General features: G+C 43.0%; 5 protein-coding genes and 1 pseudogene across 5 annotated transcripts; all 6 read left to right on the top strand.

The window, feature by feature from the left end:
• Positions 1-1,639: 1,639 nt before the first annotated feature.
• LOC140076761 (cytochrome P450 2A5-like) lies at positions 1,640-17,200 on the top strand. Its single transcript, XM_072123448.1, has 9 exons — positions 1,640-1,881; positions 3,532-3,694; positions 3,858-4,010; positions 4,522-4,682; positions 5,802-5,978; positions 8,147-8,288; positions 12,370-12,557; positions 13,022-13,163; positions 16,177-17,200. Exons 1-9 carry the CDS (start codon positions 1,705-1,707, stop codon positions 16,356-16,358), a joined length of 1,485 nt encoding a protein of 494 aa, XP_071979549.1. The 5' UTR covers positions 1,640-1,704; the 3' UTR covers positions 16,359-17,200.
• A 2,407-nt stretch (positions 17,201-19,607) lies between these two features.
• On the top strand, positions 19,608-46,264 carry LOC140076760 (cytochrome P450 2B1-like; annotated as a pseudogene).
• A 3,992-nt stretch (positions 46,265-50,256) lies between these two features.
• Positions 50,257-65,062, top strand: LOC140077754 (cytochrome P450 2G1-like). The gene is made up of 9 exons (XM_072125196.1): positions 50,257-50,487; positions 56,542-56,704; positions 57,024-57,176; positions 58,016-58,176; positions 58,427-58,603; positions 60,628-60,769; positions 61,278-61,465; positions 63,355-63,496; positions 64,654-65,062. The coding sequence occupies exons 1-9, from the start codon at positions 50,314-50,316 to the stop codon at positions 64,833-64,835; spliced, it is 1,482 nt and encodes a 493-aa protein (XP_071981297.1). The 5' UTR covers positions 50,257-50,313; the 3' UTR covers positions 64,836-65,062.
• Positions 65,063-67,172: 2,110 nt separating this feature from the next.
• LOC140077735 (cytochrome P450 2C20-like) lies at positions 67,173-76,730 on the top strand. Its single transcript, XM_072125170.1, has 9 exons — positions 67,173-67,473; positions 69,447-69,609; positions 70,953-71,102; positions 71,174-71,334; positions 71,737-71,913; positions 72,064-72,205; positions 74,105-74,292; positions 75,022-75,163; positions 75,717-76,730. Exons 1-9 carry the CDS (start codon positions 67,291-67,293, stop codon positions 75,896-75,898), a joined length of 1,488 nt encoding a protein of 495 aa, XP_071981271.1. The 5' UTR covers positions 67,173-67,290; the 3' UTR covers positions 75,899-76,730.
• Positions 76,731-78,668: 1,938 nt separating this feature from the next.
• On the top strand, positions 78,669-93,632 carry LOC140077507 (cytochrome P450 2A5-like). The gene is made up of 11 exons (XM_072124753.1): positions 78,669-78,906; positions 82,297-82,459; positions 84,057-84,209; positions 85,515-85,675; positions 86,332-86,508; positions 88,843-88,984; positions 89,276-89,463; positions 90,429-90,570; positions 91,445-91,599; positions 93,150-93,171; positions 93,448-93,632. Exons 1-11 carry the CDS (start codon positions 78,733-78,735, stop codon positions 93,630-93,632), a joined length of 1,662 nt encoding a protein of 553 aa, XP_071980854.1. The 5' UTR covers positions 78,669-78,732.
• A 3,580-nt stretch (positions 93,633-97,212) lies between these two features.
• LOC140077737 (cytochrome P450 2H2-like) lies at positions 97,213-108,138 on the top strand. The gene is made up of 9 exons (XM_072125172.1): positions 97,213-97,501; positions 102,915-103,077; positions 103,210-103,359; positions 103,437-103,597; positions 104,459-104,635; positions 104,840-104,981; positions 106,206-106,393; positions 107,097-107,238; positions 107,806-108,138. Exons 1-9 carry the CDS (start codon positions 97,319-97,321, stop codon positions 107,985-107,987), a joined length of 1,488 nt encoding a protein of 495 aa, XP_071981273.1. The 5' UTR covers positions 97,213-97,318; the 3' UTR covers positions 107,988-108,138.
• Positions 108,139-114,909: the final 6,771 nt, after the last annotated feature.

Below are 114,909 nucleotides of genomic sequence, written 5' to 3'. Positions count from 1 at the left end.
CTTGCTCTCTTGATAAGATGCCCATGTAAAAAGTTGTAAGTTGAAGTTTCTGGGCTCCAATGCAAAATTTCTACCAGACCCCAAAAAATAATCAATTGTTTGTAGTAGTGATCTCTTCATATGGGGAAAAGACACTATGGGGCTCATTTACTTAACCGGTCCAGTCGCGATCCAGCGGTGCGTTCTCCAATGAGGATTCGGCTTCTGCCGGGATTCACTAAGATCATGCCCCCGATGTCCACAAGGTGTTGCTGCTGCGCCGAGGTCCGCCGGAGTTCACCTCTTCTCTTTGGTGCATGTAAGTGCGTGACAAGCGACACAAATTATTTTTTAAATACGGCCACACCTCCAATTTCCATCACGTGCAAGCTGGCGCCAATGCAGCACAACCCAATAGCGTGCTGCAAAAACCCGGGGCAATTCAGGGAAAAAACGTTGCAAATCGGTAATATTCAGGAAACCTGATGATTCGGCCCCTTAGTAAATTAGCCCCTATATTCTCACCGATCAGAGGCTTCTCAGCCAGGTTGTGCCCCTTCAAATTAGCTAGCAACTAGGCATGGCTGGGATTGGCCAGGTGGACACTTGGTGAACACACATGGCCAATTATAATCATGCCTACTATCTAGTGACGTAAAGCTGCCTGATTGGCTGTTCTGTCGCCCATCAGGCAACATGTGCGGGTTAGGCAGAACGACCAGTTCCATCTCTACTAGTTAGTAAAAGAGTAAGAAAATGGCTTTCAAATTTGCAGAGCATCCAGAGGAACAATTGCACGAGATATAAGCGTCCTACCTAATAAAATTGGTGTCCTCTACTGAGTTCATGATCTTCAGCAAACTCATTAATATTTGCATATGAATTGTGTTTTAAAAAAGTTTTCAGGGTTCAAGCTGTGTCACACCAGCATGTAAGTGTGCTTGGTTTACAATCCTTCATCCTGGTGGTAGATGCCCTTTCAAGTCCAGCTGGAATATCCATTTGGTTTGCAATAACTTTTGATCAATATTACCTCCTCTGGGGCCAATTTTAACTTGACAGATGCCCCAAAACAATTTCAGATTCCCTTCAGGGGCTGTTTTTTGTGGAATTCACTAAATAATCGATGCTGAAGCAAAAGGCACTGTTTACCTAGGAACAGTGGGGACTGAAGAAGAACAGCGCCACCTATAAAAGTATGTGAAGAGTTGGTTGAGGTCATGAAATTTTGCCATTAAACATATGATTTATGGTTTGAACAAACAGACGACTCCCTCCAGGTGATCTTGCAAAACTGGTTGTTACAATCCTAATAAAAGTCTTCTGAACACTGCAAACTGGTTTTGTCCATCTTCAGCTTCATTAGAGACATAATACGAAATATCACAATCCAAAATTCTAACAAAAATCTACTCCAGGGTCCACTTAAATATTATATTCATACAACGATTAAAGTTGAAACGGTGTACAAAAGTTAAGAACTTCCTACAACGTGAGGCCACTTTAACCCCCCCCCCTATTTCTGGTCCTCCTTGACTACAGTTTTTGGTGCATGCTACAACATGTTGAATTAAGTTAGATACCTATTTGGCATGTGATGTGATTACCCTTCCCACAATTCATCATCCAGCTCCACCCCTATTTTTAGTCTTCTTCAAAAAAAGGGATAATATAATACGAAGCTGATGAAATTTGGAGAGCTCTTCTGTGCACAAGAACTAACTGATGGATTTGCCACAAGATCCAACTCTTTTACTAGTCATCTTTATCTTATGCTTCATCTTGTATTTAAGTCTTAAGTCAATTAGGAATCATGGGAACCTCCCTCCTGGACCAGCCCCTCTACCACTGCTCGGGAACATGCTCGATCTTGGAGGTGATTTTGTAAATTCTCTGATGAAGGTAAAGTACCTACTGGATAAAATTACATGGTGGTGGTGGTCAGATGTATTGGCTAGGATTGATTTTGTAGGACCTGATCCACAAAAAGTTACCTATTGGCCCACATTTATCAAAACTAGTGTAGTCTGTACTATGAGCAGTTTGCCTGAGGAGTGTGCAGAGTGCGGCTGGATCATTAAAAGTGGCGCATGGTCTTCATTAATCTGGTGCCTTCTACACTAGGGCCGGAAGTGTGCACCATTTTTTGTTGCACTTTTTTCATGCATCATAATTGTGGTGCAGACAGAATTGTGGAGCAGGTGCACCTCTAGGTGCACATTTTTGCTAAGTTGTTGGACACAAAACCGTCTCAGACACTTTAATAAATGTGGGCTGATGTGTTGAAAAGAAGTTTAGTTGACGGTATCTCAGATGTTCTCCTTAAGGTTAAATGAGATGTACAACTTTAATTTGCCCCTCCCTTTCAAATTTTAATTATTATACTTTGTCTCGTGTACATTGTCTCACGGTATGGGACAATATTTATCTTTTGGGCGTAGTAAATTTCTATAATTGTTTAATGACTTGTCTATTCAGGATCAATATAAATGAATATTAAATGCCATAAAGCTTGTTGAGCGTGTTGAGCTGAACTAAACCACAAAGTTGTAGTCAGTGCCAAACTTTGCAGGTTTGGCCCCTAAACCCAGACCCAAACTTTAGTTAAAAGTTTAAGTTCAGGTCTGGGTTTGGCTCAGTTCACCCTATGCCAGCGATCAGTGTTATCTCTTTCACTGCCAAGTACTTTGTTGCCTTTAAATCAATGTGGTGCATAAACATTGTACATGTGCACCAACATTTTGGGGGGAATTGTAAATCCCCGATAATGTCATGGGGAGCAACGATCCTCCCCATAAAGACAGAGCCCATGAAATGCCAACATTTAAATGACGGAATTTCAAGGGTTGACGCCGATAGGAGGTGTTACTGGCATGGGTCTGATACTCGGACAGAATTTTCAAGTATTTGTATTCTTGTATACTTCTTTATAAAGAAACATACAAGCACTAAGGACTCACATTTCAATTTTGTGCTCTAAAAGGTCAGTAACACCAGAGCCAGTGATCAATAACCATAGTCCTAACTCCTGAACCACTTATAACTGAAGGTGGTCTTGGCTGAGTTGGGTCCCATTCCAACACAACTCAATTGCATGTATCGATTTGAATCCAGACTTTAACTACTACTACTTTGTCCTGTTCATGGGAAACCATCATGTGACGTCAACCTTGACATTGATTTTGTTTCCTGGAAAAACACCTTATTTGGTGCTTATTGCAATACAGTTTATACTTCTTTACAAGATTTAACATTTATTTATACAACCAATTTATGTATGGTATATACATTTTTTTATACAAACAAAAAATGTATCAATGAACCATGACGATTCGTAGTCTGTCTCAACGAAGACCATCATCGGCAACAAACCAGCTTAGGACAACCTGACCATTTAATTTTAAATTTGTTCAAGTTTTTGGTTACAGTCATCTGGTCAATGTGATATCTTTTTATTCTCACATCACATTTTAAGAAAAAGCTTTAAGAAGAAAAATACATTTGGAATTGTTATTACAAATATCACTACAACAATTTATCATGTAAATTTAGCTGCGTGACAAGTACGGTGATGTGTTCACGGTCTACCTGGGATCCCGTCCGGTCGTGGTTGTCACTGGATACAAGGCTGTGAAGGAAATTTATTTGGACAAAGCTGACGATTACTTAAACCGAGGAGATATGCCGATCTGGGATGAGTTTTACAAAAACTATGGTAAGAGTCTGTCATATGGTCTATTATTATGGTCTTTACTAAAACACTGAAATGTTGTTGTACCTTACCACTACGGGCATTTGTATCAATAGATTAATTTGTCTTCTATTTCTATCTATTATACTGGACATATAGTGGTTTAAGCATAATATCTATTTTGCAGGGGTGATATTTACCAAAAACTTAGAGAGATGGAAGGAGCTCAGGCGCTTTTCTCTCTCCACGTTACGGGATTTTGGCATAGGGAAAAGAAATACAGAGGTCCGGATTCAAGAGGAGACTCATTATCTGATCGAAGAGCTAAGGAAATCCAAAGGTTTGTAGAATGTTATCCATGAAATCTATTACAGCTTGATACATTTTCTGAGCAAAATTTTCTGTTGTTCTTAAAGGACATCTACCACCAGGATCAAATTTTCAGATAAGCCTGAGGGGCTCGAGTTCTAACAGGCAGGCCCCGATCGTCCTTGTAATTGTCCCTATAGATGCTGCAGGCACCATGCCCCCTGCGTCTATAGAGTTAAACGGCACGGATCGTGATAGTCGAGTTCCCAGCTGTTGCTGCGGGAACCTGGCTCTGTCAACCGGCGGTGATTGCAATGGTTTAGCTTCTGTCCCCGGGCGATCACCGTACATTATGGGGCGGCAAGTACCTATAACGTACAGTTTAAGCGTATAGAAAATGTATATCCTTCAGTCGGGGAAAAGGTGATTCCATGAGTTGATGTAGGGTGACATATTACAGAATTTCTACATAAATTTTTGAAGGTTGGGACTCTGCAAATTCTGTATAAAACATAAAACTATTCTTAATGTATCAATTCTAGAGTCGTTCTTTGATCCTCGACAGTGTCTCAGCAGAGCCCTTTGTAACATAATCTTCTCTGTCATGTTTGGAAATCGTTGTGAATATGAGGACGAGGACATTGCTACTGTCTTATCCTGTATATACGAGTCATTTGTGACAGCGAGCTCACCCTCGGGACAGGTAAGAGCAGAACAAGCAATCAAATGATCCCATGTCTGGGTCCTTTATAGAGGTGTAAATAAATGTAGATTTTATACTTTTTTGTAATAGCAATAATAATGTATTATAATATTTTAAAAGATAAAACTATAGTTATAAATATCATAATTTAATTTGACGAAGGCCCAGGTTATGCATCTAAAAGCATTGTCAAAATTCTTATCCACTGCCTCTTCCTATTCATGACCGCCTAATATCCTTCACTTTAAACTAAGCTAGGCTATAGCTAGCACTTGCAATTATTTTCCCCAATCTGCCACCTTCAAGACAGAGGAAGTGGTGGTGGGGGGGGGGGGTCGGAAACCTGCCGGGTAAAAGGCTCAGCTGGTAGGGAGTTGGCCGGCATGGGACGTTTCTGCAAATGTAAGAAGTTGTCCGTGCAGGACCCCACCAGATACATGAAGAGGCCAAAGCCTGCGTTTTATAAATGACCCCCATTGGATCAATTCCAAGAGAGGAACTTTACTCATTGGAGAAATTTATTATTGCATCTGCATCAAAAAATTATGGATTTGCATAAGAAATGTCTAAAACACCTTCTGACACATTTATCAAGGCTTTTAGGCAATTTATCGCCACTTGTTCAACTCTTCCAACAAAGGGTTCATGACCCAAGGAAAGGAGGTGTGGTTTCTTGAAAAGGGGGCCTGGCTGAGCCGGAAATAGTGTGTTTGCCAAAAAAAATTAGGTGGCACATAATTTAGACCGGCTAAAATCAGGTCTAAAAGAAGAACTCAAGAATCTGGTGCAGCACTAGAATTGTCATTGAGCTACGCACTGACAAAGCATGTGACACATTCATGAATTTCACCTAGTTTTACCCTAAAAATAATGCCACTGAAAAATACAACAAAAATGCTCGGCCTTTAAGGCCCAAACCATGTGATGAATTTATCGAAGGGGGGGTGGGGGTGGGGTCAGTCTGTTGACTATCTATTTAGTAGTCCATATGTCCTTCTCAAGTCTTCAACCATAGACCTTGTGGCATAGTAAATAAATCTCATGTCCATAATAATGGAAAAATATTATTACTGCCCATTAAAATATATTGACTGTAAATCTTCTCACTGCTCTTCTTAGATCTTTGATATGTTTCCTGGAGTGATGAAATATATTCCTTGGTATCATAAGAAGTTTTTCAAGTCCATGGACAAACTGACCCAGTATGTCAATGAGAAAGTGAAGATTAACCAGAAGACTTTGGATCCCACTAATCCGAGAGATTACGTTGACGCTTTCCTTATTAAAATGGAAAAGGTACGGAACAGAATGTAAATAGAAGCAACCATGGTAGTGCACTGTCCACTGTCCATAGATCCGCTGTGCAACAGAGTACCGTGCGTTGTTCATATCTAACCCCGAGCCTGAAAAATCCCAGCTGGCTTTGTCAAATAATGTGAAGAGGTTTTAATCTGGACTACAGTTCCTCCCAATTACCATATTAGACATATGGAGATCATAGAGAGGGTTCCTTGCAGAGGAGCTCCTACTTTTGTAGACCTGAGGCATCCATGTATTACATAGATTTATTTGGACAGTCACCATGTAATGTTATATTCTTCCTGACTCCCCCAACAACAGCTGATCAACGGTGTGAACTTATAAGGAACAAGACATTACAGTCTTCCTATTGAAATCTGCAAACTATCAGCATAATATAGAAATATTTCAGGTCCTCCTGAATGAAATCTTTGCTGTGTAGCTCTACCTGCATGACTATTAAATAAGAATACTAAACAAGAGGTTAATTAAAGGACATCTACCAGCAGGATCAAAGATGGTAAACCAAGCACACTGACATACTGGTGTGTGGCCGCTCTTACAGGATCTGCTTCTTTATGTCCTTATTTAAAAAAAGACTTTAAAAAAGAGCTTGATTAACATATACAAAGTCTGGAGCCCCTGAGTCTTCTTTGCATAATTGTTACAGCATTTTTATGTAAAACAGGGCATAAGATGCTTAAAGCAGAGCCAATCCTGCCAGAGGAGGCACACATCAGTATGTCAGTGTGCTGTGGTGGTAGATGTCCTTTAAATACATTATTAATAGAGATGAGCGAGTAACTCGTCCAAGCTTGGTGCTCGGTGGAGTATTAGAGTACTCGGAATGGCTCGTTGCTCGGACAAGTATTTCCCCTGCTCGAGATAGAGCATTTAATTAAGAAAAGACAGTGAAGAACAGTGAAGAACACAGTGAAGAACAGATTGCAGATTTTCCAAACATCTGTTCACTTAGCCGAAGACACGAGCGCAGACGCTGGTTCAGGCATGCAGGAGCGGAGGCTGAAGTGGAGCGTGGCTGGAGCTGGCATGGAGGAGCGGAGCGGGCATCACCGAGCAGGTATGGAGGAGCGGAGTGGGGGCTGGAGCGGGCATGGAGGAGCAGAGTGGGACTGGAGCGGACATGGAGGATCGGAGCGGGCATGGAGGACCGGGCATCACGGAGCGGAGCGGGCATCACAGAACGGAGCGGGGCTGGAGCGGGCATCACGGAGTGGAGCGGGGCTGGAGAGGAGCGGGGCTGGAGCGGGCATGGAGGATCGGGGCGGGCATGGAGGAGCTGGCATCATGGAGCAGAGCGGGGCTGGAGCAGGCATGGAGGATCGGAGCGGTCATGGAGGAGCGGGCATCACAGAGCGTGGCTGGAGCGGGCACGGAGGATCGGAGCAGGCATGGAGGAGCAGGCATCACGGAGCGGAGCGGGCCTTGAGCGGGGATGGAGGATCGGAGCGGGGCTTGAGCAGGCATGTAACAGAGGTGGGCTGGAGCGGGCATGGAGGATCGGAGCGGGCATGGAGGAGAGGGCATGGAGGAGCAGAGCGGGGCTGGAGCGGGCATGGAGGAGCAGAGCGGGGCTGGAGCGGGCATGGAGGATCAGAGCGGGCATGGAGGAGCGGGAATCACGGAGCGGGCGGAGCGGCGCTGGAGCGGGAACAGCACTACAGAAAGAACACGGTGAAGAACAGATTGCAGATGTTCGGAACATCTGCAAACTTATCGGAAGACACGCGTGCCAACGGTGTTCTTCACAATAGTATATGAAGAACATTATGTGTGAAGAACACATTGCAGATGTATGGAAACATCTGCAATGAGTTCTTCAAACATATTGTTCTTCATATACTATTGTGAAGAACATCGTTCTGCACGCGTGTCTTCCGATCAGTTAGCAGATGTACGGAACATCTGCAATGTGTTCTTCACTGTGTTCTTTCAATGTGTTCTTTCAGTGAAAACATCTGCAATGTGTTCTTCTTTAGTGTTCTTTCAATCTGTTCTTTCAGTGAAAAATGCTCGAGTCTCCCATTGACTTCAATGGGGCTCGTTATTCGAGACGAGCACTCGAGCATCGGGAAAAGTTTGTCTCGAATAACGAGCACATTTTTTCAAACCAATCCTATTGAAGAACTATTTTCTTTCGACAGGAAAAGGTCAACCCAAACAGTGAATTTAACATGGAGAATTTGCTCACCAGCACCCTTCAGATTTTTTTTGCTGGAGTAGAAACCGTCAGTACAACCATGACCTACTCTCTGTTAATACTTCTGAAGCACCCAGATGTCCTTGGTAAGTTGGAAAATCAAGGGCATTTGTACGGTATAAGAGAAGTTGAAGTCATGAAAAATTACTGCTTAGATAGTTTTTTTGAGATAAAAAATATGTAGGTTCAAATAATTAATAAGGATGGGGCGTGGTTTGGCCGCTGTCTGAAATGGCCACATGATAGAGGAGCTCCGTCTCCACAGCATTAAAACCAGCAACTTACCCCACTTAACCAGCAGTGACAAACCCTCCAAGATGTCCGGAGCTTCATTACAACAGGTTGGGAGGAAAAGAAACTGCACCGGACCCAGCTATAAGCTGATCAAAGCTTTTTTTTTTACATTGAACAGCACAATGCAGCAAGATGGCCGCAGCTCCTCTTCTCCAACCGCACACCACGTTGACGCAGCAAAGCAGCAGCTTGGTAAACCTCTTAAGCTCCTGCTACCATTTGGCCCTCAGGGTATGCACCTAGTTCCTCGATAAATGGGATTCGAACCCCGCCGCCAGGTCCCACAATATGGTGCCCTCCCACCCCAAATACAGGATGAGTACAGCATGCTTCTCAGATAGCGGAGAACTCTAACTCTGGCTCTCAGTTAGGCCATCATTTTTAAGCCTCTTCACCATCTGCAAGCCTAGCTAAGCAAAGTCAGAAGATGACTGATTACAATTCGTATTTAGAGGATACATCTGCTATCCAACCTGAAACACCGGATGCGTTTGCTAAGTTTCAGACCTCTAAAAAAAATGGTCTCAGAAGTCAAGCATAGTGTTACAATAGCCCATAGCAGCTTGGTGGACTCAAACAGCATCTTAGAAGACAAAGTCGGCGCAATTCAGGCTAAAACGATCGACTTGGAGGATCGTGATAGAAGAAATAATGTCAAAGTTAGAGGTACCTGTGAAATGATTCCAGATCATATGCTACGTTCTTATATCCAGAAGCTCACTGAAGCATTTCTTCAGGAGCTGACCAAAAATGAACTTTACATTGACAAGGCTCAAAAATTCCCTAAACTAGACAGTCTTCCTGAGCGTGCAATCCCTACCATCGCCATATGAAGAAATCAAGCTCTTTGTGGACCTTATGGGGGTATTTTACTAAGGGCCCGATTCGCATTTTCCCGACGTGTTACCCGAATATTTCCAATTTGCGCCGACCATACCTGAATTGCCCCGGGATTTTGGCGCACGCAATCAGATTGTGGCGCATCGGCGCCGGCATGCGCGCGGCGGAAATCGGGGGGCGTGGCCGAACGAAAACCCGACGTATTCTGAAAAACCGCCACATTTAAAAAACGAAAATGTGTCGCTTGGGAAGCGCTTACCTTCACCTGGTCTACCTCGGTGTATTCCGGCGCATTCAGATGCTTTTCAGCGCAACAGCGCCACCTGGTGGACGGCGGAGGAACTGCCTTCATAAATCCCGGCCGGACCCGAATCCAGAGCAGAGAACGCGCCGCTGGATCGCGAACGGACCGGGTAAGTAAATCTGCCCCTATGTATCTTAATGGATATGCATGATGAGCAGCTAGGAGAGGCCTCTTCCCTCAGGTTTACAAATAGGGATTAGAATAGTCCACAAAATAGAGAAAAGTATTTTCACTATGACCGGAGCTCCAAGGATTCTTCTTCCCCCTCTTATTTTATCTTAAAACTTCGATGAACAGCACCAATCTTCAATTTCTCCTGCTGAAAGTATGTCACCATTCAGACTAGCACCATCGCATTCTCATTCTCCTCTTTTAATTGTATTGTAACTAGAAGAAAATATGCAGGCAGATGGTGTGGTACGTTCCAACAAGGTTAAAATTTATTCCAATTCATCATACTCACAAAAATCCATAAAAAATGCGCATATCTCAAATTCACATAACGGGACGCTAGCTTTCTATCCGGATAGAAAGCTAGCGTCCCGTTATGTGAATTTGAGATATGCACATTTTTAATAGTTTTATGGTGACATACTTTCAGCAGGAGAAATTGAAGATTGGTGCTGTTCATCGAAGTTTTAAGATAAAATAAGAGGGAGAAGAAGAATCCTTGGAGCTCCGGTCATAGTGAAAATACTTTTCTCTATTTTGTGGACTTTTTCAAAGACTGTGTGGACCGGTCTTATACCGTGAGTAGCTCCTTCAGGGGCAAACTGTGCACCACGAACAACTGTGTTTTAGGGATTAGAATAGTTTCCATTAATGCTCGGGGGCTAAACAGTCCCTTTGAAAGGTCTCTGGTTTGGAAGGAGGCCTCCCAACAAAAAGCAGATATTTCTAAAGCAGAAACCCTCCCAACCAGAGCCGCTCCCCCCAGCCTGAGTCCCAGTGGTGATGTTATATGGTTCATTTACTATTTTGCATTGTTACACTTATATTTGTATCTTTTGTGCCAGTGTGTTTAAGCTTTGTCCATAATAGGACCCCAGCCGGGGGGAGTTACCAGGGTTTAATACCGATAAACACGTATTAAGTTTTATATACAGTGCATTTTATTGAAAAGGCCTTATTATAACACCAGATCTTTCCTGGTTTCTGGTTCATATTGTATTTGCTGGTGCTTTGGCCGCACATATTGGGTATACATAGAGTTGACACCGTCTAATCTTAGTGATTAATCTACAGATCATAGCAAACAAAGGAGAAATTGGGCATATTTATTAGGACCTCTGCGCACCGCCACTGGCGCAGAGGCCCTGAAATAATCGCAAATGCAGGCTTATTGCTAGCTTTTGCGATTATTTTCCCCAATCCGCCATCTTCACGTCAGTGGGGCGTGAAGGGGGGAGCGCGGCCGGCCGAGCGGGGGGCGCGGCCGGACGGGAGTGGGCCGGCGCAGGGCGTTACTGTCCCCGCGCCTGCTCACTCGCTGCTGCCGGCGACTTTTCATACGTGAAAAGTCGCCGGCTGCGTCTTTTCTACGCCAGGCAGGGCGTTAAAATGCTGCACTGCTGGCAGCCCGATACATCAAGAGGCAGAAGCCTCTTGATGTATCGGGCTGCGAATTTGCAGCGGCGGGGCTATCATACGCTGGCGCACATTTCTAAGTTCTTCTTCTCCTCTGCGAGTAGCAGTAAATATTCTACCTAGACATTAAGAGAGAGGTGGATTGGGCCTCCCAGACTTATGGGACAATCACATATCTGCAGTAACAGATCAACTGATGTGTTGGTGGCGAAATTCCACGGACAAAACTTGGGTGGCCTTAAAGACCTACCTGAATAAGAATGAAGTACTACGGAATAGAATGATAGCAGTACTGGGGCACTTTACCCCACCTCAGACAATGGGGCAGATTTATCAAGCGCACAAAAAAGAAATTTCCGGATCCAGCTAGGTGCAGATTAAAATCGCCCTTATTAGATTTTCAGGGCATCCATCGAATAAAGGCGATTTTAATCTGCACCTAGCTGGATCCGGAAATTTCTTTTTTGTGGACTACATTGCCCTGCAGCGGGGTGGATCCGTGCTAGCGGACTAAGTTGCCGCATGATCCAGGTGAGATGGAGGACTTTTTGTATATAGATTTATCAAGCTGCCTGAAAATCAGAATATTTCTAGTTGCCCATGGCAACCAATCACAGCTCAGCTTTCATTTTGCCAGTGCTCACGAATATTTTAAAAGGGGAACTGTGATCGGTTGCCATGGGCAATAGACTTTAATAGACTTCATTGACCATAATGCTACACTCACTTTCCAGATCTACAGCGATTGTCAATGTAATTCTCTTATCATTGTATGTCTCACTTTATAACACAAGTGTATAATTAGCATTGTATTGGTCCAATCTACTGCGTTTGGTACTGTATTGTATTTTGAAGACAAAAACTTTTTGGAAAAGTAATAATAATAATAATAAATAAGCATCAGCCTATCTGGGAGCTGTCAGATAAAAATACAAATCTTTTTTCTCCATCATCCAGAAGGTCCAATGTTGCTTTACTTTTTTTGCATTGATATCAACCTCTCAGGTGCTTTGGTCTGAAAAGATTCAAAGGGATTCATAGTGTGTGATCATCGGCCATCATTCCAGGTCTTTGCTAAGTGCTTGTCATTTTTAAAGACCTAGCAGCTGCCATTAGCTAATGTCCTTCATCTCTATCTGTAGCAAAAGTTCATCAGGAGATTGACCAAGTCATTGATCGAGATCGAAGCCCAACAATACAAGACCGGAACCAAATGCCTTACACGGAAGCCGTGATTCACGAAATGCAGAGGTTTATAGACCTCCTTCCTCTTGGTGTCCCAAGGAAAACTACAAAGGAGGTCAAGCTGCAAGGCTACACTTTACCTAAGGTACTTGTATAGAAAGAAAGAAATCTAATATGAACACCTAAAAAGCATTTTTTTAAATTTAGAATCCAAATCCTTTACGTAATCTCAGTGTTTAAAACGTTGGTTGCCTCAAGTTACCAACAAAGAGTAATTGAGCCCACAATGATATAGTGCCTCTGGTTCTCCTCTGCTTCCTCTAATAGAGGCTACAATCAACTATCAAGGTACCCCTCAAAGGGATCATATGAAATGTAACAGAAAACTGTTTTCAATAAAGAAACAAAATACTAACTTTTGACCACTATGGTCTACTATGACAGCACCACCATTGTTGTCCCATCTATTCCCGAGCTTCACTAGACCGGAAGTGGCAGCGTCCTGTTTTTCATTACTTACTGACTGCAGCCAGATATAAAATTTAAAAAAAAAACGTAAAAAAAATTCAAAATGGCTCCTCAATAATCTAATTTTCTAATTTTTTTCAGGATATTAATGTTTTCCCATTGTTGACGTCGGTGCTAAAGGATCCAACTTGTTTCAAGTACCCAAAAGAATTCAACCCAGAAAATTTCCTTAACAAGAAAGGAGAATTTCAAAAGAACGGTGCCTTCATGCCTCTAGCTGCAGGTAGTCGTGAGCCCATATATATACAGTGGGGAAAATAAGTTTTTGATCCCTGGCCGATTTTTCAAGTTTTACCACAAAGAATGTAGAGGTCTGTAATTTTTATTGTAGGTAAACTGTGAGTGACAGAATCTAAAAAAAATCCAGCAAATCTTTAAATAATTATTTAGCATTTTATTGCGTGAAATAAGTATTTGATCCACTACTAACCAGCAACTATTCTGAATCTCTCAGTGCTGTTAAGTAACTCCTCCTACTCTACACTCATTTCCTGTATATATTGCAGCTATTTGAACTTGTTTCCTGTATAAAAGACACCTGTCCATAATCAATTGTCCATACTCCACCTTGGGAGTATGGACTGCGGGGACAGAATTGGAGACCTGCACAGGCTTTGATGGGCTACAGGACAATAGGTGAGGTAAGAAGACAATACAATTTTTAGAAAATGGAAGAAACAATAAATGACCTTTAATCTTCCTCAGTCTGTGGCTCCATGCAAGAGCTTACTTCATGGGGTAAGTAGGATTCTGAGAAAGGTCAGAAGGACCTGGTCAATGACCTGAAGCCAACTGGGAACACAGTCTCAAAGATAACCATTGGTAACACACTATGCCGTCATGTATTCAAATTATATAGGACCTGCTCATGCCAGCACATGTCCAGAAACATTTGAAGTTCCCCACTGACCATCCGGATGATCCAGAGAAGACACGGAGGAAGGGCATGTGGTCAGATAAGACCAAAATAGAAATCTTTAGTATAAAGTACACCATCCCAAACATGAAGCATGGGAAACATCATACTTTGGGGTAGTTTTCTGGAAAGGTGACAGGACGACTGTACCATATTGAGTGGAGGATGGATGGGGCCACGTATTACAAGATTTTGGACAAAAACTTCCCTCTCTCAGGAAGAGCATTGAAGGTTGACCAAAAACTAAGCAGCCACATTTCAATGAAAGCATTTCAAGGTCTTTGAGTGGTCTTGCCAGTCTCTTGACCTGAACCTAATCACAAATCTTTGGAGGGAGCTGAAAGTCCTAGCCCAGAAGCCTGAAAGATCTGGAGAAGATGTGTATGGAGGACTGGACTAAAATCCCTGCCTCAGTGAGCTTAAATTTGGTCAGGAATAGAGATGAGCAAGCACTAAAATGCTTGAGTGCTCGTTACTCGAGTCAAACTTTTCCCGATCCTCGAGTGCTCGTATTGAATAACTAACCCAATTGAAGTCAATGGGAGACTCAAGCATTTTTCAAGGGGACCAAGGCTCTGCAATAAAATGTGTCATTTTATTGAGAAATAAGGAAGTTAGTCCTGTTTGCTCGTTTTTTTAATTCAATGGAATATTCGCAGAACTTCAAAAAGGAGAATGACCCGTGTTAAACATATGCAACATGTTCTTCACACATATTGTTCTTCACATACTATTGTGAAGAACACCTTTCTGCACTAATGTCTTCTGATAAGTTAGCAGATGAACGGAACATCTGCAATGTGTTCTTCACTGTGTTCTTCACTTAAATGATCCTGTGTTCACTTTGTTTTCTGTGTTCACTGTTTTCATTGTATTCTTCATTGTTCAACACTGTTTCCTTAAAGGAAACCTACCACTTAAAAGTGGTAGTTTTACATACATATACATGGCACCAGCTCACCCTGAGCTGGAGCATATTTTTGTTAGGAGAACAAAGCCCCTAACGCAGATTTATAAGTTATATTAACTTATAACTCGGCGCACCATGCGCGCGCCGGATTCTGAAGTGCAGGAGAGCCAGTGACGTCACCAAGCTCTCCGGCACACGCGCGCCTGCACAAATTAGCACGGGGAAACAGGCTGTGTTAAATTGCACAGGCGCGCGTGTGCCGGAGAGCTTGGTGACATCACTGGCTCTCCTGCACTTCAGAATCCGGCGCACGCACGGGCGCGTGCATGGTGCGCCGAGTTATAAGTTAATATAACTTATAAATCTGCGTTAGGGGCTTTGTTCTCCTAACAAAAATATGCTCCGGCACCAGCTCACCCTGAGCTGGTGCCATGTATATGTATGTAAAACTACCACTTTTAAGTGGTAGGTTTCCTTTAAGTAAATGCTCGATCTCGAGCCGGCGAGCAACGAGCCGTTTCGAGTACGCTAATACTCGAACGAGCATCAAGCTCGGACGAGTATACTGGCTCATCTCTAGTCAGGAAACATCTGACCTCTGTAAGATTTTCTGTAGCAAATTTTCGATTCTATTTTTCTATAGGATCAAATACTTATTTTGTGCTATAAAATGAAATAACTATTTAAAAATTATGTAATTTCCTGGATTTTTTAAAAAAAAATTCCGTCTCTCACAGTTGAAGTGATCTTCAATTAAAAAAAAAATGACAAATTCCTCCATTCTTTGCAAGTACGAAAACTTGCAAAATCGGCCTGGGATAAAATACTTATTTGATAGATAGACCTATATATATATATATATCAACTTCCATATTTTCAATATATGTTCGCCTGGCAACTCTAATGTTAGTGGACACAGGGTCCAATCACTCACACAATAGGCTGCTACATTACTATGCAGTTTATTGTCAATTTGGTGCACCAGACAGGTGATCCCAAAATCCTAATTCACTATAGGGCCTATGTTCTGCCTATGTTCTGGGGTCTGAGTGGTCAATATAGAGTCCAATAAAATGATAATTTATTTATCTTCTATGCTTTTTTTCAAACTTGACAAAAAATACTCTAAGGGAATGAATTTTGATCATAGGACAACCAATGAATTTTTATGAGGCCACCAAAATATATACAGTACACATTATATGTACCTGGTCCATTGGTCCAATGCTATATAGTATAAAAACCTTTATACATAAATTTCTAAGAAAGAACTATTATCTGTGAAACCAAATCTTCCATGGAACTGAGTATCGCTCATTACAAAAAGACATGTACTCCTGCCCAAAGACTAATATATAAAAATGTCAAATGTATCAAACCAACTTCTGAAATATTATATTCTTCTCTTAGGAAAGCGGAATTGTCTCGGAGAAGCTTTAGTACGGATAGAACTCTTTCTCTTCCTTATCACCATCCTGCAGAATTTTGACTTGAAATCCCCGCTACCCCTAGAAGAAGTTGACATTAGTCCAAATGTTTCCGGATTGGGGAACCTGCCAAAACCCTATAAAATTGCCTTTATTCCACGATAATGAAACAGGTTCAGCACCTGTTACCATTTTTGAAACTTGTTTCGATTTTTGGGGGATTTACTTTGTTCACTTGAACTGTTTTTGGTGAAACTTTAGTTTTTAAGACTTATGAATATTAGAAAATTGAATATAATTACAAATAAACTATTTAATCCAATGGTGTGTAATGTCTTATGGTCCATCATGTCTTCCAGCTTGGGCTGTGCCAAGGCCTTGGAGGCTGCCACAACACAAGAACCAGGAACCAGTACAGGGAAAGTACACTTTTATTTTAGTTACCCTTTCTCCATTAAGTAAAATGTACCTGTATGTCACATGGGAGAGCATTCTTTAAAGTTCCTCCTGGTGGCATGCTGTTGTTGACTTGCTCTCTTAATAAAATGCCCATGTAAATAGTTGTAAGTTGAAGTTTCTGGGGTCCAATGCAAAATTTCTATAAAAAAATATTCAATTGTTTGTAGTAGTGATCTCTTCATATGGGGAAAAGACACTATGGGGCTCATTTACTTACCCGGTCCAGCAGTGTGTTCTCCGACGAGGATCTGGGTTCTGCCGGGATTCACTAAGGTCCGTGTGCCCGATGTCCACCAGGTGTCGCTTCTGCACCGAGGTCCGCCAGAGTTCACCTGTTTCTCTTCGGTGCATGTAAGTGCATGTCAAGCGACACAAATTATTTTTTAAATACCGTGTTTTTTCCAAATACGTCAGGTTTTCCGATGGCCACGCACCCGATTTCCATCACGGGCAAGCCGGCGCCTCAGAGGCATCCATGCATGCTGCCCCTGCTGTTTCCTGTCCATTTTGCCTCCACGATCCTCCAAAGCATCCACCAATGTCTCCATGCGCAGATACTGGAGCGCAAGAGGAAATACAGCACATTGTCCCCTTAGCAACGAGCTGTGTCCGGCTACATTTTCGGGTGTTTTACCAGCTGTGATTTTCTGGAGTTTTATATGGGTCACTCATTTTGATAATAGATGCAAAGCTGTATGACTGAGTGCGCGCCCCCCACATGCCTCCACACGCCGTTTCCATAGCAGCCTCCACACGTCGTCTGGATAGCTGCCTCCACACGTCGTCTACATAGCAGCCTCCAGACGCCATCTCCATAGCAGCCTCCACACGCCGTCTCCATAGTAGCCTCCACACACCGTCTCCATAGCTGCCTCCACACATTGTCTCCATAGCAGCCTCCACACGTCGTCTCCATAGCAGCCTCCACACGTCGTCTCCATAGCTGCCTCCAAAAGTCCTCTCCATAGCAAACGAGCTGTGTCTAATTGTGCTGTATTCAGATACTTTCATGCTGTGCTTTTACATGTAAGATACATGAGCTTCATAAATATATTTACATTTTAAATAGAGATGAGCGAGTATACTCGTCCGAGCTTGATGCTCGTTCGAGTATTAAGGTACTCGAAACGGCTCGTTGCTTGGACGAGTATTTCCCCTGCTCGAGATCGAGCATTTAATTAAACAAACACAGTGAAGAACAATTAAGAATAGAATAAAAACAGTGAACACAGTGAACACAGGATCATTTAAGTGAAAAACACAGTGAAGAATAGATTACAGATGTTCTGCACATCTGCTTACTTGTCGGAAGATACACGCGGAACGGCAGCAGGGAGACATCGCACAGCGGGGAGACATCTGGCGCAGCAGAGACACATCTGGCGCAGCAGAGACACATCTGGCGCAGCAGAGACACATCTGCCGCAGCAGAGACACATCTGGCGCAGCAGGGAAACATCGCGCGCAGCAGGGAGACATCGCGCGCAGCAGGGAGACATCGCGCGCAGCAGGGAGACATCGGGCACCAGGGAGACATCGGGCAGCAGGCAGACATCGGGCACCAGGGAGACATCGGGCAGCAGGGAGACATCGGGGAGGCTTCAGTGGAAGAAGAGGAGCGGATCCCGGGACAGCGTATCTCCTCTCCCGACAAGTAAGCAGATGTGCAGAACATCTGTAATCTATTCTTCACTGTGTTCTTCACTGTGTTTTTCACTTAAATGATCCTGTGTTCACTGTTTTTATTCTATTCTTCACTGTTCTTCACATCTGCTAACTTGTCGGGAGATAATATACGCGCGGAACAGTGAAGAATAGATTGCAGATGTTTGCATACATCTGCTAACTTATCAGAAGACATTCTTTTTCAATTAAATAACACATTTTATTCCCGAACCATGGTCCCTTTGAAAAATGCTCGAGTCTCCCATTGACTTCAATGGGGCTCGTTATTCCAGACGAGCACTCGAGCATCGGGAAAAGTTCGTCTCGAATAACGAGCACCCGAGCATTTTAGTGCTCGCTCATCTCTAATTTTAAACAATTTGTGGTCTATTCTTTATCCTAATGTGTAAATAGTTTCAACCTTAGGCTCATTTGCGTAATGTTTAAAACCTTTTTTCGTAAAAAAGAATTCTTAGGGAGCTAAAAGAAGAGAAGATCCTGCCAGAGGGGGCACACACCAGTATGTCAGTGCTTGGTTAACAATCCTTCATCCTGGTGGTAGATTTCCTTTTTAAGAGTCCAGCTGGTATATCCATTTGGCTTCAACTTGTAATAACTTTCGATCAATATTACCTCCTCTGGGGCCAAGTTTAACCTGACAGATGCCCCAAAACTTTAACAAATTCAGATTCCCTCCAGGGGCTATTTTTTGTGGAATTCATTACATATCGGATGCTGAAGCAAAAGGCACTGATTACCCAAGAACAGTGGGGACTGAAGAAGAACAGTGCCACCTATAAAACTATGTAAAGAGTTGGTTGAGGTCATGAAATTTTGCCATTAAACATATGATTTATGGTTTGAACAAACCGACTACTCCCTCCAGGTGATCTTGCAAAACTGGTTGTTACAATCCTAATAAAAATCTTCTGAACACTGCAAACTGGTTTTGTCCATCTTCAGCTTCATTAGAGACATAATACGAAATATCAAAATCTAAAATCCAAACAAAAATCTATTCCATTGTCTATTTAAATAATAAATAATATAAAGCAGACTCATACAACGACGTAAGTTGAATCAGTCTACAACAATTAAGAACTTCCTACAACCTGAGGCCACTTTAACCCCCCCCCCCTATTTCTGGTCCTCCTTGACTACAGTTTTTAGTGCATGCTACAACATGTTGAATGAAGTAAGATATCTATTTTGATGTGATTACCCTTCCAATGTTTCATCATCCAGCTCCACCCCTATTTTTAGTCTTCTTCAAAAAAAGGATGATATGATACAAAGCTGATGAAATTTGGAGAGCTCCTCTGTTCACAAGACCTAACTGATGGATTTGCCACAAGATCCAACTTTTTTACTAGTCATCTTTATCTTATGCTTCATCTTGTATTTAAGTCTAAAGTCAATTAGGAATCATGGGAATCTTCCTCCTGGACCAAGACCTCTACCACTGCTCGGGAACATGCTCGATCTTGGAGGAGATTTTGTAAATTCTCTGATGAAGGTAAAGTACCTATTAGATAACATGACATAGTGGTGATGGTCAGATGTATTGGCTAGCATTACTTTTGTAGGACATGATCCACAAAAAGTTACACATTGGCTCATATTTATCAAAACTAGTGCAGGCTGTACTATGTGCCATTTGCAGTGGAGTGTGCAGAGTGCGGCCGGTTAATCAAAAGCATTGCATCGTCTTCATTAATCTGGTGCCCCCTGCACTGGGGCCGGAAGTGTGCACCTTTTTTTTTTTGGTGCACTTTGTTCATGATGTAGAATTGTGGCACAGACAGAATTGTGGAGCAGCTCAGTAATAAATGTGGTGCAAACTCTGACTAAGCACTAAAACCACCTTCAGGTGAACATTTTTGCTATCTGATTGGAAACAGAGCAGGCGCAACACAAACCTGGCTCAGATATTTAAATAAATGGGGGTCACTGTGTTTAAAAGAAGTTTAGTTGCCGGCATCTGAGATGTTCTCCTCCAGGTTAAATGAGATGTACAACTTTGATTTGCCCCTCCCTTTTAAATTTTATTTATTATACTTTGTAGATGTTCTTGTCTCGTGTACATTGTCTCACGGTATGGGACAATATATATCTTTTGGGCTTAGTAAGTTGTTTAATGACTTGTCTATACAGGATCAATATATGTGAGAATTAAATGTCACAGAATGACCATGAGTAGTGTTGAGCGGAACTAAACCACAAAGTTGTAGTCAATGCCAAACTTTGCCGTTTTGGCCCCTAAACTCAGACCCAAACTTTAGTCAAAAGTTCAGGTTCAGGTCTGGGTTTGGCTCAGGTCACCCTATGCCAGCGATCAGTGTTATCTCTTTCACTGCCAGTGACTTTGTGGTCTTTAAATCAATGTGGTGCATGAACATTGTACATGTGCACCACCATGTTCTGAGGAATTGTCAATCCCCAATAATGTCATGGGGAGCAACGATCCTCCCTATAATGGCGGAGCCCATGTAATGCCGGGATTTCTAGGGTTGACGCCGATAGGAGGTGTTACTGACAGGGTTTCGATACTCAGACAGGTTTCTTGAAGTTTTTGTATTCTTGTATACTTCTATATAAGGAAGCATACAAGCACTAAGGACTCATTCACATTTCAATTTTGTGTAATACTCTAAAAGGTCAGTAACCCCAGAGCCAGTGATCAATAACCATAGTCCTAACTCCTGAACCACTTGTAACTGAAGGTGGTCTTGGCTGAGTTGGGTCCCATTCCAACACAACTCAATTGAATCCAGACTTTAACTACTACTGCTAAGAACAATTTAAATGAAGTCATGTGATAGAACCAGATACAACCACTCAATAGCACTACTGCTGACCAAGATTTTTGTCCTGTTCAATGGAAACCATCATGTGACCTCAACCATGACAATGATTTTGTTTCCTGGAAATACACCTTATTTTGTGCTTATTGCAGATAATACAGTATATACTTTTATATACTAAATTTTAGACTAATTTTACATTTTTTTATACAATCAAAAAATGTATCAATGAACCATGATTCATGTGTCTCAACCAAGACCATCATCAGTAAGAAACCAGTTTAGGACAACCTGACCGTTTTAAATTTGAAAGTTTATAGTTATAGTTATCTGGTCGATGTGATGTCTTTCTATACTTACATCACATTTTAAGAAAAAGCTTTAAGAAGAAAAATAATTTTGGAATTGCTATTACGATTTATTATGGAAATTCAGCTGCGTGACAAGTACGGTGATGTGTTCACGGTCTACCTGGGATCTCGTCCGGTCGTGGTTGTTACTGGATACAAGGCTGTGAAGGAAATTTATTTGGACAAGGCTGACGATTACTTGAACCGAGGAGATATGCCGATCTGGGATGAGTTTTTCAAAAACTATGGTGAGAATCTGTCATATGTTCTATTATTATGGTTATAATTCATGTGTAGACTGAGCAACCTCCCTCCCACAGTCTTTACTAAAACACTGAAATGTTGTTGTACCTTACCACTACAGGCATTTGTATTAATAGATTAATTTGTCTTCTATTTTTATCTATTATACTGGACATATAAGCATAATATCTATTTTGCAGGGGTGATATTTACCAAAAACTTAGAGAGATGGAAGGAGCTCAGGCGCTTTTCTCTCTCCACGTTACGGGATTTTGGCATAGGGAAAAGAAATACAGAGGTCCGGATTCAAGAGGAGACTCATTATCTGATCGAAGAGCTAAGGAAATCCAAAGGTTTGTAGAATGTTATCCATGAAATCTATTACAGCTTGATACATTTTCTGGGCAAAATTTTCTGTTGTTCTTAAAGGACATCTACCACCAGGATCAAATTTTCAGATAAGCCTGATGGCCTCGAGTTCTCACAGGCAGGCCCCGATCGTCCTTGTAATTGTCCCTATAGATGCTGCAGGCACCATGCCCCCTGCGTCTATAGAGCTAAATACCCAGGATCAGGATAGTTAAGATCCCAGCTGTTGCTGCGGGAAACTGGCTCTCACATGCTGCCGGGATCCGGCGGTGATTGCAATGGCTCAGCTTCTGAGCCCAGGCGATCACCATGACATAACTGTACATTATGGGGCGGCAAGTACTTGCACCTTATGACGAACAGTTTAAGCGTATAGAAAATGTATATCCATCTGTCGGGGAAATGGTGATTCCATGAGTTGATGTAGGGTGACACATTACAGAATTTCTACATAAATTTTTGAAGGGTGTGACTCTGCAAATACCATATAAAACATAAAACTATTCTTAATGTATCAATTCTAGAGTCGTTTTTTGATCCTCGGCAGTGTCTCAGCAGAGCCCTTTGTAACATTGTCTTCTCCGTCATGTTTGGAAATCGTTGTGAATATGAGGACGAGGACATTGCTACTGTCTTATCTTGTATATACGAGTCATTTGTGACAGCGAGCTAACCTGGGTGCAGGTAAGAGCAAATTACAATATTCCTGTGTTTTTTACAAGCAATCATGTGATCATCCTTTATAGAGGTGTAAATAAATGTAGATCTAATACTTTTTTGTAATAGCAATAATAATATATTATAATATTTTAAAAGATAAAACTATGGTTATAAATATCATAATTTAATTTGACAAAGGCCCAGGTTATGCATCTAAAAGCATTGTCAAAATTCTTATCCACTGCCTCTTCCTATTCATGACCGCCTAATATCCTCCCCTTTCAACAAAGTCAGCCTACAGCTAGCAATTGCAATTATTGTTCCCAATCCACCACCTTCACGACGGGGTAAGTGGGGGGGGGGGGGCGGAAGCCAGTCGGGTAGAAGGCTCAGCTGGCTGGGAGTTGGCCAGCATGGGGCATTTCTGAAAATGTAAGAAGTTGCCGGCATAGCGTAGAGATAGACTCCGTGTAGGACTCCACCAGATACATGAAGAGGCCAAAGCCTGCGTATGATAAATGACCCCCATTGGATCAATTCCAAGAGAGGAACTTTACTCATTGGGGGAATTTATTATTGCACCGGAATCAAAAAAATATGGATTTGCATAAAAATGTCTAAAACACATTCTGACACATTTATCAAGGCTTTAAGACAATTTATTGGCACTTCTTCAACTCTTCCAACAAAGGAGGCATGACCCAAGGAAAGTTGGTGTAGTTTCTGGAAAAGGGGGCCTGGCTGAGCCAGAAATAGTGTGTGCACCAAAAAAATGTGGAGGGTGCACCAGATTTGTGGCACATAGTTTAGACCAGTTAAAATCAGGTCTAAAAGAAGAACTCAAAAGTCTATAATCTGGTGCAGCACTAGACTAGTGTGAAACATTACTGAATTCCACCTTCCATTAAAATATATTGGGCCACATGTATCACTCGTTTTTTCTGTTGTTTTTGCGCCTTTTCATTCAGGCACACCGTTTTTGCGCCATTTTTGCGATTAAACGTCAAACTAGCCGCACAGCAAAAATAGCCACTTTTCCCTCATCTACCTTACCAATCCAGATGTTTTGCTGCGTCTAATGATATTCATTACTTGCAACATTTTCATTTGGGCGCAAAAACACTCCAGCCCGAAGGTGGCGTTATCTGAGAAGAAAGCACTGAGCCCCTTTGCAGAACAGCTTATTTCTAGCAGCAGAGCTCAGCCAGACCCTGCAGACACTAGTACAGATAATACAGACATTAGATACATTACAGATAGGAGCTGCAGACTCTATTTACAGTTCATCACCTTCTATTTACAAAACATTCTGCAGAATCCTGAGCTCAGAGCAAGAGAACTTTGCAGAAGTTTGCAGAATGTTGCAGATACGACATACAAGTGTCCCCCATGTAATTCTGCACAGTATCACCAGTGTGTCTGAATTACAGGGGTGCAGCAGGAGACCAGCACTGGGGGATCCCCTCCAGGAGAAGCCACTGCTGAGGAGGTCACTGGGTGCAGGGTGTCACACACCTGGGTGCTGCTGTGAGTGTTATCTTCATTCTGGGCTGTGGGAGAAGCAGAGAGGAGCTTGTAGCAGGATCACATGTAAGTGCCTGAATCTAACATTGCGCCGAAACTGTGCCAAAATTGCTCCTAAACTGTTTTAAAGTAAAGTGATTAATAAGAGGCAGAAAATATACTTATCACAGATGGTTGTAGCTTGTGATAATTCTGGAAAACAGTGCGCCTCAATTTAGGCGCAACTACTACACTTAGGCGCACAAAAGTGATAAATGTGGCCCATTGACTTTAAATCTCACTGCTCTTCTTAGATCTTTGATATGTTTCCTGGAGTGATGAAATATGTTCCTTGGTATCATAAGAAGTTTTTCAAGTCCCTGGACAAACTGACCCAGTATGTCAATGAGAAAGTGAAGATTAACCAGAAGACTTTGGATCCCAGTAATCCAAGAAATTTCGTTGACGCTTTCCTTATTAAAATGGAAAAGGTACGGAACAGAATGTAAACAGAAGCCATCATGGTAGTGCACTGTCCATAAACCTACTGTGTGTAAGAGTACCGAGCTTTGTTCATATCTAACCCTGAGCCTAAAAAATACAAGCTGGCTTTGCTAAATAATGTAAAGAGGTATTAATCTGGACTACAGTTCCTTCCCATTTGCCCTATTAGACATATGGGGGCATATTTATAAGGACCTCTGCTTATTGCTAGCACTTATGATTATTTTGCCTTCTTGGCCACCGTAACGCCAGTGGAGAGTGAAAAGACCCCAAGGGGTGGCGCGGCCGGCCGGGAGTGTGAAAAGTCACCGGCTGTATTTATTTCTACACCAAGCCCTGCCTGGCATGGAATAAATGCTGTGCAGCTCCCTGCCCGATACATCAAGAGGCGGCAGCCTATTGATGTATCGCGCTGCGAAAATATGCCGGTGCACCAGCATTATCCCCCCATGGAGTTCATAGAGAGGGTTCCTTGCAGAACATGTAAGAGGAGCTCCTACTTTTGTAGACCTGAGGCATCCATGTATTACATGGACAGTCACCATGTAATGTTATATTCTTCCTGACTTCCCCAATAACAGCTGATCAACGGTGTAAACTTATGAGGAACAAGAGATTACACTCTTCCTATTGAAATCTGCAAACTGTCCGCATAATATAAAATTATTTCAGGTCCTCCAGAATGAAATCTGTGCTGTGTAGTTCTACATGTATGACTATTAAATAAGAATACTAAACAAGAGGTTAATTAAAGGGCATCTATCACCAGGATCAAGAATGGTAAACCAAGCACACTGACATACTGGTGTGTGGCCGCTCTGGCAGGATTTGCTCTTCTTTAAACTTCTTATGCCCTTTAAAATTCTTAGGCATTAAAAATTATGCCCTGAGGTGCCCCAAGCTCTATTAATATTTACAAAGTCTGGAGCCCCTCAGGCTTCTTTCCATAATTGTTACAGCTTTTTTATGTAAAACAGGGCATAAGATTCTTAAAGGAGAGCCAATCCTGCCAGAGGAGGCACGCATCAGTATGTCAGTGTGCTTGGTTTACAATCCTTGGTCCTGGTGGTAGATGTCCTTTAAATGCATTATTAACATTTTTCCAAATCCTATCGAAGAACTATTTTCTTTCAACAGGAAAAGGTCAACCCAAACAGTGAATTTAACATGGAGAATTTGCTCACCAGCGCCCTTCAGATTTTCTTTGCTGGAGTAGAAACCAGCAGTACAACCATGACCTACTCTCTGTTAATACTTCTGAAGCACCCGGATGTCCTTGGTAAGTTGGAAAATCAAGTGCAATTTTATAAGAGAACTTGAAGTCATGAAAAATTACTGTTTAAATAGTTTTTTTGAGATCAGAAATATGCAGGTTCAAATAATTATTAAGGATGGAGGCGTGGTTTGGCCACTGTCTGAAATGGCCCCATAAGAGAGGAGCTCATTCTCTATGGCATTAAAACCAGCAACTTACCCCCCTTAACCAGCAGCAACAAACCCTCCAAGATGCCCACGACAGGTTGGGAGGAAAAAAAACTGCACCGGACAGAGCAATAAGCTGATTAAAGCTTATTTTTACATGCAACACCACAAGGCAGCAACCGCACACCACGTTGGCGCAAAGCAAAGCTCCTGCTACCATTCGGCCCTCAGGGTATGCACCTAGATCCTGATAAATGGGACTCGACCCCCGCCACCAGGCTCCCACAATATGGCGCCCTCCTCACCCCAAATACAGGAGAACAGCATGCTTCTCTTAGCTCTTCATCTAGTGGAGAACTCTAACTCTGTATCTGGCTCTCAGTTAGGCCATAACTCTTCAGCCTCTTCACCATCTCCATGGCCAGCTAAGCAACGTCAAAAGATGACTGATTAAAATTTGTACTTAGAGGATACATCTGCTATTCAACCTGAAACACCGGATGCGTTTGCTAAGTTTCAAACCTCAGACAAAATGGTCTCAGAAGTCAAGCTTAAAGCAATGTTAGAGTCCTTTTGCTCCTCACTCCACAAAGACCTATTCTGCCCGATTGCTCCAATTCAAAGAACACCTACCAATATAGACGGCAGAGTGACACAATAGTGTTACAATAGCCCATTGGAGCTTGGTGGACTCACACAGCATCTTAGAAGACAAAGCCGGCGCAATTCAGGCTAAGCCGATCGACTTGGAGAATCGTGATAGAAGAAATAATGTCAAACTTAGAGGTATCTATGAAATGATTCTAGGTCATATGCTACGTTCTTATGTTCAGAAGCTCACTGAAGCATTTCTTTAGGAGCTGACCAAAAATTAACTTTGCATTGACAAGGCTCATAAATTCCCTAAATTGGACAGTCTTCCTGTGCGTGCAATCCCTACCATCGCCATATGAAGAAATCAAGCTCTTTGTGGACCTCTCTACAGCCACATTGCAAGCCAGGAAGGTCTTCCAGCCAATCACCTCTACAATAAGAAAACATAAAATTGCTTACAGGTGGTGATTCCCTACAAAAATCCTCATCCACAGAGACAACACCGTGCACATTGTCAAGCTGTTTCAAGCTTCACTCTTCTTGAACCTTGGCAGATACGCCTAAAAAAATTCACTACGTCTTCTGGAAAAAATCCTCCTCAGCACCTTGCTCGAAAGTGGCAGACACCGGGAGAACTTTAGGGGGTCCAATCATGGGGCAATGTAACTGTAAGGCTGTTTCCAGTTTAGACGTGAACATATGGAAAATTCTATCCCACAAGAAAACACACCTTTGGTGACTTCCAAAAATGGTGTACAATCTGTTTACTCTTTTGGCACACTAGTAGTGCCTACGGTTCAATATTTGTTTTTCAGTTTATTGTGTAGGGTGGCCAACTTCACCTATAACCAACCCACATTGTATTCTTACGCTGTTTGCTAAGGGCTCAAGTGTTATGTATCTTAATGGCTATGCATGATGAGCAGCTAGGAGAGGCCTCTTCCCTCAGGTTTACAAATAGGGATTAGAATAGTCTCCATTAATGCTCGGGGGCTAAACAGTCCCTTTGAAAGGTCTCTGGTTTGGAAGGAGGCCTCCCAACAAAAAGCAGATATTTCTAAAGCCGCTCCCCCCAGCCTGATTCCCAGTGGTGATGTAATATGGCTCATTTACTATTTTGCATGGTTACCCTTATATTTGTATCTGTTGTGCCAGTGTGTTTAAAGGGAACCTACCTCCACGAATCTACCTATAAAGGTAGATCGGGTGGTAGGTGGATCAATAGGACGTGAGGATAGCCCTTTTAAGGGCTAATCCTGACGTCCCTGTGCTGTTTTGTGAACTTATATTATCGCTTTATGCTAATTTTGTTATGCGGTTACTGGGGCGTGGAGTAGCTGCAGCCAGTGGCGTAACTAGGAATGAGTGGGCCCCATAGCAAACTTTTGGCTTGGCCCCCCCCCCCTTCGCCGATGACCACGGCACCTTTTCCCATTCCCTGCCCATTTTGAACATATATAAGGGTTTTTTATATTGTAAGTATACAGAGTAACTAACACAGGAATAACACATAAGGCATTTATAGTTTAACATATTTTATCACTTAGGTCATAGTCATAACTTACCTGAAACCCAAAGCACCGTGTTTCCATCTCTTCTTGCTTGATATAAATTTTAACTTTAAAACATCTAGGAAGCACCTAAGCACAAAAATGATAGCGGTTAATCTTGCATTAAGCTATATAACTATTTGTAATTATAGAACGGTATAACATTTAATAAAAATTTGTGTCTTAACTTATATGTAATTCGTCAAAACTTACTTGGACAGGAAGTATCATATTCAACTAGTTTGCATCTTCTGAAAAGATATGTTGTTTTTTTCGAACATATTAAATATATGAAAAACTCGCCAACCTGAAAAAAATATATAAATAATCCAAATTCTGTTCATGTTTCTCCAATCAGCATTGATTATAAAATAAATTTCAAGCTTTCTAACTTACATTAACAAAACCAGAACTTTCAACGAATGATCAACCTAGGGAAATCAACAAAAATAATATTTATTAGAGGTTTTACTTTAGCTGTATTCATTGTTAAAGGAGTAGGCAAGCAAATCACAAGTTCTGCTTGTTCACTCCATAACCATAAACTTTCTGACAGATTTACCAAGCTGTCTGAAAGTCAAAATATTTCTAGTTGTCCATTGCAACCAATCAAGGCTCCCCTTTAAAATATACATGAGCACTGGTAAAATGAAAGCTGAGCTGTGATTGGTTAACATGGGCAACTAGAAAGATTCTGACTTTCAGACAGCTTGATAAATCTGCCCCATAGTGTTAACACATAGTTGTAAAGTAAGCCATACTCACTTTTGTCCAGATCCTTCTATCTCTATAGATTGTAGGATACGTAGCTTTACTCTTCTCCTTTTCTCTTCAAGTTTTGATCACTGTTTGGCCTTCACACTTCACGCAATGCTCTTCACAATAAAATCTAGGAAAGTAGAAAAAAAGAAAATGGCTCTGAGCAAATGGGTGTTTAATATTCATAGTCTACCATAAGGATAACTCATTTTTAAAAATCAGCATAGAATAGACAGATGCGCTTTAAGCTGATGACTAAGAGTAATTCTTTCCATATGCAGTGACTATTTGGCCGGGTCAACGTAAGGGCCTGTTTCCACTGGTTGATAGTGTACATGAACTCTTTCACATCAGAACAGAGTCCATGTGCTCCATCTAACGCATGCTCATCTCCCTATGGCTTACATAGGAGTCCATGCAATATAGTGAACAATAGTCCTGAAACATGGGGCTCCTGTGTGCCAAAAAGCAAAGGGGTTACTAGTATTCATTGGTCGATATTTGAAAGTAAACTAATGAACTCTAAAAGCTTAACACAGATTATTGAAGAGTAACAGTATTCATATACTGGCGGTCCCCTACTTAAGGACACCCGACTTACAGACAACCCCTAGTTACAGACGGACCCCTCTGCCCCCTGTGACCTCTGGTGACCACTCTGGATGTTACTATAGTCCCAGGCTGCAATGATCAGCTGTAAGGTGTCTGTAATGAAGCTTTATTGATAATCCTTGGTCCCATTACAGCAAAAAATATTGAAACTCCACTGGGGCAAAAAAAGAATTTTGTCTGGAGTGACAATTGTAAAATATACAGTTCCGACTTACATACAAATTCAACTAAAGTACAAACCCAAGGAACCTATCTTGTACGTAACCCGGGGACTGCCTGTATGACCGGGGACCGCCTGTATACTTCTTTTTATTAACCTTTTTTATAAAATGCTTTTCAGATCTGTAAATGGTGTATACTTTGCCTTATTAAGTGGAGTACTTTAGTTATGTGGATAGTTTGTTTTAATAAAATGGTTGACAAGGGTGCGTCGGGGAGGTTTTATTTTAATAAAAAATATTTCCTAAAAAATGTTGTTTTTTTAACTCAAAACTTGCCTTAGTAATGGTCCTGGACTGGGGCCTTGTGTTAGCTGGTAAAGGCTGATATTAACCCCCTTATCATTACCCAGGTACCCACTGCCAACAGAGGTGCTGTAAAGAGCTGGATACAATCCAGTACCTGACCGTCTACAGATGATCCGGTACTAAGGCGGTTGCAGGCTGGTATTGGGCTCTGCCCAAAAACAGTGGGTGCTCAGATTCAAATAATATCAGGGTGCTGCAGCTGTATTGCATCTGGCTGGTTATAGAAAATGAGTCTCCATACCCTTTTTGTAAAACAAGTTTTAAAAAAAAAATGACGTGGGGTTCCCCCTCATTTTCATAACCAGCCAGATACAATACAGCAGCAGCACCCTGACATTACTGGGGTGTGAGTGCCCATTGATATAGGGCCATCACAGCCCAATAATACCAGCCTGCAGCCGCCCCAGCACCCGACCATTTATAGATGGTCGAGTTCTGGATTGTACCCAGCTCTTCCTGGCACCCCTGGTGGCGGTATGTACCAGGGTAATGATTAGGGGGTTACTGTTAAGCCTTTTTTACCGGCTAACACTAAACCCCACTCCTAGTAATGGGCGCCGTCTATTAGACAGCACCATTACTAAGGCAAGTTTTGAGTAGAAAAAAAACACACGAAGAAATATATTTTATTAAAATAAAAACTCCCCAACAACACCTTGTTAACCATTTTATTAAAAAAAATAATCCAGGTCATTGATGTAGTCCAACGAATCAGGCGAAGTATGAAACAGCATACCCAGATCTGAAAAATAGAAATAAAGAAAAGGCATCAAATAATTATTTATATACATGTATATGTATATATATATATATATATATATATATATATATATATATTATGCACACACACATATATATACATATATATATTTAAATATGTTATTAGTGAGGGGGTGAGGGGAGACACCTCACTAAAAACACGCCCAGCAGTGGCCTCCCCTCACTAATGACATGTCCCAGCTTTACTAATAAAAAAGTCCCTAGCGGCCTCCTTTTCCAAATAAAAAGCTCCTATCGGCCCCCCTTTCTTAATAAAAAGCCCCTAAGGCCTCCCTTAACTAATAAAAAAAGCCCCTAGGGCCTCCCTTAACTAATAAAAAAGCTCCTAGGGCCTCCCTTAACTAATAAAAAAGTCCCTAGGGCCTCCCTCAACTAATAAAAAAAACCCTAGGGCCTCCCTTAACTAATAAAAAAGCCCCTAGGGCCTCCCTTAACTAATAAAAAAGCTCCTAGGGCCTCGCTTAATTAATAAAAAAGCCCCTAGGGCCTCCCTTAACTAGTAAAAAAGCCCCTGGGGCCACGCTTAACTAATAAAAAAGCCCCTGGGGCCTCCCTTGACTAATAAAAAAGCCCCTGGGGCCTCCCTTGACTAATAAAAAAGCCCTTGGGGCCTCCCTTGACTAATAAAAAAGCCCCTAGGGCCTCCCTTCCCTAATAAAAAATCCCCTAGGGCCTCCCTTCCCTAATAAAAAATCCCCTAGGGCCTCCCTTCTCTAATAAAAAATCCCCTAGGGCCTCCCTTCTCTAATAAAAAATCCCCTAGGGCCTCCCTTCCCTAATAAAAAATCCCCTAGGGCTTCCCTTCTCTAATAAAAAATCCCCTAGGGCCTCCCTTCCCTAATAAAAAATCCCCTAGGGCCTCCCTTCCCTAATAAAAAATTCCTTAGGGCCTCCCTTCTCTAATAAAAAATCCCCTAGGGCCTCCCTTAACTAATAAAAAAGCTTTCCCTATACAAATAATAAACATATACTTACCCACCGGTGATGTCTTCTTCCGTATACCTTCACCTCACGGCTAGTCGGAAGAAAATGGCGGCTCGGCTCCTCCAGGTTGCACCGTGCGCGGTGCAACCTGGAGGAGTTACAGAACAGGTGGGCGGATCGCCGACGCAGGACTGGTAAGGAGGGGGCAGAAACAGGGGCGGGCGCAGGGACAGATACACAGCGGCGGGCGCAGGGACAGATACACAGGGGCGGGCGCAGGGACAGATACACAGGGGCGGGGAGGGGCCTTATCGTGCCGTATAGAAGGGCCCGGGCCCCGGGCCTCGGTCGGACCGGGTCGTAATGCTGCGCAGCAGACATTGTAATGTGCCGCCCCACGGGCCCCTGAGGCTCCCGGGCCCCGTAGCAACCGCTACGGCTGCTACGGCGGTAGTTCCGCCACTGGCTGCAGCTGTGGCTACACGGCGCGGCTACTCCACGCCCCAGTAGCCACTTTACCCCTCCTACCCACAATCTTCGGCGCGCAGCTCCTGGCAGCTGCGCGCCCTCGTCCGACGAACCTGCCGTCTGCACAGGAACAGAACAGCAGGCCCGTGCCTGTTTCGGAGCAGTGACCGCACAGGCGCAGGCCTGCTGTTCTGCGCCTGCGCAGACGGCAGGTTTGTCGGACGAGGGCACGCAGCTGCCAGGAGCTGCGCACTGAAGATTGTGGGTAGGAGGGGTAAAGTGGCTACTGGGGCGTGGAGTAGCCGCGCCGTGTAGCCACAGCTGCAGCTACTCCACGCCCCAGTAGCCGCATAACAAAATTAGCATAAAGCGATAATATAAGTTCACAAAACAGCGCGGGGACGTCAGGATTAGCCCTTAAAAGGGCTATCCTCACGTCCTATTGATCCACCTACCACACGATCTACCTTTATAGGTAGATTCGTGGTGTTAGGTTCCCTTTAAGCTTTGTCCATAACAGGACTCCAGCCGGGGTGAGTTAACAGCCACTTGATACCTCAGGTGGTTGGCAACAAAATCACATCATTCTCAGATGAGTTTTTTTCATGATTTTAATGTATACCAATAAACGTGTATTAAGCTTTATATACAGTGTATTTTATTGAAGAGGCCTTATTATAACACCAGATTAGAGATGAGCGAGCACTAAAATGCTCGGGTACTCGTTATTCGAGACAAACTTTTCCCGATGCTCGAGTGCTCGTCTCGAATAACGAGCCCCATTGAAGTCAATGGGAGACTCGAGCATTTTTCAAGGGGACCAAGGCTCTGCACAGGGAAGCTTGGCCAAACACCTGGGAACCTCAGAAAAGGATGGAAACACCACGGAAATGGACAGGAAACAGCAGGGGCAGCATGCATGGATGCCTCTGAGGCTGCTTAATCGCACCATTATGCCAAAACTATGGGCAACAGCATGGCCATGACAGAGTGACAGAATGAAGCTAGATAGCATGTAAAACATCCAATAATTGACCCTGACACTATAGGGGACGGCATGCAGAGGCAGCGGCAGCAGCGGCAGGCTAGAGAGTGGCATGGCGACATACTCTAAATGGACTCAGGCTTCAAACCAATGGGTGGCAGAGAGAAACCAAAGGAGGTGAGCAAGAAGCGCTCAAATAATATCGGTACATGATAAAAGTTTGCCAGTATATTTTGTGGATTACACAGCAGGGTGGCGACAAAGTTAACATGGAAGCCATGAAAACAACCCAAAATTCTGCCTGACACAGCTCGTTTGATAAGGGGACCATGTATGGAGGCAGTGAACTAGTAGTAGATTAAAGGTGCTGCAGTTAAAACTATGTTAGTTGGATCTTGGCATGGAGCTGGCGCTCCGCTGCCAGGCGAGCTTTCGCCAATCCAAGCCCCTGTCTCTAGGCTACTCCCCAAACAGCACTTCTAAGAACCTTTTGTATAAGATCAAGTGTAGTAGCGTTCTTATAAGTTTGGGATATGGCGGGTGAGGGGAATGTAAACAGATGCGCAAGAAGCGCATGATGCGCATGGAGCTGGCGCTCCGCTGCCAGGTGAGCTTTCGCCAATCCAAGCCCCTGTCTCTAGGCTACTCCCCAAACAGCACTTCTAAGAACCTTTTGTATAAGATCAAGTGTAGTAGCGTTCTTATAAGTTTAGGATATGGCGGGTGAGGGGAATGTAAACAGATGCGCAAGAAGCGCTGAAATAATATCCGTAAATGATAAAAGTTTGCAAGTATATTTTGTGGATTACACAGCAGGGTGGCGATAAAGTTAACAAGTTTGATGTGGAATGCCCTGTAATAGCTCTTGGGCGGTGTGCCTTTTATCGCCTAGGCTCAGCAGTTTGAGCACCGCCTGCTGTCGCTTAGCGACGGCACTGCTGCTGTGCCTAGAGCTACCGACTGATGGCGCCATGGCCACGGATGGTAATTCGGAGGAGGAGGAGGTGGAGGAGGGGTGGGAGGAGGAGGAGGTATACTAGACCTTTGAGACCTGGACCGAGGTAGGCCCCGCAATTCTCTGCGTCGGCAATATATGACCAGCCCCAGGGTCAGACTCGGTCCCAGCCTGCACCAAGTTAAGTGTAGTAGCGTTCTTATAAGTTTGGGATATGGCGGGTGAGGGGAATGTAAACAGATGCGCAAGAAGCGCATGATGCGCATGGAGCTGGCGCTCCGCTGCCAGGCGAGCTTTCGCCAATCCAAGCCCCTGTCTCTAGGCTACTCCCCAAACAGCACTTCTAAGAACCTTTTGTATAAGATCAAGTGTAGTAGCGTTCTTATAAGTTTAGGATATGCCGGGTGAGGGGAATGTAAACAGATGCGCAAGAAGCGCTGAAATAATATTGGTAAATGATAAAAGTTTGCCAGTATATTTTGTGGATAACACAGCAGGGTGGCGACAAAGTGTGGAATCCATGAAAACAACCCAAATTTCTGCCTGACACACCTCGTTTGATAAGGGGGACGATGTATGGAGGCAGCTATATGGACGACTTTTGGAGGTAGCAATGGAGACAACGTGTGGAGGCTGCTATGGAGACAATTTATTTTGGATAGTGCCTGTATGTGGCAGTCCAAAAAAGTTTTCAAACCAGAGGAGCAGGTAGGTGGCCCTCCAGAAAAATGAAATAGATTGAGTGCCTGTATGTGGCAGTCCAAAAAAGTTTTCAAACCAGAGGAGCGGGTAGGTGGCCCTCCAGAAAAATGAAATAGATTGAGTGCCTGTATGTGGCAGTCCAAAAAACTTTTCAAACCAGAGGAGCAGGTAGGTGGCCCTCCAGTAAAATGGAATAGATTGAGTGCCTGTATGTGGCAGTCCAAAAAAGTTTTCAAACCAGAGGAGCGGGTAGGTGGCCCTCCAGAAAAATTGAATAGATTGAGTGCCTGTATGTGGCAGTCCAAAAAACTTTTCAAACCAGAGGAGCAGGTAGGTGGCCCTCCAGTAAAATGGAATAGATTGAGTGCCTGTATGTGGCAGTCCAAAAAAGTTTTCAAACCAGAGGAGCAGGTAGGTGGCCCTCCAGAAAAATTGAATAGATTGAGTGCTTGTATGTGGCACTCCCAAAAATTGTTTAAAACAGAGGACCGGGTAGGTGGCCCTCCAGAAAAATTGAATAGATTGAGTGCCTGTATGTGGCACTCCCAAAAATTGTTTAAAACAGAGGACCGGGTAGGTGGCCCTCCAGAAAAATTAAATGCATAAAGTACTATAGCTAGAGCCAGTGGGCCCTGTCAAAAAATAGCCAGTTTCCTCTGCTTTACTGTACAAAGAGGAGGAGAAGGAGGAAAATGAGGAGGAGTGGATAAATTATTCAGGTTGAGCTTCCTTCACCTGGTGGAGATTGGAAATTATGAGAAATCCAGGCTTTATTCATCTTAATAAGCGTCAGCCTGTCAGCGCTGTCAGTCGACAGGCGTGTACGCTTATCGGTGATGATGCCACCAGCTGCACTGAAAACCCGCTCGGAGAAGACGCTAGCGGCAGGGCAGGCAAGAACCTCCAAGGCGTACAGCGCCAGTTCGTGCCACATGTCCAGCTTTGAAACCCAGTAGTTGTAGGGAGCTGTGTGATCATTTAGGACGATGGTATGGTCAGCTACGTACTCCCTCACCATCTTTCTGTAAAGATCAGCCCTACTCTGCCGAGACTGGGGACAGGTGACAGTGTCTTGCTGGGGTGACATAAAGCTGGCAAAAGCCTTGTAAAGCGTACCCTTGCCAGTGCTGGACAAGCTGCCTGCTCGCCTACTCTCCCTCGCTACTTGTCCCGCAGAACTACGCACTCTGCCGCTAGCGCTGTCAGAAGGGAAATACTGTTTCAGCTTGTGAACCAGGGCCTGCTGGTATTCATGCATTCTCACACTCCTTTCCTCTGCAGGGATGAGAGTGGAAAGATTTTGCTTGTACCGTGGGTCCAGGAGAGTGAACACCCAGTAATCGGTGCTGGAATAAATTCTTTGAACGCGAGGGTCACGGGATAGGCAGCCTAGCATGAAATCTGCCATATGCGCCAGAGTACCAACGCGTAAGAATTCACTCCCCTCACTGGCCTGACTGTCCATTTCCTCCTCCTCCAACTCCTCTTCTTCTGCCCATACACGCTGAACAGTGAAGGACTCAACAATGGTCCCCTCTTGTGTCTCGCCAACATTCTCCTCCTCTTCCTCCTCCACCTCCACCTCCTCCGATATGCGCTGAGAAACAGACCTAAGGGTGCTTTGGCTATCAACAAGGGAATCTTCTTCCCCCGTCTCTTGTGACGAGCGCAAAGCTTCTGACTTCATGCTGATCAGAGAGTTTTTCAACAGGCCAAGCAGCGGGATGGTGAGGCTGATGATGGCGGCATCGCCACTGACCATCTGTGTTGACTCCTCAAAGTTACTCAGCACCTGACAGATATCAGACATCCACGTCCACTCCTCATTGTAGACTTGAGGAAGCTGACTGACCTGACTACCAGTTCTGGTGGAAGTTGACATCTGGCAGTCTACAATGGCTCGGCGCTGCTGGTAAACTCTGGATAACATGGTCAGTGTTGAATTCCACCTCGTGGGCACGTCGCACAACAGTCGGTGAGCGGGCAGTTGGAGGCGGCGCTGCGCTGCCCTGAGAGTGGCAGCATCTGTGCTGGACTTCCTGAAATGCGCACAGATGCAGCGCACCTTCGTGAGCAAATCTGACAGATTGGGGTATGTCTTGAGGAAACGCTGAACTATCAGATTTAACACATGGACCAGGCATGGCACATGTGTCAGTCTGCCGAGTTGCAGAGCCGCCACCAGGTTACGGCCGTTGTCACACACAACCATGCCTGGCTTCAGGTTCAGCGGTGCCAGCCACAGATCAGTCTGCGCCGTGATGCCCCGTAATAGCTCTTGGGCGGTGTGCCTTTTATCGCCTAGGCTCAGCAGTTTGAGCACCGCCTGCTGTCGCTTAGCAACGGCACTGCTGCTGTGCCTAGAGCTACCGACTGATGGCGCCGTGCCCACGGATGGTAGTTCGGAGGAGGAGGTGGAGGAGGGGTGGGAGGAGGAGGAGGCATAGTAGGCCTGAAACACCTGGACCGAGGTAGGCCCCGCAATCCTCGGCGTCGGCAGTATATGACCAGCCCCAGGGTCAGACTCGGTCCCAGCCTCCACCAAGTTAACCCAATGTGCCGTCAGCGATATATAGTGGCCCTGCCCGGCAGCACTCGTCCACGTGTCCGTGGTCAGGTGGACCTTGTCAGAAACGGCGTTGTCTGACACGTGCTGGTGCAGGGCTGGGACAGCACATCGGGAAAAGTAGTGTCGGCTGGGGACCGAATACCGAGGGGCGGCCGCCGCCATGAGGTTGCGAAAGGCCTCGGTCTCTACTAGCCTATAGGGCAGCATCTCCAGGCTAAGCAATCTGGAGATGTGCACATTAAGGGCTTGGGCGTGCGGGTGGGTTGCACTATATTTGCGTTTCCGCTCCAGCGTCTGGGGTATGGAGAGCTGAACGCTGGTGGATGCTGTGGAGGATCGTGGAGGCGACGATGGGGTTTTTGTGGCAGGGTCCTGGGCAGGGGGCTGACTATCAGCTGACACAGGGGAAGGAGCAGTGGTGTGCACGGCCGGAGGTGAACGGGCTTGTTGCCACTGAGTGGGGTGTTTAGCATTCATATGCCTGCGCATACTGGTGGTAGTTAAGCTAGTAGTGGTGGAACCCCTGCTGAGCCTGGTTTGGCAAATGTTGCACACCACAGTCCGTCGGTCATCCGGTGTTTCCTTAAAGAACCTCCAGACTTCTGAAGATCTAGCCCTCGCCGCAAGAGCCCTCGTTGACACATTTGGCGCTGATGCACCAGCTCTGGCCCTGCCTCTCCGTCTGGCCCCACCACTGCCTCTTCCAACCTGTTCTGGTCGAGGACTCTCCTCCGTCTCAGAAGCACTGTGTTCACCCAGCCTCTCAACCCAGCTTGGATCTGTCACCTCATCATCCTCCGATCCCTCAGTCTGCTCCCCCCTCGGACTTCCTGCCCTGACAACAACTTCCCCACTGTCTGACAACCGTGTCTCCTCATCGTCGGACACCTCTTTACACACTTCCACTACGTCAAGAAGGTCATCATCACCCACAGACTGTGACTGATGGAAAACCTGGGCATCGGAAAATTGCTCAGCAGCAACCGGACAAGTGGTTTGTGACTGTGGGAAGGGTCCAGAAAACAGTTCCTCAGAGTATGCCGGTTCAAATGCCAAATTTTCCTGGGAGGGGGCAGACTGGGGGGGAGGAGGCTGAGGTGCAGGAGCTGGAGGAGTGGCGATTTCGGTGACATGGGTGGACTGCGTGGAAGACTGACTGGTGGACAAATTGCTCGAAGCATTGTCAGCAATCCACGACATCACCTGTTCGCACTGTTCTGGCCTCAACAGTGCTCTACCACGAGTCCCAGTAACTTCAGACATGAACCTAGGGAGTGTAGCTCTGCGGCGTTCCCCTGCTCCCTCATAAGCAGGTGGTGTCTCACCCCGGCCAGGACCACGGCCTCTGACCCCTGCAGTAGTTGGACGCCCACGTCCCCGCCCTCGTCCTCTACCCCTAGCCCTCGGGTTAAACATTTTTAAAATGAGAGTTATAGCTTTAATTTTTTTTAAACTTTTTTTTGTGTTTTTTTTTTTTTTTTGTGTTTTTGAGTTTTTAAAACCAAACGATGCTATCCTATTGCTATGGCTATTTTCTAGCCAAGTATGAAAGCACACTACTATGCCAGATGAGATGACACTGAGTTATCAAACAAAATAAACGTAAAATAAAAAAGGACAAATGGCAGACTGTGCCTAATTGAAATCCAACCCCTACTAAATTTTCCCACTTCGGTCTTTGCGATGGATATGTGCGTCACTAAGCGCAAAACACAGCGGTCGCAAGTCTCACTACAAATTGCTCACAATTGGCTAGTAGATGCACTGCAGCAAGTACAGCCACCAGCAGATCAACCAGAAATCAAATATATAACGCTACTGTAGGCGTAAGCCGTTTGGATTCTCCTATGGCTATTTTCTAGCCAAGTATGAAAGCACACTACTATGCCAGATGAGATGACACTGAGTTAGTGCCTAATTGAAATCCAACCCCTACTAAATTTTCCCACTTCGGTCTTTGCAATGGATATGTGCGTCACTAAGCGCAAAACACAGCGGTCGCAAGTCTCACTACAAATTGCTCACAATTGGCTAGTAGATGCACTGCAGCAAGGACAGCCACCAGCAGATCAACCAGAAATCAAATATATAACGCTACTGTAGGCGTAAGCCGTTTGGATTCTCCTATGGCTATTTTCTAGCCAAGTATGAAAGCACACTACTATGCCAGATGAGATGACGCTGAGTTATTAAACAAAATAAACGTAAAATAAAAAAGGAAAAATGGCAGACTGTGCCTAATTGAAATCCAACCCCTACTAAATTTTCCCACTTTGGTGTTTGAGGTGGATATGTGTGCCACTAAGAGCTAAACACAACGGTAGCAAGTCCCCCTGCTAATTCCTCACAAAATGGTACTAGATGCAAATAAAAAAAAAAAAAAGTAGAACGTTATTGTAGCCCTAAGAAGGGCTGTTGGGTTCTTGGAGAATCACTCCTGCCTAACAGTAAGCTAATAGAACACCCTAACGCTTTCCCTGACCAGCAGCAGCTCTCTCCCTAGCGGCATCCAGACACAGAATGATCCGAGCAGCGCGGGCAGCGGCTAGTCTATCCCAGGGTCACCTGATCTGGCCAGCCAACCACTGCTATCGACGTGTAAGGGTACCACGTCATGCTGGGTGGAGTGCAGAGTCTCCTGGCTTGTGATTGGCTCTGTTTCTGGACGCCAAAAAGCAAAACGGCGGGAGCTGCCATTTTCTCGAGCGGGCGAAATACTCGTCCGAGCAACGAGCAGTTACGAGTACGCTAATGCTCGATCGAGCATCAAGCTCGGACGAGTATGTTCGCTCATCTCTACACCAGATCTTTTCTGTTTTCTGGTTCGTATTGTATTTGCTGGTGCTTTGGCCGCACATATTGGGTCTATAAAGTGTTGACAACGTCTTATCTTAGTGATTAATCTACAGATCATATCAAACAAAGAAGGAGAAATTGTCTCTATTGTCTCAAAAATATTCTCTCCCCGACCCAGGAAAGGGACCTGCTACGAAATCTTCTACTACAAAAACATGCGTACAAACCCCCCTCCCGGGCCGGACGGCCTCCCTGCTGAATATTTGAAGACATTTTCAGACACCATAATATGCCACATGAAAGTACCTTTTGATTTCCCCAAATATATGTTAGCTGTCCACATTGTCACCAACCCCAAACCTGCAAAAACACCCACTGCCCCTGCAAAATGTAGGCCCATATCACTTCTTAACTGTGATATTAAAATATATGCAAAGAAGACATTAGCGAGAAGATTACAAGCCATTGTTCCGGATTTAATCAAGAATGATCAGGTGGGGTTCACTTTGGGGAGACAAGCTCCACATAACACATAACACCCACAGAACGCCACAACATAGGGACGACCTTTGTGACAATAGATGCCGAGAAGGTGTTCGGTCGGGTTAATTGGTTGTACGCCTTCTCGGCCCTCACCAAATTGGAGCCATCCATACAGCAATCAACTCTTTATACTCACACCCTAAAGCATGTCTTTACACTATCGGATGTTCACCCTTTCCAACGGTATGAGACAGCGGTGTCTCCTCTTCCCTCTTTTCTTCATCCTCTCAATAGAACCTTTGCTGAGCTCATAAGATCAGATCCCAATGCTCCAGGTATAAAAGTGGGCCCTACGAAAATAGCGCTATTTGCGGATGAAATTATATTGACTTCTACAAAACCCTTTCAATCTCTCCCTTTCATCTTCTACATAATTCAAGCATATGGTGCAAAATACTACAAAATAAATATGTCAGGTCCTCCCAATAGCAATTCCCCCAAAACAACTGATCTATCTTAAAAAGAGTTTCCCATTGAACTGGCAATCCTCCTCCATTTTATATCTAGGGATACATATCACCTCCGCACAAACTCTAGGAGGCTAATATAGGCAAAGAGCTCTCCAGATTTTCCAAAACAATTTTATCTTGGTTTGGCAGAATTGCCGCGCATAAAATGTACATTATACCGCGGTTTATTTATCTCTTTAGAACTTTGCCGAGACCCATTTCTAAGTTCTTCTTCTCCTCTGCCAACACCCAGAGAGTAGCAGTAAATCGACAGAAAGGTGGATTGGGCCTCCCAGACTTATGGGACTTTCACATATCTGCATTGACAGATCAACTGATGTGTTGGTGGCGAAATTCCACTGATAAAGCTTGGGTGGCCTTAGAGACCTACCTGAAGTACTATGGAATAGAATGGTAGCACTACTGGGGAACCTTTCCCCATCTCCGACAATGTTCTCAGCTATCAAATACTTCAGACTGAGCATTAAGACAGTTAAAGGGGTTGTCCACTTTAAGCAAATTATTGATATGTTTTTTTTTTAAGGAAAAGTTATACATTTTTCCAATATATTTTCTGTATCAATTCCTCACGGCTTTCTAGATCTCTGCTTGCTCTCATTCTACACAAAGGGGCAGATTTACTTACCTGGTCCATTCGCGATGCAGCGGTGCCTTCTCTGCGGTGGATTCGGGTCCGGCCGGGATTCACTAAGGCAGTTCCTCCGACGTCCACCAGGTGGCGCTGCTGCGCTGAAGTTCCCCGAGGCCCGCCGGAATGCACTGAAGTTCACCGGCCTATTCCTAGTGACGGTAAGCGCGAGTCCCGCAATACTTTTTTTAAAAAAATGCGGCGGTTTATCCGAATCCGCCGGGTTTTCGTGCGGCCACGCCCCCCGATTTCCGTCGCGTGCATGCCAGGGCCGATGCGCCACAATCAGATCGCGTGCGCCAAAATCCCGGGGCAATACAGGGAAAATCGACGCAAATCGGAAATATTCGGGTAACACGTCGGGAAAACGCAAATTGGCCCTTAGTAAATGACCCCCAGTATGTTGTTTTTATTTTCTGTATTAACAACTTTTTTCCATCAAAGCGATACCGTCAAATATACCTCCAGGCAATGGCATACCTCTATTCAACCCATTATATGGGTTGCTTACATCTGTGTTTACCACCTTGTATTGGAAATGTACATTATGTCATGCTTGCCCAGGCAGTGTATGCTTGTATGGACATGTTTATTTTCAATTTTTATTTTTTTGCATTGATATTAACCTCTCAGATTCAGTGGTCTGAGAAGACCACAGTCTCTTAGGGATTCATAGTGTGTGATCATCGGCCATCATTCCAGGTCTTTGCTTGTCATTTTTAAAGACCTAGCAGCTGCCATTAGCTAATGTCCTTCATCTCTATCTGTAGCAAAAGCTCATAAGGAGATTGACCAAGTCATTGGTCGAGATCGAAGCCCAACAATACAAGACAGGACCCAAATGCCTTACACAGAAGCCGTGATTCACGAAATGCAGAGGTTTATAGACCTCATACCTCTTGGTGTCCCAAGGAAAACTACAAAGGAGGTCAAGCTGCAAGGCTACACTTTACCTAAGGTACTTGTATAGAAAGAAAGAAATCTAATATGAACACCTAAAAAGCATTAAAAAGTAGTTTTTTAAAAAAAAATTAGAAATCCAAATCCTTTACGTAATCTCAGTGTTTAAAACGTTGGTTGCCTTAAGTTACCAACAAAGAGTAATTGAGCCCACAATGATATAGTGCCTCTGGTTCTCCTCTGCTTCCCCTAATAGAGGCTACAATCAACTAACAATGTACCCCTTAAAGGGATCATGTGAAATATAAATAGTGAGAATCTCAAAATACAGAATACTGTTCTCAATAAAGAAACAAAATACTAACTTTTGAATGTCCACTATGGCAGCACCACCACTGTTGTCCCATCTATTCCCGGGCTTCACCCGACTGTTTTTCATTACTTGCTAACTGCAGCTAAACATAAGCCTTGGATGTCTGGGCAACTCCTTTAAATAGTTAAAAAAAAATTAAAAAAATTCAAAATGGCTCCTCAACAATTGAATTTTTCCAATTTGTTCTATTTTTTTCAGGATATTAATATTTTCCCATTGTTGACGTCGGTGCTAAAGGATCCAACTTGTTTCAAGTATCCAAAAGAATTCAACCCAGAAAATTTCCTTAATAAGAAAGGAGAACTTCAAAAGAACGGTGCCTTCATGCCTCTAGCTGCAGGTAGTTTTGAGCACACATATATACAGTGGGGAAAATAAGTTTTTGATTTACCACTTACAAAGGATGTAGAGGTCTGTAAGTTTTATTGTAGGTCAACTGTGAGTGACAGAATCTAAAAATGTATTTTGTATTGAATGATTTTTATTTCGGGTGAAATAAGTATTTGATCCACTACTAACCAGCAACTATTCTGACTCTTTCAGTGCTTTAAGTTTTTCTTTAAGAGGCCCCTCCTACTCTGCCCTTATTTCCTGTATATATTGTCCCTGTCTAAACTTGTTTACTGAGTGTCCATACAGTAAATTACTGACACTCTAAGCTCTCCACCATGGGAAAGACCAAAGAGCCGTCTAAGGACACCAGGGACAAAATTGTAGACCTGCAGAGGCTTGTATGGGCTACAGGACAATAGGCGAGGTAAGAAGACAATACAATTATTAGAAAATGCAAGAAACAATAAATGACCTTTAATCTTCCTCAGTCTGTGGCTCCATGTAAGAGCTTACTTCATGGGGTAAGTAGGATTCTGAGAAAGGTCAGAAGGACCTGGTCAATGGCCTGAAGCCAACTGGGAACACTGTCTCAAAGATAACCATTGGTAACACACTATGCTGTCATGTATTCAAATGATATAGGACCTGCTCATGCCAGCACATGTCCAGAAACATTTGAAGTTCCCCACTGACCATCTGGATGATCCAGAGAAGACATGGAGGAAGGCCATGTGGTTAGATAAGACCAAAATAGAAATCTTTAGTATCAACTTGTTGGATTTGAAGAGAAAGGATGACTACAAAACTAAGTACACCGTCCCAAACATGAAGCATGGGAAACATCATACTTTGGGGTAGTTTTCTGGAAAGGTGACAGGACGACTGTACCATATTGAGTGGAGGATGGATGGGGCCATGTATTACAAGATTTTGGACAAAAACTTCCCTCTCTTAGTAAGAGCATTGAAGGTTGACCGAAAACACACAGCCAAGGCAACAAAGGAGTTGCATTTCAAGGTTTTGGAGTGGTCTACCCACTTGCTAGACCTGAACCTATTCACAGATCTTTGGAGGGAGCTGAAACTCAATGTTACCTAGTGAAGCCTGAAAGATCCGCAGAAGATTTATATGGAGGACCGGGCTAAAATCCCTGCTGCAGTGTGTGCAAACCTGGTCAAGAAATACACAAAACGTCTGACCTCTTTAATTTGTTTCTGTAGCAAATTTTTGGTTCTATTTTTCTATAGGATCAAATATTTATTTCGTGCTATAAAATTAATTATCTATTTAAAAATTATGTGATTTTCTGGAATTTTTTTTTTTAATTCTGTCTCTCACAGTTGAAGTGATTGAAAACTTGCAAAATGGGCCTGGGATCAAATACTTATTTGATAGATGGACCTATATAAATCAACTTCTATATTTTCAATATATGTCCGCCTGGTAACTCTAATGTTAGTGGACACAGGGGCCAATCACTCACACAATAGGCTGCTACATTACTATGCAGTTTATTGTCAATTTGGTGCACCAGACAGGTGATCCCAGAATCCTAATTAACTACTGGGCTTTTGTTCTTCCTATGTTCTGGGGACTGAGTGGTCAATATAGAGTCCAATAAAATGATAATTTATTCATCATCTAGCCTTTTTTTAAAAGTTGCCAAAAAATACTCTAAGGGAATGAATTTTTATGAGGCCACAAAAATATATACTGCACACATTATTTGTACCTGGTCCATTGGTCCAATGCTATATAGCAGTGGTGGCGAACCTATGGCACGGGTGCCAGAGGTGGCACTCGGAGCCATTTCTGTGGGCACTCAGACCATCACCTCAGGACAGAGTTCACCAAATAGGACCAAATCCCAGGCAACTTAAGAGATGCTGCTCTCAGCGCTATTTTAAAGCAACACTTCATTGGCTGTTAGGAACTGCGGGAAAATGAGAAGTTGTTGACAGAACTGCAATATCTTTGGAGGTCCTCCTGCTGGACCAGCCATTTTTCCTCTACAGAGACCCTGGAGAGAAGTTACAACGAGAGTCTGAATTTGCCCTCCTTCTTTCAACTGTATTTGTTGCCTCAGGGGGGCGATACAATTAAAAGATGTGGAAGAACAGGTAGCAATAAGTTACTGCTTAAAATGCCATGTTGGCACTTCACAGGAAAATAAGTGGATTTTGGTTGTAATTTGGGCACTCTGTTATATCACTGCTATATAGTATAAAAACCTTTATACATAAATTTCTAAGAAAGAACTATTATCTGTGAAACCAAATCTTCCATGGAACTAAGTATCGCTCATTATAAAAAGACATGTACTCCTGCCCAAAGACTAATATATAAAAATGGCAAATGTATCATACCAACTTCTGAAATATTTTATTCTTCTCTTAGGAAAGCGGAATTGTCTCGGAGAAGCTTTAGTACGGATGGAACTCTTTCTCTTCCTTATCACCATCCTGCAGAATTTTGACTTGAAATCCCCGATATTCCTAAAAGAGGTTGACATTAGTCCAAATGTTTCCGGAGTGGGGAACCTGCCAAAGCCCTATAAAATTGCATTCATTCCTCGTTAATGGAACAAATTCAACATCTATTACCATTTTCGAAACTTTTTCAGATTTTTGTTTTTTTTTTGTTTACTTGATCCGTTTTTGGTGTGAATATAATTTTCAACAGTTATGAATGTAAGAAAATTGAATATTATTAGAAATAAACAATGTATTCCAATGGTTTGTCATATATCCTTTAAAGTTCCTCCTGGTGGCATCTTGTTGTTGACTTGCTCCCTTAAAAGGCTGCTTGTGTACTATAGAGGTGCTCGTTGAAGTTTTTAGGCTCCAATGCTAAAAAAGAATCGATTGTTTGTAGTAGTGATCTCCTCATATGGGGAAAAGACACTATATTCTCCCCAATCAGAGGCTTCTGAGCCAGATTGCGCCCCTCCAAGTCAGCTAGCAACTAGGCATGGCTGGGATTGGCCAGGTGGACACTTGGTGAACACACGTGGCCATTTATAACCATGCCTACTTTCTAGTGACGTAAAGCTGCCTGATTGGCTGTTCTGTCGCCCATCAAGCAACATGTGTGGGTTAGGCAGAACAGCCAGGTCCTCTCATCTCTACTAGGTAGCAAAAGAGCAAGAAAATGTCTTGCAAATTCGCAGAGCGCCCAAAGGAAAAATTGCACGGGATATGAGCGTCCTACCTAATAAAATCGGCATGACTGCTAATTCAAGACATGAGATTGGTGGTTTGCAAAATCTCAAAAGGGAAAAAAATGCAGAGAGTGAAATTATACATTCTCCCAAGGTTGCAGAGGCCACACCGGCTCTCCAGTAGCCCAATCCGAGTCGGTCCATGTACTCAAGTGGTAAAGTAGCATAGTGTAACGTATACAGTTTGGCCTTTATTAAAACCTTTGTGTCAGGATCAGAGGTAGTGGATCCTCTGTACCACCGTGGAAGATGACACCTGGGACTGGAATCTAAGTGGCACCCAGTTATCACCAGAGCCCGCTGCAAAGCAGGTTGGAGTTGTTGCGGCGTGGTGCCACCAGGTCGTTCCACAGGTGTGACGTAAAGCAAGGTCGTTGGACAGGCAAGAGGTTCGAGACGGGAAGCACAGGATCAGAGTCAGGAACATAGCGGAAGGTCAGGATGGGCAGCACAGGAGCGAGGTCAGGAACAGAATTGAGGTCAGAGGACCGGGAGCAGGAAAGAAGCATGAATGCCGCACCAGTGAACATGGTGGAGCGCGGGTGAGCTCGCTACCTTAGATATGGGTCGCACCTGTGGCCTAAAGCTTCAGATGAATACGTGTCTCATCACGCTCAGGGCTTTCGTAATGTTGCATTTAATCACCTACGTCAGGCCGTATTATATATTTCTTGATCTGCATTGGTACATGAGGGTGGCGATGTGTAATCAGCAGCAATGGGAAATAGCTGCAGGGTCTGGCACTAGGTCTAACATTTATCAAGTCTATCACACAGGTTTTTGACTGTCGATAGTGTATTCCAATTCAGGGCATCACACAGTTCCATATGACGCCCAGAATCACTATTCCTATTGAATCCCTATATTCTATCATTCTGATATCACCCTCACATGAGCTGCCAAAAGTTTTACTTGCTGAATGCTTCTCAAGTAGCGATGAGCAAACCCGAACCAAAAAGTTTAAAGGTACTTTAAAGGTACAGGTCTCCAGAAGAAGATTGGGTCCAGGTTAGGGTTTGGCTCAACCCCCTCCCCCCCTCGCTCCACACAGGTAACGGCCGCAGATAATGCCGGTGGGTAATGCCGGTGGGTAATGCCGGTGGGTAATGCCGGTGGGTAATGCCGGTGGATAATGCCGGTGGGTAATGTCGGTGGGTAATGCCGGTGGGTAATGTCGGTGGGTAATGCCGGTGGGTAATGCCGGTGGATAATGCCGGTGGGTAATGCCGGTGGGTAATGCCGGTGGGTAATGCCGGTGGATAATGCCGGTGGATAATGCCGGTGGGTAATGTCGGTGGGTAATGTCGGTGGGTAATGTCGGTGGGTAATGCCGGTGGGTAATGCCGGTGGATAATGCCGGTGGGTAATGTCGGTGGGTAATGCCGGTGGATAATGCCGGTGGATAATGCCGGTGGGTAATGTCGGTGGGTAATGCCGGTGGGTAATGTCGGTGGGTAATGCCGGTGGGTAATGCCGGTGGATAATGCCGGTGGGTAATGCCGGTGGGTAATGCCCGCAGAGTAAGCTCTTTAAATGCCAGAGTTGGCAATGGAGCAAGTCAGAATAAAATGCAAATGCCGGGGGAAATGGAGCACATCCGTACTAATATTAATAAAACTTCTGGCTGCCCTTGTGGGGAGGATCATCACTCCCTGAAGACATCATCTTAGCGCTGCTTTGTGTGACCTCAGTGACTTAAATGCTGCCGGCATTGAAACAGTTAACACCCGCAATCTGTGCAAGCACCAATCACGGTTACAAGTGGAGGTTTGGGTGGGGTTTGGGTTCTGGACTCAAACCAGGACCCACACAGATTTTTCAAATTGTGGTTTGGCTGAGAATTAATTTTCATGGCTCCGATCATCAGTAATTTTAACCCATTCCTGCACTTGCAGTAGAAGTAATGAAGTGTCGGGCAGTACTGAACCTGTAGCATCAGCACCAGCAGCAGAGTAATTGTATTGTAAGGGGAGATCCGTGATACATTGGGACACATTTACCCGGAGCCGTGCGCCAGTTTTCTGTCAAACTTCACACGTTCTTTTTAGTGCCAACTGCTTGCACTGGTATTTAACAAGTGTCCACGATGCATCTGTGTGACACACAACCGTGACACAAATTTCTGTACTGAAGGGGGCGTCCGGTGCTCAGTCGTACCGTGTGCCAGATTTATCATGCAAAATCTGACAGAAGTGTGTCACAAGCCCCATGTTATAGGTGCACCAAAAAAGTTGATGCACTCTTTCGGAGTATTGCATGGGGCACTAGATTCATGAAGAACGTCCCCCCCCAAAAAAAAATCCTGAATCTGGCAGCCCCTGCACACTACACAGGCAAACTGCACATAGTACACATTGCACTGTTCTTAGTAAATGTGCCCCATAGTGTCCTGGGGCAGAAGGAGCTAAGCAGATTGTAAATGTGTCCTATCTGCAGGCAGCAATTTATAGAGCAGCAGGAGAAGAGCAGATTGTACAGAGTCTCCGATCTACAGACAGCATGTTATAGAGCAGGAGGAGCTGAGCAGATTGTACATAGTGCCCCATGTTAGAGAGTGGGAGAGGATGAGTAGATTGCTTTAGAGCTATAGGTCTTTCTGTGATGCCCTTGTCTGCTCTTCAAAGGCTAGAACCACATGACCGTACCCAGTCCATGAACATTTGGAACACGCGCTGGCCGGATTTCTTAGTGGCCCACAGAGCCAGGGTCGGGAGCCTGGGCATCATAGTTATATCTGATGGACAGAGTCCCTTCTCCGCAGTGCTAGAGGTCATTTCTGACTCCATTCCCTTAAGGATGTGAAGGGAATAAAATACAATCCAATCGAAACACAACGACCCACATTTATCAAAACTAGTGCAATCAGTACAAGGTGCAGTTTGCTTGTGTAGTGTGCAGGGGGCGCCAGATTCATCAAACTGCATGGTCTTCATGAATCTGGTGCCCCCAGCAGAATTGTGGTGAACGTCAGTAATATTGGGCGCACGGTCCGACTAAGCAGTAACTGCCCCTTTAGGGGCACTTTTTCTCGGACACAGAGCAGCCGCGACACAAAACTGGTGCAGATACTTTATAAATACATGGACAAGCAGTTTCCACGTTCTTTCTAGTGCAAAGTTGGACAGAAAACTGGTGCAAACACTGTAAGAAATGTGGGCTGATGTGTGTGTTATGGTGACCATGCTGTGCTAGTAAGGAGTTAAGGGTTGTACACAGTGTTTTAGCTGAACATTTTAGTATACAGAGATTGATAAGCTACATGAGGTCCTGGCATCGTCTAGACCCCACCTGCACTACACCAAATAACCCCAGCTCCTCGTCTAGCCTGTCATATGATTCTCGTCTTATCCTCAAGCCCCTCCTTTGTTTTCTCAATCCTCAGTATAAAAGAATGATATGAACTGAAGCTCAACATTTTCTGGAGAGCTTCTTAGTCTACAGCAACGACTCCTGATGGATCTACCAGACACAACGTTTCTACTCACCTTCTTGATCTCATTCTTTATCTTGTATTTAACTCTAAAATCATTTAGGGGTCACAGGAAACTTCCCCCTGGACCAACTCCTCTTCCACTGCTGGGGAATGCCTTGGATATTGGAAAAGATTTTGTGAATTCTCTGGTAAAGGTGAGAACCATCTATGGGTTGTGACATGGTGGAGGTGGTCAATGTGTTGAGTAGGATTATTGGCACGGGGAGATTATGGCAATGAATTAGTTTCGGTTTATTCTATATTTAATACATACTTAAGATGTGATTTTTTAAACCAACATTTTGTGTATTTGTAGAATTCTGACCCTTTATTGTAATGCCGGAGGCTCATTTTGCAGTTTTACAGCTTGGATATTATACCTCCACTTGGCAACTCAAACAGGTTGATGACAAGAAGTTTGTTCTTGTGCCAAAGTACATGTAGGCAACTTTATTCTGGTGAGGAACATTATGATAAATCATTAAGAAAGCAACATGTTCATGTTCTGCAGAACTTCACAAATATATTGATAGTAGTATAGGCAATGCAATACGAGTCCATAATGGACAAAACTTGTACTGGTCTGCACAATATGGTCTTCAAGCTTAAGATCCAACTGGCATAGACCTTACAATAGTTCCATCCTATAGTAAGAAACCTTATATTGTCTTAATTTGGTATAATTTACTGTTTTGAAAGTAGCTCCTGATAATATCAGGGGCATAACAAATATTTGGGCTCATGTACTTACCTGTCCCTTGTGTAATCCCCGCTGTGCGTTGTCCAACGATAATGGAATCAAGCGCGATTCACTAAGATCGTGCTCCCGATTTCCTGCATGTGTCGCTTCCCCGCTCAGGTCCCCAGAGTTCACCTTCTTGTTCCTCCCGGTACATATTGTCCGTGTATAATGCGCTGTGCGGGGGGTCACTAAGATCGTGCATCCGATATCCTGCATGTGTCACTTCCCCGCTCAGGTCCCCGGAGTTAACCTTCTTCTTCCCGGTGCATGTAAGTGCATTGTCCGTGTATAATGCGCTGTGCGGGGGGTCACTAAGATCGTGCATCCGATATCCTGCATGTGTCGCTTCCCCGCTCAGATCCCAGGAGTTCACCTTCTTCTTCCTGGTGCATGTAAGTGCATTGTCCGTGTATAATGTGCTGTGCGGGGAGTCACTAAGATCGTGTGCCCGATATCCTGCATGTGTCGCTTCCCCGCTCAGGTCCCCGGAGTTCACCTTCTTCTTCCTGGTGCATGTAAGTGCATTGTCCGTGTATAATGCGCTGTGCGGGGAGTCAGTAAGATCGTGCGCCCGATATCCTGCATGTGTCTCTTCCCCGCTCAGGTCCCCGGAGTTCACCTTCTTCTTCCTGGTGCATGTAAGTGCATTGTCCGTGTATAATGTGCTGTGCGGGGAGTCACTAAGATCGTGCGCCCGATATCCTACATGTGTTGCTTCCCCGCTCAGGTCCCCGGAGTTCACTTTTTTCTTCCTGGTGCGTGTAAGTGCTTGGGATTGCGACACAAATTAAAATGTTAATTACCGCACTCAGTCCGAATCCGTCTCATCTTCCGACGGCCGGACCCCCGTTTTGTGACGCATGAAAGCCGGGGGGTGCAACGCAAAACGGTAATCGTCAGAATATCCGACCATTGTGCAGTCCGCGGACCCTTAGTAAATGAACCCTATTATCTTTTGGTCTGGAAGACTCGACTCATTCATGATCATTTGAACGACCATCAAGAAATGTATCAATCGCCCAAGCAGCAAAATATAGCAGCCCCTCATCAGATAGTTACTGAGGATCTCCATGATTGTAAGGTAATAATTTTACCTTATACAGGGGCGTAACTACAGCGGTAGCAACCATAGCAGCTGCTATGAGGCCCACAGTGTCAGGGGGCCCCGGTATCTTGTGTATTAGGTGTGAATAAGGAGTTTAAGTGCTGTATGTTTGTGTATAACTGTATGTCTGTATATGGCATTGTATATATGTGTCTATTTTATGTATGTCTTGGAGTATAATGTGTATATACTCTATGGGGGAGATTTATTATACCCCAGTTCTCTGGTGGTAGTTTGACTTTTTTTCAAAAGAAGGCAGGTCCCCTCCACCGGCCGAGTGGAGGTGGTATATTCACTATTTTTAAAGGATAACTACCACCATGATGGAGGATTGTACAACAAGCTCACTGACATACTGGTGCGCACCCCCTCTGGAATAATTCACTCTTTTTTTAGCTTCTTATTCCCTTGTTTATACAATAAAAAGGCTTTAAAAATTCTGAAAATGAGCTCCATAGTAGTTAATGGAGCCAAGAGCCCCTCAGGGTCATTTGCATACATATTATAGCCCCTTTTCATTACAAAAAGGGCATAAGATGCTTAAAGGAGAGCAGATCCTGCAGGAGGGGGCACACACCAGTATGTCAGTGTGCTGGTTGTAGTGGTGCACGGTAAGGTTTTTATCTTGTATGGCATGGCGCTGCGTCGTCCTGTACAATAAATTTATGTTAAGTCAGGGTTGACTGTTTTATTGGTTAGCACACAACGCGTTTCGGCTCTGAACAGGAGCCTTCGTCAGGTGAAAAAACCTTACAGTGCACCACTACCACTGGCAAGTCCACCATTCTGGGTGAGTGGACTGATGTCTTGTGGCAAGCAGCGTCCTTAACCGCCGTCCGTACTGAACAAGAATTTGTGATTATTTCCCTGCTTCTAAGCCAGAAAGCTGGAATAGAAGCAGTGATAAATCTCCCCCTGTTTGTGTGTGCATGTGTGTATGTGATGTGTGTATGCTGCATGGGTGTATATGATACTGTATGTGTGTATATGCTGTGTATAAATGTGATGTGTATATGCTGCATGGGTCTATATGGTACTGTATGTATGTGTGTATATGCTGTGTATATATGTGTGAGCATGTGTGTATGTGATGTGTGTATGCTGCATGGGTCTATATGGTACTGTATGTATGTGTGTATATGCTGTGTATATATGTGTGTGCATATGTGATGTGTACATTCTGTATGTGTGTATATGCTGTGTATATATGTGATGTATATATGCTGCATGGGTCTATATGGTACTGTACGTATGTGTGTGTATATGCTGTGTATATATGTGGTGTGTGTATAAACTGTATGTATGTTTATGTGGTATGTATATAAATAAATGTGTGTGATTGTAACTCACATGTGTAAGTATACAAATACCCTAATACCATATAAGGCTGGAAAAAGATGCAACCTTTAAGAAATATCTATGTTTGTTTTTAAGGGGAAGGGAACCCCACTCAGACGTCTGCTATGGGCCCTGCCTCTCCTAGTTGCCCCCCTGCTTTTACTTCTATAGCTCAAAAACCTGTTCTGAATTCTTCATAAAACAAAGATTGACACTGTGATGCCAAGATCTATTATTGACTCAACAAGTCTTCACAAGCCTGCCAACCTGCCAACCTACACTGACACTGGTGGTAACCTTGGTAAACTGAAATGGAGCGATGGATCCTACTGAACCCTCTTGGGGCACAATGTTTGTACTGCAGTGCACTGTGACAGCGTTCATGGAATAGTATATGTTAGGGCTCATGCACACAGGTCATATGGTGGCACAATCCCATGGACTGAACACAGTGCAAGGGATGGGAGTCTTTGAAATATTATTCAAGGATGTCCCGTCTGCAGGCTGGACAGCTGTGCCGCAACTGTAATACTAAAAATACTAAAAAAATAATGAAAACAAATTCAATTAAAAAACTATTGGCTATATTACTATAAAAATTAAAGGAATATTCCAGGAATAAGCATAAGTCCAGCAATAACTCTTCTCAGATGTCTAAGGGCAAGTCCACTAGCTGTGGGTGGAGGACCAGATCAGAGAAGGGAGATGCAGTTTATTACCGCTTCTCCCTTCTCCACTCTTCACTGCATTGCGCTGAAGTAGCACAAGACATAGAGGAGCTGAGACGACCACGTGACTGCCGGATCTAAAGGGGTTAAAAAGAGCTGTAGACCCAATACAGCTCTGACCAACATGAGCCCTCACAGGTGGTTGTTACCCCCCTGTACCTTCGTCTCTTATAGTTGCCCCAGTTACAGGGAGGAAACTTGTAAAAGAAATTAAAATTGTAAAATGAGAAAAAAAAAAGCAGTGATAATGTCCCCCAGGGGTCTTATATGACTTCATGGGGGACATATAAAGTAAAACACGCACAAAATATTCATAAATATTCCTAAAAATACATTAACATTTCCCGACATAATTTAAAAAAAAATCCCCCCCTACACTACAAAAAACACTGCTATAGTCACCCCGTTTGCCTGAAACTATACATATTATTGTATATACTCCAGTATAATCCGAGGCCCCTAATTTTACCATCAAAAACTGGGAAAACATATTGACTCTACTATAAGCCGAGGGTGGGAAATGCATTGGTTGCAGCCTCCCCAGTATATAGCCAGCAAGCCCCCAGTAGTATACAGCCAGCCTGCCAGCCCCTGTATATAGCAGGCTAGCCCCCAGTAGTATATAGCCTGTCACCTGTAGTATATAGCTATCCAGCCCCCTGTAGTATATAGCCAGCCACAATGAAGTATAAAGCAAGCCAACCCCCTGTAGTATATATCCAGTCCCCTGTAGTGTATAACCAGCCAGCCCCCTGTAGTATATAGCCAGCCACAATGAAGTATAAAGCAAGCCAACCCCCTGTAGTACATATCCAGTCCCCTGTAGTGTATAACCAGCCAGCCAGCCCCCTTTAGTATATAGCCTGCCAGCCAGCCCCATGTAGTATATAGCCTACCAGCCAGCACCGTGTAGTATATAGCCTGCCAGCCAACCCTCTTCAGTATATAGCCTACCAGCCATCCTCCTTTAGTATATAGCTTGCCAGCCAGCCCCATGTAGTATATAGCCTGTCAGTCAGCCCCGCATAGTATGTAGCCTGCCAGGCAGCCCTGCATAGTATGTAGCCTGCCAGCCAGTCCTGTGTGGTTTATAGCCAGTCCCATGTAGTATATAGCCTGCCTGCCAGACCCATGTAGTATATAGCTTGCCTGCCAGCCCCATGTAGTATATAGCTTGCCTGCCAACCCCATGTAGTATATCACCTAACTGTGATGTCATGTCAGCTGCTGCTTAAAAAATTTTGCTGAAAGCTCTGCTTATACTCGAGTATATGCAGTATATATCAAAACAAGTGAAACAAAATTGGGAACTAATTAATAACATTCATATTCCCAAACTACTCCTTTAACCCATTAGAAATGAATACTTTTACCATGGAAATCCATCCCCATATGTCATATAAATATTTAAGCATGGAAAAAGTTCTCAAATTTTAATCCCTCAGGGATGTTTACACAATAAAGCACATTTTTAACGTTTTTTTTTTTTTGCAATTTTACTCTGTTTTATGGGTGATTTAGCTCATATCACTCAGTGATGGTCAGTGTAAGATTCCAGAGTGTGGGCGGGGACTCTCTAGGCAGACACTCGATGATCCCTCTAGTGCTGTGAGATACTGTGTGCTGACAATGGGCTTAGATTATCATGGTACAGGTTATTTAGCTTCTGAATATTGTAGATGTATCTGAGAGATAGTAAAAGAGAAATGAGACTGATCAGATATGAGATATGATGAGATCCATGAGATGGATATGATACACTCAGCTCTGCTCCACCACCTAAACAATAAAATTCACAGTCAACTCTGCTTATTTGTCTGTAGTTTGTAGAGTAAATCTCTGCACCTTGCTGCTCGTCGGCAGGAAGTGCCTGTGTCTGAGCTGGTCTTATAATGCAGAGTGGAGAGGTAGGAGGCAGAGAGCACTGCAGTGTGCAGACGAGAGAAGCTATTCATTAGAAGAATCTGACCATAGTCAGAAGATTTACTGTCGGATCTAAGGGCAACCAAAATTGTAAACACCAGAATGTGCTATTTTGCTATCCCGAGTATATTTAAGAATCTTGTCTTTGTGGGAACACCCCTTTAAGAGGTTAAAGCAGAAACATTTTGAGTATAATGATATGATCAGAATTTGAGTTTGGAAAGCAAACTTCACTTGGCAGTTGATCTATTTGGCAGGAGTTTTATGCAATTTTGGCCCAGGTTTGTTTAAAGTGATGGATCGAGTTGTTTTTGTAGCGTTTGCTCTTGTATGACATTTATTAACTCATTGATGCCCACAAATTATATTACAGCTCAGTGAGAAGTATGGTGAGGTCTACACAGTCTACATGGGATCTCGTCCGGTCGTGATTGTCACTGGCTACAAACTGGTGAAGGAAATTTATTTTGACAAGGGTGATGAATTCCTAAATCGGGGAGGCATGCCCATCTGGGATGACTACTACAAAAATCATGGTGAGTACTTTGGAATATCTATGATTTATAAGTAGACTGTTTTTTTTTCCCATAGTTGATTAATGTTTTATAAATTTTTATGTTGATGAAGCCCTGTAGCTGTTTTAACACATTGGCAAGCCCAAAGGAAGGAAGCCCATAGATACAGGAAAGGAATAGGAATAATGTGCTGTGCTTAGCGCTCTACCGAAAATAAAGGAGTGCTGTTCATTCCGGACCATTGTGGCTCCATGAATTTCCTTACCTATCCTCTTCTTGCCATCTAGTGCACTCAGCAAACAGTGGTCAATGTGTTGTAGCATGCGTTATGTTTCTATAGGTTTGGTATTCACTAATAATATGGAAAGATGGAGGGAGCTCAGGCGATTTTCTCTCTCTACTCTACGGGACTTTGGATTTGGCAAAAGGACCACTGAGGATCTGATCCAGGAAGAGATTCCTCACCTGATAGAAGTCTTAAAGAAATCTAAACGTAAGTAGATAATGAACTAAAACTTATAGGGGTTTTCAGGGAATTCTGGAAAATACCAATGCGGCCAAATGTACTGAATACAAATATAGTCTGCTCCTAGCAACTAGCCATGGCTATGATTGGCCAGGGAGACACCAACACCCATGTCCAATCATAGACATGGCTAGTTGCCAGGGGTGTCAATTTGCCGGATCGGCTATTCAGCAACAAATCTAACAATATCCAAGACTCGTGGCCAATCCCAAAGTGGAGCATTGGGTCCACTCATCTCTTCTTACATGTGATGTCATTGGGGCCTGCTGAAATAATTTGGAAAGTGGAAACAGTAATCACAGAGAATTCCAGCAGTAGCAAATGAAAGAGATTTTGAAGCAGGCTAACACATTAGGGAACATTTACTACTACCTGTGTATAGTGCAGGGGGCACCAGAATCAGGATTGGTGCCACACGTTCTTCATGAATCTGTTGCCCCCTGCACTGCTCCGACATAGTGAACCACTTTTTTTGGTGCACCTTTAACATGGGGCGTGCAACACACTTCTGTTGGACTTTGTATGATAAATCTGGCGTACGGTCCGACTGAGCACCGGACGCCCCCATCAGCGCAGAAATTGGTGCACGGCCCTTAGTAAATGTGCCCCATTGTGCAATTCTTAGGTATTTTTTTGAATATTCAAGTAATAATTGAAACAACCAATTAGAATATATTATTTTTGTAATAATGGACCCACTAAACTTTGAAGACCAAAGTCAAATTAATAGGTGCTCATCATAGACTTAAACATTTGCATGTAGAAACCAAGAAAAACCTTAAAAACTCTTCCTCCATCCTTTCTAGAATCCTTCATAGATCCTCGGCAAGCTATTAGCCGGGCTCTTTGTAACGTCCTGCTATCCATGCTGTTTGGAAATCGTTGTGAATATGAGGACAAGGACATTGCAACTGTTCTATCCTGTATATATGAGGCATTCAAGACGGCCAGCTCACCCTGGGGACAGGTAAGAGCAAGCACATTAGATAATGTAACACAAAATTCTTACCTTAATTGAAGAACAAGTAAAGTAACATCACTAGGGTACTCTGTGGCCACCTATGACCGCAATGGGTCCTGTGACTGCCACTTCCAGCTCAGTCGGAATGTTGGTTAAGAAGTGGCAGGAGATATGATGGAAACAGGAGCCAGATCAGGGTAAGTAAGGGACAATGCACTTTCCTAACTATAAACCTCATCTCATTGCTCTTCTTCAGATCTATGAGATGTTTCCAGGAGTGATGAGATACGTTCCTGGACCTCATAACAGATTTTTTAAATCCTTTCGAAGACTTGAGCAATACGTCAGAGAGAGAGTGAAGATTAACCAGAAGACTTTGGATCCCAATAATCCAAGAGACTATGTTGATGCCTTCCTTATTAAAATGCAAAAGGTAAGAATAAGAACCTAAATTTGAAGGTAATCAACCTTAAAAATAAACCTATAAATACTCACCTCCGCTCCTCTATATCTTGATCCCGGCATTGTCCTCCACTAGTCTTGACACCTAGAGATCACCTAGAAAAGAAACTTAGAATTAGCAGCACGGAGCACAGGGACAAGATGTCCGGCCACTCCGGGCTGCTAATTATGCATACATTTATGCATAAATGAACATCTTACACGTGATGTCACCTCCCTCTTCTAGCATGCGAGAGGGAGGTGCGTGGGCATGCATTATTAGCAGCCCCCATCTTGTCCTCGTGATCCGTGCTGCTAATTATAACTTTCTTTGTTAGATGATCTCGGCATGTCAAGACTAGCAAAGTCAAAGGTCTTAGAGTCAACCTAGGTAGCTATTGTTTGGTCAGGAACCCAATCCCGCACATTAATCTTAGTAAGGCATATGGAGATCTTTGGCAGACTTTAAGGTCACCATTGTGCCAAAATACATAAACACACATAACACCATGCAAAGCCGAGCATGAAACCCAGATTCTCCCGGGACTGTAAGTTTATTGAAAATAATTAAAATGGGAGTTTGGATTTGGATATTGCTACAACATTGCAATAGCTTTGCCTCTCAATCAGAGTAGTAATAGATTAGGGGATAAGACAGGCCTTTGCAAATCACCAAATGTCAGCATAGAGAGGTCAGGGGCAATCCAAAGGTGGGGCAAGCAGGGAACATTTGTGGTCAATGTCATGTTTGGAAGGACAGGACAGGCAGCACTGGAAGATAGTCAGAACCTGTAGCGCTATTATCGAACACTCGGGTTCTGGATTCATTTCAGTTCCATTTGGGCATGGAACTTTAAAACAATTTTCAGGCAGCAGACAGGCAACAAGGCACCATGCTAAGGTTGAGGTTTTCTGTATTGTTCCTATCTTTGTATTTTTGTCTGTGTGCAGTACAATGCAAGACAAGAACATGCAAACTGCTCACACATGTCTTAATAAAGTGTTGTGGCCGCACTGTGTCCTCTGCACCACAAAATTCTGCACATAAAGGGGCGTTCCAGTGCTGCTGTGCCCAACACTCATGAATAAAGTGGACAGCTGAATATGATAATGATTTATTGGACGCCTCTCATGTCATTTGCATACAGCTTTAGGACCTGATTGTTTAAGTTTACAGACATGTAGAGGGGCTTTTTAATGGCAGTTTATGAAAGTATATTTAGTTTTGGGGGGTTAATTTGCCTGACAGGTTCTCTTTGAAGGTGCACCAAAAGCCTGCAGTGCAGGGAGCGCCTGATTAATGAAGCATTGAATAATCTGCCATAATCTGCAGTGAGACAAACTACATATGGTGCACTATCGATAAATGTGGGGCCATGGTGAGTGGACAATATATAGCACATTGAAAGTACAAAGAACTATATCTGTCTATCAAGCAATCCATAGACTCCGTGGGGGACATTTATTGCTGACTGTTTGGCGTCAAAAAGTGGCAGAAAAATTGCAAAGAGTTTTTTTGCAATTTTTTGGAATCAAAATATCACAAGGACCTTTTCCCTCCACGAAATAAGATAAGATAACCCTGTATTAGTCCCACAGTGGGGAAATAGTGGCTTACACATAGAGTCACTGCTATTGCAACTCTGAGCTAGACCAGATTTATGACTTGCTATTTTTTAAACGAATCCTAAAAAAGTTGCAAGGTCTCTCCACTCCTGGTGTATTTGCTGCTGCAATTATTTTGCAATTATTAAAATAAAAATCCCATGAGAGATTTATTAAAGGACCAACACCACTGAAATAAAAATGAAATGCAGCGGAGCTTGAAAGGAAGATATAGAAGTTTCGCATGGAGCCGGATGTCGATAAATATTCCCTTATATTCTTAAATTTCATCTCCTCCATAGGAATGAAGATAGAACATTCGTCTTAAAAATTATCCATTTTTCTGAATGAGGGTAGATTTTATGGTTTTCAACTGGATAATCCTTTTACAAATTGTTTTTACTTTCCCAGGAGAATGCTAACCCAAAAAGTGAATATACTATGGAGAACTTAATGGCCGTTACCATCCAGATCTTCTTTGCCGGAGTAGAAACTATCAGTACAACTATAACATTTTCTCTCTTACTGCTTCTAAAGAACCCAGATGTTCTAGGTAAGTAACAGGGCCATAACTACAGAGGTAGCAGCCATAACATCTGCTATGTGGGCAGCACGGTGGCTCAGTGGTTAGCACTACAGCCTTGCAGGGCTGGGGTCCAGGGTTCAAGTCCAATCCAGGTGAAAAAAATCTTAAAAGAGTTTGTATGTTGTCTCCGTGTTTGTTACCCCTGGTAAGTGAGATTGGGTCCACACTGCCTCGTCCTGCATGCGGAACAGGCCCCAAAAAGACTGGCTTGACTCTAATTTATATTGATTACAATTTAGTCTTTTTGACTTCTTTTGTTGATTATTTTGGGTGTTGCTTATTTTACTGGATTTTTTTGCCCAATTACTTAAATCACTGGAAAAGGTATGTTGTCCTTGGATGCAAATGAATCCAGAACCCGAGTGTTCGATAATAACGCTAATCATTCATCCACCTATTAAGAAATTGAGAAAAGAAAAGATTTTAATAGACAAATCAAACATTTACTTACTTCTTAAATTTTCCTGTTCTACAGAAAAGGTGCATAAAGAGATTGATAAAGTAATCGGACGGAATCGCAATCCAGTATTACAAGACCGGAATCATATGCCTTACACAGACGCCATGATCCACGAAATGCAAAGATTTACGGATATGATTCCAATAGGCGGTCCAAGGAAAACATTAACGGAGGTCACGTTGAAGGGGTTCACTTTACCAAAGGTACATGTAGTTGTGAACAGTCTAATCCAATAACTTAATCCATTTCACCAAATCCAAAAACAATTGGTAAAGGTGTGTACAGTTTTTCTAGGTCAGACTGCTAATCCTTGGCCTGGTCAATAGTCACATGTATTCACACTTCCAATATTGGTTCACCAAGAATATTATCAGTGTCTTTTTGTACATGCGTATGGGGAAAACTGGTCTCCTTTATTGGGCAACTAATCCTATCCCATCATGGAGACGGAGATCTAGGTGAGATACAAGAGCATGGAGAATGAGATCTAGATGAGATACAAGAGCATGGAGAAGAAGGTTTAGGGGAGATAGAAGAGCGTGGAAAATGAGAGCTAGGTGAGATACAAGAGCATGGAGAAGGAGGTCTAGGTGAGATAGAAGATCATGGAGAATGAGATCTAGACGAGATAGAAGAGCGTGGAAAATGAGAGCTAGGTGAGATAGAAGAGTATGGAGAAGGAGGTCTATGTGAGATAGAAGATTATGGAGAATGAGGTCTATGTGAGATAGAAGATTATGGAGAATGAGGTCTATGTGAAATAGAAGCACATGGAGAAGAAGGTCTATGTGAGATAGAAGAGCATGGAGAAGGAGGTCTAGGTTAGATAGAAGATCATGGAGGAGGAGATCTAGGTAAAATAGAAGAGAATGGAGAAGCAGGTCTTGGTGAAATAGAGGAGCATGAAGAACGAGGTGTATGTGAGATAGAAGTGTTAGGATCAGTGGATCCTCTGGACCACCGCGGGAGATGGAACTAGTCAACACCCGGAACCGGAGCCTAGCGGCACCTGGTATTCACCGGAGCCCACCACAAAGCAGGATGTACTTGCTGCAGCAGGATACCACTAGGTCGTTCCCAGGTGTGACTAGCCCACGGTGGCAGCCGAGGTCGAGGTACCTTAGCGGATGACAATCTTGTAGACAGGTCCAGGCACAGGGTCAGGGCAGGCGGCAGAGATGCAACGTCAGGTCCAAGTCCGGGGTCAGCAACAGGAGGTCCAGGCAGATAGGAACGGGAACACAGGCACACAGCAACACGGAGGAACTCAGGTAACATGGCAACACAGGACTCAGGAGCGGGAACACACAGGAATAAACAGGAACGCAGGAATACAGGAATACGCAGGAACACAGGAATACTCGCTTAGAAGCTTTCTCTAAGGCTATGAGGCACAAAGATCCGGCAGGGAATGATGGGAGACAAAGGGTTAAATACAAGACAGGAAATGACCAGCGCCAATCACCTGCGCGCTGGCCCTTTAAATCTTGAGAGAGCAGCGGAGAGAGGCACGGGTGCACCCGCGATCCGCTATACGGATCGCGGGGGTGCCCGTGACAAGAAGAACATGGAGAAGGAGGTCTAGGTGAGATAGAGGAGCATAGAGAAGGGGGTCTAGGTAAGATAGAAGAACATGAAGAAGAAGGTATAGGTGAAATAGAAGAGCATGGAGAATGAGGTGTATTTGAGATAGAAGAACATGCATAACTGTACAATTCACAAAATCCAAAAACAATTACAAAAGCTGTGTATAGTTTTTATAACTCAGATTACCAATCCTTGGTCTGGTCATAAAGTTGAAAAGTAATGTAGTGACCAAATGGGGATAAGTTAATAGCCAAATGCAGTCGCACTTCCATTATGGGTTTTATCATTGTTTTATTGTACATGAATATGTAGTCCCTAGTCCCGCCTTATCCCTGCAAAGGTAACTGCCCTGATCTTACCGCATCCTAGCTCCTCTTTTCCAATTGTAGTCATCTGCTTCCTCCAGCTGCTTTGTATATTTACACTCTCCGTCGTCCAAGAAGTGTTGAAGTTCGCCCAAATGGCTCGTCTTCTAATTTGTGAATGTCTCATTTATTTTTTTTAGAATATCGATGTTTATCCTATGCTCACAACTGTTCTCAGGGATCCAATGTGTTTTAAGTACCCAAAGGAATTCAACCCAGAAAATTTCCTCAATGAGAAAGGGGAATTTCAGAAGAACCCTGCCTTCATGCCTCTCGCTGCAGGTAGATCTATCATAAGTATTTATTATATTGTGTTGTGTGCCATCTGTGCCACCAAATTGGTTTGTCTTGGGACTTATCCCAACCATTTTGTCCAGTTGGTTTTATCAGTTTTCACACTGTAGGGGGATTTTGCCTCCACCTTTCAGAGTCGTCTTGGTATAGTTGGCCGATGACTGATTAAGGCAGATTAAAAGATACCAAAACTTAGCACCAAGGGACAGGTAGAGTTGTGGTCAGAGAACAATCAGGTCTGGGCAGGCAGCATATGGTCAATTGCATGATAAATTCAATAAAACAATTGTTCTCCTAAACTTACTGCCACAAAAATGTCGCATTCAAGTGTGTGATGTCTTCTCAATGGTGTCATGCAGATGCCTGTAGACATTTCCTCATCTATTAGATACCACGCATGCTTCACATATTACAAAAACCCATGATGGTATAAATAAATTAATATAACAAAACTCAATGTTATTAGTCACATAATGGAGCTTAAATAGTTTGATTTAATGATTTACAAAATTTTATGGCCTCTAAAGTAGCCAGAGTTATTACCAAGATGGCCGCCATTGGAAACTACAAGTCCCAAGATCCTTTACTCCTCCTCTCTCTTATGTTCTGCCACCAGTGATAATGTAACAGACTGTCCTGCTCTGTTACCATAGTATTGATGTGTAACTGCCATCACTGCACATCACCAAAACACCGACCATACTGGATGTACCGCAACCAACCGACTACAGCCAAACATAGTGGTGATCACATGATCTGCCCAGGCAGGTGCAGGACATGTGATGTGGACATGTGACCAGCGGCCATCCTCTGTCCTGTGTCTGATCCGTGCGGAGGAAATTAACGGACTGATTAAAGGGCCAGGGGCATTATAATTCTTCATTACTGTGTATGTCAAGAGCATTTTTCTGCTAAGGGGAGCAAAATTTTACAGCTAACATATTATTTACATATTAGCTTATATTTTAATGACCCATTAGAATATGAATTATGCTGAATCCAGGAATATGCCTTTAATGAAATTTAACCTCACAAGGAACTTTATGGTCCACTGTAAGAAGCCTTTGAGTGAAATAAAAATAACTTGCTACTAAAATAAAACTTTTTGATATAATATTGACTATTCAAAAATGTACTTTTCTTAGGAAAGCGGGTCTGTCTCGGAGAGGCTATAGTGCGGACTGAGTTATTCCTGTTCCTTGTCTCCATCCTGCAAAACTTTGACTTGAGATCTCCAGTACCTCTAGAAGAACTGGACATTATTCCAATTGCATCCGGACTCGGGAGCTTCCCGAAACCCTACAAATTGGCTCTTATTCCGAGATAATAACATATGTTTCCAGTAATTGAGTTGAGATTAGGATTTTGGTATATACTTTATCACCTTTCTATGATTTAAGGAAAAATTCAGGTTTTGGTTACAATCAAATCTTATTCTTTCATAAGCTACTGTAGTTATATTATGTATTTTGAAATTAATGCGGTAAAGACAAATGATTCAGTACAATGATCTGTAATTCCTAATGGTCTATAATAAAATTAAATATAGTGTTACCCAAGATCTGCGTGATGCTTTATTCGGGTTCTTCCTTGAGATGTTATACAGGTCCTTAAATCAAACTTGTCATGAGGATTGTAATTTTTAGTTGGTGACAGGTTCCGTCAGCCTATGTTGTGCTGATTTTGATAATGCCTTTGTCAACATTCGGCATCATTTCACTACTTAAATATACAGGGTGGGCCATTTAGATGGATATGCCTTAATAAATTGGGAATCGTTGGTGACATCAACTTAATGTTAGTGGCACATTAGTATACGGGAGGGGGAGAATTTTTCAAGATGGGTGTTGGACATGACGGCCATTTTGAAGTTGAACATTTTGAATCCAACTGTATTTTTACCAATGGGTAGAGGGTCATATAACACATCAAACTTATTGATAATTGTGTTGGATTATCAATACAACCTTCTTCTCCCACTTCTGACGCAGGCTTCCAGGTTGACCCCTTTAGACTTTTTTTTATCTTTGGGATCATCTGAAAGTAATTGTCTATGCTTTGAAGATATGAAATGTGGAGCAACTGAAACAACGGATACTGGAAGCTTGTCTTCTGCATCCGGTCATGGTGATGGTGGAGTTATTTAAAACCACTGCTCTGAGTTGAGGTATTAGGCTATTTAGGGATCCCCATATTTTGAGGGTTTTTTTAGGATTTTTTGTACTACTCTATGCATATTTTTACCCTATCTATCCCTATCCCTCACAGTGTTTATAGTGTATCGCATGAATCTGAGAAATTTATGGTCCGATGTGTATGTGACTGTATCATACTGTGTGTATATCCACTTTTCTGGAATTCTATTGTAACCATATCCTGGATCACATAGCACAGAGAAGAAGGTCTAAGTGAGATAGAAGAGCATGGAGAATGAGGTCAAGTTGAGATAGAAGAGCATGGAAAAGGATGTTTAAGTGAAATAGAAGAGCATCGAGAAGGAGGTCTAAGTGAAATAGAAGAACATGGAGTAGGAGGTCTAGTTGGGAGTGATAAGGAACTACAGTTGTGTTTTTGGTGGCTCCTCCTTGCATGGAGAAAGAGTTCTATTTGTGATAGAAGCACATAAAGAAGGAGGTATAGGTGAGATACAAGAACATGGAGAAGGAGATCTAAGTGAGATAGCAGAGCATGGATAGGGAGGTCTAAGTGTGATAGAAGAGCATGGAGAATCAGGTCTAAGTGAGATAGCAGAGCATAGTGAAGGAGGTATAGTTGAGATAGAAGAGCATGGAGAAGGAAGTCTATGTGTGATAGAAAGGCATGGAGAAGGAGGTCTAAGTGAGATAGCAGAGCATGGAGAAGGAGGTATAGGTGAGATAGAAGAGCACGGAGAAGGAGGTCTATGTGTGATAGAAAGGCATGGGGAAGGAGGTATAGGTGAGATAGCAGAGCATGGAGAATCAGGTCTAAGTAAGATAGCAGAGCATGGTGAAGGAGGTATAGTTGAGATAGAAGAGCATGGAGAAGGAAGTCTATGTGTGATAGAAAGGCATGGGGAAGGAGGTATAGGTGAGATAGAAGAGCATGGAGATGGAGGTCTAGTTGGGAGTGATAAGAAACTACAGTTGTATTTTTGGTGACTCAAAACAAAGAAATAAGCATATTCAAGGTTTTTGTATTAGAGGTGGCAGAAAATAGCAAGACTTTGAAATGGTAGAATCAAAGATTATTCTGATGATGAGATTGGAGAAAGTGTGAGACATGGCTAATCAGTCATCTGTCAGCCTGAAAGAGGTGGGGGTAGTTGGTGAAGAATTTTTTATTGTTTTTTGTATTTCTGTTACATCATTGTAAGAGCTTGTTAACATATAAGGGTTGTAGGAAAACCATGTAGACTATGATCAGGCCCAATCCAAAGGCATTTATAGGAAAGACCAGGATCACCAAGACACAATAGAGACGCTACATCTTCAGCTGTTTGTCTACGTATCTATGTAAGTATCTGTCTTCTTTTCTTGTATCATTTGAAGTTATTACACAGATATATTTTGTATATATTATTGTATAATTTTTTGTAAATGTAACTGCAGCTTTTGCTTGCTGATGTTTTGAGCCTCTCCCTTTTTTAACCAGCGGGCCTCTGGATGTTACGTAACACTGTTGTTTTCAAGTTCAGAATCTCTACACCGAGCCAAAGATACACTCACACTAAGTTCCCTGGCTCCTCACTCCAACATGAATCAGAATAGAGTCTAAATCTCACTACCTGCTGAAGCTGCAGGATGGCCGTGAGTATTGGGGTGACGCTTCTTCTGACAACTGCTGTCACCATCCTGATTTACATCATTAAAAGGTGGAAGAAGAACGATCCAAAACATACACTGCCCCCAGGACCCCGACCCCTGCCACTGCTCGGGAATATTTTACAACTCAACCTTGGAGAAGTGCACCATGATTTGGTTAAGGTAAGTCGGGTTGCATTGCCAATAATACTAAGATTATATTAGGAAAATATTGAAAAAAATTAGTTGTAATACCAAACACTGCCTGTAGACAGGAGTGGTGCTGTTCCTCAAAAAATCCTGGACCCCCCTTCAGTAAGACTTACATGGAAATTCAATGCATTTTTAAGTTGAGCATAAAACAAATTTTATAGGAAATGAAGCCACAATTTCCAAAAGTTTTTGTACCAATGGGGGGGACTAATAACCATGATCTGATAATTGCATGGCCCTAGCAGAGGAAACCTCAATTTTTCAATTATTTTGATGAGCGTTCAGTGAGTGATTTCGGAACCGTGTGCAGTCACGCCCCAAGTCACGTGACGAGTCAGCACTTCTTCTGTGGTCGGGTTGTTAACTTTTTGAATACACGTAGTAAACCCTCATGATGGTTCACTTTAAAAGGTTATCACTTCAAGCCTACGGCTCCTGTGTAGTGATGAGCGGACAGGAAAATATAATGCTAAGTCTAGGTTCAGCTTTGGCATTTGGGCTCTACACCCACTAGTCACACCCATCATCGGTGCCGGCAATCCTTTAAATGCCAATCCCAAAACCCTGGGATCATTGCTCCTCGATGATGCCACAGGAATTGGCATAGGAAAAAATAGAAGCCTTTTTTTGGCGGCATTTAAAGTGTAACACCCTCTTCGCTGCCAGCCCTGATCATGGGTGTTACCAGTGGGGATGAGCGCTCTTGTTCATGTACCCATATCTGAAACTCATCCCTACTCCTTTGCAAAACAATATTTGTCCACATGGCGTCTGACAACAAACATGCCATTAGCAATCATTTCCGGAGATCATGTTTGTTTCTTTCTAGTCTGAAACCATGGTTACCACACTTGCAACTTATCAATATGTTTTTTTTTCATTGCCACTTTCTGTCAATGTACAGTTTAAGGGCTTGGTTTTTGCTAGACAACTTGCATTTTCTGATGTTGTAATCTTTGAGTGTGTGATGAAAAGATCAAACTTAAAGGGGGAGTCGTGATGGAAATATTGTAAATATTAATCTTAAGTTGGTTGAGGGGCAATAAGCATCTCTTTCCAGTGTTCAGGCATTTTGACAGGATGGTGGGTAACATTGAGGACTAACAAAGAAATAATTTGACATAGTTTTTAAGTTAGTGTCTTATGTCGAAAGCAGCACTTGACACAGAAACTGCTGATTGTAGGCAGAAGAACCATGATTGGGGGTTGCAGCCAAAGGTTGGTGGGCAAAATGAGAAAGCAACCTCTCTGATGCCATGGTCACAATTAACTATGGCATCTACCTACATCTGCATTGATCCACAGTACTGTTTATCCTTGATGGCGCTTCTAAAAATTAAAAAAAAATCAACAGTAACGACTAATCGTTTGGGGTTTGGGGTCTCAAGTAGCTAAAACAAGTTGGAAATATCCAATATAGACAAAACTATTAACAGGTTAGAGAACCTTATAGTATAAAATATTTTTTTTTTTAAATAAAGTAGTAAAGTAATTGATAACATAGAGCAGTGGTAGCAAACCTATGGCACGGGTGCCAGAGGGGGCACTCAGAGCACTCTTTATGGGCACCCAGGCCTTCACCCCACCGCAGACTCCGCCAGACAGGACTCAAGGCCTCTTGCAGTCCCAGGCAGCCCAGGACACTAGAAGGAAGCTACAATGATAACCAAAGCTTTTTCTCCTTCTTTCTACTGTATTGGTGACCTCAGGTGCCTATGCAATTTAAACATAAGACAGAGCAGGGAGTAATAAGTTACTGCTTAAATTGTCGCATTGGCACTTTGCGAAAAATATGTGGGTTTTGGATGTAGTTTGGGCACTCAGTGTCTTAAAGGTTTGCCATGACTGACATAGAGTATATTGGTTATTTTGAAAAGTATATGGTTGCATTTCAGTTTTGTAAAGAGCCTCTATTTTTTCTCTGCTTCCTTGTGTACTTGCAGCTCAGTAAGAAATATGGACCCGTGTACTCGATACAGTTTGTTCACATTCCTTCCGTCATCTTAGTTGGATATGAGACTGTTAAGGAAGCCCTTGTTGACTGTGGAGATGTATTCAATGATAGAGGCGACATTGAGGTTCTCTCTCTACTGTTTGGAAACTATGGTAAGACTATTTACTGGACGTGGTGTATTGACCAGGCGACGTAACCGAAAGCTGACTTTCAGGTGACAGAAATCGGGGGGCGTGCCGTCGGATGATCCGACTGATTCAGACTGAGCGCGGGATTTAACTTTCAAATTGTGTCGCAAGACAATGCACTTCCATGCACCGGGAAGAAGAAGGTGAACTCCGGGGACATGAGCGGGGAAGCGACACATGCAGGATATTGGGCGCAGGATCTTAGTGACTCCCCGCACAGCGTATTACACACTGGACAATGCACTTACATGCACCAGGAAGAAGAAGCTGAACTCCGGGGACCTCAGCGGGGAAGCGACACATGCAGGATATCAGGGCACAATCTTAGTGACTCCCCGCACAGCGCATTATACACGGACAATGCACTTACATGCACCAGGAAGAAGAAGGTGAACTCCGGGGACCTGAGCGGGGAAGCGACACATGCAGGATATCGGATGCAGGATCTTAGTGACTCCCCGCACAGTGCATTATACACAGACAATGCACTTACATGCACCAGGAAGAAGAAGGTGAACTCCGGGGACCTGAGCAGGGAAGCGACACATGCAGGATATCGGACGCACGATCTTAGTGACTCCCCGCACAGTGCATTATACACAGACAATGCACTTACATGCACCAGGAAGAAGAAGGTGAACTCCGGGGACCTGAGCGGGGAAGAGACACATGCAGGATACCGGGCGCACGATCTTAGTGACTCCCCGCACAGCGCATTATACACGGACAATGCACTTACATGCACCAGGAAGAAGAAGGTGAACTCCAGGGACCTGAGCGGGGAAGCGACACATGCAGGATATCGGGGCATGATCTTAGTGACTCCCCGCACAGCACATTATACACGGACAATGCACTTACATGCACCAGGAAGAAGAAGGTGAACTCCGGGGACCTGAGCGGGGAAGTGACACATGCAGGATATCGGGCACAGGATCTTAGTGACTCCCCGCACAGCACATTATACACGGACAATGCACTTACATGCACCAGGAAGAAGAAGATGAACTCCAGGGACCTGTGTGGGGAAGCGACACATGCAGGATATCGGGCGCAGGATCTTAGTGACTCCCCGCACAGCACATTATACACGGACAATGCACTTACATGCACCAGAAAGAAGAAGGTGAACTCCGGGGACCTGAGCGGGGAAGCGACACATGCAGGATATCGGGCGCACGATCTTAGTGAATCACGACATTATCGTTGGACACTGCACTTTCGTGAACTCCGCGGGACCGGGTAAGTAAATGTGCCCCATGATGTTGTTCTGCATCCAAAGACTATTATATTTTACTATGTTCTAGGGGTTGTTATGAGCAATGGGGAGAGGTGGAAAGCAATGAGAAGATTCTCTCTTATGACCTTGAGAAATCTTGGAATGGGAAAGAAGAGCGTTGAGATGAGGATCCAAGAAGAGGCCCAATGTCTTAGAGAAAATATCATGCAAAAGCAAGGTGGGTCAAATAACTTTGTGTTTTTTTAATGTAATGTAATATCTTTGGTATAATATTGCCTTTGTTTGAAGATGCATCATTTAACCCAACATACATTCTTGGACTGGCTGTGTCGAATGTCATATGTTCTATTGTGTTTGGTGAGAGATTTGACTATGAAGACAAGAAGTTCTTGACCCTTTTATCTTACAACCGAGAAATCTTCAAGCGACTAACTTCTTTTTCTGGTCAGGTAAATTTTTCAAGCTTAATTAAGACCTAAAACTACACTACCCCAAAACGTTCATTTGTAACTGTAGGTCTTTACCAACTTTCCCCTGTCCCTGGTCCGATTCCTGTAAACTAAAAACTTTAGATATTTCTGCAAAAGACAAAAGATAATTATCAACATGGGATTGAATGTTTCACTTCGATATTCGGAAACCCAAAAGTTGTATCTACCACATACAGGGCTTATTCCAAATTAAGTATACAGAGAGATTTTGGGGAGTCCTCCATCTAACCTTTCCTTGGCCTTGATCTTCAATGGTCAGCAGTCGAGTCACAGAGAAGTCACATTACCTAAAACAACATTTTAAGGAGAGTCTTTTTACCATCTTCTATATTAGGAAATGACTGATATAATATTTTTCAGCTTCTTGGCATGTTCCCACGTTTAATGAAATGTCTCCCTGGACCACATCAGAAAATTCTGACAAATAGTATCAAGTTAAGACAGTTTGTGAAGGACATGGTGAAATCGCACCAAGATACCATTGATGAGAATTGTCCACGGGACCTCATTGACTGCTTCCTCGTGAAAATGGAGGAGGTAGGTTTTACCACATGACTGTATTTCATAACTGTTTTAAATATACTAACGGTACAGGTGCCACTGATGCTGGGTGCGTGGCTCTGGTTTGGTGTGGTCTGGAAAGTTGTGTAAAGATAACTGCAAGTAACTCAATAACTTCTTTTGCAGGAAAAAAATAATCCAGAAACTGAGTTCCAGGAACAAAATTTACAGGGGATAGTAATTGACTTGTTTTTTGCTGGGACGGAGTCTACAACCATGACTTTGAGATACAGCTTCCTAATACTACTCAAATACCCCCATGTACAAGGTGAGATGTCTTTATGTGTTCTCTACCTGTTCCATCATTTTTGTGGATCGTTATCATGACTCAATCCTTCATAAGCATGCGTTGTTGGATCAGCTGAGCAAGCATGCCACATTTGTCCCCCTTCTTTCTGTATTTCGATGGTAGAATGTGAATCTCATGACACCAGCAGGTTAAGCTAAATTTAATCTTAAAGGGAACCTATCACCAGTGACAGTGGGGCACATTTACTTACCCAGTCCAGTCGCGATCCGACACGTTGTCCGACGCTGATTCAGATCTGCCGGGATTCACTAAGGTCTGTGCGCCTGATATCCAGCACGTGTCGCTGCTGCGCTGAGGTCCGCCGGAGTTCATCTTCTTCTTCCCGATGCATGTAAGTGCTGATCTTGCGCAACAAATTCTTTTTAAAATTCCACAGTTTTTCTGAATCCGTCAGGTTGTCCGACGGCCGGGCCTCCCGATTTCTGTCGCGTGAAAGTCGGCGCTGATGCGCCAGAATCCGATCGCGTGCACCAAAATCCCGGGGCAATTTGGTGCAAATCGGAAATCGTCGGGAAAAACCTGACGAAAGTGTGCGATTCAGACCCTTAGTAAATGAGCCCCAATGTGTTGTGATCAAACCAGGTTAACGCACATCAGCACATTCATTTGAGTGCAAGGTAAGCAGTTCTGACTCGACTTTCAGGGATTATCTATTGATAGGTCAAAAATATTCTTAGATAACCTCTTTAAAATGAACCTGCCAACAGGGACCTCAATTTCACTAAAGACAGGGTACAAAAGCCCATCACACCTGCAGTGCACATCTGCTTTCTCTAAGCACTTGCATTACAATATAATGATGTGCTATAACTTACCTTGCACCCTGACAGAATCCTCTGTGTAGTCCCAGGGGTTGGGCTTTGGTTTGGATTTATTTAAAAAAACAACATGTGACTTGTCTGTGATGCAGACTCCTCAGATCTCAGCCCCCACTTTTTTGCTCCAGTACAGCTCCTCCCTCCTGCTCCTTCACAGAGCTTACACCAGTGGGAGAGGGAGGAGCTGTACAGGAGCACAAAGATAGGGGCCAAGAGCTGAGCAGTCTGTATTTACATGTTGTTTTTTGTAATGCATCCAAAGCAAAGCCCAACCCCTTGGACTACACAGAGGTAAGTTATAACATGCAATTATATTGTAATGCAATGTAATGCAAATGCTTAGAAAAAGCAGAAAAGCAGATTCACACTGCAGCTGTAATGGGCTTCTGAAACGTCTTCGGTAAAAATTAGGTCCCTGGTGACAAGTTCCCTTTTAACAGATTATTTAAGAATATTTGTGACCTATCAATGGAATAATCTCTTAACATCGAGTCGGAACAGCTCGACTCACACTCAAATGAATGTGCTGATGTGCCGTAACCTGGCTTGACTACAACACATGGAATGGAGCTGTCCCATTCCTTTTTTGTTTTCTTCAACCTTGCATGAAATTGGGTTAAAGTTTTTACAAAAATCTGTCTTGCGGTTGCAAACTGTTTATTCAAGGTTTGCGTAATATTTCTGGCAGGTTTTAGATAAATGGAATACATTTTTACATCTATTACTTTTTGTACTTTTGTACTGTTGCAATAATACTGATACTGGAGAAAAAATGCAAAATGTTACAGAAACTTTGAGCAAAGTTCAAAAAGTTGCACAAACTGCTTTGTAATGACAACTGAAGATCACGATGAGATTGTAGTCCTGGGTTGTCCGCTATGTGAAGGGTTATAGATTCTGTACTATTATTGTGATGTGAATTTAGCCGATGCCTCGCTGGAGCTTTTATTATGGCCTTCAGGGGGTATCCTCGGGGATAAAAATTTTTCAAGAGTTTGAAAGTAGTAACTTGAATTTGTTCCTTTTTCTTCTTCTTTAGAGAAGATCCATGAAGAGATTGACCGTGTAGTAGGTCAGAACAGATGTCCATCAGCAGAGGACAGGGCTCGGATGCCATATACCAATGCTGTCGTCCATGAAATTCAGCGCTTTGCAGACATTTTTCCTGTTGGACTGTCTCGTGCAGCAAGGCAAGACACAACTTTAAATGGATTTCACATTCCCAAGGTAAACTGAAAATTGGAGAACAATATTGTATTGTATTTACTAAATCATATGAGCCTCGATAAAGTCACTGATCCTGACGTACAAGTATAAGTGGGATCTTCCTGCATTGCTCAGTTGCTTCTCCATATGATATTAGTACTAGATGACTATTGTAGCCTTTTTAGGTGAATTTTTTTGACCTATGCCACTTTTGAACATTTAAGCTTATTGATCCTCTTCCAGAGGAGGAACATGTCTGACATCTTGTATATTATAAATTTTAGTGCATGGGAAAAGGCAAGATTTATATTGCTTCAAAGTGTTGTAATTTGGGTCTTTTGGGACCAGTCCAAATATTACAGCCCCCTAAGGCAGTGAGGGCAAACCTTTTAGACACCGAGTGCCCAAACTACAACCAAAACCCACATATTTTTTGCAAAGTGCCAATGCGACAATTGGCAGTAACTTCTTACTCCCTGCTGTGTCATAGGTTTAAATTGTATAGGCACCTGAGGACACCAATACAGTGGAAAGAAGGAGAAAAAGCTTGGATTATTATTGTAGCTTCCTTCTAGGGTCCGTGGCTGCCTGGGACTGCGAGAGGCTTACAGTCCTGTCTGGTGCCCATAGAGAGGGTTCTGTGTTCCACCTCTGGCACTCATGCCATAGGTTTGCCACCACTGCCCTATAGCAATGCTGCTGTAGCACCACCGTTATAACTTGGTAACCTGTATTCATCATCTACTGTAGGGAACAATTGTGGTCCCTATTCTAACCTCTGTCCTGAAGGATTCAAATCATTTTAAAGACCCAGAAGAGTTTGATCCTGGACACTTTCTTGATGAGAATCAAGACTTTAAGAAGAACGAAGCTTTCATGGCATTTTCTGCAGGTACTGTCAAATTAAAGGGCTTGACTTAGCAAGTTAGCACCTAAACACAGGTTCGGAGTTTGCAGGGTCCATGCTCAGAGTCCAGGGTATGAATAAATAGGGTCCATCACTATTTCTCTCTTCCAATGGAAGACTTGGCGAGAATAGTGTTGTACCGTTAAGTATTGATCAATGGCTGTGGGTCTTGTGGACATTGGTTGGAGAGGACCATGTAATATTCCTCAATATGAATGGGACATTACATGATCATTGGTCTCCATATCGCATTGTTGGGTTCCAACAAGGAATTTACATAGTCAGACAGTGAGACCAATTTTTTTAGGGGTTGTAAGGATTCTGAAACTATACTGCCTTGGGCAAAAGCAGTTACTGCCTCCATGACAATGGCCAATTCATAATTAAAACTGTGTTCAAAATCAGAATGGTCCTTTTAAAAAAGTTGATCAAGGACTTTTGAGTTTCTTCACTTAGTGAAGTTTGAATTACCGATTGTTAAGATGGTCAAAACTTAACGTGCACCGGACTCTAACCTGTTGTATCCTCCTTTTTCCAGGCAAACGTATGTGTATCGGCATGAGTCTGGCCCGCATGGAAATCTTCCTGTTCCTCACCACTTTATTACAAAAGTTCACTTTCAAGCCAACTATGGACAGAAACCTCATAGACATTAGACCGGTACCCAACACTAATGGCTCCCAACCTCACGACTACGAGATGTTTGCTGTCCCTCGCTGAATATTCATCCCATGAAATGCTGAGGTCACATAACACATACACGTGCTGAAGTTTCCCTGTGCCTACAGACTTAAAATGAACAAATGAACATGGACTTCTGCTGTTTAAGTAGTTCAGGCAAGATAATAACGGACAGAAAACAGAATAAGAAAATCTACAACCAGGAAATCGATAAATAGGAGTTTATCTCGTACAGATAATGAAAAAGCCTCATGGGAAATTCTTCTTGACATTTTGTTAAACATCCACTTTAGTACTTACAACTTCCGACCGTTCAATGGACAGAACATATCAGACAGCTATAATTTAGCGCCCCCTATTAAAACAATCACTCCCTGCAGGATTAAGTTATAAGACAGATGTATTGGTGACAATTACTTAATTAATTTTTAGCTAACAAGTTCCCTTCTTTGAGAGTGAGAAGTCCATCATGTAAATTTCATATTGACTCTGATAAACAATTACAATGTTTAAAATTATTGTAATGATAGTTTAATATTTAAATAAAGAATCTAGAATTTAAATTGCATGTAAAATACATGACTAGATATGAATAAAATTGTAAACATACCACCTACAGTTACAGATCTACATGCTCTAATTTATAGACATATGCAGTCCCTGAACGACTTGGACTTTTTCATTTTTCTGTTTCCATTTTTCACTCCCTACAAAATCTATAATTTTTCCATGTCCGGAGCTTCGTGGGCTTGTTTTCTGATAAACAAATTGTACTTCAAAGTATTTATTATCCCATGCCGAGTACTGGGAAGTGGAAAAAAAATTCCAAATGCAGTGAAATTGGTGAATAAACACTTTTGGGCCAATTTTATGAGGGCTTGTTTTTTATGTGTTTCACTGCACCCCAATTGCCGTGTCTACTTTAATCTTTGGGACGATCATAATGATAACACACTATATACACTACTATCAATGAATGTACTACACATAAATATATACCAATAGTGAATATACTGCACATAAATATATACCAGCAGAGACTATACCACACATAACTACATGGTAATAATCAATGTACTGCATAGCAGTGCATCTATCAGACAGGTATAGACATTAGTACTAGCTCGGACCTTCCACCTCTGTGCTGGACAAGTCCACACAACGACCATGGTTTATCGCTAATGAATTCAATCGCCACTGGGAGAAAATAAAATTTTGTGTGGAGTAACAGTTACAAAATTTACCTTTCCGGACTTACATGCAAATTAAAGTACAAGCCTACAGAACCTATTTTGACTGCAACCTGGGGGCTGCCTGTGCTTAGCTTTCATGCTCTGGTGAGCACTATGTGGCAGATTTACCTACCCGGTCCATTCGCGATCCAGCGGCTCGTTCTCTGCGGTGGAATTGGGTCCGGCCGGGATTCATTAAGCCAGTTCCTCCGACGTCCACCAGGTGGAGCTGCTGCGCTGAAGTCCGCTGAAATGCACTCAAGTACACCGGCCTATTCCTGCTGAAGGTAAGTGCAAGCTCCGCAACACTTTTTGTTTTTTAAATGTGGCGGTTTTTCCGAATCTGTCGGGTTTTTGTTCTGCCACGCTCCCCGATTTCCGTCGCGTGCATGCCAGCACCGATGCGCCAAAATCCGTTCGCGTGCGCCAAAATCCCGGGGCAATACAGGGAACATCGGCGCAAATCAGAAATATTCGGGTAACACTTCGGGAAAACGAGAATCGGGCCCTTAGTAAATGACCCCCATTATCTTTTTTTTCACTCCGGACTTTCAGTGTAGTAGCGAATGTGGGGGACATGTCTATGTACGATGCCGTGGTGGCGTGATGACATCATACAGTGTGCGCAGGGAGAGTATATTATAATATAAGAGGTTTGAGTGGCTGCCAAGGGCCCAATGCTTCTTGGGGGCCCATAAGCACCTGGACAAATTGCCAAGTTTGATACTGACCAGTTGAGAAAATAAAGAAAAGGACCTCCAGCTATGGACAGACCTCCAATTAGCTTAATCCCATATGAAAGAAGTAAATGCCATTAAATAATTTGAACTGTAATGGAACACAATTTTAATACAGTCCAGGGCCCATTACACTAAATAGTGACTATGGTATCTTTAAGGGCGCATTGTGGAAATGGGCTTCAAGAAGTAATTTACTGCAGCAGTAGAAGTCTTTACACAGGTCTGTTCTCGCTTTTTTAAAAATAAAGAACTGGCCAGTCCTAAATTTTAAATTTTTTTATGTCTACGTCCCAAATCTAATTCTCCACAACTGGTAGGATCACATGACTCTCCAGCCATTTTATGGACAGAATTGGTCGATTACCTAATATCCTGTCCCAACACTTACACACACATTACAAAATACATGCTATAAACTGGCCAATCCTTTAAGGTGCTGGAAGGTAAAGCACACTCCAAATGTATGATTTATGATTATATTGTGTGGGAGCAATGGGTAAAGTAACGTTTAGATCAATAGTTGCGCATAGACCTTCTGTAAGGAATGTTTCTTGTAGAAGAGAAGAGTAAAACCTTAATTTAGAACATAAGTAATTTCTAGATGTGTTGAGGTGAAGAGAATAAATTTTAGAATTGACCAAAACATGTGGTGGGAAGGAGTCAGTAGATGTACAAAAAGTCATTGACCAGATTTAGTTTTGAGCCCATTGAGACAACTTCTTTCTCTCACCAGGTCCTGGCACCAGTCTAATTCTCAATGTGCCGTACAGATACTCGTCTATCCAGTAATATGATTCTCTTGTCTGATCCTGAAGCTCCTCCTATGTTTTGTAAAGTCTATTTGAAAGAGGATGCTGCAGATTTTCAGGAGAGCTCCTCGGTGAACAAGAACTGACGTGTGATGGACCTACTAGATCCAACGCTCTTACTCGCCTTCTTGATCTCAATCTTTATCTTGTATTTAGGTCTAAAATCATTATGGAGTCATGGAAACCTCCCCCCTGGACCAACTCCTCTTCCGCTGTTGGGGAATGCTCTGGATATTGGATTGAATTATGTGAATTCTTTGGTAAAGGTGAGGACCTTCTATGGGACATGGTGGAGGTGGTGGGCAGCATTGTCAGTGTGAAAGTAGATCCTGTATTACAGAACAATACTGTTAACCCAAGAAAGAAGAGGAATCTTTTATGTTAAAACTTTACTTATCAAACGCCCCAAAAAGTGAGAACATGAAACATATTATAGGCAAGGTAAAATTCTTGGTGAATGGAGGATGCATCCCCTCTGTCTGCTTTCAATCTTTGGCTTCAGGGCCATTAGAGGTCCTTCAATGGTCCTCAAACGGCTCTTGTGTACATGTGCATTTAGAGAAGGATTTCATGGGCAAAGCTCCTTCTCAGGCAGTTCCCGGGCTATGTACAAGAAAGCTTCCGTAGGTTTGTTCTTAAGTTGAATCTGTATGTAAGTCGGAACTGTATATTTAATAATTGTGACTCCAACCAAAATTTTTTTTGGACTCTGTCACAATTGGATTTTAAAAATGTTGGGTTGTCATAAGAAACAGGATTCACAATAAATCTTCATTACAGACGCCTGTGATAACTGTTACAGCGGCTTATTGTAGCCTGGGGCTAAAGTACAGTAAATCACCAACAGCCAGAGGTCCGTCTGTAGCTAGGGGTCATCTGTAAGTCGGGTGTTCTTAAGTAGGGGTCCGCCTGTATTAAATTTGGTGGGTGGTTTGGGTGTCCATGTTCCCCCCTAGAAGGCTTTAATCCACTAAAACTGGATTGTTCCGTTTTGCTCAATATTGGCTTCAAGCCAATGACTGTTGCGGAAAACTGACATGGACCTTACAATATTTTTAACCTTTAGGAGGAAACTTTTTTGTAAACTTTTCCTTTGAGGTAGCTCCTAATAATAACCGGGGAAAACATTATCTCTTGGTGTGGAAGACTTGTATCATTCATGATCATTTGAAGGACCATCAAGTGATGTATCATTTCCCAAAGCAGTCCCTTATACCAGCCCATGATCACATCAGATGCTTACTGAGGGTCTCCATGATTGTAAGGTCATACAATCAGTCTACAGACTGCGGATAGCCTTCAAGTGAAAACACCATCTGTTTAAGACTGTGTAAGACTGTGGGGACTGTATAAGATTTTCAGAGCTTCCTATATCTCTCCCTGTACAGGAAATCCATCTACAATACATCTATTGTTGCCTCTCAAAACTATTTTGTTTTCCACCGAAAACAAACTGTGCATTGTGAAGCCAGGATCCTATTGCGTCACAACAAGTCTTCCTGAGGCGGCCAACCAACATTGGCGTCTTAACTGTTAGTTAACTAGTAACTTTCTAGACAGTAGTGGTCTTCAACAAGGGTGGTTGACACACACCACATATACAGGAGGTCCCCTACTTAAGGACACCCGACTTTCAGACGACCCCAAGTTACAGATGGACCTCTCTGCCCCCTGTGACCTCTGGTGACCTCTCTGGATGTTACTATAGTCCCAGACTGCAATAATCAGCTGTAAGGTGTCTGTAATGAAGCTTTATTGATCATCCTTGGTCCCATTACAGCAAAAAAATTTGAAACTCCAATTGTCACTGGGGCAAAAAAAAAATGTTGTCTGGATCTACAATTATAAAATATACAGTCTTGACTTACATACAAATTCAACATAAGAACAAACCTATGGACCTAATCTTGTACGTGACCCGGGGACTTCCTGTATACTGTAACAGCTCTTTCTGTATACTTTAGAGTTTCTAAATCTGAATAGGAAAGATCTGTAGATGTGTTTGATGTTATGAGAGTTGATATTTTTACTTAAAGGGAATGTTTCGACAGGTTGTCCCCCACTACACAACAAGCCCCTTAGGTCGGTTATGAAATGTCCTTTCTAGAATTCCTTCTTTTATGTGAAATCTCATCTGTTTGTCTATAAAAAAATCTGCCCCCAAAGTCAGGCACATATGTCTCTTCTCATCTCATTTTCACTTGAGATGAATCATGGTTGGTAGCTGCAGGGAGGGGTGAATTCGGAATCCTCTACACTCAGCCCTGTCGTAACTAGAAATGTGCTTTGTGTGCAATATTAAAGATAAGGATCTCATCTTTCTGATCAGACATGCTTATGTGAACCAAGGACATGTTGAAGGGAACCCATCACCACATTTTTTTTTAAAAATACTGCAAGTGACCATTTCTCATGGAGCCCTATTAACTGACACTTTTTTTTAGCTAAAAATACTGTCTTTTCACTCACATCCCCATGAAAGTTATCTTACCTGCCATCAGAGAGGGGCGTGTCCTACTCATCTGGCCCCTCCCAGCTACTCCTCTCCATGCCTTATGCCTCCTCAGCACTTCATGTCATGTGACCAGGGTGATGTCATCTAAGGTCCTTTACCCAGAAACATAACATAATGTTGCGAGGTAAAGGACCATTGATGACATCATCAAGGTCACATGACATGAAGTGCTTAATAAAGGAACAGAACTCTCTTAGCGTTCTAACAAGGCACCATGTAAAACATTTGATACAGCATTTTTTTTACCCCTTTTGATAAGTAAAAAGAGCTGTCTATGTCTGTAGTTGAGTATTGGCAGATGCTCCGTTAGTACTAGGTCCATACAGCAGCATATCCTAGCAGTGAGACCTGTCAATCAGAAACAAGGAGGTAGTGTAATACAAGTAACATTTTATATGCAAGAGTCCATTAATATCATTAAGCTCCCATCAGGATAACGCTAGCAGACACTGACGCTAAGAAGAATACAAACACCGGACTGCACTGTAAGCGGTCGGCCATATTCACAAGGGGGCAGTCCGAGGTGCTGCTTCTCCCCCGGACCTCTCCTCCCACTCCATAGGCGCCGATGACTTCAGAGCTTCATGAGGCAGTCACCGCCCCTAATCCCGCCTCCTTATGAATACGCCCGACCGTTTCCAGCGCGATCCGGCGTTTCTAGTGTAGATTGCGGCAGTGTCTTACTAGCGGCATCGGAGATTTCTGATTACGCTAACAGTATAACGCTGCGGCATATGCTGTAGCACTAGGAGCTGCTTGCTTTAGTAACATCTCCTAGTGCCATTTTTACAGATGACGGGTCCTCTTTAACAGTGTAGCCACAAAAAGGAAACACTTAGGGACTTAGGGACAAGGGCAATGCATTTTAATCATTGGTTTTAATGATTTTTTTTTAATTTTGGGTGGGTTAACTGAAATGATAGGTTCCTTTTAAGAGTCTATGTCTCCAGGGAGTAGAGAGTATAGCGATATGATCAGAATTTGAGTTTGGAAAGTAGGTTGGGTTGGCAGCTTTTCTTTTTGGCAGGAGTGTTTGCAATTTTTGGCACAGCTTTGCTTCAAGTCACATTTCAAGATGTTTTTTTAATGTTTGCATAACAATTATTAACTCATTAATGTATTCATGCATCATATATTACAGCTCAGTGAGAAGTATGGAGACGTCTACACGGTCTATATGGGATCTCGTCCGGTGGTGATTATCACCGGCTACAAACGCGTGAAAGAGATTTATTTTGATAAAGCTGACGATTTCCTAAATCGGGGAGCCATGCCCATCTGGGATGACTATTACAAAAATTACGGTGAGCATTTTAAAGTTGCTGGTATTTATAAAGTGATTTATATTTTACATATTTTCACTTTGATGAATTCCAAAACTGTTTTAACCCATTCCCTAGGAGAGTAGCCGAAATACAAAAACAAAAAAGCAATGATAGTTGTTTCCTTCTTGTCATGGTCTTCTGCAGTTCGTTTTATCCAGATGAGAAGACATTGGGGCACATTTACTAAGGGTCCGAATCGCATTTTTCCGCCGGGTTTCCCGAATTTTCCGATTTGCAGTGAATTGCCCCGGGATTTAAGCGCACGCGATCGGATTGTGGCGCATCGGCACCGGCTTTCACGCGACAGAAATCAGGGGGCGTGGCCGTCGGAAAATCCAACGGATTCGGGAAAAACACAGAATTAAAAAAAAAAATTGTGTTGCAAAAATAGCACTCACATACACAGAGATGGAGAAGGTGAATTCCGGTGACTTCAGCGCAGCAGCAACACCTGCTGGACATCGGACGCACGACCTTAGTGAATCCCAGCAGAACCTGAATCAGCATCGGAGAACGCGTCGCTGGATCGCGACTGAACCGGGTAAGTAAATGTGCCACATTGAATTTCATCTGATTTATTAGGGTCGGCAGCCTAAACATTGCTCTACGGCTGGACTGCTGGTTGCCTCTACCTCGCTGTCTCGTTGCTAACTTTGCTTTGAATCAGCAAGGGTTAACATGCTTACACTTTCAGAGCTCTGCCCCTCTCACCTGGAGCAAGTCATAATGATTAACGATTTTCTTGCTAGATCTTGTCCATGCTTTGCTTGTCGTACGTCTGTATTTCTGGTTTCTGACATTTGGCTCTCCTTCCTGACTATCCTTTTATACATAGGATTCTGTACCCTATATGCAATCTCAGTTGTGACCTGAATTGTTTACCTCCTTATTGTTTTTGTTTGTCTTGCTTTATGTCTGTTTTTCTGTGTAAAGAGGGGTTGTCTCAATGGTTGTGGATTACTTTAACCTTTTTGGGCCCTTTTTAATTTTTGTTTCTGTTTTTAACACCCCTCATTAGAAATGCTATAACCTTGTTTTTCTTTTTCTGTATACAGAGATGTTTTATGCTTGTTATCTGCAGGACAAATTGTACTTTTCAATGGCACCATTTAATATTCCATGAAATGTACTGGAAAAAAAATTATTTTGTGGCGAAATTGACAGAAAAAGCACATTTGTGACATTTTCTTGTGGGCTTTGTTTTTCTTTTTTTGTGCACTTCAAATGACACCTCCCCTTTATTCTTTTGGTTGGTACAATCACAAGGATATTAAATTTATATAGGTTTTATTAAATTTTTAAAAAATTTACTAAATAAAAATTGACATTTTACCAAAATCTGAGGCAATAACTTTTTCATACTTTGGTGTATGGACCTATGTAAAGTGTCAATTTTTTGTGGTACCTTCTCGCGCTTTAATTTTTAACCACTTTTTGACCTATATGGCCGTTTGATAATTTTTTAATTAAAATATTTATTAAATAGTTATTGTGTTTTTGCCATGTATTGTAATATGGAAGCTGTGGTCAATGTGTGATAGAATGCAATAAAAAATAAGCATAATATTTCCTATAGGTGTTGGATTTACTAATAATTTGGAAAGATGGAAGGATCTCAGACGATTTTCTCTCGCTGCTATGAGGGACTTTGGCTTTGGCAAAAGGACAACTGAGGATCGAATCCAGGAAGAGATTCCTTACCTGATAGAAGTCTTTAGGGAATCTAACGGTTAGTAGAAAATGCACTAAAACTTAAAGGGGTTTTCAAGGAATTTGAAAATCCACATGCGGGCAAATGCAATGAATGAAAATGAAGTTTTTCCTCAGATTCAATTAAGGCTCCTGATGATGTTCTTCAACACTGCAGGCCACGTTTTGGCTTCAGTGGAAACTATGATCATTGAGAGTTCAAACAGTTGTAAATGAAAGTAACAAATAGGTGAGGAGAGGTGTAGGTGGGGATGAGAGGTAGTGAGAAAACCAGCGGAGAAAATAGCTTAGATCTCCACCAGGTTGAACCTGGTCTTAGGTCTGACTTCACAGAGAAGGCTTCTAGATGTATTGAGAGGACAAAGTTTCTTGGTAGATCCAGGACTCTGTGGGGAATATATAAATTCCTTCCACTGTGTAATTTTACAGTAATTATTTTTACACCAAAATAATAATTGAAACAACCGTTAATTTTAACTGTCAATATTATACGTTTGTGTTTTTGGTGGACCCACTGTTCTGGTTTTGTTAAAGGACACCTGTCATCAGGTCTCTGTCACTTGTCCTGTCACCACTACCTGTTGGAGCAGCTCACAAGGATCCCATCCCAGTCTTTATCTAGTCAATTCATACATTAATCATTGTAAAATCATCTTTTCTTTATTATGTAAATGAGGCTGGTCACATGGTCAGAGGCAGTGATGTCACCCTTGTTATCCCTCCCATCTCCTCCCCCTGATCATGTCTGTGTGTAATGTATAGTAAAGCATTGCTGGTGTCTGTGCTGCATCTGCTGACATGCTGCATCCTCCTAATACACAGAGACACAGACATCAGCTACACAAGTACCTGACATGTACAGCTATAACATGGCTGCCTGGAGCTGTTGTATGTCTCCTCTACACACACAGGCTGCAGGGATTGTGGCCTCCAGCAAGCACGTGGGAAACATTACACCATTATACCTCACATCATTCTACATCACATCATTATACAGGCTGTCAGTCATGCACTGGGGGGTGTGGCTGTACCTCCCACTCATGAATAAGCTGGACAGCTTGAATATGCTAATGCTTCATTGGACATTTCACAGGTCATTTGCATACAGCTTTAGGACCTCATTGCTTAGGTGTACAGGCATGTAGAGGCACACTTAAGGGATAGAGGCAATGCTCTCTAATGGCAGTTTATGAAAATATATTTAGATTAGGGGGTTATTTTGCATGACGGGTTCTCTTTAATTTGGTAGGTGCACAACATGGGGTTACAAAAGTTTTATGTATAAACCAAGAAAAATAAACAGCTGTTCATGCGTCTTTTCTAGAATCTTTCATCGACCCTCGACAGTCTTTATTCAGAGCTCTGTGCAACATTGTCATATCCATTTTGTTTGGATATCGTTGTGAATATGAGGACGAAGACATGGCTACTGTTCTATCCTGTATATATGAGGTATTTAGGACCGCCAGCTCACCCTGGGGACAGGTAAGAGCAAACACATTGGGGCTTATTTACTAAGGGTCGTGAATCGCACTGTTCGCCTGACTGTTTGCCGGTTTCGAGATTTGCGCAGCTTTGACAGGTATTTAACAGGGTTTTGCGGTGGGATTGTTTTGCCACGCAATCGGAATTTGGCGCAGCAGAGCCGGCTTTTATGCGACAGAAATTGGGGGTGTGCCATTGGACGATCCGGCTGATTCGGACTGAGCACAGTATTTAACTTTCATATTGTGTTGGATGCCCTAAAAAGTTAAAGATGGTCAGTCCTAAGCGGGGAAGTGGCACATCCATGTTTTCTGACGCACGATCTGAGTGAAGCGGCATTTTAGATGTACAATGCACTTTTAAGTAAATGTGCCCCAATATTCTTGGGGCAATCTTGGTGAAGAACAAATATACAAACCCTGTTGTGATATCACCATGACACGCTGTGGCCAACACTTCCAGCACAGTTGGGAATGTTGGTGAAGAGGCAAATGGAGTAACGCTGGAAACAGGAGCAAGAGTAGGGTAAGTACATTTTTATTTTTTCCTAACACCCACCCCCTATGAGACAATGTGACATGCGGCTTCCTTTGTTTTCCCAAGAGTAAGAGCAAGTTCACTTTACTAAATATAGACCTCATCTCGTTTCTCTTTAGATCTATGAGATGTTTCCAGGAGTGATGAGATATATTCCTGGACCTCATCAAAGGTTTTTCAAATCCTTCCAAAAAATGGAGCAATATGTCAGGGAGAGAGTGAAGATCAACAAGAAAAGTTTGGACCCCAATAATCCAAGAGACTTTGTTGACGCCTTCCTCATTAAAATGGAAAAGGTAAGTATCCCAACCTAAATTTAAGCCATCATGATAGAGTAAAGACCATAGACATACGTCAACCTAGCTAGCAAGTAGTTTGGTCAGAAACCCAGCCCATTCTCATTAGTTAGGAAATATTAGGGCATATGAACATCTGTATCAGATTTAGCCAAAATACATACAAAGCCGTTCACAGGGTTCTTTACTGTACGAGCAGTGAGACTATGGAACTCTCTGCCGCAGGAGGTTGTTATGGAGGACTCTATGTACATGTTCAAGAGAGGCCTGGATGCCTTTCTGGAGAGAAAAAATATCACGGGTTATGGGGAAAAAAAACATTTGTTTCATTGTCGACTTGATGGACTCGCATCTTTTTCCAACATTATATACTATGATGAGACTATAATTATTATAATTGTCTTTAATCTATTGTCTACTATTGACCTGCCATGTTACTTTTTTGGCTTTTCAATACTCCTGAGAGCATTATCTTGGGGATCTCATATGTATTTACTCTTTAACCCCATAACGACGTATGACGTATTACTACATCAAGTGTTGACTGCTGAAGTTTGGTGAGGGCATATTGCAGCAAACACCCACCAGTAACACCCACCATCGATCCAAACACAGAACACTGTGTTAACCCTCTGATTGCCGGTGGCATTAAAAACCCAGGGGTGCATCGGCACCGCCATGTTGGCTTACATTTTCACTCGTTGTGACGTCATCAGAGAGGGACGATCTGTTACTATGACAGCCTTGGTCATACAAAGACAATTTGCACATTGTAATTCATAAAGTGTAAAATCCTCATACTTCAGTATGGGGGTATATATGGTATAAGTACCCTAGAGGGTCTGAATAATAGAAAAAAGAAAAAAAAAATTAAAAAATATAAAAAGCCAAATCACTCCCCTTTCCCTACAACTGATATAAATAAACAGTAAAAATTATAAACATGTTACGTATCCCCGTATCCCAAAATGTTCAATCTATCAAAACTTAATAACGGTTATTCCCGGCATTTAACCGTGTAACGGAAAATAGCGTCCAAATTTGAAAATGCCTCTTTTTTGCCATTTTGCAAAATATAAAAAATTAAATAAAACGTGATCAAAAGGTCATACAGTCCTCGGCATGGTAGCATTAAAAACATCATCAAAGTTTGTGCCAGAAGAAAATAAAGAATTTATTTTTGCACAGGAGGTATTAATTTTTGTAAATGTACATCACAAAACCAATATAAATTTGTTATCCCAGTGTTCGTACCAACCCTAAGAATTAAGGAGACAGGTCATTTGGGGTTCCTCGGAAAGCTGTAAAAACCAATCCCACAAGAAAACGGCACGAATACATTTTTTCACCAATCATTGCGTTTGTAATTTTTTTTCCTGCTTCCCAGTACACGGCATGGAATATAAAATACTGTCACTATGAAGTGCAATTTGTTACACAAATAACAAGCCCTGACAAAGGTTTTTGAAGGTGGGGATTTAAAAATGAAAATGCAGAAACAAAAAAGGGACTGGTCATTAAGGGGTTAAACCCCTGTACAGGGATCTGGACATTACAGAAAAAGTGCTAGCACTGGGCCTCTCAGAGTAGTACTGGTATACGTGATAAAAAAGGCCTGTGCCAGATGTCAGGATGGAGTGGTCGGGAGCAATCCATGTTGGGGTAAAGCAAGAGCAATCCATGTTGGGGTAAAGCAAGAGCAATCCAAGGTCGGGTAAAGCAGAAGCAATCCAAGGTCGGGTAAAGCATAAGCAATCCAAGGTCGGGTAAAGCAGGAGCAATCCATGTTGAGGTAAAGCAGGAGCAGTCCAAGATCAGGTAAAGCAGGAGCAATCCAAGGTCGGGTAAAGCAGGAGCAATCCAAGGTCAGGTAAAGCATAAGCAATCCAAGGTCGGGTAAAGCAGGAGCAATCCATGTTGAGGTAAAGCAGGAGCAGTCCAAGATCAGGTAAAGCAGGAGCAATCCAAGGTCGGGTAAAGCAGGAGCAATCCAAGGTCAGGTAAAGCAGAAGCAATCCAAGGTCGGGTAAAGCAGGAGCAAACCAAGGTCAGGTAAAGCAGGGGACATGTGATGTTTTGAAGGACAGGGCGGGCAGCAACACTTTATATTGAGAAGGAGCCACGGTTATCATGGAGACATTGAGGCAATACAGGTACAAGATTAAGAAATGGAGTTTTAGAATAAGCATCAGGGAAAATGCAGTATAATCGGCAACAAGATACCGTTATAAGAAGGTTTACACTTATCAAAGTAATAGAGATGGAACAAACACCTAAGAAAACATTAATTTGTTGCAGATGCTCACGATAATAAATTTTGCTTATCTTCATCAGGAGAAAGTCAACCCCAATAGTGAATATACTATGAAGAACCTAATGGCCTCTACCATCCAGATCTTCTTTGCTGGAGTAGCAACTGTCAGTACAACTGCTACATATTCTCTCCTAATGCTTCTCAAGTCCCCAGAAGTTCTTGGTAAGTGAGACTGGGTCCAGACTATGCCATTGTCCTGCTCCTGTCCCCCTAATGTGGAACAGACTCCAAGAATGTCCCAAAGACCCCCTTGACTATAATTTAGCCTGTGATTCTTCTTATGGGGATTATTTTGGTGTTTCTTATTTTACTGGACTTTTTCACGTAATCATCACTGCGTAAGTCCATGGATGGATACGAAACCATTATCGTAGGGTTGCATGATACATTTTGCTAATCACTGGAAATCTAAAGAGATATAAGAATTGTATCTACTTATTATTCTCCCGGTAGAAAAAGTGCATAAAGAGATCGATCAAGTCATTGGCCGAAATCGCAATCCAATATTACAAGACAGGAACCATATGCCATACACAGATGCAGTGATCCACGAATTGCAAAGATTTACAGATCTGGCTCCAATAGGCGGTCCAAGGAAAACTACAAAGGAGGTCGTGTTGAAGGGGTACACTTTACCAAAGGTAAGAGGAGAGACAAACAGTCCAATCCAATGTCTTTAGAATTCATCAAAGATCATATTGATAAGGAGGTTTCCTCAATCCCTGAACAGTCGCATAGCTGTACGGCTAACTACCTACTGGAACCCAGGACTCATATATCTCCCATATCTCCCTTCAAAATGTAATAAATTATCTAATCCTGTCCCAAACTACCGAGCCCAAACCCTAAAGCAACTCAGAAGGGCATTCAGAATGGTTGCACGTGTGCTAAAGGTCCATTATCTCCCTCAATGTGAACATTATGGGGTACATTTACCTACCCGGTCCAGAGGAGATCCCTTAAGTGCATTGTCCGACAACAATGCACTGTGCCGCGATTCAAGAAGATTGTAGGCCCGATAACCTGCATGTGATGCTTCCCCGCTCAGGTACGCCAGAGTTCCCCATCTTCCTCCCGATGCATGTAAGTGCATTGTCCGTGTGTAGTGCGCTGTGCGGGGAGTCACTAAGATCGTCGCTCGATATCCTGCATGTGTCGCTTCCCCGCTCAGGTCCCCGGAGTTCACCATATTCCTCCCGGTGCATGTAAGTGCTTGGCTTGTGACACAATTTTTTAGTAAAAAATGTGGTTTGTCCAAATCCTTTGGATCGTCCAACGGCCCGTCCCCGATTTGTGTCGCATTTAAGCCGGCGCGATTGCAACCAAATCGGATCACATGCGACATCCCCAGCGCAATCCCCGAAATGCAGCCGCTGGACCCTTAGTAAATAGGTCGCTTTATATCTCTCTCCTCCATGGAAGGGTAACCTTGCTTTTTATGTTATCTCCATCTCTTTTTTCCCATCCTGGTCATGGGCTTCCTCCACCGTTGGTTTTCCCACTTGTACTATACTTCATCCAAGAAAAGTATCTTGTGAAACTATCACAGATGGCTTGAGGGAGAATTTCTTATCTTCTAATTTGTAAATGTCTCATTTATTTCCAGAACATGGACGTTATTCCTATGTTAACGACGGTACTTAAGGATCCAACATGTTTTAAGTACCCGAAAGAATTCAACCCAGAAAATTTCCTCAATGCAAAAGGCGAGTTTCAGAGGAACCCTGCCTTCATGCCTCTAGCTGCAGGTAGATCGATCATATGTGTATATTATGTGTATATGTTATATTTATGTACAATAAGTGTCATCCTTTTGGCACAGTCGTCCCGGGATTATTATCACAACTCTAGCATCTAGAACATCTAGAATCGTAGGGTGCAATGGTTTTGGCTTTGGGCTCATCCCAAGTGTATTGTCAAAGAGTTTACACCCTATAACTACTAAACTTGACTTTTGATGTAGTTGGCATCTTACCCAAAAATACCAATATATGGCACCAAGGGACTGGCAGAGTTGTGGTCAATCGAAGTTCAAGACGGGCAGCATTTGCTCAACCAGATGAAGTCGGCAGAACCAGGAAGAGAAAAAGAAAAAATAACAGCGATATCTATATTTAACAATACAGATGGTCCCCAATTTAAGAACACCCAGATGATCCCTAGTTACAAACAGACCTCAGGCTACAATGATCAGCTGTAAGAGTTATCAAAATAGTCCTCAATTATGTTTTATTGTTAATCCTGGTTCTTATGACAACCCTAAAAGTTTTAAAATCCAAATGTACCAGAGAGTTACAATTATAAAATATACAGTTCTGACTTACATACAAATTCAACTTAAGAAAAAACCTAAAGAAGCTATCTTGTACATAACCCAGGGACTGTCAGTATTACCATAATAGTAGGTTGTTAAGGATGTATGGAGTCAGCTTTCAACACTGGGAAAGTCATCGATGTGTTATGCAGCTGATGCTAACATCCATCATCAATCTAAAGTAGACCCTGCCGGAGTAGTATTGCAATGTATTGTATGAATACGACCCCCAAGGGTTCAAACAAAAAATGGTAAAAAGTTACCAAAATGAAAGTTCAAATGATCAATATCTTTTGTCTGAATTACAGATGTAATTTTCGTTGTGGGGCTTCTCCTCAATGTGGCCATGCATATGGTTATTTATAGAGTCCACAAAAATAAAAAGACTTGTTCCCTGCTTCAAACACTCTTCTGCCGATCCATGAATAACTTCAGTGATAAACAGAAAGTAGAGAAAGCAGAGGTATATTCTATGTAGAAGATCTTTTTCTCCTTGTTTCAAGCAGATCTCAGCGGTCCGCGGCGTTCCACAATCTATTCTGTCGTTGCGGTTTGATGATCTATTAATGTATTAAGGGTCAGCGGACACACTTTCATCGGCTTTTCCAGCGTTTATGGGATTTGTGCCGCTTTGACAGGTATTAAGCAGGGAATTGTGTCACGCGCCATCGGATTGTGGCGCAGCGGCTTCCATACGGCAGAAATGGGGGGGGCAGGCTGTGGCACGATTGGACTGAGCGCAGGATTTAACTTGTGTTGCTAAACAATGCACTTACATGGACCAAGAAGAAGAAGGTGAACTCCGGGGACCTGAGCGGGGAAGTGACACATGCAGGATATCGGGCTCACGATCTTAGTGACTCCCTGCACAGCACATTATACACGGACAATGCACTTACATGCACCAGGAAGAAGAAGGTGAACTCCGGGGACCTGAGCGGGGAAGCGACACATGCAGGATATCGGGTGCAGGATCTTAGTGACTCCCCGCACAGCACATTATACATGGACAATGCACTTACATGCACCAGGAAGAAGAAGGTGAACTCCGGGGACCTGAGCGGGGAAGTGACACATGCAGGATATCGGGCTCACGATCTTAGTGACTCCCTGCACAGCACATTATACACGGACAATGCACTTACATGCACCAGGAAGAAGAAGGTGAACTCCGGGGACCTGAGCGGGGAAGCGACACATGCAGGATATCGGGCACACGATCTTAGTAAATCGCTGGCACCATGCATTCCGGTCGGACAGTGCACTTTCGAGGGAATGCGTCAGGACGAGTAAGTAAATGTGCCCCATTTTGTGAGTAACTGGATTATGCTATGATATGATTTCATTTCTTACCTTGGCAATCTTGAGCACTTGAGTACAGTGGTGACCGTGAAGAAGATAGCGGTAGTACACTGGAACCTTGTTACTCTTACAGTGCGTTTCTGGCTGGGTCATCAAACCATGAGGACAGAATACATTGTGGAACGCTGCTGCAGACCACTGAGAGCTGCTTGAATCAAGGAAAAAAAGATCTTCTACATAGAATAAATCTCTACTTTCGATACCTTCTTTGGATTCAAAGGTACTGATTATTGCTGAAGTAATTTATGGATCGTCAGAAGAGTGTTTGGAGCAGGGAATAAGAATTTTTATTTTTGTGGACTTTTCTTAGCATTTTCAGACCTGTGCTTAATTTTCCCTAGCGCCACTGCTGTCTGGTTTTTGTTCTTTGCTGGTAGAAGTTGTTTGGATATTTTGTTCTTATTGTTGGTTATTAAAGATGACCTGTCATTTGGGACACTGATCCATCCACAGGTCCTTATGGACTGGTGGTTTAGTGTACCAAATAGACCTTTATCAAGTATTTGGCGCTATAAAAAAACACCTCTATGCTTACCTAGAGGTGGTGCTCCGCCTGCATGTGCAGTACTTCATTGCGTGAGCACCTGCAACCACAGCGCATGCACATTGAAGACGAGTTGTAGAACACCGGTTTCACTGTGCAACTGGCAGGTGCGGGAGGCACTAGAACAAGGTAAGTATAAAGGTTTTTTTATTTTAATAGAGGGAAATAGGGACTTGGTAAAGGTTGATTTGGGACACTAAGCCAACGATCCATAAATCACCCTCACATCTTTAAATATATGATACATTTCATAAAGTTTCGGATACAGTGTAGTCTACTGGACATTTGACCAATGAAATTTAACCTCACATAAGACTTTGTGGTCCACAGTACCAATATCATTGCCATGCACTAAAACAGAAAATTGTAATTTAATAACAACTATTGATATCTTTATTTTTTTAGGAAAGCGCGTTTGCATCGGAGAGTCTTTAGTAGGGATCGAGTTATTTCTCTTCCTCGTCGCCATCCTTCAAAACTTTGACTTGAAATCCCCTGTACCTCTAGAAGAACTCGATATTGCACCAATTGTGTCCGGACTGGGGAACTTTCCGAAACCTTATAAAGTGGCTTTTATTCCACGTTTATAATAATTCAACATTTGTTATCAGTTTTTAAATGTGTAGTTCTCACTGTGATTTTTTTGTGTATACTTTATTACTTTGGCGTGGTTGAAGAATATAAATAGTTTTTGGTTACACTCGTATATGCTTTTAGACAGTTCTGTCAAAGTTATATTGTCTTAAAAAGAGAAGAAGAAGAAAATAATGAATACAATGGGGGAGATTCATTATACCATAACCCATCACTTTTCAGGCTTCTCCATCCCAAAGGAGGCACTGGGCACGTTGTAGGCGTGAAGCGGGTGGGAGGTGAACGCCTAGTCCGTCCAGGGCCAGATTAAAGGAGGGGATCCCGGGGCTCGAGCCCCGGGGCCCCCACCAGTTTCCAACAGTCAGCGACTCGGTTCAGCTGAGTCGCTGATTGTCTCTGTGTGCGATGCGCAGCGCCCCGTGGCCACCCACATCGTACATAGGGGTCTAGGTTGTCCGCTGTGTCAGTAAGACACAGATGCCATCTCTGGGGGAGATCGCCGCGAGCAGCAGGTTGTGATGGGATGTCGGCAGCAAGTGATGACATCACGATGTTGGCGTCCGATCACTACATGCTGTCTGGCTATATACTACAGGGGGCTGGTGGCTGTATACTACAGGGGGCTGGTGGCTGTATACTACAGGGAGCTGGTTGGCTATATTCTACGGGGGGCTGGCAGGCTATATGCTACAGGGGGCTGGCAGGCTATATGCTACAGGGGGCTGGCAGGCTATATTCTACAGTGGCTGACATGCCATTTACAGAGGCTCGCTGACTATATACTTCCAAAAACGTTGTTGGAAGGGCCCCCACCAGTTTGCCCCCAGGGGCCACCACCACCCTTAATCTGGCCCTGAGTCCGTCACATTTACTTTATCGTCTTCCTGTCTCCACTAAGAGGCCGACACGAGCAGCAGACCTACAGAGGGGAGATCAAAACGCCGGTCTTCATAAATTCGCCACATTGATCTTTTATAAACTTTTCTGTTTATACTGCCTGGTCTGCTTGATGGTCTACAAAATGTAGGTTCTACTCGTGGAGGTTGTATCTCCAGTATCTAGCTCCTGCCTAGTTGCCAAATTTCTGATAGTTGTAATCCACTATATAATTACTGATTATTTATTACTATATAATTACTCCTGCTAGGTCTAGTATATGGAGCTGAGAACTTTAGCTATGGCATTAGGTGAAGCTCATGATATGTCGTTAGGTTGAGGGGCTTAATTCAAGTGTCGCCCCAAGCCTTGTGGGCAGTTGTAACTTTGGGGAGGTAGACTGCGGTCTACATCAGAGATGCAGTCAATCCAAGTTGGAGAAAGCAGAGTGTCCCCACAGTATAGATTGCAGAGGGCGTTGAGAGACTGTTGACCACTAGAGCAAAGAATATTAAGACCACCATAAGCTCTTGACTGTGCGAAAATACTGGATGATATTTTTCAAAATGGTCCGAACTTTTAAAGGCTCTGCCAAGAGGTCGTTAGGGGCATTTCGATGGCTATCCACCCCTCCCCCCACCCCGAATATTTAGGCTCTAAACGGCCGCCAAAATCACATCATATCATAATCCAGCACAGAAACTGAGGAGTGGGGTTGTGTTAGGACACCAGTAGAATGCAAAAGGGGAGCCATGTGCCATGGAGCAGGTCTTCAGGAAGAGACATTGCAAGTGCGTAGATAGAGGCAGTATAATGTGAGAGCTCTGTCAAATTGAGGCTGTGATGGGATTTTCCTTCCGCTAAGAAGGTTTCCCCAAGAGCATATGAAGATATTTGTACTGGTGTGGCAACAGTACCCCTCCACCCAACATTGGACCGTAGACAGAGTGGCAAAGTGCTGCGGATGTCAAATACATGCCTGTGACCCTAGAGTATGGTCATCCATTAGGTGAGTTGAGCCCCTTGCCTCAGGCAGCTCCACCTGCAGCAAGGAGGGGGGCGGCATTAGGAAAACAGGCACAGGATTTGATATTTGATTTGATATTTGGAAATAGCGTTTCTTAACAACCAGATTTTAGCACAGGTGTGAGACACTGTATGAAGTATGATGTATGAACTTACTTGCTAAAAAAAATAACCTGCTATGTTACTTCTGAGTGGGGAGAGGAGGGTGCTGTTCTATAGCTCGCCTCAGGCAGCAGAGAGTTTAGAATTATCTCTAAAGCCATTATTGTCAATGAAACTAAGACATATGTCAAAGACTCTCTCCCTCTATATAAGCAGTGCTATGTATACTGTACCTCTATATGAGCAGTGCTATGTATATTGTACCTCTGTATAAGCAGTGCTATGTATACTGTACCTCTATATGAGCAGCACTATGTATATTGTACCTCTATATAAGAAGTGTTATGTATATTGTACCTCTATATAAGAAGTGCTATGTATACTGTACCTCTATATAAGCAGTGCTATGTATACTGTACCTCTATATGAGCAGTGCTATGTATACTGTACCTCTGTATAAGCAGTGCTATGTATACTGTACCTCTATATGAGCAGTGCTATGTATATTGTACCTCTGTATAAGCAGTGCTATGTATACTGTACCTCTATATGAGCAGCACTATGTATATTGTACCTCTATATAAGAAGTGCTATGTATATTGTACCTCTGTATAAGCAGTGCTATGTATACTGTACCTCTATATGAGCAGCACTATGTATATTGTACCTCTATATAAGAAGTGCTATGTATACTGTACCTCTATATAAGCAGTGCTATGTATACTGTACCTCTATATGAGCAGTGCTATGTATACTGTACCTCTGTATAAGCAGTGCTATGTATATTGTACCTCTATATAAGAAGTGCTATGTATATTGTACCTCTATATAAGAAGTGTTATGTATATTGTACCTCTATATAAGAAGTGCTATGTATACTGTACCTCTGTATAAGCAGTGCTATGTATACTGTACCTCTATATGAGCAGTGCTATGTATATTGTACCTCTGTATAAGCAGTGGTATGTATACTGTACCTCTATATGAGCAGCACTATGTATATTGTACCTCTATATAAGAAGTGCTATGTATATTGTACCTCTGTATAAGCAGTGCTATGTATACTGTACCTCTATATGAGCAGTGCTATGTATACTGTACCTCTATATAAGCAGTGCTATGTATATTGTACCTCTGTATAAGCAGCACTATGTATACTGTACCTCTATATAAGAAGTGCTATGTATATTGTACCTCTGTATAAGCAGTGCTATGTATACTGTACCTCTATATGAGCAGTGCTATGCATACTGTACTTCTATATGAGCAGTGCTATGTATATTGCACCTCTATATAAGCATTGCTATGTATATTGTACCTCTGTATAAGAAGTGCTATGTATATTGTACCTCTGTATAAGCAGCACTATGTATACTGTACCTCTACATGAGTAGCATTATCTATATTGTAGATGTGAAAGTGATTTTCTTCTGAACCAGTAAATCTGTGTTGTGATCACTTGTCTCTCCTCAGTCTTTTCGCATTATGATACAAAGTTTCTCTGCAGCCTTTGTGCTCTGGAGTTCTCTCTCCTCTTTTGGACGGAGGGCCCCTGGATGTTATGTAACACTATTGTCCCCAGAGTACAGAATGAGGAAACTCTACACCGAGGCAAACAGACTCCGCACTAGTGTCCCCGACCCAACAGAACAGAGTCCAGATCTGCTGGCGCTGCAGGATGGCCGTGAGTATTGGGGTGACCCTTCTCCTGACCACTGCTGTTACCATCCTGATTTATCTTATTACAAGGCGGAAGAAGAACGATCCAAAACATCTGCTGCCCCCAGGACCCCGACCCCTGCCCCTGCTGGGGAATATTTTACAGCTCAATCTTACAGAATTGCACCAAGATTTGGTTCAGGTAAGTTTGAGTGTCCTTGTTAGTAATACTAAGATCAAAGGGGTTGTGTAGGATTAGGAAAATGCTGCAAAACCTACAGTGCCACTCGCATCCACAGGTCTTGTCTGGTATTACATCTAAGCCTTGCTGTAATGCCAGACACTGCCAATAGACAGGGGTGGCGCTGTTTCTGAAACCTCCGGGACAACCCCTTTCAGTATTCAGTATTGTTACAACAAGACCAACATGTATATAAACTGTGATATTGTGAAATTATGTAAATTACTCTGTGTACATTACTCATTGGAAAAGAATCCACAAATATTTTAAAGGAAACCTACCATGTGATTTGATGCAGTATGAAGCAAACATACCTTGAGAATGCTGTAGCTACACTGATGCAGGATCAGATCTAGTAACCAAAAAAGAAGAAATAGAACTGGGGATATGGACACTAATAGTGGCGTACAGACTGCGGTCGCAGCGGTCGCCATTGAGACCCGGCCCATCGGATTGGGGGGCCTGGATGACTGTCTCAATGGTGACCGCGGTCGGTATGCCACCGGTAGTCTTCCGGACAGGAAGCTCCTGCCCCTCACTGAATAGTGCTCGATGCGGCCGGAAGCCATGAACTAGGATGCGCGGTCGTGTGTTGACGTCATCACGCTGCTGCGCACCCCTTCCTGTCTGGCCGCGGGCGGAAGAAAGAAGATGCGGTGCCGCTGCCAGAGTTGAAAATAAGGTTTTTTTTAAAAAATCAATGAGAGGTAAAAGGCGCTTATTGTATAAAATCATTAATTTGATGTGATAATTCATTGTTGGGGGGGCAGAATATGTAATAATTCATTGTGGGGGGGAAGAATATGTTATAATTCATTGTGGGGGGGGGCAGAATATTTAATAATATTTGGATGTAGAAGATTCCACTGGTTCCTTTGACATAAAAAGGGGGTAAATCACCCAGAGTGAGATAAAAAACTGGATTTTATTCTCTCATAAAAGGAACACATTACATTGTTAAAATTGACAACGCGTTTCGCATTCACCAACAAACTCTTCATCAGGTCCCAGATGGTTCATTGTATTATGTCACAATTAACAATGGCCTCTATCAGGTTTAACAATCATGATCAGGTTTCTGTAGCTGCTGCTGTTTATCGGGGACAAGGCCATTTTACAAATAGAAACACAGCACTTGACCCAAATTTCTATGGTCATGCTATGTGCTGGAATCCACATTGACACAGAACAGTTTTTTCTCTTTTCACTTTGCCTTCTTTTACCACTGTGAAAATGTCTAACATAGACTTAAGGTCTGGGAAAAAAATAAGACTTGCGTCTGTCCCACAGTGGGAGACAAGGAGACAAAGAACGCAAACCCAAGTGCAGACCCAAGTGCAGACCCAAGTGAAAACCGAAGTGCAGACCCAGGTGCTGACCCCTGGCTGTATGAATATCATAGACCCTACAAGTCTGGAATTCACTTGGTACATGTTACTAGAATCAGCTTCTTGGAGAATTGGGGTTGTGTCCCTTCCACTTGCTTTCAATCTGCCATTGGAGAACCTTGTACCTCTTGTGTACATGTGTATTGAGAACAGAAACAGATGTACGAGGATTTCATGGATGAAGATCCTTCTTAGTATAACATTTGGTGGGTGGTTTAGATGGCCATGGTCAGACCCCCTACAAGTGTTGGGCCCCCGGACTACCGCCCAAACCGCCTATATTATAATCCACCACTTCCAGTAATGTATAGGAGATAAAAATGAACACACTAAAACACCAAAAAGTAAGAGATGGAGGAAGCGATGTAGACCGCAGTGACCACCAGGAGGAGTGGATTATCTGGTTCACTTTATTGACAAAAGCAAAGCATTTCACCGTGCTTGATTCCAAAGCCGAAAAGTGAACCAGATAATCCATTCATGATGGAGGTCAATGTGTTCTACATCTTTTGCGCCGGATACTCCTGTCTTCTGCTTTGGGGTTTTGTTGTGTAAAACAGACTGTAAATGTCTGAAATAGAAAACCTCTATTATTGAGGTACAAAACCCTATAATAAAGGATTTTCTAGGAATCTGCTATGTATTCATAGTATTATCCTCTTGACGCTCAGCATCCAATATATCGGACGCTGAGCTCAGTGACTTAGCGCCCAGCGTCTGATATATCGGATTCTGAGCTGATGCCGGTTCAGCTCAAGATCTGAGCTGAAGCAGCATTGGGACACACTGCGTGCCAGCTGTGACTGATAGTCGGCACCCCAGTGCAACACCCGCGGTCGGAGTGGGCTCCTATCGCGGGTGTTTGACCCGTGTTTGCCTCTGGGGGATCTTTCCCCCATGATCGCCCCCCCACGTTTTCGGGGGGCGCCGATCGTTGCTGTGGCAACGCTGGGGTCCAATCTGGTCCCCAGCGCTGCCTGCAGGCAATTCCTGAAAGATGGCCTCTCTGCCGCCATCAACCAGTTCTGTAGCCAAAAAAGTAAAAATGTTATGAAACTTGGAAGATGGCAATGCAAAAACGATAGATTTTTCACACATAAAGGCAAATTTATTTGGCAAATTTTGTAAAACGTAAGAAAAAATATTCATGTCTGGTATCCCCGTAATCGTATCGACCCATAGAATAAAAATAACATGCTTCTTAGGCTATTCAGTGAACATGAAAAAAAAGTAAAAAATCCAGTACAGAATTGATTCTTTTCTACTCCTGCCCTCAAAAAAAGTTTCAACAATAGGTGATACCAACCCCAAAATGGTGACACTGGAAAAAGCATCTCATCACGCAAAAAAAATGCTGTCACATGGCCCCAATAACGAAAAAGCGGAAAATTTATAGCCTACAAATGGGGCCAATGAGGAAACTAAAATGCTGGCAGCTGCAGGTCCCTCCTTCCCTTCTGTGCCTCGCTGTGTGCCCATAAAACAAGTAACATTTGGGGGTCTCTGTACTCGGGAGAAATTGCAGAACAAATTGTATGGTGGGTTTTCTCTTTTTATCTTTTGGAAATGTGTAAATTTTAGGGCTAAATGAGTGTATAACCGGCACAATTTGACCATTCTGAATTTCACCTCCATTTTGATTCAATTACTATGAAGATCTCAAGGGGTTAACAATCTCCCTAAAAACTGTTTCTGATAGATTGAGGGGTGCACATTTGAAAAAGGGGTATTACATAGGGGTTTTTTGATGCTGAATATGTAAAATTTCATTTAAACGGTATTTATCCCCAAAATAGTCAATTCTGAAAATATGGAAAATCGCTATTCGATTTGCAAGCGGCGCGACATCAAAATAAATTATCCAGACATTTCAAAAATTATGAACATGTAAAGTAGACGTATGGGAAATGTTATTCAGCAATTTATTGTCTATGGTGATGGTAGAACCTCCTCTCCTCTATGTGTAGAAGATTCCCCCTGTCTATGGTGATGGTAGAATCACCTCTCCTCTAGGTGTAGAGGATGCCCCCTGTCTATGGTGATGGTAGAACCTTCTCTCCTCTAGGTGCAGATGCCCCCTGTCTATGGTGATGGTAGAACCTCCTCTTCTCTAGGTGTAGAGGATGCCCCCTGTCTATGGTGATGGCAGAACCTTCTCTCCTCTAGGTTTAGAGGATGCCCCCTGTCTATGGTGATGGTAGAACCTAATCTCCTCTAGGTGTAGAGGATGCCCCCTGTCTATGGTGATGGCAGAACCTCCTCTCCTCTACGTGTAAAGGATGCCCCCTGTCTATGGTGATGGTAGAACCTCCTCTCCTCTAGGTGTAGAGGATGTCCCCTGTCTATGGTGATGGTAGAACCACCTCTCCTCTAGGTGTAGAGGATGTCCCCTGTCTATGGTGATGGTAGAACCACCTCTCCTCTAGGTGTAGAGGACGCCCCCTGTCTATGGTGATGGCAGAACCTCCTCTCCTATAGGTGTAGAGGATGCCCCCTGTCTATGGTGATGGTAGAACCTCCTCTCCTCTAGGTGTAGAGGATGCCCCCTGTCTATGGTGATGGCAGAACCTCATCTCCTCTAGGTGTAGAGGATGCCCCCTGTCTATGGTGATGGTAGAACCACCTATTCCTCTAGGTGTAGAGGATGCCCCTGTCTATGGTGATGATAGAACCTCCTCTCCTCTAGGTGCAGATGCCCCCCTGTCTATGCTGATGGTAGAGCCGCCTCTCCTCTAGGTGTACAGGATGCACCCTGTCTATTGTGATGGATGGTAGAACCTCCTCTCCTCTACGTGTACAGGACACCCCCTGTCTATGGTGATGGTAGAACCTCCTCTCCTCTAGGTGTAGAGGATGCCCTCTGTCTATGGTGATGGTAGAACCTCCTCTCCTCTAGGTGTAGAGGATGCTCTCTGTCTATGGTGATGGTAGAACCTCCTCTCCTCTAGGTGTAGAGGATGTCCCCTGTCTATGGTGATGATAGAACCTCCTCTCCTCTAGGTGTTGAGGATTCCCCCTGTCTATGGTGATGGTAGAAGCTCCTCTCCTCTAGATATAGAGGATGCCACTGTCTATGGTAATGGTAGAACCTCCTCTCCTCTAGGTGTAGAGAATGTCCCGTCAATGGTGATGGTAGAACCTCCTCTCCTCTAGGTATAGAGGATGCCCTCTGTCTATGGTGATGGTAGAACCTCCTCTCCTCTAGGTGTACAGGACGCCCTCTGTCTATGGTGATGGTAGAACCTCCTCTCCTCTAGGTGTAGAGGATGTCCCCTGTCTATGGTGATGGTAGAACCTTGTCCCCTTGTCCTGGCCACAAGCCTAGGTATAAAAATATCTTTGGAGAGATCCTTGTGCTGCCCGTTCAGGTATTTGCACATAGTAATGAGGTCTCTGACAGTCTTCTTTTTTCTAAACTGAATAATCTAAAGTTTTGTAATCGGTCATGTATTCTAGTCCCCCTTTTCTCCTAATAATCTTGGTTCCTCTCCCCTGCACCCGTTCCTCTTCCACTATGTCCTTTTTATACACTGGTGCCCAAAATTGTACACAATATTCCATGTGTGGTCTGACCAGGGATTTGTATAAGGGCAAAACTACATCTTTATCATGAGAATCTATTCCTCTCTTGATACATCCCATAATTTTATTTGCTTTAGCAGCAGCCGCCTGGCTCTGGTCAATAAAATTAATTTTACCATCTACCAATACCCCCAAGTCTTTTTCTCCATTAGTTTTACCAAAAATGTTATCATTTAATGCATAATTATAATTTTCTCTTCCTTGACCCAAGTGCATAACCTTTCATTTATCTACATTAAACCTCATATGCCATTGGTCAGCCTAGGACTCCAGCTTCCACAAATCCCTCTTTAATGTTATACTATCCTCCTCTGTATTACTTACTTTACAGAGTATTATGTATATTTACTTTTCAGCTTTGTTAAGAGTCTCATCTTTATCCTTGGTTCCTTGTGTTCATGCAGCTCAGTAAGAAATATGGACCCGTGTACTCGATGCAGTTTGTTCACATGTCTTCCGTCATCTTAGTTGGATATGAGACTGTTAAGGAAGCCCTTGTTGACCGTGGAGATATATTCAATGATAGAGGCGACATTGAGGTTCTCTCTCTACTCTTTGGAAACTATGGTAAATATGACCATTAGTTGACATCTTTTGGATATATTTTTGGTAATAAGGTTAGAAATAATTAGAAGATTAAATACAGACGTCCCATGTGTGTAAAGTACCCAAGGATCTTTTTTTTTTACTATCTTCTAGGGGTTGTTATGACCAATGGAGAGAGGTGGAAAGCAATGAGAAGATTTTCTCTTATGACCTTGAGAAATTTTGGAATGGGCAAGAAAAGCATTGAAATGAGAATCCAAGTGGAGGCCCAATGTCTTAGAGAAAGAATTTTGCAAAACCAAGGTGTGCCAAAGGATATGTTATATTTTTTCTGGTTCAATGTAATATTTTTTTCTAATATTATTAACTTTTCTTTGAAGATACATCATTTGACCCGACGTACCTCTTAGGACTGGCTGTATCGAATGTCATATGTTCTGTTGTGTTTGGTGAGAGATTTGACTATGAAGACAAGAAGTTCTTGACCCTTTTATCTTACAACCGAGAAATCTTCAAGAGACTTAATTCTCTTTCTGGTCAGGTAAATTTTTTAAACATTAATTTATCCATAAAACAACTTTATCCCCCCCCCCTACTTCCCCATTACTAACACGAGATGTATACCAAAATCCCCCAGGCCTGAATCCAAATGTTGCAGAAGATATACTTCTGTCAAAGAAAAGGATAACGGCAACTGGCTAAGGATAGACCTTCACCAATCCAAAATGTAACCATCACCAGGGATGATGGGATGTTCTACTTTAATATTGAGCAAAACAAACACTGGGGCTCATTTACTAAGGGTCCGAACACCGCACTTTCGTCGGGTTTCCCAAATATTTCCGATTTGTGACAGATTGCCCCGGGATTTTGGCGCACGCGATCGAATTGTGCCGCATCGGCGCCGGCTTTCATGCGACAGAAATGGGGGGCGTGGCCTTCGGACAACCCGCTGGATGTGGAAAAACCTCGGAATTTAAAAAATAATTTGTGTCGCAAGAGCAGCACTTACATGCACCGGGACGAACAAGGTGAACTCCGGCGGACCTCGGCGCAGCAGCGACACCTGCTGGATATCGGGCGCACGACCTTAATGAATCCTGGCAGACCTGAATAAGCATCGGACAACGCCCCACGGGATCGCAACTGGACCGGGTAAGCAAATGAGCCCCATTGTTTCAACCACATACACGGCTGGTTCCAGGTTTTGGATATGGTGGTCCAGTAGAGCCCAAGTCTTCCAGAGAGGCTTTCATCTAATCCTTCCTTGGCCTTGATTTTCAACGGTCAGGAGTCTAGAGCAGATTTGTCACATAATCTAAAAGAAATTTCTAAGGAGGCTTTTTTTCATTTAGTAGATGTTTTTTCCACATTAGGAGATGACTGATATAATATTTTTCAGCTTCTTGGTATGTTCCCACGTCTAATGAAATGTCTTCCTGGACCACATCAGAAAATTTTAACAAATAATATCAAGTTAAGACAGTTTGTGAAGGACATGGTGAAATCGCACCAAGACACCATTGATGAGAATTGTCCACGGGACCTCATTGACTGCTTCCTAATAAAAATGGAAGAGGTATGTATGACCATATGAATATATTTTCTCTTAACCTTTATATTAATGGTCCAGGTGCTGGGTGCACGGTTCTATTTGACATGGCAGGACTTACCAAACCATTCACAAGTGAAAGTGAAAGTTTGTGTAAAAATTCTTACATTAATCATGTTGAAATTGTAAAAAGTTTATAAAATTCTAGTAACACAATCACTTCCGTTACAGGAAAAAAATAATCCAGAAACTGAGTTCCAGGAGAAAAATTTACAAGGGATAATAATTGACTTGTTTTTTGCTGGGACGGAGTCTACAACTATGACTTTGAGATACAGCTTCCTAATACTACTCAAATACCCCCATGTACAAGGTGAGATGTCCAGATATATATGGTGTAATGGTCACTATGTTAAGAGCATGTTCCACCTTTCTCTCCATCATCGGCAGATATTTACAATTGGTTGATTCTTCTTAAATTCAATCTTTAAAAGGTTTTCTAAAAATCCTGTTGACCTAAACATGGAATAGGTCCTCACTGTCATATCGGAGGGTGAATGGAGTCAATCGAGCCCCCCTGCACACTGAACTCACCTCTCCACGCTCCTGCAAGCGGCCTGGCCCGACTCTGAGGCTAGTTGCCCCTGTGGAACAACCTGGTGGTACCCTGCTGCAGCAAGTCCATCCCGCTTTGCGGCGGGCTCCGGTGAAGACCAGGTGCCACTTAGACTCCAGTCCCAAGTGTCGGCTAGAACCACCTACCACAGTTGTCCAGGAGGTCCACTGACCCTGAATCCTGACACCTCCCATTCAAATGAATGGAATATAATGTGTAGTAACCTGGTTTGACCATAACACAAGAGACGGCGCTGTCTACTTCTTTTCTCATTTTCTGTGTATCACCATGCGGTTTGGTTAAACCTTTTACCAAGAAGTTTTCATGTAGTTGAATACAGTGTGGGCGAGATTTATCAGGGCCAATTAATTTTGCTGGAGTCTGTGTAACCAAAATGTATGACAAATCTATTATATATCGCAGGATTTTAGTTAAATGTGATGAATATTTAAGTCTCAAAATTTTTCAACGTACTATGCCACATACTAGAGTCCAAAAAGTTGAAAAAATCCTAATCGCTCTGTAATGGCGACAGAAAATCACAAAGAAGTTCTAGTGTTGGGTTATCAACCATGTGGAGGGTTAAATCTTCAATGCTGCTCCCATAAGGTGCAGAAGAAGAATGAAGAAATCTGGCGATACCTTTTTGAGGGTAACTGAGTATATTTGATGGTGGAGCTTTGGAGAATACTAGTTCTCTTCGTCGGATATGGTGTCAACATCATGTCTGACGAAGAGAACTAGTATTCTCGAAAGCTCCACCATCAAATATACTCCGTTAGCTTCAAAAAGGTATCGCCAGATTTCTTCACTCTTCTTCTGCTCTCCATGGCTAACACGGTACAAATCTACATTACCAGCACATAAAGTGCCTGCAGCCAATGCGACCTCTGATGTTTTTATTGTGAATGGATCCCCCCTTCAATTTTATGAAACTTTTGAAAGCTGTGGATTGTATTGTTCCTTTTTCTTCTTCTTTAGAGAAGATCCATGAAGAGATTGACCGTGTAGTAGGTCAGAACAGATGTCCATCAGCAGAAGACAGGGCTCGGATGCCATATACCGATGCTGTCGTCCATGAAATTCAGCGCTTTGCAGACATTTTTCCTATAGGACTGTCTCGTGCAGCGAGGCAAGACACAACTTTAAATGGATTTCACATTCCCAAGGTAAACTAACAATCGAAGAGCAATATTCTATAGTATATGCCACCACAAGGGCTCAGCTGAACTTACTGATCTTGGGGCAAACGTTTAACTGGAATCGGCCTTTACAGCTCTATTTTTCCATACAGTATGGTACCAAGAGAATACCGGGACCCGTTTAGCTGATTTTATCTTCTCTTTCTTCCCTTACTTGACTTTATGTTAACTGTTGCACTTTTGGAATCGATTAAAGGGGTTGTTCGAGGCAGCTATGTGGCCGGTGTGGGGGGGGGCTGCTTAAAAAAATGTAATTACGCTGAGCGCAGCACAGAAGTTTCACTCAGACCAGTTTTTGGTCAGGCAAGGTGGTTGCCCACTCTTACCTGTCACCATATCCCAGTACTATATCAGATGCTGGCATATGGGGATGGGTTGGCGTGGAAGCTTGCCTGAGCGGAGAGACAATGGGAGGGGAGGTAAGTACATGTTTAATTTTTAAGCAGCCCCCCAGCCACATAGCTGATTTCAAATATCTTGGACAATCCCTTCAATAATCCGATGCAGAGGAGGGGCCTGTATGGCAGTATATATATTATATATGCTGCTTAGACTTCCAGACACCAAAAGATTTGTTGTAAAAGTTCCTTGTTGGACCACTAGTTTATAGACCCCTTATAGCAATACCGCTGTTATGCCGAATTATTAATGTATTTATCATTCACTTTAGGGAACGATGGTGGTCCCTATTATAACCTCCGTCCTGAAGGATCCATATCATTTTAAGAACCCAGAAAATTTTGATCCTGGACACTTTCTTGATGAGAATGGGGACTTCAAGAAGAATGAAGCTTTTTTGGCATTTTCTGCAGGTACTGTAAAATTGAAGGGGTTTCACTAACAAATTGGCAATTGCTCTTGGCATAGGAATGAGTAAGGTCCATGGTTTAAGGTCCAGGATAAGAAAGGATATGGTCTAATTCAATGGAGCATCAGATCAAACATTTGCTTCCTGTCTCGGACCTTTGCTTCCTGTCCGGGTGCAGGATTTGGGTGCAAAACAAGCGACCAGAAATATTGCTGCATTGGCTGCCGAAAAGCCAATTCTGCATACTAACACCCCTAGCAACCAGCCATGGCTTTAATTGGTCAGGGGTGTGCCCTTGGCCAATCACAATGATGGCTTGTTGCGATGGGCATTCATTTGCTGGATTGGCTTTTCGGCAACTAACCCAACAAAATGTCTGGGTCACCTGAAGCCCGAAATCCAATGCTGTCCCTCATTGCAAAGTCAGTCCCATGGGCCTTATTGGGCTCACATCTAGTTAAGTATTTAAGTTTATTTTTTACATTTTTATCATGTAAAAACTTTAAAAAGGTCAATTTGGGACTCTATAATATGGACCACAGTCTAATATATTGTATTTTAAATCTACCAGGCAAACGTATGTGTATCGGCATGAGTCTGGCCCGAATGGAAATCTTCCTGTTCCTCACCACTTTACTACAAAAGTTTACTCTCAAGCCAACTATGGACAGAAACCTCATAGACATTAGACCGGTACCCAACACCAATGGCTCCCAACCTCACGACTACGAGATGTTTGCTGTCCCTCGCTGAATATTCATCCCATGAAATGCTGAGGTCACATAACACATACACGTGTTGCAATGTCCTTGAGTACAGAGTAAGATTGCATCAAAAAGAGTAGTGTCAGTACTGAAATAGCAAAATGTAAAGAAAAAAATAAAGAGTATTTGGTGTGATCACACTTTTCCTGCAATAAACTAATCATATTTCTAAGTAACACCTGTAACTCAAAAAAAGGGGAGGATCATGTGTGTCGGCAGGGATTTATCACTTGGAGTTTATTACAGATTTGCCATTGGCAAACTAGGAGACCCATATCCAGACACAGAGGGGGTCATTTACTAAGGGCCCGATTCGCGTTTTCCCGACGTGTTACCCGAATATTTCCGATTTGCGCCGATTGTACCTGAATTGCCCCGGGATTTTGGCACACGCGATCGGATTGTGGCGCATCGGCGCTGACATGCACGCGACGGAAATCGGGGGGCGTGGCCGAACGAAAACCCGACGGATTCGGAAAAACCGCCGCATTTAAGAAAAAAAATGTGTTGCGAAAATTACACTTACCTTCACCAGGTATAGGCTGGTGAATTTCAGGGCATTCCAGTGCACCTCCGGGGAACTTCAGCGCAGCAGCGCCACCTGGTGGACGGCGGAGGAACTACCTTAGTGAATCCCAGTCGGACCCGAATCCACCGCAGAGAACAAAACGCTGGATCGCGAACGGACCGGGTAAGTAAATCTGCCCCAGAGTTGTGTTTAAAACGTAACTTTTACTAAGTGTCTAATAAAAAAGACTAGTTATCTAGCGATTCGCATTACTGGGTACTCAAACTGGTGTTATGTTTAAAAACACAGTGCGCTACCCTGGTTTTTTATGGCCAGGCCTGATTTGCTAGTTTAGTGTCTATTAGAGTACACACACGGATATGTATACAGGTAGAGCATGAACCAGCTATGCTTATAGCAATGCTGAGTGTGTGGTAACAAGGTGTCTATAGTGATTTGAGTTGAGAGGCCGCAAGTCTGTGGTCTCAAGTGGCCACTTGATTGTCTCAGAGGTAAGTCTCAGATAGTATAGACTGTATATTCATTCCACACTCCTGACGTGGTTAATATTAAGACTATAGTTTAGCCACAAGGGTGGCTGTGTTCACACTATAGTCCTTGAGTGAACAGGTCCAAATGGCACACACACACATACACAATGGGGCAGATTTACTTACCCGGCCCATTTGCGATGCAGCGGCGCGTTCTCTGCACAGGATTCAGGTCCGGCCGGGATCTATGAAGGTAGTTCCTCCGCCGTCCACCAGGTGGCGCTGCTGCGCTGAAAATCATCTCAACGCGCCGGAATGCACCACCTCGGACCAAGTGAAGGTAAGCGCTTCCCAAGCGACACTTTTTCGGTTTTTAAATGCGGCGGTTTTTCCAAATACCTCGGGTTTTCGTTCGGCCACGCCCCCAATTTCCGTAGTGCGCAAGCCGGCGCCGATGCACCACAATCCGATCGCGTGCGCCAAAATCCCGGGGCAATTCAGGTACAATCGGCGCAAATCGGAAATATTCGGGTAACATGTCGGGAAAACGCGAATCGGGCCCTTAGTAAATGACCCCCATTGAGATAGATAGCTAGGATTATTGTAGGCACTGGCTAGCCCAGACCCCTGATGAAGCCAGTTTAGCTAGTGAAACATGTCGGGGGGCTAATTCAGCATTTTAACTAGCAGTGTACCGCGTTCTGGCTAGCCAGTGCCTACAATAATCCTAGCTATCTATCTCAATGGGGCAAATTTACTTACCCGGCCCATTCGCGATCCAGCGGCGCGTTCTCTGCTCTGGATTCGGGTCCGGCCGGGATTTAAGAAGGTAGTTCCTCCGCCGTCCACCAGGTGGCGCTGCTGCGCTGAAAGTCATCTCATCGCACCGGAATGCACCACCTCGGACCAGGTGAAGGTAAGCGCTCCCCAAGCGACACTTTTTCGGTTTCTAAATGCGGCGGTTTTTCCGAATACGTCGGGTTTTCGTTCGGCCACGCCCCCCGATTTCCGTTGCGCGCATGCCGGCGCCGATGCGCCACATTCCGATCGCGTGCGCCACAATCCCGGGGCAATTCAGGTACAATCGGCGCGAATCGGAAATATTCGGGTAACACGTCGGGAAAACGCGAATCGGGCCCTTAGTAAATGACCCCCAATATGTATGTGTGTGTGTCCAATTGAGTGAGGGCAAATATGGAATGTGAGCTGTGATAAAGTCTGCTGAGTGAGCCATACCTTATAATAGGGTGCAGGTAGTGCCATTTGGACCTGTTCACTCAAGGACTATAGTGTGAACACAGCCACCCTTGTGGCTAAACTATAGTCCTAATACTAACCACATCAGGAGTGTGGAATGAATATACAGTCTATACTATCTAAGACTTACCTCTGAGACAATCAAGTGGCCACTTGAGACCACAGACTTGCGGCCTCTCAACTCAAATCACTATAGACATCTTGTTACCACACACTCAACATTGCTATGAGCATAGCTGGTTCATGCTCTACCTGTATACATATCTGTGTGTGTACTCTAATAGACACTAAACTAGCAAATCAGGCCTGGCCATAAAAAACCAGGGTAGCGCACTGTGTTTTTAAACATAACACCAGTTTGAGTAGCCAGTAATGCGAATCGCTAGATAACTAGTCTTTTTTATTAGACACTTAGTAAAAGTTACGTTTTAAACACAACTCTGTGTCTGGATATGGGTCTCCTAGTTTGCCAATGGCAAATCTGTAATAAACTCTAAGTAACACCTGCACACAATTTTCAAGGAACTTAAGGAAAGTTGTTTCAAACATTAGGTAGAAATAAGCACAGATATTCTGTGGCAGCGTAATAAAAAGCCAATATATAGATAACACTGACCCATCATTACATAACTACTGACAATAGATGATGTCACAGCTTATCTCCTCCCCCTCCCTGTACAATGACCTCTATATAGATAACACTGACCCATCATTACATCACTACTGACAATAGATGATGTCACAGCTTATCTCCTCCTCCCTGTACAATGACCTCTATATAGATAACACTGACCCATCATTACATCACTATTGACAATAGATGATGTCACAGCTTATCTCCTCCTCCCTGTACAATGACCTCTATATAGATGACACTGACCCATCATTACATCACTACTGACAATAGATGATGTCACAGCTTATCTCCTCCCCTCCCTGTACAATAACCTCTATATAGATAACACTGACCCATCATTACATCACTACTGACAATAGATGATGTCACAGCTTATCTCCTCCCCCTCCCTGTACAATGTCCTCTATATAGATAACACTGACCCATCATTACATCACTTCTCACAATAGATGATGTCACAGCTTATCCCCTCCCCCTCACTGCACAATGTCCTCTATATAGATAACACTGACCCATCATTACATCACTACTGACAATATATGATGTCTCAGCTTATCTCCTCCCCCTCCCTATACAATGACCTCTATATAGATAACACTGACCCATCATTACATCACTACTGACAATAGATGATGTCACAGCTTATCTCCTCCCCCTCCCTGTACAATGACCTCTATATAGATAACACTGACCCATCATTACATCACTACTGACAATATATGATGTCTCAGCTTATCTCCTCCCCCTCCCTATACAATGACCTCTATATATATAACACTGACCCATCATTACATCACTACTGACAATAGATGATGTCACAGCTTATCTCCTCCCCTCCTGTACAATGACCTCTATTTAGATAACACTGACCCATCATTACATTACTACTGACAATAGATGATGTCACAGCTTATCTCCTCCCCCTCCCTGTACAATGACCTCTAAATAGATAACACTGACCCATCATTACATCACTACTGACAATAGATGATGTCACAGCTTATCTCCTCCCCCTCCCTGTACAATGACCTCTATATAGATAACACTGACCCATCATTACATCACTACTGACAATAGATGATGTCACAGCTTATCTCCTCCCCTCCTGTACAATGACCTCTATATAGATAACACTGACCCATCATTACATCACTAATGACAATAGATGATGTCACAGCTTATCCCCTTCCCCTCCCTGTACAGTGACCTCTGTATAGATAACACTGACCCATCATTACATCACTACTGACAATAGATGATGTCACAGCTTATCTCCTCCCCCTCCTGTACAATGACCTCTGTATAGATAACACTGACCCATCATTACATCACTACTGACAATAGATGATGTCACAGCTTATCTCCTCCCCTTCCCTGTACAATGACTTCTATATAGATAACACTGACCCCTTATTACATCACTACTGACAATAGATGATGCCACAGCTTATCTCCTCCCCTTCCCTGTACAATGACTTCTATATAGATAACACTGACCCATCATTACATCACTACTGACATTAGATGATGTCACAGCTTATCTCCTCCCCCTCCCTGTACAATGACCTCTATATGGATAACACTGACCCATCATTACATCACTACTGACAATAGATGATGTCACAGCTTATCTCCTCCCCTCCCTGTACAATGACCTCTATATAGATAACACTGACCCATCATTACATCACTACTGACATTAGATGATGTCACAGCTTATCTCCTCCCCATCCCTGTACAATGACCTCTATATAGATAACACTGACCCATCATTACATCACTACTGACAATAGATGATGTCACAGCTTATCTCCTCCACCTCCCTGTACAATGACCTATATATAGATAACACTGACCCCTCATTACATCACTACTGACAATAGATGATGTCACAGCTTATCCCCTCCCCCTCCCTGTACAATGACCTCTATATAGATAACACTGACCCATCATTACATCACTACTGACAATAGATGATGTCACAGCTCATCTCCTCCCCTTCCCTGTACAATGACCTCTATATAGATAACACTGACCCATCATTACATCACTACTGACAATAGATGATGTCACAGCTTATCTCCTCCCCCTCCCTGTACAATGACCTCTATATAGATAACACTGACCCATCATTACATCACTACTGACAATAGATGATGTCACAGCTTATCCCCTCCCCCTCCCTGTACAATGACCTCTATATAGATAACACTGACCCATCATTACATCACTACTGACAATAGATGATGTCACAGCTTATCTCCCCCCCCTCCCTGTACAATGACCTCTATATAGATAACACTGACCCATCATTACATCACTACTGACAATAGATGATGTCACAGCTTATCTCCCCCCCCCCTCCCTGTACAATGACCTCTATATAGATAACACTGACCCATCATTACATCACTACTGACAATAGATGATGTCACAGCTTATCTCCTCCCCCTCCCTATACAATGACCTGTATATAGATAACACTGAGCCCTCATTACATCACTACTGACAATAGATGATGTTACAGCTTATCTCCTCCCCCTCCCTGTACAATGACTTCTATACAGATAACACTGACCCATCATTACATCACTACTGACAATAGATGATGTCACAGCTTATCTCCTCCTCCTCCCTGTACAATGACCTCTATATAGATAACACTGACCCATCATTACATCACTACTGACAATAGATGATGTCACAGCTTATCTCCTCCTCCCTGTACAATGACCTCTATATAGATAACACTGACCCATCATTGCATCACTACTGACAATAGATGATGTCACAGCTTATCTCCTCCCCCTCCCTGTACAATGACCTCTATATAGCTAACACTGACCCATCATTACATCACTACTGACAATAGATGATGTCACAGCTTATCTCCTCCCCCATCCTGTACAATGACCTCTATATAGATAACACTGACCCATCATTACATCACTACTGACAATAGATGATGTCACAGCTTATCTCCTCCTCCCTGTACAATGACCTCTATATAGATAACACTGACCCATCATTACATCACTACTGACAATAGATGATGTCACAGCTTATCTCTTCCCCCTCCCTGTACAATGACCTTAATATAGATAACACTGACCCATTATTACATCACTACTGACAATAGATGATGTCACAGCTTATCTCCTCCCCCTCCCTGTACAATGACTTCTATATAGATAACACTGACCCATCATTACATCACTACTGACAATAGATGATGTCACAGCTTATCTCCCCCTCCCTGTACAATGACCTCTATATAGATAACACTGACCCATCATTACATCACTACTGACAATAGATGATGTCACAGCTTATCTCCCCCCTTCCCTGTACAATGACCTCTATATAGATAACACTGACCCATCATTACATCACTACTGACAATAGATGATGTCAAAGCTTATCTCCCCCCCTCCCTGTACAATGACCTCTATATAGATAACACTGACCCATCATTACATCACTACTGACAATAGATGATGTCACAGCTTATCTCCTCCCCCTCCCTGTACAATGACCTGTATATAGATAACACTGACCCATCATTATATCACCACTGACAATAGATGATGTCACAGCTTATCTCCTCCCCCTCCCAGTACAATGACCTCTATATAGATAACACTGAGCCCTCATTACATCACTACTGACAATAGATGATGTTACAGCTTATCTCCTCCCCCTCCCTGTACAATGACTTCTATACAGATAACACTGACCCATCATTACATCACTACTGACAATAGATGATGTCACAGCTTATCTCCTCCTCCCTGTACAATGACCTCTATATAGATAACACTGACCCATCATTACATCACTACTGACAATAGATGATGTCACAGCTTATATCCTCCCCTCCCTGTACAATGACCTCTATATAGATAACACTGACCCATCATTACATCACTACCGACAATAGATGATGTCACAGCTTATCTCTTCCCCCTCCCTGTACAATGACCTCAATAAAGATAACACTGACCCATCATTACATCAC

This window comes from Engystomops pustulosus, chromosome 9 (assembly GCF_040894005.1).
Source record: "Engystomops pustulosus chromosome 9, aEngPut4.maternal, whole genome shotgun sequence".
Taxonomy (NCBI): domain Eukaryota; kingdom Metazoa; phylum Chordata; class Amphibia; order Anura; family Leptodactylidae; genus Engystomops; species Engystomops pustulosus.
This window is presented reverse-complemented; position numbering and strand designations above follow the sequence as displayed.

Coding starts and splice junctions, on each gene's coding strand:
- LOC140076761 (XM_072123448.1), top strand. CDS start 1,705: ATGGATTTGCCACAAGATCCAACTCTTTTACTAGTCATCTTTATCTTA. Junction 3,695..3,857: donor TGAGTTTTACAAAAACTATG/GTAAGAGTCTGT, acceptor TCTATTTTGCAG/GGGTGATATTTACCAAAAAC. Junction 13,164..16,176: donor CTTCATGCCTCTAGCTGCAG/GTAGTCGTGAGC, acceptor TTCTTCTCTTAG/GAAAGCGGAATTGTCTCGGA.
- LOC140077754 (XM_072125196.1), top strand. CDS start 50,314: ATGGATCTACCAGACACAACGTTTCTACTCACCTTCTTGATCTCATTC. Junction 50,488..56,541: donor TTGTGAATTCTCTGGTAAAG/GTGAGAACCATC, acceptor ATTATATTACAG/CTCAGTGAGAAGTATGGTGA. Junction 58,604..60,627: donor TCCTTATTAAAATGCAAAAG/GTAAGAATAAGA, acceptor TTACTTTCCCAG/GAGAATGCTAACCCAAAAAG.
- LOC140077735 (XM_072125170.1), top strand. CDS start 67,291: ATGGCCGTGAGTATTGGGGTGACGCTTCTTCTGACAACTGCTGTCACC. Junction 67,474..69,446: donor TGCACCATGATTTGGTTAAG/GTAAGTCGGGTT, acceptor GTGTACTTGCAG/CTCAGTAAGAAATATGGACC. Junction 71,914..72,063: donor TCCTCGTGAAAATGGAGGAG/GTAGGTTTTACC, acceptor CTTCTTTTGCAG/GAAAAAAATAATCCAGAAAC.
- LOC140077507 (XM_072124753.1), top strand. CDS start 78,733: ATGGACCTACTAGATCCAACGCTCTTACTCGCCTTCTTGATCTCAATC. Junction 85,676..86,331: donor CCAGCTCACCCTGGGGACAG/GTAAGAGCAAAC, acceptor GTTTCTCTTTAG/ATCTATGAGATGTTTCCAGG. Junction 89,464..90,428: donor AGGGGTACACTTTACCAAAG/GTAAGAGGAGAG, acceptor ATTTATTTCCAG/AACATGGACGTTATTCCTAT.
- LOC140077737 (XM_072125172.1), top strand. CDS start 97,319: ATGGCCGTGAGTATTGGGGTGACCCTTCTCCTGACCACTGCTGTTACC. Junction 104,982..106,205: donor CAAATACCCCCATGTACAAG/GTGAGATGTCCA, acceptor CTTCTTCTTTAG/AGAAGATCCATGAAGAGATT. Junction 107,239..107,805: donor TTTTTTGGCATTTTCTGCAG/GTACTGTAAAAT, acceptor TAAATCTACCAG/GCAAACGTATGTGTATCGGC.